The sequence below is a fragment of the Manis javanica genome, chromosome 7 (genome assembly GCF_040802235.1).
Source record: "Manis javanica isolate MJ-LG chromosome 7, MJ_LKY, whole genome shotgun sequence".
Lineage (NCBI taxonomy): Eukaryota > Metazoa > Chordata > Mammalia > Pholidota > Manidae > Manis > Manis javanica.
Genome location: NC_133162.1, coordinates 12,665,363 through 12,808,300, shown reverse-complemented (window position 1 = coordinate 12,808,300; position 142,938 = coordinate 12,665,363). Strand labels below are relative to the sequence as shown.

General features: G+C 48.4%; 1 protein-coding gene and 3 long non-coding RNA genes across 6 annotated transcripts; 2 read left to right on the top strand and 2 right to left on the bottom strand.

The window, feature by feature from the left end:
- Nucleotides 1-31,896: 31,896 nt before the first annotated feature.
- On the bottom strand, nt 31,897-46,349 carry LOC140850551 (uncharacterized). Of its 2 annotated transcripts, XR_012133485.1 has the most exons (4): nt 45,807-46,349; nt 44,177-44,334; nt 41,010-41,106; nt 31,897-31,956 (listed from the first exon to the last, which is right to left on the bottom strand). It is a non-coding gene; the product is annotated as an uncharacterized lncRNA (long non-coding RNA). The 2 variants fall into 2 exon arrangements; XR_012133484.1 differs by lacking the exon at nt 31,897-31,956 and having other exon boundaries at nt 40,872-41,106.
- Nucleotides 46,350-47,899: 1,550 nt separating this feature from the next.
- Nucleotides 47,900-55,250, top strand: LOC140850552 (uncharacterized). The gene is made up of 4 exons (XR_012133486.1): nt 47,900-48,217; nt 48,753-48,848; nt 54,067-54,554; nt 54,717-55,250. It is a non-coding gene; the product is annotated as an uncharacterized lncRNA (long non-coding RNA).
- A 9,846-nt stretch (nt 55,251-65,096) lies between these two features.
- LOC140850339 (uncharacterized) lies at nt 65,097-87,958 on the bottom strand. Its single transcript, XR_012132996.1, has 2 exons — nt 87,828-87,958; nt 65,097-77,073 (listed from the first exon to the last, which is right to left on the bottom strand). It is a non-coding gene; the product is annotated as an uncharacterized lncRNA (long non-coding RNA).
- A 24-nt stretch (nt 87,959-87,982) lies between these two features.
- Nucleotides 87,983-94,936, top strand: EMX2 (empty spiracles homeobox 2). Of its 2 annotated transcripts, XM_017681402.3 has the most exons (3): nt 88,166-89,254; nt 91,176-91,360; nt 93,489-94,936. In XM_017681402.3, exons 1-3 carry the CDS (start codon nt 88,846-88,848, stop codon nt 93,654-93,656), a joined length of 762 nt encoding a protein of 253 aa, XP_017536891.3. In that variant the 5' UTR covers nt 88,166-88,845; the 3' UTR covers nt 93,657-94,936. The 2 variants fall into 2 exon arrangements, with proteins under 2 accessions (XP_017495136.3, XP_017536891.3); XM_017639647.3 differs by lacking the exon at nt 91,176-91,360 and having other exon boundaries at nt 87,983-89,254.
- Nucleotides 94,937-142,938: the final 48,002 nt, after the last annotated feature.

The window sequence follows — 142,938 nt, the reverse complement described above, 5'->3', positions numbered from 1 at the left end:
CCTGGGCCTTTTATCCCGAAGTTAATAGTCATTAGAAGCTGCTGCTCGAGAAAGAGGGCATGACCTTGGACAAATTGATTTTCTTTAGCCAAGGACAAGTCTTGGAGAGGGACTCAACAGAGAGCTGCTTTATGTAAATCACATCGGAGTGTATTGTCCTTCTGCTTTTTCTGCTCAACACAATGCTTGACATCAAATTTGAGATTCTCCCCTGTTTTTATGTGTGGCTCTGGGTCACTTGTTATCCCTGCTTTAAGAATGAAGTTTAAGAATGAAGATGCTGCTCCCAAGGTGTAAGAAGTGGTGGAGAGAGAGGGGCGGGGAGGCTCTTTCCAACTGAGCTGCTCAGCTCCAACTATTTTTCAGCCTCCTCATCCGGAGGGGTAATTTAGCCTAGAGATTAAAGCCTCTAGAGCCAGATTCTGTGGGGTTGAATCCCAGGGCTGCCATTTGCTAGCTGGAAACCTCGGGTAGGCTACTTAACCACTCTGTGCCTCAGTTTCCTCATCTGTAAAATGAGACCAATAATACCTACTGCAAAGGCTTGTTTATAAAGGCACCGTGCAGGAGGCAGTATATAGTACAGTACTAGTAGGGTTAAGTAGTACTCTTCTCCTTGGGTTGTTTCTGTGTAGACAGTATGGAACGCAACTCCTCAAAACATTATTCCAATCACTAGGGCCTGATCCCTGCCATGCAGGAATGAGCAGCTACACAGCCTGGAATTTTCACATTTGAGAAAGTTGGGAAGCTGACATTTGCAAAGTCGACTCTCTGATTGTCCTGTGGCATATTCTGCCAGAGGCATCTGGCACAGCTGTGAAGAGAGGGCTCCCAGTTTCCCATCCATCACTGCCTTTGAACTGTTCAGCTCCCTCAAAGCCACTATTATCATTGCACCACAGCCCAGATGAGTAAATGGGCTCAAAGATATGAGATGACTTGCTAATACAGCAAGTGGCATCCCTGAGACCTGAACCCAAGTCTCCTCATTCCAAATCCTGTGGCCTCTAGCCACGGAGTGGGCTTTCCCCACTTCTATCAGCTGTTTTCACTGTAGTTTCTTGGCTTGAGGACAGCAGTGGGACCCTGGGGGTGAGAAAGGAGGAGATACAATTTCCAGGGCCACACACCGGGGAAGGTGTGACTGGCTGCTAGCCTCGCATCTTTAACACTCAGGAGGCAGAAAGCCGTGTAGAGGTGGTTTTGTGCTTTATTTTCTGCCTTGCCTCAGGGACTTTAGTTGACAGTCAAAATGTATTTTCCAAATTCCCCAAACACTGAGTAACCTGCAGGTGGGGTGTGAGGGGAAGCTCCAGGAGGGTGACGTCAGATGGTGGTCGGCCAGAGCGACTTGAGTTCATCCAGATACGCAAGTTTGACTTGCCTCACCTTGAAATGCAGTTTTCAAGGAGGAAAATATGTCAAGGGAAACAGGGTTTCTCCTTTATGAGATGTCATAGCGCTATTCTTGCATGCAATTATTTTCTTTTAAAATAATTCATAATGGCCTAGCTCACTCATAATCAGTTTCTGTTCCCATTATAAATCCAATTTCGGAGGGTGATGGCATCTGCCATTTCATTTTCCTCAGGATTTAAACTTTATATTTTTCTCTTTAAAAAACAGGAAGCAATTTGTGCATGTGGTTTAAGAAACTAACGGCCTGGGCTTTGCGGGGATGGTTTAGCAACAGGAATTTAGGCAAGAACAAAGATTGCAAATAGGTTCCAACTCCCTTGCCAACTTTGATCAAATAGTCAGTGACTGGGTGCTGTGTTGAGAAGGATTCTGAGACCATGTCCAGCATTAGTGGAAAAGAACTGTGACTGATTAAGGATGTCTGTCATGAATCTCAGGTGAGGGAAGAGAGAGCCCAGAGGGGACCCTGCAAACATTCGTTTGTAAGCGAGAGTAAACTTGGTACATTTTCTGCTAACAGGAACCCCTTATCTCTTTATGGCATCTGATAGTTTCAAAAGTATTTTTCATGTGACTTATTTTCATTTAACTATTACATCAACTGTGTGAACTCAGTACTGCTGATCTGTCATGATATTAATTAATTTATACATTAAATATTTGTTGAGCTGTGTACTAGACTGTGGTAGATAATCTCTAAGGATGACCCCTACCAATTTCTTCCCTTTCTGCTCATGCATGCTGCCCCTCCCCAAGGAGCTGGAATTGAACTGAATCTGGGAAATCCTTAGAGACTAACGACTCATAGGATGTAGCTGAAATAATGTTCTGGGATTTCTCAGGATAGGTCTGAAGAGCCTTTCAGTTTCTAGCCGTATCTTCTTGAAACATTTGCTTTTAGATCCCTGATGTGCTACATAAGAAATGTAACTATCCTTCTTGAAAGACCATGTGGAGAGGCCCCGAACCTGGAGCAGCAGCTTTCCAGCTGTCTCAGTAAGGTACAGGTTATGTGAGAAACTGTCCCGGGCCCCCTGGACCAGCCCCACTGCCTGGTGAACACCACTGAGTTACCCTGGTGGAGGATATGTGCAAGACAAAACCACGAGGTCGAGTCCTGCCTAAATTCCTGACTCACAAGATCATGAGGTGAAATGGTTGTTATTTTAAGTGACTAAATATTGGGGTACTTTGTTATGTAGCAGTAGGTAACTAGAACATTCACACTGGGCTTCTAGAGTTGAGTAAGACTCAGTTTTAATCCATAGAGAACTCCAAGTCTCTTGGGAGAGATGGACACATGAACAAATATGATTTGAATGAATCCAGGGAAACCAAACAGGTAGAGGGGGAAGCCTAGTGGGCAGGGGGGCAACTCTGTCTTAAAGTGGGCAGGAAGGCCTCCCAAAGGGATCATGTTTGTCTGGGTACTGGTCCCATTGCTCTTGGGATGCAAGGCACACAATAGGTCATTTTTTTCTGGGAGTACCACCAATACAGAGAGAAGGGTCCCTAGTGGCCAAGTCTGTATTGGCTGACTCTGTTTCCCTGGCCATATGTGATGGGTCCAGGGGTGGACAAGCACTCAGGGTGGGCCAATCAAGTTTCCTCTCCCAGTAAACTGAAATTTGTCATGGAGAGTCTCCAAGATTGGGAGTCTTTGGAGCCAAATCATGGTATTAGCAGCCCTCTAGAGCAAGGTTTTCAACCATGGCACTATTGACATCTGGGGCTGATTAATTCTTTGTTGCAGCGAGGGGAGCTGTCCTGTGCATTGAAAGTGTTTAGTGGCATCCCTGGCCTCCACCTAGCAGGTGCCTCTAGCACCCCACCTCCAGTCATAACAACCAAAAATGTCTCCAGACATTGCTAAATGCCCCCTGGGGTGTATCATCCCCAGTTGAAAACCAGTTCTCTAGGATGATAGCCCCAAGTTTGTGAGCTGTGCTATCCATGTCCTTATGGAAATATGGTAGTTAAACTCTTCCTTTGAATCTGTGACGGCTCTCAGAGCCATCTAATAAATCAGTGTTGGTTTCCCAAATAATCCAAGTTCCTACAGTATGGAAGGTTGGAAGGGAGTTTGTTACACAACTCCACAATGAGAGAGCATTTAGGTAGAATAACTGTTTGTGTGGAGGCCTATAGTAGCACTATGGATGCCCTGGGGGTGGCTAGAGCCGGTCATGGAAGCTGGGGGGTGGGCTGGAGGGCACCAAGGCCAGCCCTTGCTTTGCAGGCCACCCTCAGGTTAGGAGGCCAGGTGAGCGTGGCTCTGAGAACCTCCGTAACTTAGTTCAGGTCAGTGCTTTCTGCTGGACCAAAGGCCTCCCACCATCTTCCATTGTCTCAGGATGGAAGGAAGATTCTTTCTCCTCTCCCTCCAAGATGCAGCTCCTCTCAGCTTCCAATTCCACTGTTTTTGTTACTTCCTAGTAACAGATTTTCTGCAAGTCTCAATTTCAAGTTTCCCCAGGAGAGGGCCTGGTTGATTAGGCTTTGCTCTAGGACGAAGTCCTGTTAACTACAAACCCCCCTTCGGGGGCTGCACCCATTCCCCAGGAGAACTAGGTACAAAGCATGGTGGACTTCCTTCTCATTGGAAAGAAGGTCTAAGAAGAGGCTTGTGAGGAAGCAGAATCCCTAAGCTGCCCCAGAAGGGGAAATGCCCTCGGCAGGCACAATTTTGAGCACTGGAGTCAGGGCTGAACTGTGCTACCAATCTCCCCTCACAGATTACAGGCCTTGGCTCAGTCCTGAAGTCCCGGTGTCCAGCCAATTGGCCAAATCCAGTAGTCCTGGACCAGGGGCACCAGGGGAAGCCGCTCTAGCGAAGTTAGCTTCCAGGAATAAATTCCCTTGGGAAACTCTGCAGGCGGCGTAAACTTCAAGAAAACTACTCATTAGGAGCTTGGGGAGCTGTTAATTGCCCTGTCCAGCCAAGAAGCAGAGCCGCCCGCGCCAGCTGGATGGAAAATAATGAAGTCACTAGAAGTTCCAGCCTCCTCCCTGCCTGCCCAGGTTCCCTCTGCTTCATTTTCCTCCTTCATCTCAGGCCCTGCAGCCCCCTGCTGCCCCGCTGCCCGGAGACCCTTGCTGTGGTGTTCAGAGGCCTGTCGCTGGGGCAATCGTTTTCTCAGAAAGAACATACAGAACCTGGCAAAGCACTGTTTTGATGAACTGTAAATATTCATCTGAAAGTTATGTCTACAAAGGTATAAAGACTAAATCACACAGAGCAACTACTCATCTCATCCTTTCTTCGAACAGTATGATGGCTCAAGAAATTCATCCAGTCTCAAAAAAGCTGTGAGTTTTTGGTTGTCATGGCAATGCACACTCCTCTGGGTCCTGATTCTCCCCTGGAGGGAGCCGATTGTAGGCAGGGGGACATTGCCCTGGGGCTGAAAGAGCACCAGAGGGGGAGCTGAAGCCTGTGTTCTAGTCCCAGCTTCAGTGCTAACCAGCCCCTGTGAGCTTCTGAAACAGGCGTCTTGAATTCCAGATCTCAGAAGCCTCCTTGGATTTACCTAGTCTATCCCGGGCATTTCATGCTAATGTGACCACGGAATACGGGGCCTTTCACGTCTGGCTTCTTTGACTTAGCATGTTTTCGAGGTTCAATGCCTTGCCACCTGGCTTCTGTGAACCTGTCCCATGTGTCACTTGCTGAGCTCCCCAGGACATCATCCACTATGTGGTTCCCAAGTCCCACAGCCTTTCCCAGCCCACAGTCAGTCAGTGGCGGTTCCTCTTCCTCAGGGACTTCGTCCTTGGCCTCTGCCATGATGCCTCTTCTTGCTTCTCCTTCTACCTCTGTGGTTTTGCTGCTTCTCCTCTGACCCTAATCTCCCTTTGCCTTCTGAAGAAACTCCTCACAGTGGTCAATGCCGGGCTCTCTGCTGTTCCCTGTATCCCAGGGATTCCGTAGTCCATGGGTTGGCTTTTGGCGGGACCTCCCCGAGACTGTAGATGACATTTGTGCATGCCTCCGTAGCTTTCAGCAGCTTCTCAAATGGGTCTACAACTAATGAAGTGTTAAAAGTCACAGCTCGGTCATCTCTCTGCCTTTGATAGCTCAGCTGGCCAGGACTCTTTGGGTTGTAAGTGACAGACACCCAACTTAAGCTGAGTTGAACAAAAGGAAATTTAATGACTTACATGCCTGGAGCAGCTCCAAGAACTGAAGGAAGCACAGCACTTTGGGGTTTTCTGGGACTGGAATCAGGAGCACATGGCTTGTCAAGATTCTCCCTCCCTTTCTCAATTCTTGTCTCTGCATGGTTTGTTCTTTCCAGAAAATTAGCTTTCTTCACATACTGCAGAAGATGGCATCTGGCAGCCCTCAATTCCTTCCCAATAGGGACTTGAAGCCCTTCTCCAACTCCAAATTCAAATCCTGAGGGAGGACTCCTAGGGCCCTGTGTGGAGTCATATACTCACCATTGGAGCAATCATGGTGATAGGGACAAATTTACAAGGACAGCAATCTAGTCCGGGTGGCTCCCTTCTGCTTCTCTTCTTAGCAAGGACAATAGAAAGTCCCTTAACTTCCTGCTCTGTTAGGCACTCACTTCCTAAACTTACTCCCCCCTTGCTTGCTCGTTTGCTGTGCACATAGAAATGTTGAAGATATGGAAGCAGACAGATATATATTGCTCCCCTTGCCTCTGTTCGGGGCTCAGACCTTGGGAGATGACTCCCCTCTGAGCCCGCCAGTGTAAAAATAAAACCTCAACAGTCCGAGACCTCCAAGTGCTGCTTGGTTCCTCCGTCAGCGGTCCAGTCCAGGATTTTCAGAGTTTTTCTGTAACAATGGGACCAAAGGAGTCTTGTGCCACCCCAACAGCTCTCCCCACTCCTCCCAGTTCCTTGCCCTTATGGATGGCTGTCCCCACTCCTATCTAGTTGCTAAGTCCCGCTAACCTTCTCTCTTCAATTTCTTTCCCAGCCATTGTTTCTATCCAGCGCCCCCTCTCTGGGTCTACTCTCAGTGCCTCTGGCCTAAGCCACCCCTCACCCCCAATCCCTTAGTGGGTTTCCCTGCCTCAAGGCAGATTTAGCACCACATATGGTACCCTCACTCTATGCCAGAAATGTGTTAAGCAACATTAACAAATATATATTCATAATAGTTCATAACAAAAAGACAGATGCACCCCTATGTTTATCACAGCACTTTTTACAATAACCAAGATATGGAAGCAACCTAAGTGTCCATCAGTAGATGAATGGATAAAGAAGAGGTGGTACATACACACAATGGAATATTATTCAGCCATAAGAAAGAAACAAATCCTACCATTTGCAACAACATGGATGGAGCTGGAGGACATTATGCTCAGTGAAATAAGCCAGGCAGAGAAAGACAAGTGCCAAATGATTTCCCTCATTTGTGGAGTATAACAACGAAGCAAAACTGAAGGAACAAAATGGCAGCAGACTCAGAGACTCCAAGAATGAACTAGTGGTTACCAAAGAGGAGGGGTGTGGGAGGGCGGGTGGGGAGGGAGGGAGAAGGGGATTGAGGGGTATTATGTTTAGTGCACATGGTGTGGGGGGTCACGGGGAGAACAGTGTAGCACAGAGAAGGCACATAGTGAATGTGCGGCATCTTGCTGCACTGATGGACAGTGGCTGCATTGGGGTGTGGGTGGGGACTTGATAATATGGGTAAATGTAGAAACCACATTGTTTTTTCATGTGAAACCTTCTTAAGAGTGTATATCAATCACACCTTAATAAAAAAATAATAATAATAGTTCCATGAGTGCTATCACCATTTTAGAGGTTAGGCAAGTGAGCCTCAGTAAATTAAGAGCTGCCAAAGGAGGCAGGGGTAGACGAAGAAGGATTTGAATTTGGCCCTCCGATTCCAAGTGTAGTGTCTATGTTGGTTTCCGTCCATTGTCTTTTCAAATATTGCCTAATGAATTTATGAAAGATTTTGCATTAGGCTGATTTCTTTATTTGGGCTCACACAGCTATTCTGAAAGCTTTGCAGTTTGCAAATGGGCAAACTGCAGTTTGCAAATTTCTCACAAGGTGGGGTGCTGCTGAGCTCACCCTGATGTCCGAGCTAGTGGGACCCCTCTCTCCCACTGGTGCCTTCGGGATTAGGAAAAACCAAAAAGCTTGTTTCCAAAAAGAGTTAAGAGAAGAATCCAGTGTTAAGCGTTTAACACCTGGCCCTTGATAACAAATGAAAGTCTGATGCTTACTTATCAGAGAGCTTACAGGATAGTTATATGATAGATAATCATAGCTCTGAATCAGAGCCTCAGGGTTGGGGGGAGGGGACGGGCTGCAGGTCCTGGCTGCGCCTGGAGGTGGGGCGCTGTGGCATCCTCCGGGCTGCTTCCTCAGGCTCAGGCATTTATCTGCTTGTTCACATACTTTTTTGTTTTCAGTCTCTCCCCATCCCTCCAAATAAGTTCCAGTGGGGACCTTACCTGTCTTGTTCTGGACTAGTTCTAGACACTGATGACTAGGTGCTCAATAAATATTTGTTAGATGGATGAATAAAAGGAGGTTATGAGGATAAGAGTTTCTCATTAAAGTCCTAGAATGAGATATTCTGAATTGTTGTTATATCTGGTTATTCCACACAAGTGGCTATTTTTAACTGAGTAGACCAACTGTGCCCACGCCGGGAAAATCAGCAAGACCAGTGCCTCCAAAGGCATAAACACTCTCCCCTCTGCATCCCTCCAGCTAACCTCCTGTTATTGATCCCTGGGCTGCTCTAATTGACCTTGAACGGGGTGGTGTTTACCGCTGCAACTTAGCAGCCATTGATCTTGAATTGATTGAGCCAGCATTCCGAAAAAGAGAACTACATGAACAGGACAAAGAACTCCATGTATTGAGGATTTCACACCATCCATTCACCCGCTTTGCTCCACACATCTAGTGTGTGTGTGCGCTTTAAAAAAAATAAACAAACAATTAATGAATTACTGTTGTCAGAGAAGAATAGATCCAGTTTCTCTCAGCAGGAGGGCAGACTGGCTGCCCAGAGCCCTGAAAGGGCGTTCCTGTATTCATTTTAACTGGAGGGCCTGTCCACTCCCCCTAGAGCAGGCAGCTGATTCGGGCTTGGTGGGCGGGGGCTCCCTCAGCTATTGTAAACCTTTGGATCTGCTTTCCTTTTTGTTGCAGTTCCAGCACTTGGCCCCCGGAAAGAGCAGAAAACTTGGGTTCTCCTCTTGAGCTTGACTGGGCAAGGGACCTCACTTTGGGACTTCAGATCACTCATCTGTAAAATGAGGGGGTTGGACAAGAACAGTAGTTTCCAAACCTTTTATTTTCTCACCCTGGAATCTATTCTTTAAACAAAAGCTAACTGGGCCACCTTTCCCCCTACAATACAATAAAACAAAGTTGGGAAAAAAGATGGGTTAGGGAGAGGGATGGTCTCATGGTCCCATACTATCCCACCTCCAATCTCTAGCCTGAGGTGGGGGGGCTCCAAGTGTTAGGGGGGCGTTGCTTATTTCCCTTGGTTCTTGTCCCTGCTGCAACAAAGAACTGAAGGGCAGAGACACAGTAGTGAAGCAGAGTAAGAGTTTTATTTAAAGTTACACACTCAAAGAGAGAGACAGTGTGGGCATCCTCGGAGAGGAGGTGCACTGAAAGATTAGGGGTCCCCCTTTTAAGGATTTTTCCGGAATGTGACAAAGGCCTAGGGGGTGTAGACTTATTAAGTGGTCTCAAGATGTTTATCTTTGATGAAAGACATTACGTCTCTTCTCTTCTATTATCAGTCCTCTAGGGTTCTGCAAAATTAACTTAACCCAAGAAATTTACTGATCCAGTTCCTCCCCAGGTGTGAGGAAGTTGGGGTTCCAATGGCCAGGATCCTCACTGAGCTTAAACCACCTGATGATGTAACTGGCCTGTTGCTAGGCTACTGCTTCCACACCTTTAGGCAATAAGCTATTATTGCACTTTATAGATAGCTCAGCCCAGAGCTCTATGCGGAGGCAGAGATGCTAGTGCGGAGGCAGAGATGCTAGTGCTCGACCTACCATCGGGAGAACAAGCCTGGTAACAAACACTTTCACCCCAAAGAACGTTATGATGTCAATTTCTTTGGTCACTTTGAATCCATAGCAAACTTGCCTAGGGCTGAAACCCATTGGCAAGACAATTGGTGTAGTTGGCAGGATTCATTGTTGACCAAGGGAAAAGACAAGCTGCCCTTATGGGAGGGGTGCTTCAGCGGGCTGCCCCTGTGAATGGGGAGACAGTGGATTGTCCCCCAATGGGTATGTGGTGTGAGGTGGCTTGCCTCCTAGAGGACTGGGCCCCACCCCAGGACTGGAGGCAAGTGGAGGTGACACCTGAGGCTGTAGGGGTGGCCCTTGGTATAGTAAGTAGGTCTTTTGAGAGACAGAGTGCCCGTAAGGCAGCGGGGACTGTGGGTTGGCTGCTTCTCACAGTATTAAAAAGTCTACAGAAGAGAAGGACATGCTCCTGAAAAAGACCCAAGAATGACAGCATGAGAATGCAAGTTGCAAACTTCTGTGGATTCCCTGAAGAAGGAAATGGCATTGATGTGAGAGGAGGCAGCATGAGAATGCCGGCAGCAAGGTGCCATTAAAGAGGTAAAAGATTCTTTATAGAATGAGATGACAGTGCTGCCAGGTTCTGTGGAGGAAAAGGCCATCAAGGGAAAAGACGAACTCCTGAGGGAAGCACAGGTGGAGGTGGCACGAGAACGTCGGCTGCGAAGCATTGAGGTGAAAGTAAGAGACCTTCTGACGCTGAGCTGGCATTGCTGTGAGGCACGGTAGAAAAGGCAAAGGTTGTAGCAGAGGAGGCACTCGGGGGAGGGGAGAGAAAGGTGCCATCAGCCCCAGAAATGGAGGAGCTGGGGAAGGATAAAGGGGGGTGCTGGAGACACTGACCCCTCCTGTATTGAAAGCACGCCCAGTGGTTGTAAAGAAAATAAAGACCCTGCACCTGAAAGTTCCCCAAGGAGAGGAACAGCCCCCTTCCCAGGTCGTGGAGCACTCTATGCTCCGCCCCTGTACTCAGGCTGAGTTGGTGCATTTGGGCTCCAGGTTTAGGTAGAAGCCCTCGGAGTCAATATCAGCTTAGCTCCTGTCTGTGGGACATAGGGATGGATGGAATTGTTCTGTCAGGATCAGAGATGGGAAAGCTGGCTTCCCTGACAGTGCAGCCCGCCTTGAGGCAGTGATTATAAAATGCGCATCAGACCCCAGGGAGTCACTCCCTCCTCAATTGGCTTATGGCTGCACTTCATGCTGTGTGGCCCAATCTGGGTGATCTACCATCCTCTCCAGTTATATGGCAGATATATATTGAGCTCCAACAGGTGTTACAGGAAGTAGGCATAAGAAATGCCATCTATAGTCCAGAGAATTATGACCCAGATGAAGAGATTTTCACTACTGGAATGAGAAATATTTTACTTCAAATGGCTCCCACATCCCTCTTTGGGTCTCTAGTGGCCATTCTTTCCTCTCACTTAGGGCATCCCATAAGTGAGGTGACATGTACAGTAGCAGACTTAGGAGAGGCTGAAGCAATGAGAATGCAGAAAGAAATATGGTCTGCTACTCACAAGAAGAATTTAAAGGGCCCCATGAAGCTTATGAAGACCCAGATGTGAGTTGATTTAATATGGGCAGGAGCATATGGAAGTAAATTAGATGGGAAGTCAAATAGGATCTTACTGGAGCTCTGGCAACAACTGAAACCAGAACAGCAGTTCCAGCCATTAAGACCAAAGAGGCAGAGGTCAGAGACAGAGCCACAAGTCCAGCCTGTGTGTTTGCAAGACTTCTTGCTAGAGAGCAAGCCAACCTCACTTGAGCCCACACAGGAAGATGATTGGGGAACATAGTTTGACTGAGGGAAAGGTCAAGGTATCTGCCCTGAGGGACCAGGGGGGACTGGAGGCCACATGTTGAAATAGGTATCCATTGGTCCCCAGTGAACATACAACATGTCCTGGCTCTGGTGGACACAAGGGCTGAATATTCACTGATTTATGGTAACCCTGAGCAGTTCCCTGGAACCCCCCACTATCCTAGATGGAATTGGGGGTAAGGCTATCAGAGTAAAACAAGCCCAAATCCCTTTGGGAATAGGGCATCTACCCCCAAAAGAGTATGCATGTACATATCTCCTATCCCTGAGTATATTTTGGGGATTGATATCCTGCAGGTTCTGTGGTTGCAGACCACTGCTGGTGAGTTCAGACTGAGAGTACATGTGGTGAAGGCAGTTCCAGGGGACATGCTAGGCACCTATCATAGCTTTGCCTGTGCCTTGATGGGTGACTAATACCAAACAATACAAACTGCCTGGAGTGCATAAAGAGATTGGAGAAAATTTCCAGGAGCTGGAAAAGGTGGGTATTCTAAAGCCCACTCATAGTCCTTTTAATTCCCCAGTGTGGCCAGTAAAAAATCCAGATGGTTCCTGGCATATGACTGTGGATTTCAGAGAGCTGAATAAAGTCATACCCCCTATGCATGCTGCTGTCCCCTCTATTGCAGGCTTGATGTATACCTTCAGCTATGAACTAGGAACATATCATTATGTGGTAGATCTTGTTAATGCCTTCTTTTCCATTGACATTGAACAGGAAAGTCAGGAACTGTTTGCCTTCATGTGGGAAGGATGGCAATGGACTTTCACTGTCCTCCCACAAGAATACCCCCACAGCCCTACCATCTGTCATGGACTTATAGCCCAGGACTTGGCTACATGGGGGAAACCGCCAATGGAACAGCATACTGTTATATTAATGATGTTATCCTCATGTCCAATTCTCTTTCAGATCTAGAAGGTGCAGCTCCTAGACTACTGCAACATTTACAGGAGAAAGGATGGGCTGTGAACAGCACCAAGGTTCAGGGACCTGGTTTGTCTGTCAAATTCTTGGGGGTCGCTGATTGGGTAAGACCAAAGTTATACCAGAAGCAGTTATAGATAAAGTCCAGGCCTTTCCTACCCCTACAACTGTAGCATTGCTACAGGAGTTTTGGATCTTCTAGGCTACTGGAGAGTGTTTATCCCACACTTGGCACAAATTCTGAAGGCCTTTTACCAGTTGGTATGAAAGGGCATCAGATGGGACTGGGATGAGACATGTGCATCTGCCTTTACTACAGCAAAACGGGCAGTCAAGGCTGTGCAGGCCTTGAGTGTGATAGACCCATCAAGGTCTTGTGAGCTGGATGTTCATGTGACTGAAGATGGTTATGACTGGGGAATCTGGTAGCGGCTTGAACAAACACGCCAACCTATTGGATTCTGGTCACAACTCTGGAAAGGGGCAGAGGTATGATACACTTTGATATAAAAACATGTGGATGCTGTGTATCATGCCTTGCTGGCTACAGAACCCATCACTGGAATGGCCCCGATAAAGGTAATAACCACCTATCCCATCTTGGGGTAAGTACGAGACTGGACCCAAAAGCCAAGGAGTGGTATGGCACAAATGCCCACACTGGCCAAGTGGGGTGCTTACCTACAGCAGCATAGTGCCCTCTCTAGTAGCCCCTTGAGTGAAGAACTCCATCGCTATTGGGGCCAGTGACATCTACTAGTGAAAAGCAGGAAGAACTTGCTTTTGAATCATTAGTAGCAGAGAGTCCCTATCGGGAGGGAAGAGCCCCTATACCCGAAGATGTGTGGTACACAGACAGCTCCAGCCAGGGCAGCCCCCAAAATGGAGGGCCATAGTTTTCCATCCTAAGACTGAGACAATATGGATGGAAGATGGTGAGGGGAAGAGCAGCCACTGGGCAGAGTTGTGGGCTGTGTGGCTTGTGATCAGCCAGGAGCCCTCCCCTATAGTTGTCTGCACTGACAGCTGGGTGGTCTATCAGGGCTTGACCCTGTGGCTACCAACCTGGTACCATGCCAACTGACTGGTTGGTCACTGACCCCTTTGGGGGGCAAGAATTGTGGCAAGACTTATGGGCCTGTGGTCAGACTAAAATAATTACAGTATACCATGTGACAGGTCATTTGCCACTGGCATCCCCAGGAAATGTTGAAGCAGATAAATTGGCCCAGATATGTTGATTAGAAGGAAAGCCTACCTCTGATGTAGCCCAATGGTTGTATCAGCGTTGTGGCATGTGGGGCAAAAGACAATGTGGGCTGTAGTCTGTCAGTGGGGCTTGCCTTTGATCTTCGAAGAAGTTTGTAGATCCCGGCAGGAGTGTGTCGTATGCTCTAAAAGGGACTTACACTGAGTTCCACAACAACATGGGACAATAGCTAAGGGGCCTATACCCCTCGTCAGGTGGCAAATAGACTATATTGGGCCTCTACCTGTGTCAGAAAGGTATCAGTATGCCATGACTTGTGTGGACACAGCTACTGGACTTCTGGTTGCTTTTCCTACCCATTGTGCAGACCAGCAAATGACCAAAAGAGGCCTGGAGCATCTCTTTGCTGCCTAGGGCTGACTACAGGTAACTGAGAGTGATCAGGGCACCCATATTACTGGACATACACTACAAGAATGGGTGCAACAGCTGGGAATCAAATGGAAGTTTCATGTGCCATTCAATCCTACTGCAGTAGGCATGGTAGAGAGGCACAATGGCTTGTTAAAATCTGGACTGAAGTGAGATACCAATAGTCTGTGGGGATGGTCAGTCGGCTTATGGATCATGGTATGGCATTTGAATGAGAGACTCCAAAAGGGAGCCCTGAGCCCCATAGACATGTTAACACATATGGCTGCCTCCCCTGTACAACTGCAAGTACAAACCAAGGAAGAATCAGTGAAGCTGAGGTTCGGCCACCAGAATAACATCTTGCTGCCAGCACCAACTGCACTGAACCCCGGAGACTCCATTGAGTGGACGTAGCCTTGGACCTTTCAAAACATGGACCAATGATGGCTGGCTCTCCTGGCACCTTGGGAACAAGGTCTGGAAGCTGGCTTCCTGTGTATTCCTGGAATACAGCAGAGTGGCCCTCAAAGGTCACAGTAGTATATCCTGAACAGCCCAAAGGTAGGAGCATCTTACCAGTGAGTTTTTGTTTTATCATTATGGCCAGTGCATGCACATCCAGTAGCACTATATATGGATTCTTCAGTAACCCCCATGGGGAAAGGAGTAAAAGTATGATATAGTAGACCTGGATGGGACCCCCTTCCTGCTACAGTCCTATCACAGGACCACTCTCTTGCATGCATCCTACCTGATGGACAAGATTTGCCTATGTTGGTGTCATTAAAACATGTGTCTCATTGCCCCTAAGGTCTTTGTGGATTGGAAACTTCCTCTGGCTTATTATAATTTTTGTTATTAGGAACCTCCTCTAGCTTGGGGATTATTATAATTTTTGTTACCTGTATCAAAATCTTATTATATCTTAATTTTTGTTATCATCTCTAAGTGGTTGTTATCCTCTGTTGTTATCGTGGAATCTGGTTACAGTGCTCCAGCTTTCTCACACAGGGACCATTGCAGAAGATTGAAAGCATGTAGATTGTAAGGTGAGAATCCTGGAGGGGTGAAGTGTGGAGAAGTTGGGGTTCCTGTGGCCAGAATCCTCACTGAACTTAAACTGCCTGATGATGTAACTGGCCTGTTGCTAGGCTACCGCTTCCACACCTTTAGGCAATAAGCTATTATTGCACTGTATAGAGAGCTCCGGCCCAGTGCTCTGGGCGGAGGCAGAGATGTTAGAGCTCAACCTACCGCCGGGAGAACAAGCTGGATAATAAACCCTTTCACCCCAAAGAACTTTTTGATGTCAATTTCTTTGGTCACATTGAACCCATAGTGAACTTGCCTGGGGCTGAAACCCACTGGCAAGATACGAGGATAGCAGCTTCCCTCTGGGAACATATCCATCAAGACCACCTGCCCTGCCCCAAAGGTGGGCTGAGTTATTGTCTGTTTGCTAATGAATTTGTTAAGAATCTTACTTCTTAACTTTCTGGGTTTTAAAATGTAATCTTAGTTTTAAGATGCAAATTTTCCTGTTTTTACTATGCTGTTTATATCTGGGCTTGTTTGCTAAATTAATGACGATGCTTTTCTCCAGCCCAGGTTGCAAATTACTTCATTAGGGGCTGGAGGAGCCAAAAACAGCATATAGGTTAACTTAAAGAATAAACTGGCCCTTTAGCAGACTAAAGTACATCTTACAATGGCATGATCTAATTGGTACAATGAAGACATGGGCTGTGCTGGGATACTTTTCTTTATCTGGGGAATATCTGGACATTCCAAGTTACTCCTGGCCTTTGGAGCTTCAGCTGATGACCTCATTAACTGTGTGAGTCTTTTCCGGCTCTCTAGTTTTATCTGGTTAACTCTTTTAGTCCTTTTAGTGGGTTTTACTGGCCCTGTTCTCTCTCCACCCCGCTCATGTCTATTTTTCTGCCTAGCACATGGAACCGCCCAGCTTCTGTGGTACAGTTTAAAAACCACTTCAGGCTCCTCCTACCCAGGTCTAATAGGAGTTGCTCCTCACCAGAAGGAGCCTAATGCTTGTAGCAGCTAGGAATTGTGTGTGGCTGCCAGTAACAGGAACCTGACAAATGAGGGCATAAGGAGGTTAGGGGGTTGTTAATTTATTCATCTATTTGTGTTAGAGTAGGCAGTTAGTTAGACATAAGCAGGAGAAAAGGGCCAGCCCATCACCAAGGAAGACTCCTCCCTGGCCAACCCCTAAGCCCTCCTTAGTTCCCAGTTCCACAGTCAAGGATGCCTAGCTTATCAGGAGGCCCAGAGAGTCAAGGACACCTAGATTGTCAAGAGGCTCAAGACCACAGGGGCTTCCCTGACTCCAGGCCATGCACAAGGTTCCATGACCTTGTCCAAAAGTAACCCCACTTCATTAAAATAACATATAAATCTAATTAGCATTGTGGTTTGGGTCCCCCTGTGGGCTTCATTTAGGTAGTTATGGGTAAGGAACCTGAGCACTGAGAGTAAGTTATATAACCTAGACCTGTCAATCAACTTGTCAGTCAAATGACATAAGATGTGGGGCAGAACTTCCTGGTTCTGGTTTCCAAAGAGCCCACTCTGCCCTTCTTGAGAGTGTGCGTATGCTTTGCTTAATAAGCTTTTGTTTAAAACTGTCCTAAGTCTGTCTCTTGATTGAATTCATTCCTTCAAATAGACAGGAATGGGGGAAACACAGTGTATTCCACTGGTAACATTTGGTAACAAGAAGGCCAAAGGCAGGCATTCCAGGGCTGGTATGGTACCTCTACCCCACCATCTGGGAGAAGAGGCCCAGGGTCCTTTTATCCTTCTGTTCCATTACTCTGAGCCCATGGCTGCCATTCCCAAATTTGGCTTCTGGTCAAAATACGGCTGCTGAAGCTCCAGACATCATATTCACATTCTAAACAAGAAAATGGAGGAAAGGGAGCAGGGCAGACAGGCACATGTCAATTCAGTCTGCTCCCTTTAAAAAACTTTCCTAGGAGCCCTATCTAGGATTCTAGTGGATGTCTCCTTGGCAAGAACTGTGTCACATGACTACTTCTGGCTGCAAGGGAAGCCAGAAAACATTATCATCATTATTTTTTAAACTCAGGTATGTTGGCACCCAGCATAAAACCATGTCGTTAATAATGACAGCAAAGAGACTGGAAACTGGGTAGGCCACAGGAAATAGCACAACAGCCAACACCTATTACCAAGCACCAGGTACCATGGTGAGAACTTTATATGCACTATCTCATTTAATTCTCATAACTTTCCAGTAAGGTAAACCCTCATCATTCCCATTTTATAGCTGAGGATGTTGAGGCTCAGAGAAGTTATGTAATGAGGCCAAAATCCCACAGCAAATATGTGAGGAAATCAGGATATTATCCCAGGCACCCAGATGCTAGCATCCAAACACTTACCCACCAGATTATACTGCTATTCTGGAGACTGAAAATCACACCCAAGACCTTTAATGCTGCTTCAGCATCTTTAAAAAACGGTGCGAGGAGTCAGGGACATAAAGCATTCTACACAGAGTACCAGGGCCCTGCCTTTCTGCTCCTGTGCAGTTTCCCTACTGTCTTTCTCCTGGTAATGAAGGAAGTGGCGACAGTCTGAATGGATGTGGATGCATTTATCGGGAGGTAGGTATTTTAGATACCGTTTGGAAGGAGTTCAGGAGAAACATTTTCAGGGACTTGATTTGCAAGAATGATTTATGAAGCAAGATTAAAAGAGCTAAATATACATGGGCTGGCACAGTATGAAAAATGAGAAAGGGAGGGAAGAAGACAGCCTAAAAGTAAAACATATAGACAGTCGAATGTTCCAGAATTCTGGGGGAGGGCTGCAGTAATGCGGGGCAAAATGGGTCATGACTCAGATCCAGTTGAAAAAGGTAAAATAGCAAACCCTTGGCTTTATCAAACAGTGGTCCCTTCACAGCTCTGTCTGCCTGCAGCTCTGTGATGAGAGGTAGGGCTGGCTCCTACCTTTATGGGAGCCAAGCGGCATGGTCAGAAATGGAGCTGTTTGCTAGGGGACAGACAGGTAGGTAGAGCTCAGCAACTTAGTTCTCCCAGAGGCAACGGGGCCACGTCTTTAAGCTGAGCTTTATATTTGCAGGCCACTTTGGTAACACGTTCCTCTTTTAATCATCACAACCACTTTATCCTCATTTTGCAAAGGAGAAACCAAGGCAGAGGTGGCTCAAGTGACTTCAGTTCAGGTGATACCATGCTCCACACCAGTCAGCAGCAGATTAAGGACAAGGAGGCCATTAAAAGTGGCATCTTACTCAGTACAAGTAAGAGGTGCATCATAAATGCCAACTATCTAAACTATCTCTAATGCAGCTTGTAACCAAATCTATGGACATATCCCCTTGTCAGTCAGGATTTCTCTTAGGGGCAGTTCAACTTCAGTTTCATTTCATCTAAAAGAAAAACTACTGAAGAGAAAGTGAATATACTTCTTTAAGATGAAGGAGTACTGCAAACTATATTCTCCTGAGCCAATATGGAATGAGATAGAATGAGACAGGACTAACCCAGGGTTTTATTTCATAACTGACTTCTATTTTGTTATGATGGGGTTATCTGGGTGGGTAACAATCTACTTCTTGATCCGTTTGTCAAAATTCATTTAGCTTTATTATTTGCATACTTTTTATTTAAGGATACTAAATATATAGAAAGGTCTATTAAAAAAAAGGCATCTTCAACAATTTAAGGTCTTAAGTGGACATTCTGGTTAAGACTGTGATATGCAAACCACTGGGTACCTCCTAAGGTCACTCTCTTTCCTCCTTAGAAGATTTCAGGTTTTTAACTGGGCACGGGGCCAGCTAGGACAAACACTACATCTTCCAGCTTTTCCTGCAATTGGGGGTGGCCTTGCGACTAAGTTCTGGCCAGTGGGTTATAAGGCAATTATAGCAGGCAACTTCCAGGAAGCTGCTTAAGGTGACATGCACTTCTTTCCTTCTCTTCTCCTTCCTGCTGGCTTAAAAATAGACAAGACGGCCACAGCTTGGCAGCTATTTTAGTCGAGGAGGTGGAGACCATGCTGCACACAGCGGCACACAGAATAGCTGGTCCTTGAGTATCAGGGATCAACCACAGCAGCCCTGAACTATTTTCCTCTGGGTCTCTTTTTATAAAGATGAATAAACTTCTATCTCTCTTCAGCAACTGTTTAGGTTTTCTGTTACTTGTGGTCCAACTTAATCCCAATTGATGGGTATGATGGGCACCAAACACAGGTTATTTTGAGGAGGGAGAGGAGAGGGTATGATTCGTTTCAAGTCTATTGGTAAAAACTTTTTTCCTAAGCTGGGGGATGGGTATACAGTTGGTAATTATATTTTGTACTTTTTTTTGTATGTCTGAGTATCACATATTAAATCTTTTGAAAAGGCACTGATAGAAATGGTGTCAAAGCAAGACCATGAGACATATAGAAAAGAGAATCAAATGGTGGTAACTTTGGACTTCACCCAGGCTCTGCAGGGTTAGCTTTGGTGTTAGGGTCTGAGTGCGGCCTCTGAACAAGCCGTGTGCACAGAATACACAAGCCTTGTAGGGACTAGGGTGGGCTCAGCCTTGTGGATACCAAACCTAGTGTTTGGAAGCAAGAAGAAGAGGAGAACAGGCGGGTGGGGCACCACTCCTTCCCCCCTGTTGTTGAGTCCCTGTCTGGGTTAGGTCAACAGGTAATTCTCACTGCAGACAAGTCATAGAAGGTTCTCTTGACCCCACCCACCCACTCTATCCTCCTATTCTCCACCAATTCTCACCTTTGTTTTAAGGAGGACAAAGAAGTGTTTCAAAGAACACATTTTCATTGCAACACACTCAACCAGAAATTAAAGTAAAACATGGACATACCAGCCTCCCCATATCAAATCCTACCCCTCAGGTTCTACTCAGTTAGTCGTGCTGAATAGTATAGCCAGCATGTGGCCATTGGCAAAGCCAAATTAAAGACTGGAGGCACAGTGGCTGGTGTCTTCTGCCACTGGCATCCTCTGCCTGGATGCTGTAGGCTGCAGTGCCTGGGGAAAGGGCTTTGGTGTTGAGGGCGTAGGCCTGGGAACTCCTTGAACTTGTAACTCTAGCATGTGGTCAGGACATTCCAGAAGAAGTAGACCAACTTCTTGCCTTGACTGGTCCTCAGCCTATCAGTCGTGCCTCACCGGGACAGGACCCAGAGCCCGGAGGCGGCTTCCTCCCCCCTCTGTGGTGCTCTAATGTACTCCTGATGATAGACACCACAGAAATGCATGGATACACAGGCATTTCTGTGGGATTTCGTGAGCCTGATGAATCATGTGTCAGGAAACTGGCACCCTGAATTTGAGGGTTCACGTTTGCAGCAGCAAGAACAGCTTGTGGTGACACGTACATCCATCCTGTGCCTGGGTACCTGCATTGTGGATCATCTCACCTCATCTCTGTTAGAGGCTATAGAAAGCTACACTCAGTTCAGTCCCTGAAAAAGGGTTGGCATTTTAACAGACACCACAAGTGATTGCCTCTACTGTCTCAAGCTTAAGAACAAGTGAATTAGTAAAAGTGGTCAAAGTTTTCTATTTCTCCAGAAGGAGGAAGCTTGAATATTGGCTTTCTTACAGTTTTCTGTTTGGTCCCAGTGATTTGGGAAGATAGAAAATGCTTGCCTTAAAGTTGGCTCATGGGGCCAAGGAGCAGCGACTCTGAAATTCAGTGTGTGGATGACTGTTGAGTTGCCTGGAGGCATCCTCAGCAACAGGCCTACCTCTCCAGACGGAGAGGCCACTGCGTGCTGAGAAGAGAGGCAGCATGGGCCCCCAACCCGTGGAGGCTATGGGGCTGGTTTCTGGGGGTGCTATTGACAGTCTTGTTCTGGCTCTGTGTGCATGCCCCTGTGTGTGCTCATAGGGGTGCGTGTGTGTCGGGGGGTGTATCCTTTAAGGCTCACATGAAATACTGGTAATAATAGTAATTGAACCCTACTCCTTGATAAGTAGATTCTGATTCTGGAACGAGTGAAATGGAAACAGGTGGCTGAGCACAAGGACTTTCCAGGGCAGGCCTATCCCAGCTGTAGCCCTTGGGCTTCAAGACTTCCAGTCTCCCAGCCTCCTGTCCAGTCCGGGCTGCAGGAAGGGTGATCTGACCTGGGCTCCCCACAGCCCAGAACCAGCCTGCCCCTCCCACCTCTCCTGCTGGTGGTCCCTCTGCCTGCTCCTTTGCTTCACCACACTGAGCCCGTGGGGGTCCCCCTCTGCTCTGTCACGGGGCTCCCTGAATGCCTCCATGCCGCGTTGCTCTCACTTCCTCCTCTCCTGGCAAACCCAGCTTATTCTCCATTCGTACAGCGAGAGCCCCTTCCAGGAAGCCAGTCCTGCTCCTGCTCCCAGGCGGACTTACTCATCTGCATTTGGGCCCCAACAGCACAGGGCGAAGACTTCCATGGCAGCACTTGGGCCATTCTTGTGTGGATTGAGGGCGTGTCTCCCCTGGCCCTGGGTCCCCTGGGGGAAGGGTTTATCTCCACCTTCCCTGAGCCTCTGAGTCAGCAGGGGCCCATCAAGGGCTTGTGGGTGGAATGAGTGATGTTGGGCCCAGACCCCTGATTAGAGAGACGCGTGGAAGACTTCTTGTGTTGCGGGAGTCTCTCCACCTTCCTGGGAGCCAAAGCCCAGGCAAAGGAATCTTCTCCCAGTCTCTGCGAGCCTTGAACTCCAGAGAAAAAAGCCAGCCTCTGCTGGGAAACCGCCATGCAGGAGAGAAGGCAGGACAGCAGGCAGGGGGCAGGGGCAAAAGCATGGGGAGGACGTGCTCTGCGGGGCGGCACCTTCTCATTCGTCTCCACGAGAGCACATCGAAGGTGCCACTGTTCTCCCCATTTCACAAAGACCACTAGAGGGGCCATGAGATAAGTGGCTCAAGCTTCGGCAGCAGAGAAAGGAGGACTGGTCGGGACAGTCTGTTCATTTTTAAATAAGCAGGTCGGGCCAGGGCATGCTGTGCCCTCTGCTTCTGGCAGCCAACTGGACAGGGGGGCAGTTCACCTGCCTGGGAGATGGGTCCAAGGAGAACCGGGGAGACACTTCCAGAACCAGAGCCCCGTGTAGACCCTTATACACACATTCCCTTCATATGCTGATATAAAAAGTGCAAAACTCTTTAGTTCTGCTGCTAAAGGCTGTAAAAGGAAACACTACATAAAACATGTGCCTGCTAGATAAGTCTAGAAAAAAGGTGTTCACCTGAGAGGAGAGATTTTGAAATCCAGAATACCTGCTCCTTCTTAGCTGAATGACCTTGGGCAAATAACTTGATGCTGCTGAGCCTCAACTCCCTCATCTGCCAAATGGAAATAGCAATGCCTGCCTTGCATAGCTGTTCAGGGATTAAATGTGTGTGAGTACTTGGCTTAAGCCTGGGCCACAGTGAGTACTCAGTGGTGTTGTTATTAAATTGTTGGTGCTACTATTAGGGGTTCATCTTTGCCTCCTCCAAACATTCAGCTGAGTGCTGGGCCCCAAGTGGGCAGGGAGTGTATCTCTGACTTTCATCTCTGCATCTCTGGCTCCCAGACATTGCCTGGCACGAAGCTGGCACTTGATAAAGGTCTGTTAGGTTGCACTTAAGACTTGTTATTGTTCATTGTTACTTGGCACTTTGCCCTTTTTCAAATCCTCTGAATATATTATTCCATTTCAGTCTTGCCAAATGCCGTGGGGCAGACAGACAGGTGATACCATCATTCCCATTTTATAGCTGGAAAAAAAAATAGCAGCTTAGAGAGATGGTGCTTCCTGCCCAAGTCACATGGCTGAGCTGAGCTGAGGTCAGGTTCTTCAGATTGCGGGTTGTGTGGCCACAGTGTGAAAATCATCTGCAGGAGCAGCAGGTGTTGAAACGAGCTGAGTTGGAAATCCTCATCGAGACAGCCTCCTTCATCAGATCCTAGGGTTTCTTGTCAGGGATTCAGAACAAACTTCAGAGAATGACTGAGCCTAGACCATCAGGTCGCACTGATTTGGGCCTGCCTCTTACCCAGACGCTCAGCCTTGCTCTGCATCTGAGGGGATCCAAGCTGGATACTCCTGGCCCATCAGAAAGGATCTGGGGAACCACGTGGATTTCAGTGCATTTCAAGCAAGGACTGCCTGGAGGACTCCAATTTGCTGCAAAAGACACCCAGGGTCTGCACCCTGGCCCGGCTGACAGTCTCACTGACAGGTTTATTACCAGGTTTTATGACTTCCAAGCTTAGTCACTGCTTAAGGCAGCCTGCTCAGAAACAAAACACTTAGCGGAGCCGTGACCCAGATGCTTAAGCTGGGAAAGGTGTACCTGGCTGGGGCAGAGCTGGAGCCACGGCCAGGGACCTGGGAGGCAGCAAAGCTGTGGCCATACCGTATTTCAGTGACCCACCTGGTTGTCCTTTATTTTCTCCAGTCTCCACTGCTGAGGGTGTATGAGGCAGATGCCTGCTGCCACCAGAGACAGCCTGATACAGCCCAGGGCGTCTGGTCCCTGTCCCAGGGCTTCCTGGGGTGTGGATCTGAAGGAGTGGAGCAGGAGGGCTGGCGCAGCCTCCGGCAGACAAATCAGACTCCCTCTTGGCCTTCAGCTCACATGCTGGAGACGGAAGCCCAAAGTCAACTCGAAGCAGTTCCACCGGATTCCTACTTCTGTTGTTTCTCCACACACCTCCCCCAGACCACCACGACTACCTCCATGAACACCAGAAGCCTCTTCGGAATCGCCCTGGCTTCCACCCAGGTCTGCAGTCCTTCATCCACCTGGGGCAGTGCAGGCCCAGGAGTGGGAATGCACCTCAGCCCAGCTATGCCCAGGGGAGCCCCAGGAAGAGTGAGGGGCCCTCGCTGTGGACCTACGCCTCCTGCTCTAAGGACACAGGGTCCTGCTCGTGGCCCTTCCTCCAGCCTCCCCACACCGGAGAAAAGAGGAGGTGCCAAGTTAACTGGAACTGGCTCCGACCCAGAGTCGTGCTCTATGGCCTGTGACTTTGGAAGGGAAAAAGCATCTGGAGAATTCCACTGAACTGGAGTTGTTTACTTGCTCAGTTCCTGGGCAGTGTGGCTGTTGGATGCTTGGGTGGCATCATGTACTCTCCTTGGGGTGCTCACCGTGGGTCCCCTGTAACCCTTCCACCATGCATCAGCTCCCCCTGTCATTTGCCTGACTATAACCACAGAGCCTCCTGACTGGTGTCCCGGTTGGAGTGATAGCTCTACTCCAGCTCCTGAAATGAATCATAGCCATCATTTCTTCCTTCTCCCCCCATCTGGGATTTTTATCTTCTTAAATATAATTGATTTCCCTAAATTCTCTTTCTCTCTTTCCCAAACATAACCTGAAGTTTTATTCTAAAAATTGCTCTTGATCTCTAGCTAATTACCATACTGGAAGACCTATTGTAATCCTATTAAATGGAGAACAAAAATTCACACATATGAAATGTGAGGTGGCATCATTGATAAGCTTACAAAATGCCTGGGGTGAGCTTGTATAGCTGGACAGCCCTAGGGGCCAGCTGCCAATTTTATCACCTCCAAATTTATGTCATCTCAGGAGTACCTCTTTGAAGGGTCCTCCTGAAACAGCACTGATACCTATATTTTGGATTTTAGCCCCAGAAAGTCCTAGATTTAAATCCCAACTCTGATTTAAATGACACAGGCCAAAGTGTAAACCTCAATTCCAGTTTCTTCATCTGTAAAATGGTAGAGAATAATGCTTAAATCACAGAGGGCTATCAGGTCAAAAACCTGTATCAGCTAGCTACTGCTGTGTAACACTCAACCAATCAAACACTGCATCTCAGTGACATAAAACAATAAAATATTCATTTCTAATGTTTCTGAGAGTTGGCTGGGTGCTACTATTGTAGCTGTGCATGGCTGGGCAGCTGCATCAAGTTGTATGTCTAACATCCCAGTGACTACAGTAAGTCACATGGTTGAGCCCAGTGACAGGGACGGGGAAGCAGTCTGCCTACAGTTAGTCCATGGCAAGAACAAGGGTGCAGGGAAGAATGAGGAATCAGGGCTGAGAAGAATCAGGTGACAATGATCATTCAAAACAGCCATTCAGCTCCCAACATGTGGTAAGTGCGTAGGGAATGGCAAGTTATAACTGCAAGGCTCTCTACAGTTTGTGTAAAGCCAAGGGTCTCAGTCTCATCCTTGTTGAGTAGCACAGTCAGGAACGGAATCTGGGCCTCAAAGCATCTTGCTGCCATTCAACATTTTCTACAGACCAAACATCAGAAGGGAAACTGATCAGTTTCCCCCTTGCCTGTTTGCTTAATGATGGTGAAGAGCAAGACTTTGGGTTAGAATCCTGGTTCTGTTATTCACTGGCTAGATGACTGTAGACTCTCCCAGAAGGAATTATTAGATCCCTGTCTATATTAGGTCCCCTGTGTCATGCTCTCCCTTGGCACCCTGGGCCTCTCCTTTTTGTATTTTATGGTGGTGTATAGTCATATATTTATTTGTGGGCTTATTTCTCTAATGCCAGCTTTGCTCACCAGAGTGTAAGCTCCATGAAGGCTGGGTCCATGCCTTTTGGGGTCAGTTACTACCCAGTAGGTGGCACAGGGCTTGGTATGGTTGCCTGTAGGATGAATAAATAAATAAATTCAAACTATCTGAGATTTACTATCCTCAGATGAAATGTAAGGTAATAATTTATTTTTTAAAGTTTTTTTTGAGACATTTAAAGGAAACTATTAGGGGAATGCTTTCAACAGAGCCTGGCACAGAAAGGGTGCAAGGACATCATATATACGCCCAGCATTCTACCTTAATTCTTACCAACCAGTGGTTAAGTGCACAGTCTAGAAGATTTTCGAAACGGATCTGTATTTCCAGCTTCGGTTTCCAGTTCATTTCCTGTCTTCTTAGTGGACACTGAGGACCTTTGTTCTAGACTCCTGGGCTGCCCCACTCAGCCACTCCTGCCCAGACAGTATAGTACGCCCTCCTCTTTGGACCCCTCTATCTCTACTCCCTTCCTTGTGTCCCCTAGGGCACTCTGACTCAGGGTTGTTATCCAGTGAGGACATACTGATAAGACCTCATTGTGATGAAAATATTGAGATCCTCTCATATGGCATTGGTCCTGGCAGCCCAGAGGAGGTTACCAGGGCTGAGAGGGATGCTGGGGAGGGAGCCGGCAGCCTTGGTGGTATGGGTGGATGGGAACAGTGAGGGTGAGTGCTGTGCCTGCCCACTGCTCCAAAGCAGGCAGTGTTTGTGGGCACAACAAAGAAGGTGGCAGGGCAGGCCGGCACTGTGGCAGAAGCTCTCTGCACCCTGACCACGAGTTAGGTGTATTCCCAACCATGGTGCTCAGGCAGAATGCTGTGCGGTAGCCCCTGGCTGCAATGGAACATCATGAGGCGGGGACCTAGTGACCATCACACTAATGGGGACATCCTTGGAAGAGTTTGAGGCATCCCTACAGGCAACCATGGCTCAGACAGGGGCCTCCTCACTAGTGGCAGCCAGATCAGAGAAAGCAATCACCCCACAAATAAGTTGGTATTATGGGAAGGACTGAATGATTTGTGTCGCAGTCTTTTTCCTAAAAAGAAGTTTCATCATAGTTTTGTTTAGCTAGAGACTAGAAGGTCATTGGGATTACCTCTAAATTTGGATTTATGTATTAATTAATTACATATTACTTAATATAAAGTTATTCATGGACCAGGCTGAACATATTCTGCACCTCCCCTTATCCTGGGCTTCTCCCAGGGAACCTTCCCAATGTCTCTCTTCACTTCTACAGTCACTCAGGGCCGTGTGGCCTTGCACCTGCTCTGGCCTCAGGCTGGGGCACCTACAAGACAATCAGGCCTTTGCCTGGGTCAAAGGTGAACTTTTTTGCATAGCACTCTAGTATTTTTATGCTAAGTATGCTGTCTTTTTGTACCTTGAGCCCTGTGATGATAAATTTTATGTGTTAACTTGACTGGGCCACAGGGTGCCCAGATATTCATTCAAACATTATTCTGGGTGATCTATGAGGGTGCTTTTGCATGAGATTAACAACTGAGTCAGTAGACTGAGTGAAGAGACTGCCTCGTTGCCTCCCTAGGGTTGGTGGGCCTCATCCAATCAGTTGAAGGTCCAGGTGGAACCAAGTAAGAGAATTCCTCCTGCCTGGTTGCTGGGATTCCTCCTGCTTTCCCTGACTCGAATTAAAACATGAATTCTTCTTGGGTCTTGAGCCTGTTGACTTTCACACTGGACCCTGTGTCTTCAGTTCTCCTGGATGATCAGACCTTCAGAATTATGCATACATTTCCTGTTAGTTCTGTTTTTCTGGACAACCCAGACTAACACAAGCCCCAGTTCCCAGGCTCCTTGTGTTCTCTCCTTTTGGCACATCCTGGTGCCCAGCAAGGGCTGTGAGGAGAGCAACCTCCTTGCTAGGAATCCGTGGCCGTTGGTATCACGCGTCTTACCTGCCGTGTCCTTCCTCTCTGGCTGTGCCCCGTCAGGCTGGAGTCCTGCTCCTGGGTGGGCAGCATGAATCTGAAAAGGTGGTGAACGGGCCCAGAGGGTTTGTTCCACAAAAGCACTGCCTGAGTCCCGGGGAGGCTCCGCAGAGGCCAGGCTTACTGGGTGCTGGATTTTGTCACTTTTCCCCAAAGACTAGAGGCTCGATGTCAGGGCTGCTAATCCATCGCCAAATGGCTCCTGGCTCAACCCACATGGAATTAAATCCAGAATTGAAATTCAGACCTTGTTCTGGACTTGAAGGGCAGACTTAGCTGTTTTCCTCAGGGACAAAGAAAAGCCCGAGGCTGGTTTGTGCAGTGCTGCTGCGGCAGCTTGGAGCAGACGGACCACCGGGTTAACGGACCATCCGGGAGTGTGGGGGAGGGCAGAGTCCCTGTCACCGGGCTCATAGATGCACCCGGGGAGTCTCAGGGGGCACAGGAGGCTGAGGGCTCTCAGACAGGGAGTGCCTTGCTGCCCGCCCTCTGCCTGCGTGTCAGCTCCCCCCGCTGGCCAGAGCACCCATACCACTGTCCTCAGAGCTGTCGCCTCCCCGTCAGCCTTGAGTTAGCCAGCTGGCTGCTTTTCTCATTTCCTAGTAATTCTCTCCCAGAGGCTGCCTGTGGCCTGGCAAGAGGAAGGTGGGATCCAGAAGGACCCTGGTTGGAAATGTGCAGCTCTTTCTCGGCCCCAGGGAGCCTGCTCATCACTGCATGCAGCTGTGCACTCAGGCCAGCTCCCGGCATGCTTCTCAGTGTGCTCCCCAGGTGCTCAGTGTTCACCTCCATGTGGGGACCCCGCTCATAACAGGAGGTAGCACAGGGGACTGGTTATTTCTGGAAGGGCTGTCTGGCTTCAAGTACCACTTCTACCCCTCAGTCAGTTCCCACCATGTGCCTCACGTTCTTCATCTATAAGAAGGGAAGGATAATGGTTACTAACTTCTAATGTTGTCTGACGAATGTCATTACCAGATTACATGAGTTAAGACCATACAGCACAGGGTCAGGCTTATTGTAGGCATGAGTAACGTTGACTATGACATCATGATTCCTGATGATTAATTATAGGAGGGCTACCACAACCTTCCTCGCTGTTAAATAAGATGATGCTTGCAAGGTGTTGCCTGGTACCGGGTTCTGAGCAGGTTTTCTGAATTCTCCTTTCTTCCTTTTCTGCTTGGCGAATATCCTGTACTCTCATTGCTGGTTGTTTAAGACCCAGCATTCATCACAAAGCCACAGAAATGCGTCGGGAGTGGAGACACATTGGTCTGATGTGTCACCTTGTCTTGAAAGGCCCAGCAGCTGGGCGCAGGTCCTCCTTGGTCCCAAGGTCGTCAGTGATGATTGTTGTCCAAAAGTGTGACCTTGTAATGGTCCAGGCCCTACAGGCCCTACAAGTTAGCCTGCCTTCATGTTGTGGCCTCCACTGCTTTAGGACACAGCAAGAACTCACAAAGGAAGGCCCCCAGCCTGGGTTGCCACCCCCAGCCTGCGGGGGGGCACCTAGTTTCCAGCTCTCCTGTGCTTCTGAGTGAGCACCACCCTTTGTCTCCTGGTTCAGAGAGAGCCTGAGCAAAGTAAGGCAAACAATGCCCTCCTTAACGTGGGTGGGCCTCATCCAATCAGTTGAGAGCCTGAATAGAATTAAAAAGGTTAACCCCCCACACCCCCCAGGAATAGAGAAAATTCATCCTGCCTGACTGCCTTCAAACTGTGACATTGGCTTTTTCCTGTTTTCAGACTCGACCTGAAACATCAGTCCTGCCCGGGTCCTGCAGCTGCCCACTCTTGCCGTGGAATCCACACCGCGGGTCCTCCTGGTCCTCAGGCCTTCAGATGTGGACTGGAAAAACACCATTGACTTGCATTGGTCTCCAGCTTGCAGACTCACCCTACAGATCTTGGGACTTGTCAACCTCATAATTGTGTGAGCCGATTCCTTAGAATAAATCTCTCTATATAATGTACTTCCTATTGCTTCTGTTTCTGGAGAAATCCTAATGAACATGGTATCCTGCTAGGCAGCCTAGGGGCCCTTATGTCAGGCTCCCCAGCGCCCCCACCATTTCTCCCAGGAGCCGCTCCTGCATAAGAGGCTCTGCCAGTAGCCTAGAATTCCCGAAGGCATGCCATCGGATGTCCCCAGCCTGTGGTCCCTCCTGACCATCAGAGAGCCCCACTTGGCATTCGCAGGGGCACACCGCCAATCCTTACTTTATCCTGGCCTCCCCTACTGGGATGGGGGGAGGACCAGAAAATCTGATAAATGAAACCCATCCAAGAGCCTTGACCTGGGTGTTGGTCAGAAGCTGGTATGAGAAGCACAATCTTACAATTAAGTAAATGGATGACCTCAATTCGGAGACAGTGTCTGTTGAATTGAATCTTCAGCGGGTTAACTTTCCTCATATGAGTAAAAATGATATTTGGGATTAAGTTTTCACTGCACTGAATGCATTACTGGATTTCTGCTTCTCGTCATTAAAAAGAGGACATAACCTTCACTAAGGCGGTCTGCAGGGACCGGGGCAGCCGGCATAACTGCCGAGTCCTGACTGACCACAGCGGATTAAGGTCGAACACAACTCATTTCACACAGAGAATAAGCTGATTTGTTTTTGTTTTTAAATAAGCCTTATTAGACCGGCTGCTGCTGGTATTGGATCTGTGTGAGCATCCCAGGGTGAGGCTTTGACTTCCTGGCTTGGCAGGCAGCAAAGTGCTTTCAAACTCTTCCTGCTTCCAATATGGAAATATCCTGGAGAGCTGAGCTGCTATGCAGCCCCTGGCAAAGGTCCAGAAGGTACTCTCAGGCTCTGTTGAGAGTGGGCAGCCTTGGGTCCAGTGGCTAAGTTGCAGGGACACCGTGCCCAGGTCAGGCGGGCATGGCTAAGTGCCCCCAGCTGCCCTCTGCACCCATCAGCCTTTCTGAAGCTCCGCCTGGCAGGGCCTTTCCCGGCTGTACACGTCTTCCCAGTTGGATAACCTTGCCTCCCCTTTCCCATCCTCTCCACTGACCCCACTAGAGACCCTCCCTTAGTTCTAGCAATTCTCAAAGTGTGTTCTGGAAATGTGTGGAGATCCCCTGGATTCTTTCATGAGATCCACAAGCTCAAAACTTTTCATAATAAAATATTATGACATTATTTGTCTTTTCCCCTCTCATCCTCTCACCAGTGTGTGGAGGGGTTTTTCCAGAAGCTATAATGACATACGAGGATGTCATTGCTCTGGTGGCTGATGGAATGTGTGCTGATGTGTTCTTCTTTGCTATATGTTTCTCCATTTCAGTTTTGAATATGGAAAATATCGATAGATATAAGCCACATATATACAAGTTATTTGGGGTTCTTAATGCTTTAAGATCCTAAAGGGGTCTTGACTTCAAAAACTTTGAGAGCCTCCAGTCTGTATCTTTTTTTTCCTTCGAGGTGGTCTACTGTATTTATTGTAGTATTTATGTATTTTTTTAACCATTGAATGTGCACAAAGTGACTGTTTTTGTTAAGTTCTTATCTCTTTTTTAAAGTGCGTAGTTGATGAAATTTATTGTCATGCTCCAGTTCTGTTTTTTTGCACGACCTCTGTAATTTTTACAGATTAATTCTTTAAATTGTGGTAAAATACACATAACATAAAATTTAACATGTTAATTGTTTTTAAGTGTACAGTTCAATGGCATTATGTGTATTCACTTGATTACAGTACAACCATACCACCTTCCATCCCCCACAGGCTTTTCATCTTGCAAAACTGAAACTCTGCACCTATTAAACACTAACTCCCCATCTGCATTTCCTCCATGCCCAGCCCCTGGCAACCACTCTTCTTTCTGAGTCTATGAATCTGACTCCTGGAGGGACCTCATATAATTGAAACCATACAGTATTGGTCTTTCTAGATCCTTCTTGATTCTCCTCATTTTAGGCAGTCAGACCATGAACCCAAGAGAGGATCATTGCAACACAATAAGGAGAACAAGAGTTCAGTTTTTGGCTTTGACTTTTGAAAGCCAAGGTCTAAGTATGAAACAAAAGATCTGGAAGACTATGTGATTAACCCAAGTCAGTTCCCCTGTCCCCCCATATGCCCCAACGAGGGCTGGACACAGGGGGTGGAAGGGAGCAAGAGGCTGCTCCTTCCCTGGCTGAGTTCCTGTGTACATGTGAGCAGAGAGAAGGGGGACAGGGGGACACACGTTAAAATAGGCATGGAGATCTGGGAGTGCAAATGGGTGTGTGTCCGGGAGTCAGACACAGTGTGGGTGCAGGTATGTGCCCAGAAAAGGGGTCTGGATTATATTCTAATGGCTCTGGGAAGCCAGCAGGGATGGAGCAGAGCTGTGATATAATCTAATTTACATTTTTTGAAGAACACTCTGCTCAGGGTGGAGAATAGCTTAAAAGAGGGACCTCTTTGGTGTGGAAAGGAGTGAAAATGTTTTGCTACTTACATCCCTGCTCTTCTCCATGGAGGTTGAATCCCACTATGTGAGATGTCCTTTGTCCTCCTGCAGCAAAATGCAGGAACAAGGCTGTGGAGAACCAAATTTTGGTGTATTTGAAAAGAAAAGGATTTATTGTTATTTTTGGCAGTCATTGTTTTCTGAGAGCAGGAATATGGGGAGACAGAGATGCACCAAGTAAAAATCAGAAGATCAGGACTCCCACTTCAGAACTGTTTGCAGAGATTTTTAGCAAGACGCATTTTGAACTTTGGCATTTAAGTTTACATACCTAAAATGTAAATCCTTCAGTCTCCCCACTGGCAGTACCTACTACAATTTAAAAACATACTTCCCTTGACTCAGCAGTCCCACTCTAAGACTCTGTCCCAGAGAATCAAAACCCCAGGAGAGCTGCACAGTAATTATTGTAGTGATCATTTATAGTAACAGAAAAACAGAAACAAACCAAAACAACATTTCAACCTGGAAACAACCTGAATGTCCATTAACAGGAAGTTGATTCATAAAATCATGGTTATAGTGGACTGAATGGTTGTGTTCTCAAAACTCGTATGTTGAAAACTAACCTCTAATGTGATGGTATTTGGAGGTGGAGGCTCTGGGAGGTGATTTAGGTCATGAGGGTGGGGTCCTCATGAACGGGATTAGTGCTTTTATGAAATGGAAGCCAGAGAACTCCCTTGGCCCTTCTGGCATGTGAAGACACAGTGAGATTATGGCCATCTCTGAGCACAGAAGCATGCTCTCCCCAGACCCTGAACCTGCCAGGGCTTTGATCGTGGGCTTCCCAGCCTCCGGAACTGTGAAAAATAAATTCCTTTTGTTTTTAAGCTACCCAATCTACAATATTATTGTCATAGCAGCCAGAATGGACTAAAACGATTGTACATCCACACAGTGGGCTGCAATATTGCTGGTAAAAAAGAACAAGGCAGATCCATATCTCATGAACAGGAATAACACCCAGGATATATAGCTTTATCTTTTTTTTAAAAGCAAGTTTAGGAATAATATGTGTCCCATGTTTGTCTGGGGGAAATAAGCCAGTAAGTCCATGTAGTTTTATCAGTATTAAAACAAAAAATTAATGATGCTCATCAAAATAGTAATCCTCAGAGGCTGGGATTAAAAGGAGACAGGCAAACACCATAAATTTAAGAATATATATGCCCATATAAAACTTCATATATTGTGTGATTTGGTTTTATATTTACACAATAAAGTAGGAAAAACTCCCCAACTTTACTCTGAGGAGGAGCCACCAATTGGCGAGCAGCAGGGAATGTGCCCTGGGGCCCTCTGGACACTGGGTATTTTTCGGGGGGTCAAAGCAGGACATCCCATGTCTGATTCTCTGCTCCCAAGAAGTGTGTCTGCACAGTAGTATGTGTGTGTGCGGGGGGTGGGGGGGATGGACTGGGGAGGAGGAGAAGGGTAATAGCTCCAGCCAGTCCCTATAAACCCCTGATCTCACACATCTTTACAAACCCTGAGTAACCAAAGAAGTTGAAAAAAGCCGGTGTTGAAGATGGGATTTCTAAGACAGAGGCTGAGTTTCCACATACAAAGCGAGTAGGTGGAAAATTTGACAAAACCCTGGAGATGGCTGGCAGAGTCCCAGGAAAGCTTAAATTATCTCCAGGCTTGAATTTTCCTAGCAGAGACTTAAACTGTCCTCGTGCCCTGGCATGGGGAGTCCAGCCAGCAAAGGAAGGTTGAGCAACATTGGCCCCTGCTGGCCGTTTCCACGTCCCCGGCCAAGTCTCTCCACTTCCTGTCTCTCTGGGCTCTGCTGTTTCTGTTTCCTAGCGCCCCACTTCCTTCCTCGGTCTCTGCTTCCTGCGTCTCCTTCTTGCTTGTCTCTCCTCTTCTTCTCTGTATCTTAAACTACCACGCCCCGCCCTGGGGCTGGCCTGGGAGCCCAGATCCCCCTTGGTCTCAGCCCCTCCAGAGCTGGCCTCGGGGAAGCACTGTGCCCAGAGGGCCCCCTCTGGCTCCACAAAGAGGCATGACCCGTTGTCTCATCAGCTGGATTCCTTTCCTGGTTTACTCTTCTTCCCTCACCCCCACCCCGCTTTTTGGCTCCAGGGTGAGGAGAGGCTAGGAGGCAGAGGAGGGTTGGAGAAGCTTCTCCTCCAGGTGAGCTGGGACTTGGAGTGGACAGAAGATGCTGAGAAGGGGTCCGGGCTCTGCAGACTGGGCTGGATGGCAGAGGGCAGATTGCTCAAGGCTCCTGGGCTTCCTCAACCGCAGAGATTTCTCAACAGAGGTAATGGGCCACCAGCTCCTCAAACATGGGCTTCGAGGAAGGTTTCTAAAGCACAGTCCCTCAGGGGCCTGGCCAGAGCCCCAGCAGACTGGGATTTGGCCATTCTGCATAAAAAATATTAAATGAACAATGACTCTGTGCACGTAAGTGGCAACCTGCCACAGGGCAGAATTTATTTTCCACTTGAAAAGCTAATGAAAACCAGTCATGGGGAAAAACCCAGCCAAAGAAAAAATTTGGCTTGCTTTTCTTCAATAGGAGAATAACTCCAGGTTCTGGGTGGTTCTTTGGAAGTTCTAGATCTGGGTGGCTGTGACACTTGGAGCCCCCCACTCCTGTCAGAAACTGGACTTTGGGGTTGGAGAGGGAGCTGACTGGTGTTGGCAATGGCTGGCCTGGCAGGAAATAGACTCATTCTTCAGGGGTTTGTGGGGAATGCCTGAGCAGAGGAGAATTCTGGAGCATCTAAATATAGTGGGAAAGTCGGAGCTAGAGAGCAGAGAGAGGAACTCAGCTCCATAATTCTGACACTTGCTTTGTTGTTTCTTTTTTAGTTCCCCATGAGGAGGTGGGTGCAGGGAAAATCAGGGCAGGGTCTAAAATGTTCCAGGTTTCATGTTCTCTGTTCTTGGCTTTATGTGACAACTGCTTCCCCCTCTTAACATGCTGCCTTCAGTGGAGTGTTAGGCCTGCCGGATCCTCCTTACCAACAGTGCCCTGCCTCCAGGAACCTTCTTAGTTTGTCTGCTCCATCACCCAGGGCCCTCACAATGTGACTCACTTCTACTGGCCTGTGATCTTTTAGATGCTCTCTCCCCTGCTTAGCAAACTTCAATGGCTCCCTATTGCTTCCTAAAGCTCCACTTTTCACGTTACCATTCAAAGCTCTTTATGATCTTGCCCCTACCTCCCTTCACAACTGCATCTTCCACCACTTGAAGGCTTTCACTCTTAGATTCCAAAATTAAACAAATGACACAGGCCTCCTAACCAAACTCTATACCCAAGGGGTTTTGCACATGCTGTTCTTGCTCTAGGAATTCTCTTCCCTTTGGCTTTGCCTACAGGGGATTCTCCGAGAAGCTGCAGCTTAAATACTGCGCTTTCCCCACCATGAACTTCAATGCCCTGAAAAGTCAGTCCCAAGCTCCTAAGGCAGCATGTGCAGGCTCTAGTTAGAATGCTTGAGACACAGAGAAGCAATTATGCAGACCTTGGCCCATTTGTCTTCCAGAACCGCAGGATCCTCATCAGCAAAATGGTAATAATAGGACCTCCTGCACGCAGGCGGTCACTGTGAGGACAAGGACTGTATCGCATTCATGTTTGCATCCTTCACTCCTAAGACAGAAGCCTGCTGGGGAGATCTGCTCTGCCGGTTTGTTGAAGAGGGGGAAAGCTGCTTTGGTGTGTGTTATTTGTCTCTCTCTCTCTCTCTGTGCATATCCCCAGCTAGGACAGAATCCTTCCTGAGGACACTGGTCCTCATTCCCTCACCATGCATGGCTCACCAGAGGTGCTCGGTAAACATTAGCCCTGCCAACAGAGGTGGGAAGGGGAAAGAGAACGCTGCCGTAGCACTGCTGAGGAAGGCTCCGCTTGCCCTCCTGACACCCGGGGTGTGCTATTCCTCTCCCCAGGGACCAAGGCTGGCACAGTGACTAGCCTTCCTAACTGGGGCTTTGGTTGATTCTTCAGGGGAACAAGAAGGCCCCTCAGGTGTCCTGGGGTCCCTGGCAGGGCCTGAGACAGGGGCAGAAATGGCACGGCAAGAAGGGGCTTTCTCAAACAGCAATGGTGCCTCTGATCTCTAGAGAGAGCTTTCTAGGTGCCTGGCAAACTAGCGCACCAGCAAATTTCCTCCTTAGCTCTCATGGGTCCTGCAGGGTAGGTACTATCATTGTGCCCATTTTACAGATGATGAAATGAGCTCAAAGAGGTAGAGACTTGCCCAAGGCCAAACAGCCTGTGACTAAAGGGGCTGGGAGTTGAACACAGGCCTGCCTGAATCCTGAGTTTGGGCACACAGATGCCAGGTGCAGAGTAGACAGAGGCATGGCTGTGCCAAGCATGTGAGTTGTGGGTGTTCATAGGTGGTGAGCACTTTCTCCTGAGTTAACCCCAGAAAGGTTTTCTCCTGTTTACAGACAAAAAAAAAAAAATGTTTGCACCGGGTCCACCCACTGTCACCCAGCTATCACTAACTGCAGTGTCTTTCCCAGGCCCTCGTAAACTTGCCTTTAGGAATCTGACCCCCACCCCAGTCCCCATCACCTGTGGAGAGGGCTCACCTCCTTTCCCGCTCCAGACTGAGCCCAAAGAACCAAGCTGTGACTGCAGAAGTGATCTGGGAGCCCCGAGGGCCTGTCTGAGCCGCAGGCCAGCAGCCTTCCAGACTGACTTCCTCTTCGAGGTGGACCTCAGCCACCCGACTCCAGGCATCTCCACCCTCACCAGCTGCACAAAGGCTCAGCTCTCTACACTGGGCTTTGAATGCGAGCTGATTCTTCCTCCAGGGTCACAGTGCCTAGGCTGTGGGGACCCCCGGGGGCCTTGCCCAGTGGTAGGGGCCAAGCTGGACTCTGGCTGAGCAGGCCCTTCCATGTGGCCCCCACACCATGTCAGAGTGGCTGCCCCCAACTGTGGGTGGCTTAACATGGGGTAGGGGGGACTCCCCTGGGTGCTAGGGGCTGGGTGGGAGCTTTACTGTGGCCTCCGCTTGCAGGTTTAGGGGATGGGCCAAGTTTACTCCCATCCAAAAAAATAAAAAAATATGTCTGTGTGTGTGTGAGACTTGGGGTGGAGGTGCTGGGGTAAAAGGAGGGGGCTGGATTGTTATAAAATGGCAAGGGAGGCCCCCTGAGCACCTTTGTGAAATTCCAAGCATGCCGAAGGGCCAGTTAGCCGCTCCCACCTGGCAGGCACTGGACAGTTGGCCTGAAGACCTGCTGGGTGGGAAGTCCCACCCCCACAGCCCCACTGGGGGACACCATTGGGTCCCTAACCAAGGCCATCAGAAATCTCTTTTCCTCCGGGATGCCTTCTAACCCCACTCAGGCTCATGTAATCTCCCTTCCCTGGAACTGCCGCACATAGTATCTGAGGAGCTCGGTGGCCTTGGGCATGCCTGGCCTCCTTGGGTATTTATCTTCTGTGTCTCTAAGGCTGCACTAAACTCCAGGCTCATAGCATTCGCAGTGTTTGAAAACAAGCACAGTACAGCAGAAGCTCTCTTTTCTGTTATTAGGATGGTAGTTAGGTGGTAAATTGAAAAGCCCAAAGGAATGCCCACAGAAGGCTTGCTAGCAACATGGTGCCAGCATGCGGTGGGCAGCCTATGGACTCAGGATAGAAAGCAAAGGTCAAACCACTGTATTGGTTAAACAGAATTTGGCTAGAAGAGAATCTCCTGCACACATACAAATAAAGGGCAGCCCCTAAATCCCAAGGTGAATGAAAACCGGATGCCAAGTTACGCAACCTCCCAGTGAGAGTTCATTAATGAAAGCCCATCAGCACTCTGGGCCATGTTCGTCCACTCCCAGCTGTTTAGGTTGTCAGGGGAGTGGTCATACAGAACCATCTGGGGCTTTCGAAGGGTAAGGAGCTCTGGGCCACAGTCAGGGGCCCTTACAGAACCTGGATTCAGAGAAATAAGGTAGTTCTGAGAGTTAAACTGTAAAACTAACATAATAGGTCATAACATAACAAAGATTTTGTTTTCCCTGATTCACGGTATTAACATATCCAAAGAGAATGTGGTCATCAGAAGTGTGTGTGAGAGAATGAGTGTGTGTGTCACGGTGCATGATTGTGTGTATATGCATGTGAATATGTGTGTGAGCCTGTGTGATTGTACATGATTGTGTGTGTGTGTGTGTGTGTGTGTGTGAACAGCCAGGGAGGGGAGAGAGAAGATAGTGCCCTTGCTAGCAAGCCTTGGCAAAGCCAAGCAGAATGTCCTGGGCTTTCCCCAAGGGAACCAGGGGGACACTGGCTAGGAACGTGAGCGGCTGGCCTGTGCTAAAGGCCCATCCATTTGGGGAATAGGTACATTGTAGTAGGTACATCAAGTTTTTGCAGTGTGATGCCTCTGTGACAAACATCACCCACACCATCCAGGGCCATCTCCCCCATCAGATGCCAGACTCACTCAGCTGCCGACTGTCATTTTGCTTCCCTGGAGCTCTACCCGAAGGGAGGGAGTATGCTGATGAGCAGCAATGGAGACCCAGCCTGTGGGGATGGAGGCTAAGAGCCTGAAATGGGGTCAGCCGGCCCACATCTAGTTCCTCTGCACACTAGCTTGGTGCCCGTTGGATAGTTGCCTAACCTCTCTGAACTTGAGTTTCCTCATCTTTGAGGTGGTTCTGATGACCCACCACATAGGCTATTGTGAGGATTAATGGATGATCCATGTAAAGAGCTTAGCCCAGTGGCTAGTACATCCATGGCAGGCCTTTAAAAAGTGTGAACTACGATCAGTATAATTATACATATTACAATAAAAAAACCCATTGGTATTACTTTTTATACTTCAGCCACTTGCTCTTGAGAAATGGACCCATTCCCTGGGGGCAGTAAGCTTCATGAAGGCACCGTCTGCTTCTTCATCTCTGGACCCCTGTGCCGGGCACAGCGTCTGGTGTAATAGATGCTTACTGAGTGTTTGTCAAAGGAATGAAGGAATGAGTTAGTGAGTGGCAAGTCAAGTTTCTGGGGGCATAGGTCCAGGAGTGTGGTCAATCTACAGAGTGAGACGCACCACCACATACCTGCATCTGGCGACCAGCCCACCTTGCCCTGGGGACAGCTGACCACCCAACCCTGGCACATCGCTCACTCTTGGGGGAGACAGCAGGGGAGTTTGGAAAAGGCGCTCCCCATGTAGTCATTTGATCACTAGGTCGTTTCACCAGACTTGCCAGGCTGCCAATGGGACATTTTCACCTGCTTTTGTTTTATTGTAATTTGGAGGGAAGCCAAAGTGTCACTGAGCCAGGCAACATCCTCCTCTGCCCCGTTACTGGCTTTAAATGTGTTCCATGGACCAGCAAAATCCGCCTAGCTAGGAGTGTGTTAAAACTGCAAATTCTCGGACCAGACCTGTGGAATCAGAACTTGCATTTCAACACGGTCCCCAGGGGCTGTGCGTGCGTATTCAAGTGTGAGCATGTTGCTCTAGTGCTACGTCCATGGAGAACCTATGATTTGGTCATCTCTGGGAGAAAATTGAGCATTTAGGAGTTGCTGCTTCTCGCCGACTCCAAAATGAGCACCTGAGTATCTGAGCCAGAGGATGAGGCTGCCTGGGCACGTGCTCGGCCCCTGCTCCCTGCCTTCTTGTCTCCCCTCTACTGTTCTGAAACACACGGCTCAACAGCCCTGCCTTTTTTTCATGATTGTAATGAGAAACCTCTGCTATTTGCTGATTTGTTTCCTTAAAAGCATGTTTTTAATTTCAGGGAGTTGTTAATGCAACCTCTACTGCTATGAGTTATATCACCCCTCTGCCGCTCTCTGATGGGTACCACTCCAGGCCCTGGCGCGCACCCTCTGGCACTCGGATCCTTAGACTTCCAGACAATCACCAGCCCCTTCTCTGCATCTTTCCTCATTTGCCCAGCTGTGCAGACCTGGCACATGGGGACACCCTCCCTACATTTCCCCTATCTTTTACCTGCTCTCAAGAGAATGCAAACATATGTCAGTGACAACACAGTGAAATCCAACAACAGCCCAAGAGCTCCTAAATCCTCCAAGCTGCTGTCTGCACTTCCTCTAACTTTATATCGGGCACGTCTGAGCAGACCGCACCCCGGGTCCAGCCCCAGCAGCTGCAATCAAATGTCTGCTTGTTCCAGCTGCTTTAAGAAATGCTGGGGCTCCAGGTACCAGCCTCTTCCAACCCTCTTCCCAGAAGAGGGTACAGCTAAGGAGCAGAGGACCCTTAGCAGGGGGTGGGGAACAGAGAACGGAACCCAGAACTCTCCCAGATCCAACCCTTCCAGAGCCTCCTTTGGCTTTCCGTGTGGAAAACCAACCAGCCAATGAGTAAATCCAGTGAATTTACCACAGAAACCCCAAAGCAGGACAAAAGAAGTCCCGTCTGGCAGGGTTACAGCAAAGAGAGCGTTCTTTCCCAAGCAGCTCTATGCTGTATATGGGAATTCCAAAGAAAGGTCTAAAATTTTCCTTAAGCACCCAGAAATTGGGCTTCTGCCTTCAGGTTCTAGTTGAAAATAGTGGTTGGAATTCTGATGTCAACTTTGCCAGAGAAGGGGGTTGGAAAAGCTTTTTGGAGGGGACATGACATCCTGTTTGGCTTGTGTGGCCGCAGCATTTGCACTATTTTCAAAAGCAAAAGCATATCCACTCATCTGTAGAAATTGTCCACTCCTAAGAACTGTCTGGGCGGTGACCCTGGCCAGCTGGGGTTACCATCTACAAATTTTCTTGTCTACTCAGCATCCCAAAGAAATTGCCTTGAAAAATCCTGAAGGAACTGTGACTAAAGGTACAAAAAGATGACTGGAATTTTTAAAAACTTGCAATGCCTCCTCTGTGTTCTCTCTTATTTTTGTTTTACCATCTTGCATACCATGACCCCTGAAAGCAAATACCAGAGTTAATTCCTCAGATTGTCAGAAGAATTTCGATGGCTGGACTTGGGCACATCAGATCTCCTGAAATGAACATTAATTTACAAAGTCTCTTGGAGCGTCCAGGTGGTGAGAAGAGAGTGATGAGAGTGACCCTTGTGACATGAAATGCTCGTGGTCTTGATCACAGAGCTACTGTAGCAGCAATCTTGGAAGCCTACAAGGGCGGGCGCTGGCGGGGTCCTTACCTGTCTCCCTGAGGGATCTGGTTCAGTTCACCTCCAGTACCTTCCCGAGGTCCTGCCTCATCTTCAGCTCTTTCAGCAATTCGGTTTCTGATGTAACCTGCCAGGGTGGGAGTGAAAATGATCAGGAATCGTAGCTCCCACTTTTATAACTTTTTGGGTGATTATAAAAGAACCTGAAAGTATGAAAAGGTAAGAAGAAAATAAAAACAACTGTATTTCCCTATCCAGAAATAATCACCATCCATGTCCTTCTTCAGCCTTCAGCTTTCTCTTTATTAATTTTGTTACTGAAGAATGACTGACATACAAGATTGTATTAGTTTCAGGTGTACAACATAGCGATTCAATATTCATATATACTACAGAATGGTCACCATGATAAGTCTAGTTACCATCTTGTCACCAGACATAGTTGTTACAATATTACTGACTATATTCCCTGTGCTGTACATTATATCCCCATGCTTTATTTATTACTGGAAGTTTGTACCTCTTAATCCTCTTCACAAATGTTTCTCATTTCCCACCCCTCTCCCCTCTAGCAAACGGCAGTTTGTTCTCTGTATTTATGAGTCTATTTCTGTTTTGTTTTTTAAAATTCATATGTAAGTGAAATCCCATGGTATTTGTCTTTGACTTATTTCACTCAGCATAATACCCTCATCAATCCACATTGTTGTGAATAGCATGATTTTACTCTTTTTATGACTGAGTAATATTCCATTGTATTGTATCACATCTTCTTTATCCATTCATCTATCGAGGACACTTGGTTGCTTCCACATCTTGGCTATTGTAAATAATGCTGCAATGAACACAGGGCTGCATATGTCTTTTTGAATTAGTGTTTTCTTTATTGATTTTTAAGTTAAATATTTCCATCATTCATTAACCCTTTTTTCCTCAGCATTAGTGCTATAGAAGTAGAATAAATGGACAGAGTTCTGTTCTCATGAAGATAATATATATTAGAGACAATTATTAAAATTCAGTGAATCGAAAGCAGCAATAAAATCTCCAAACACTTGGAAATTATGCAGCACGCTTCTAAATAATTCATGGAGCAAGGAGGAAATCTCAAAGGAAATTAAAAAATACATAGAAATTAAGTTAAAACTACAATATAACACATCAAAATATGTATGTTGTAGTAAAGCAGAACCGAGAAATTTATAACACTTAATTCTTACATTACGAAAACAAAAACTCTTCAACACGTTCTCACTTCAAGAAACTAGGAAAAGAAAGAACAAAATTAAACCCAAAGTAAGTGTAAGGAAGGAAATAATAAAAGTAGGGCAGACACCACTGAAATTATCAACAGGAAAACAATAGAGAAAAATCAATGAAACAGAAAGTTAGTTCTTCAAAATATCAATAAAATCAATAAACTTCTGGCAAGACTGACAAAGATATAAAAGAAAACATAGATTGCCAGTATTGATAAGACAGGGCAGATCTGGAAGCCATTAAAAAGATAATAAGCAGATATTTTGAACAACCCTTCGTGATATTTACTTAAATGAATTGAAAACTTTTGTTTACACAAAAACTTGTATACATACATATTTATAGCAGCTTTATTCATAGTTGACAAAACTTGGAAGCAACCAGAGGGTCCTTCAGTAAGTGAATGGATAAATACATTGTGGCACATCTAGACAATGGAATATTATTCAGCACTGGAAAGAAATGAGCTGTCAAGCCATGAAAAGACAGAACACTTACATGCATATTACTAAGTAAGAGAAGCCAATCTGAAAAAGGCTACATCCTGTATTATTTCAACTATACAACATGCTTGAAAGGGCAAAACTATGGAGACAATATAAAGGTCAGTGGTGCCAGAGGCTGGGAGGATGACAGGATGACCAGGCAGAGGACAGAGGATTTTTAGGCCACTGAAACTCCTCTGTATGATACAACAATGCTGGATACATGGCATTATACATGTGTCCAAACCTGTAGAAAGTACACCACCAAGAGTGAACCCTAATATAAACTGTGGACTTTGGGTGATAATGTGTCAATGTAGGCTCACTGATTACAACAAATGTACCATGCTGGTGCAGTATATTGACAATGGGTGGGGTGGGGTGAGCGTTGAGAGCATATAGGAGCCCTCTGCTCTTCCCACTGAATTTTGCTGTGAACAGAAAAAGGCTCTAAAATATAAAGCTTAATAACAAAAAATAAAACTACAATCCAATATATTTTGTGAACTTAGATGTATAAGTCCTTAACAAAATATTAGCAAATAGAATCCACTTACATATCAACATACATTCTGGAGGTAAGATGATTTAATGAAATGAGCTAAGACTTCAAATTTAGACATACTTAGTTTTAATTACCAGCTTGCTATTTGGTGCAATAACTCACTGAGCCTCAGTTTACTGACCTTTAATACAGAAATAGTACTCATAATTTAGGATTCATCTTTGCATTTAATAAATGAAATAATATAACCACAAATAGTATTTTTCTGTGTTTGCTTCAGGATTTTTTCATATCTAGAAATAAAACATTACAGATGTAACAAAATATATCCCATTTTCTTTTTTCTCTCTCTTTCTCACCAGGGGATATTAGCTTGAAGCTGTTAGTGTGTATATTTCTGGAAAGGTTTTAATAGTATTACTAGTCAGATATATGTGAAAAATATTTATATAGCATGATTGTATTTCTTAAAATAAACATAAATTGTATTATACATATCTCCAGGATCAATCCTTTGGTATCCTCCATCTTTCAACATAGGCATGTGTATGAGTGTATGTACACACACACACACACACACACACACACACACACACACACAGTTTTAACAACTGGGAGCATACTGGATATGTGCTCTTAGAAACTTGAACGCTTGTTTTTGAAAGGTTGACTCTTATGCCAGTTAACGTTACATCCTTCTAGAATATATGCTCCATGAGAGTTCATTATTGTGGCCCCAGCACAGTAGGTGCTTAGTAAATGCCAGGGACGTGAATCATGGATGCCTTCGATCACCTCAACCATCCCATGAGATGGGTATGGACCTTTCCAGTGGAGCAGAAGCTGGGAGACATTAAAGAGCTGCCTCCAATCCCCAAGTGGAGAAATGGATTTAAAGTACAGGATTTAAAGCCACACCATGCCTCCAAATCTCAACTGCTTCTTACCTCTCGACACTGGGCAACTGAGGCCAGTCATGTCCTTGGGGTTCCAGGAGATGGCCATCTCCTTCAGGCGGGGCTGTGGCAGGTCCTACCGACCCGACCCTGCGCCCTCTGTAGGAGGCTAGGTGAAGGGAGGGCTTCACTCTGAGAGGGAGGGTGTCCTGCAGAAGTTGCAGAAGGAAAGACAACCAGGTGAATTTGCAGGCGGGAGGGAAGAGGAAGCACAGCAGCTGTGTGTGACTGTGCCAGGGGGGCAGGGGCTTCTTTCCCCTGGTCTCTGGAGCGGTGTCTCCGAGGTAAAAGCCCTATCGTGCACTCAATGTTTGTGCCTCTCCCCGAGATTCATCCTTAAAGCCCTCATCCCCAGGGGGCTGGCATTTGGAGACAGAGCCTCTGGGAGGTCATTAGGGTTAAATTAAGTCACGAGGATGGGGCTCTCCTGAGGGGATTAGTGGTCTCATAAGAAGACAGAAAGAAACAGAGGCTGTGTGAGCCGGAAGTCAGCCCTTTACAAGGCAGGAAGTGGGCTTTCACAGGAAGCTGAATCAGCTGGCACCTTGATCTTGGACCTCCCAGCCTCCAGAACTGTGAGAAATAAATGTCTGTTGTGTAAGTCACCCATTCTGTGGTATCTTGTATGGTAGCCCAAGCCAATCAACGTCCTTACACAGTGGCCCCCAAACCCTGCACTGTCCAGCCCCTGTCCCTCTTTGTGATCACCTCTCTGACTCCTCTTCCCAGGCTCACCCTTTCCAGCCACCCTGGTCTCCTTGGTATTCCCTGAATGCACCGGGCACATTCCTACCCCAGGGCCTTTGCACACACATCCATTCTCCAGGGACATTTTCTTTCTCTGGCAAAGTACTTCATTTTCTTCAAGCCTTTATTCAAAAGTCACCTTCTCAATGAGGCCGACCCTGGAACTATTTAAAACTGCAACTCACCTCCCCCACCCAGCACTTCCCATCCCCCTTACATGATCTACTTTTTACTGTTTTCCATGCTCTTGTCACTAACATACAGAATTCTTTAGTATGTTTGTTGTTGATTGCCTGTTACCCCCTTCAAGAATGTAAGCTTCAGAACACCAGAGACATTCAACAGCCCTGTCCACTGATGAATCTCAAGTGCCTAGAATTATGCCTGGCACACAGTCCTGCTCAATAAATAAGTTCTGATTGAATGAATGAACCTCTTCAGCCCTGGTGAAGGAGACCATGTCATACCAGAATTGCCCAGAAGATGGCGGCCAATAAACGCCAGAGACAAAGGGGAGCCTGCACGTTGCACTGAAGGTTCCTTCCTGTAAGTTTATGGTAACAACCCAGGAGACAAAATCAGGTTCAACTTACTCTTAATGAAGACTTGTATTTGTGAGAAACAGGTTGTATGTAGGAGGCTAGCTGCTGAGCTGATAAAGCTTTTATCTTTCAGGAGGCTGTTTACCCACAATTCAGGGGTAAAACAATGAAAACAAATGTTAAGAGCAACTGAGGTCAGAGTCCTCGGATGGTGAGAACAAGGGGCAAAGACAGTCTGCGGCCGCGGATCTACCGCACTCCTCCAAAGGATGGAAAAGTACCATCTGACCGCTACCACTAAGGGGAAAGAAGAACACCAAGAACTAACATACCACCTGGTGGGGGTCGTGGAAGTTTCCTGCCTTCCTCCGAACATGCCAGAAGATGCTGTATTGCACGAACCTTGAGTCTCTTTCTTCAACACTGTCCGCTGGGCCCCTGCCAAGCCACCTTCTTCCTGGGTGCTTCTGTTACGTATGTCATCAGAGAATGGAGTTGCAGCTGTAACAGAACTGTCAAAAGCCAAGTCCAGGTGAACCTGCTTTAGGTCAAATTCAGCATTTGAGGGTGTCAGGTTTGGGGGAGGCTCCTAGGCAGATGGTGCTTGCGAATCTGAGTCTGCTGCCCCGGAACTATCCAGGCCAGCCAGTCAACCTGGATTCTGCTGTGGTGACAAGAGCTAGCACTGATTGGACGTGTCCTGTGTGCTGGGCGTGTGCTGAGAGCATCGCCTGCGCTCTCTCACTTATCTGCAAAGCAGCTCCCTGAAGTCCTCACTGTCCTCTTCCCCATCTCACAGATGACACAAGAGAGGTGTCACTTGCCTCAACCATTGTGAGGGAGGAATCTGCTAAGATGCACTGTGGATCCTGAGGGACCAGCTCCTTCTGTTCACAGATGGAGAGGCTGAGGCACAGAGAGGGGAATGGACCTGCCCAGGTTCAGGCAGAGAACCAAAAAGCCCCCCTAAGCACCACAAACCAGGAGTGATCCTGCACCTTAACATTCCTGGCTAGTGTTGGGAGGTGACCCCAGTCCCTGAGTCACAGGCTTTTAGGTTGCCTTCCCAGGTTTCAAATTTGCCTCAGCCTTGCTGGCACTAAACACTTCGGCATGAGACCTTGTCAAAAACAACTCACATTGTAGGAGTTTCATCAAGTAGGAGACTGGGCAGCCAGGATCCCCGGCCTCCCGTGATGTGAATTCTGGCGTCTGCAGCTCTCAACCGGTGCCTTTGTCAAGGTGCTCAACCTCTGAGCTCATTTGTTCATTGGTAAAAAGGGAGATAACAATATTCATGAGAGGATATATTATATTCTGGGCCAGTGGTATCCAACACAAATAGAATGGGAGCCACAAAGGTAAGCCTCATATGTAATTTAAAGTTTTCTAGTAGTCATACTAAAAAAAATATATAAAGGAAACATGTGAAGCAAAGCACTTGACATGCTTGCATGCTTATCAATTTTCATAATGTATCTCATTTAACCTTATATATTCAGAATAGTGTCATTTTACTATCTAATTAATATAAAATTGTTAATGAGATAATTCTCCTTTGATTTTCAAACCAAGTCTTCAAAATCTGGTGTGTATTTTGTACTTACAGCCTATCTCAATTTAGACTAGCCATGTTTCAAATGCTCACATAGCCACATGTCATATGTGGCTACTGTAGTGGACAGCATTGTTCCAGGCCTTGCTAAACATTCGAGCACATGTCTCTGTGTTTGAACAGTCTGTGTATTTACACCTAGTCTTGTGCAGACTATCTTCACTGGAGCCTGAAGATAATCTGCTGGGACCTGACAGGTCCAGAGGTTCTGCTTTTGGGCTTGGCAGCAGGAGGGGAAAACTCCAGCCCATCCCTTCTCTGAGCAAGTAAGTGGGCACCTTTGAAATCTTCTGTCTTGCCAATGGGTTTCAGCCCCAGACAAGTTCACTGTGGATTCAGTGAGACCAAAAAATGACAATGGAACGTTCTTGGAGTAAAAGGGTTTATGCCCAACTTTATTCTGATGGTGGCAGGCCAGTTACTAGAATCCCACCCACTCCGAGCAAGTCCGCATGCAGCAAGCCGGTCTCTGCCTCTGGGCCCCTCTGTCCCCACAGCCGTCTCCGTCTCTGTCCTCGGTGCTGCCACCACTCCAGTTTCTGCTCTCCTACAACCATGCAGCCAGATGGCCATGCCACCGTGTCACCCAGAGCACTGGGCAGAGCTCTTTGTATAGAAACAATAGCAACATATTGCTCACATGGGTGTAGTGAGCTAGCTGACCAGAGCCAGGTGAGAATCCTGGCCGCAGGGACCTTCACTTTATCCACACCTTCCCTCCCAGATTCCTTTCCTCCAGCGTCACCAACAGGACTTTTGCATTCTCAGCAAATATTCATGTCCATTTCGTTCTTGGATTGGTAGGTGGAGGACCTGTGTCCTCCCTCCCTGTGGGACATGGAGCTCAGGGCCCTGGTCATGGTGGCACTTGGATGCTGTCCCCACTTTCCAGTGTAGAACATCACCTCGCCACACCCAGCTCAGCTTCGAGGCCTGAACTAGAACACCTTCATTACGAGAACACCTACGCTGGGGAATTCTTTGATGTCTGGGGTGCAACTGCTCACAGGTTGTGCTCAGAAAAACACAGCAAGGCTGCAGCGAGGCCTCACCCTCAGGCGGCTGGGATGGGAGAGCAGGGCCGGGGCTGGCCTGGGCCCCCTGACAGCCGGGGTCCCTGCAGCTCAGGTAAGGGCTGAGGGCCGGGTGGGGGGGCCAACAAGGACCAGGAGGCCCCGCACGCCTGGGCTGGGGGAAAATGGGGGATGTAGTGGGAGTAGCTTAGACACAGGTGCCCTGGGTTTCCGGTGGGGAATGGGGGGACCCATCTCCCCTTGCCTTTGCCTCCAGGTCCCAGAGAGTTCGTGCTCTATCCTGGAAGGCGGTGGTTGAGGGCTGAGCTCTGCCTTCAGACTGCCTGGACTCAGATTCCTACTCCGCCGCTTACTGTGTGGCCTCTGCCAGTCACCCACTCCCTCTCAGCATCAGTGTCGCCTTCTGTAGGTGGGATAGTAACTCCTTCCAGAGTCTTTTGAGAATTAAATGAGGCAACAAACACGAGGCTTAGCGTCATGCCAGGCGACTATGATGATATTTTATAGGGGAGACAGCTGACTGCCTGGTACTCTGACTTGTACTTAGGATAGAGGCACCTTATTAATTTTCTCAATTAGCTAATTTTATGACTTCAAAACACAGCACTAATGTAAATCTATGCTGCTAGGGAACCATCGCTGGGATATTTTGTTCAGTGAAGAAAGCAAAGTCCGGAAGGCTATGAGCCAGTGTGGAACCGTATGCCTGGCTTAGTTTTGGAAAGGTACAAAGATGACGGGTAGGGGTGATTCAGCAGCTGAGCTGGGGGCAGGGGTGCAAGAGAGGGTGACTTTTCAGGGTCTAGCCCTTTGTAATATTTGTGCTGCACCTGGAGTGCGTGTTACTGCTTTCCTTCTGTTTTCAATTAAAACATAAAGTATCCTCCCCTTCCCCACCAATGACAAAGGTCATCGTAGAACATCTCCAAATTTTGAAGGAAGAGCATGGAAGTGCTATGTCACTTCATTTCTGGATGTTTGAGGGCCCAGGGTCCCTACCTAGGGAGATGGTTTTCTCCTAGATGCATTTTCCACGTATCACATTCATGTCTCCATTTCAGCATCTGTTGGGACTTAACTGGGGAAAGACCAGAGGGGCTACTTACTGATGACTGGGGACACGCAAGCATGTAGCAAAGCATCACTCATGCACACACACAGCCTGAGGGCTGTACGTGTGCCCCTCTACAGCCAAAAGGCTTCACCCCCAAGTGCCAACCGCTGGAGGGTGCTCCCCACGTACCAGCCAACCTTATTCCAACCCCCAAGTGCTTCACACCAACAAACACACGTACCCCAACAACCAAAGCTCTTCTCACAGCCAATGACCAACATGCTTCACACACACGTGTGTGCACACACACACGCGCATGCACATGCACACCAATCATCAAAAGAGCTTCACACATCCACCCAACCACTTCATATACACACACATTAACCAGATAACTTCACACACACACACACGCACACACCCCAGAGAGGTTCCATACAGACACCACCACAAAAGGAAACCCCAGAGCACCTTGATTTGTTTGCTGCAGCAGCAGATACTTGAGCACCAAGACGTTCGACTGCGACTTTCTTCTCAGATTAATGAGCAGAGAAAGAGGGAGGGGGGAGAACGGTGGGAGAGAGCAATTACACCCAAATCTTTTCTCTGTTGATTAGGGATTCCTTCTCCAGCCTGCTTTGGCTCCAGCTAAATCTTTTTCTAATGAGATGTGGCTTATCCAGATCAGAGCGCTGAGAAAAAAGTTGCAATTAACTTTAAGAAGAAAAGGAGTGAGAAAGAGGAGGAAGGTGGGGGGCAGGGAGGCTGTGAGTGGGGGTAGGGCAGGGGGTGGGTGGGCAGGCCAGGAAGAGCTAGGAGGCTCTCCTGCAGGCAAAGGGGCACAGGCCAGCCTCATTCAGGATCTCAGCCACTTGAATTCCAGAGTTCAGGGGAAATCCCTTGAGACCCCTGTTCCTGCCCGGGTCAAGCCTCTCAGCCACTCCAGGGTCCAGTCAGCTTTGGGGCAGTGGGTCCCCCAGTCTGTGCACATACAACACCTGGCGGGGATGATGGGGGAGAAGGACCCTCTCTGCTGCATCTCTTTCATGCCTGAGCAGTTCCTTCTGGATGCTTATCCCTGCAAAGACACGGGGCCCTCGACCCCCTGCCAGGACCCTCTGGGATGCCCAGGTGTCAGATGAGTATGAAGTCTTCTCAGGACTGCAGTGGTTCGGCTCTCACGGGCAGCTGGAAGAACTGGGCCTGGAGCAGGCCTCAGGCACTGACCGCACAGCTGGGGTCTCCCCAACTCGCCTCCCTGTTCCCATCTGGGAGTGGGATCTCAAGTTATTAGAAGGGAGGAGAGGGTCTGGGATTGCAAGAGACATCTCATACAGAAATGCTGAAAATGCCTCAAATTTCTAGAAGCAACATAGGTTTACCTTCATGTGCTTCCCAACTGATAGAATCCAGTTTGACCAAGCAACAACCACAGTGTAGGCACTTCCTCTCTTCTCTGGTGCTCAGTTTCTTCATCAGTTAACAACAATAAAGGAGGAAGTGTAGGGAGCCCATCTCCAGCCTGTCCTGATGCCCTGAGATCTGGGGAAGAGGCATAGGCCCAGACCCTAGGTGTCCCGATTTGAGTGATCACACCTCATCCCCTGACCACCATGCTCTGCTTTGTGTATCTGCAGGCCACTTCCACATCTCTACAAGTTTTTACCCAGGCAGGAACTGTTTTTTGCCCTGTTTGGCAATAAATAGCCAGCAATGCCGGAGGGCAGCTTTCACAAAGCTCAAGGTCTCTAACCAGCTCTGGTGGTGGGGTCGCAGATAATAACTTGACATCTGCAGGCCAGGCGAGCTGGGAACCCTAAGCTTAGCTCAGATGGAATCAGGATAGGTGGGCTGGAGGGGGGACAGGTTCAGGCAGTCTCCATTCTCTTTTGTCACGTACAGCCGCATATGCTAAAGGAGTCCAGGCAGGTCATCCAATGCTGGATTCCTTTATTCTGTTGTCCGCAGCACTCCCTTCCCCGTCCCACAGTGCCCCCTGCAAATAGGAGGAATTTCTATTGCTCTGCTAGAGACTGAGTGGGAAAAAGTGAATGTGGGGCCTCTCAATCTTGCCCCCCCTGATGAGCTTGCTTGTTCCCAAAGAAGGAGGCCCTGTGTGCTAGCAGCCACCCAGAAATACAGTTCCCTTGGGGGATGTTTGGGTGACCCCCCCCTACTAAATAAGTCATGGGGATGACACCAGGCCAGGGGGTAGATGAACTAAGCCCATTTTTCCTGCGTCTGTGTTCTGGAGAGGTCAGCCTTTGAGGCATTCCCCTACCTCAAAGCCCAGGAATTTCCTTAGAGCCTGCTTCCCCAGGCCCTTGTGTAGCCCTTCTTTCTGCCTTGCCCTGTGTTAGCTGTGTTACTGTGTTAGCTGCTGGCGACAATCCTGGCTTTCTCCTATCTCTCTCTCTCTCTCTGGCTGTCGCCTGCCAATATAATAAGCATATGTGCTAGAAATACTAGCTGGAGTGCTAAGTTAGAAATTCTTCTTAAATATATAGTAAGGTCAGATGAAGGGAAAAAAAAAACACAGAAAACAAAACCCTGAAACAGAAATTGGACACAGGAGGGCAGATGTAGACTGAACAGGAAGTCCTGGCCGTAGGCTAAATGAAACAGCTGTCACCATTGTTCTGGCCCGAAAACTGCCTTTGCAAACTCCACGCGGCTCAGGCTCAGAAAGCAGATGTTAGTAATTACAGCACATGAAACGAAGGGCACAGGATTAGGCAAGTGACGAAAAAGAAATGGTACCAGTAGATTTATAACTTGCTCCGGCAAATCTGTTCGGGCTGGTGGGGGTGGGCAGGGCAGCGTCACTGCAGATGCCCCCACCCGATCCCCTTCCTAGTTTTATTTTGGATTCCAGGGTAGACCCTGAATAAAGGGATTGTTCAGATCATCTTAGGAGAGTGGGCTGCAGAAGTCTTGCCTAGCTCCCTTTCTGGATGCCAGGCCTACAGGGCCGCAGCCTATTGCGTCTGACTTATAGGAAAAAGATAAAATCCCCAATACCCAACCCAAGTACAAAAAGGGGATCTCGGGGCAGATAAATCCTGCAGTTGGATGGCTCGCTGGTAAACAGGGACCCATGGATACAGACAGGAGGCCATCCTTGCAGCCCTTGTTTTACCAAAAGCTTCGTGTTTAAAGTCCAGGAGCTCAAGTTCATTGCAGCTGAAACTGACTCACACTCTAAAGTCAGCCAGCCCCCAGTGCCTTGGAGTAGGCGAGGGAGCCCTGCAAGCGCGTTGAAACTGTTGAAGAAAGTAAGCAAAGCAAGTTTCTTGGGCTAATTACATAAATAGAAAAGGCAGAGTCTTCACATGCTTTCTGAACATTCCTCGGTGCTTTTCCACATGAGCCAGAGTTGTAAAAAGCAAAACAAAACAACACACACTCACTACATCCACCCCAAGTCCTCCCATCCCACCACCCCCTGGAAAGGACGTCTCTAGGAGAGGTTAGAAAGAAGGTAAAGCATGTGTTTGCCATCTTTATGCCTGATATGGAAACCATATGCTTAAATACACTAGCAAACATACTTAATATAACACTCTCTTTTATTAAATGTGGTTTTATAAATGCTCTCCCCAGCCAGGGCACCTTTTGCTGTGCTGGAGGCTGGAGCTTGGCAAAATAATCTTCCTGCTGTTACATCTATTGATACACATTTTTGGAAAATGAGTCTCGGACCCTTGGAAAATAAACTGGTTCTGATTATTATTGCAAGTGGGAAGGGGCACACGAGGGCATCTTTTTTCCTCTGATAAATTAAAAGAACTGTAACGGGTGCTTTCTGCAACCTGTAAAAGGGCAGAGCCATCTGTGATTCATTTAGCAGCTCCTTACAGAAGATTTATTTGATTAATTCGGTCAGAAGAGAGAGAATATGGGTTTTCCCTGCTCTGAAAGGCACATACGCACTCCCACATGCACACACATCCCCATGGCTGGGTAGACATCTCAGGAATGAAAAATGACTAATCATGTTATTGGAAATGGCCAACACAGGGCCCTGGTGGTGAGCTAGTAGGCTTCCACCCTGCCGATGGGAGGGCTGGTTTCAGAAAAGATTTACTATCCTTAGACTCCTTGCCATGAAGAGTGATCTTAGAGGATAATACTGGGAACACTGGATCGCTGTTATCAGGCTCTGTGTGGGCACTTTGCATGTATTATCTCATTGCACTGTCACAACCACCACTTTGAAGGAGGCACTGTTCCGTCTCTGTTTGCAGGCAGGGAGACTACCCCATTCCCAGCAGGCTTCTGCTCAAGATTCTTTTCACTTTTCAGGTGGTATTTGGCTTTCTCTGTCCTCCATGGCTAAACCTTGCAGACAGAGGCCACATCTTACGTCTTTGTCATCATGGGTAATCTCGTAAGGGGACATCCACACTGGCTGTAGCTTTCAGTTCAGCACTGACAGAGAAAGAATCTCTTTGGGGCTTGTTTCTAGTCTCAAGGACAGCCGGCGTCCTCTGGCCTTGGTTGTCTCTAACTTGCATGGCCCAACCCTACAAGCAATTGTCTGTAGACTCCTGTCAACTCCTGGTGGGTAGAAACAGCCCTTGAAATAGGTCCTCGGAAAATGCAAAGAAAATAGCAAAGTCAAAATCATATAACATCTGAGCCAAAGAGAACTTGGTATATCAATGTCAGGAGCAGCAATACATGGTGAGGCAATGTGCCATCGGTCTCCTTCCTGTGCTCAGAGCTGACATCACTAATGGCTGGTTGATCCCAGCTCTTTTCTCCCACAAACCCTCAAAATCCTTCTCAACATAGCTCTCAGGAAGTCTCTACTGAAGGTCAGAATTTGGGGATGCATTGAAAGTTGCCTGTAGTCCCTTCTAACTGAATGTTCTTTTTTGTGGCAGGAGAAACAGGGAACCCAGAGAGAAGGAGTCAGCTACAAAGCCAGTTGGAAGCCAGTTCTGGACAGCAGACCTCTAGCTTCTCTGCCCAGTATCTCTGCATCCATACCAGTGTGGCTGGTGGAAGCCAGGGTATAGTGGGTCAGAAACATCTGTGTTTTTCTGGGTTTCTACTCTCACCCCTGCTCCCCTCCTCTATAGAATGTCATGGAAGCTCTTCTGCAGACAGCCTTCCCCTGCAAGGCTGCACAAGATCAAAATCTCTTTGTTACTTTAAAGTAATTAACTCCTGAACTGGGATGGGATGGGAGCAGCCTGTACTCATACCATTTTACAATCTAGGGTCTAAGATTCTAGAAAGAAGTGGAAGATTTCACTTTGGAAATGCTGGGGTCAGCAGGCACTCCCCACTCCAGCCTTCTCAACTCTTTCCACTTGCTGGACACAGGAAATGCCAAGATCAAAGGCAAACAGGACTCAGTAGGCTGAAGGTAGGGAACGCTTGTCTCTGGTGGCTGTGGGCTGTCACCTGGTCCTCAGACTTTTCAGCTGGGTGGAATTTCTCTGTGGGGAGAATAACAGTTTTGTGAAAGGAAAAAGAGTCTCCAAGAAGTTCCTTCCCTCCAGGGACCCTTCTTGCTGGTTCTTCCTAGGTCCTGATCTGAACTGTTTCTCAGCCTGATACGTCTCCAGAGGGAACCTGGGGCACACTCGCTAGTCCTGCTGAGTGTCTGAGTGGCAGGAATGACCTTTTCCATAGAAGAAGTGAAGCTGAGGACCAGGACTGGTTCAGTGAATCAGACAGTGAATCTGAAGTACCACATGTTTTGAAAGGAGGCAGTCATGGTATGTTAAATACTGGGAGTCTCGCCACTATTCCGTTTAGTAAGGCTGCCTATTGAATCTTTAGGAGACCCTCTTAAAGAATGGATGAGGGTTGCATGTAACTTACATCGCAATGATTGGGCTGCTCCTGGGTGCTTCTGCGATTTTGGAGGAGGCTTGAAAACATTTTGTTTAAATATGCCTTTACAATCTTGTTTACACTACAAATTACAAATTCATAGTGAAGAAAAGTTTGCTAACCAAATCATAGTCTAACCTAGCACAGCCTCATGGAAAGATCACAAATATTGAATTAGTGAGGTCCCAAATAATGAAGACTTTATAGGGCTCCAAAGACACCTTTGAACGGGTTTGTTGACCAAACATCACTTATAGAATAAAGGTGATTGTATGCTGAAGTGGTTTTCTGGAAGGTTCCTGACTGAGGAGGGTGATTGAACAGGCTAGGGAAGGAGCCAAGTTTGGACATGGGTGGCTGAGGGGCTGAGGTTGTGGGGTGGGGTGGTGGGTAGTGCGGAAAGAAAAGCTCTTGGTGCACCATTTTGGATTCCACTTAAAATGAGCCAGTTGAGGTATGTATGAGTTGCCTCTGAAGACCCTGATAGAAAGAGGCATCATGTGCCTCTAGGAATTACAAACAAACTCGGTGGGACAAGCATATGTATTCAGCTGGGTGACCCTGAGCAAGTTAGATAATCTCTCTACACTTTAGTTTTCTTCTCTGTAAAATCGGGGTAATGATGACACCTACCTTGTAAGTTTGTTGTGAGGGCTGAATAAGCTAAAGGACTTCGAAAAGGATTGGCATATGGTATCGAGAAAATATCTCCCAAACTGATGAATGGATAAACAAAATGTGGTATGTCCACACAGTGGAATATTATTCACCCCTAAAAAGAAATGCAGTAGATACATGCTACTGTGATGAAGCTGGGGAATGTTTTGCTAAGTGAAAGAAGTCAGATACAAAAGGCAACATGTTGTATAATTCCATTTATATGAAATGTCTAGAATAGGCAGATCAATAGAGATAGAAAGTAGAGTAATGATTGCTGAGTTAAGCGATAGAACACTTAGTTTACAAGGCCTCTTAGGCAATGAAAGAGCTCTAAAATTGGCAGTGGTGATGGTTGCCCATCTCTGTGAATGCACTGAAAACCATTGAATTGTATGGAGTGAATGGAGGAATTGCATGTTACATGAATTATCTCTTAGTAAAGCTACTGGAAAAAGAAAACATGATCTTATGTTTTTAAGTGAGTGTGGCTATAACAGAGGATGATGGGACCTGTGACAACTGCAGAGTGTTTGTCCCACCTAGAGGCTTCAGATTAAACAACCCAGAACAATGCCTGAGGGATGCGGGGGTGGGGTCAGCCTCAGCCTCACTTTCCCCACCCCCTAGAAGAGACTTAAGCTCCTCCTTCAACAGGCTGCCAGAAGAGACATGAGCTATTTCATTTGCAGCACTCAGTATAGAGCCTGGCATATCCTAGGCACTCAGAGGGCAGCGGTGGGCATGGTCTCTATTCCATTAGGCTCTAGAATTCTGTGCTGGAGGGGGTTGGGGGACACTCCAGTTGGAAAGGGAAGGTGTTATGGGGGTTCACATACTGAGCTGCAACATTTATATACCAAGCCTACCGCATCAACTGAGATCATATGCTACAATAAAAAGATTTGCAAAGTTTTCTAAAGATGCTTTTATTTATAGTTCCATAAGGTTGAGAATGTGTGTATATCAAATAATAGCATTATTTATTTTTAAATTTGAGGTGCCTTTAAGGGGAGGCTGATGAAGATTATAGAGGAACTGAAGTCTCCCCCATTGCTGCAAGCCACCCATGGGTGCCACCCCTGTTGTTGGAATTAAGTATTTAAGACAAAATTCCATGGGCAAAGAGCACTGGACAGAGTCCTTTGCTGAGCTCTTGGCCTGGCTCAGATGCTCAACAATGGTGAGACTTAAGGAAAATAATTTGACTTCCCTGGGCTTCCACTTTCTTCAGCTGTAAAATGAGAGAGACATGGGTGTGATCTCTAAAGCCCTTCAAGCAAAAACTTCAGAATCGATGGCACCCAAATCTTAGTGTCAGCTGGTAAACTGCTTTAGCTATCCAAAGGTATGGGACAGGGGTCCAGCAGATTGGATCTTGTCCCTTCTATTCCAAGGGTCTTCAGTTCTACAATCCCAGGCTAAAGCTCACAGCACAATGGCCAGAGAAGAACCTCACTATTACCTGCCTCCTGATTCCTTGCCGACCAAAGCATCAGTGTGATTCCTTCCTCCTTCTGGGGCTGGAGATACTGAGATGACTAGTTGACTAGTGACCCCCACCCCCACATTCATGTCCAACAGAACCTGTGAATGTGACCTTACTTGGAAATAGGGTCTTTGGAGATATAATCAAGATAAGGTCATACTGGACTAGGGTGGTCCTAATGCAGTGACTAGTGTCCTCCTAAGAGGGAAATCTGGAAACAGAGACACTTAGAGACATAGGGAGGAAAATGCCACGTGGCAATGGAGGCAGAGGTTGAAGCGATCTATCTATAAGCCTAGGAACACCAAGGATACCCAGCGACCACCAGCTAGTAGGGAGAGGCAGGGAGCAGACCCTGCCTTGTGCCTCCGGAAGGAACCCGCCCTGAGGGCACCTCAGTCTTGAACTTCCAGCCTCCTAAACAGCGGGAGGTGGAATTTCTCTTGTTTTAAGCCACCTGGTTCATGGTACTTTGTTACAGCAGCTCCTAGGAAACTAATACAGGGCCCGAGGTTTCTGCTCCCCTGAGTGCCAGCACCATCTTGAAGCAGGAAAGACCCTGGCAGGAGGGGAAGGAGAGGGCTGTCATGGGACACTGGTCACCCTCATCTGCCGTATAGGCTCATGTGGCTGCCCTGTGAGACTCTGCCTGTCCCTGGCCCATGACATTTAGCGTGGAATCAAGCAGCAGTGGGCTGGGTGCAGACCATTAGGTAGCACTCAGTTATGTAAGGCTGCACTTGGAGTAGAGTTTCTCCAGGTAGGTTTTACTGTGATCAATAGTAGACAAGTATTTTACAATGCAACCTCATACACACATCCATGAAACAAATCTCATGAAATAGTACTAGTTCTTATTTACACTTTGATATTTTATATTCTGTATTTTTAAAATGCTAGTTGCTACCCACTGAATTGACTGATGACCCACTAATTGATTACGATTTATAATTTGAAAAACACCGAGTTGAAGGAAATGTGCAACTAGTAAGATCTGGCCTGTCTAACCCTCTTTTCTTCCATATTTTTAGACCTCAAAAAGACAGTCTTACCATTAGCAACCTTACTCATTTATCAAACATGTTTTAGTATCTACTGTGAAAGGATTGAGGGCTAGGAGGAGCAGAGATACCAAGATAATAAGTAATAGGTATCGAACCACCCCTGTATAGGAACCATTATGCTAAGCATAGTATGTAGATTTTCTCAATTAAGAAAATTCATGCTCAGATCATGTGCCCAAAGTCAGACAGTGAAGAAACAGCAAGACCAGGATTTGAACTCAAAGCAGATCAACCCCAGAGTCAATGGGCTTAATAGCTGGCTATGCAGGAACATAAGGATAGGGGGAGGGAGGCTCATTTGTGAACATTAGAATAAAAACAGCAAAATTCCACTCTCTTCCCAGCCACAACCACTGACAAACAGCAGTTTGTCAAATGTCTATTTAGATTTTCCCCCATGTGTTTGCATACATGGGTACAATTAGAAATACAGTCCTCTTCTGTGTCTGCACTCATGAGATTAAACATAAAAGGAATCTGTGTTTTCAACCACCATTTGTTGATGTATCTCTGAAGTATTTTGTCAGTGTCTATGGCACTGTCTCAGTCATTCTCACCCCTGCCTGTCTGCCCCATAGACTGGCCACCCCAGTTTATATCACCTTGCCCCTCTTCCCGATGTTGTGTTCATTTCTAAAGTTTCATTATCATAAAGACTATTTCTATGTATGTAGTTTTGTGCACATGTGTGACAATTTCTCCCGGGTGGATTATTAGAAATGAAAGTACTGAGTGGAAGAATAGGTGCTTTTTAACAAATACTGCCGAATTATCCTCCAAAGAGCACTTTATACCTTCACCATCATTACATGGAAATATTTGTTTCCCTGTAGCCTCACTACAGTGGCTATTATTAATTATGTTAATCTTATGGATGCAAAAATCCTCTTTGTTGGTTTGTGTTCCCTTGATTACATGAAATTGAGTGTTGCATCTGTGTGACATTACCATGCGATTTGTCATATACCCCCAGATCCAAATGCCAAGCATGTTGCTGTGCCTGGCCCCTGTGGCCCCAAGAGGTGTGGAGAGGGAGGGATTGCCCCCGTAGACTTCCACACTGGGAGAGGGGATTGGCATCTCCCTGTGACATCTTGTGTTGAGCAAAGGGAACTGCACCCTAAAAGGTCAGCCAGAGGTCAGGAGGAATGGGACTGGGATGCTGTGCAGACTAACAGTGACAAATGGCCATAACTAACCTTCACACGTTCACTGCCTTTTCTTCATCTGTGAGCCAAAGGATGACGCTCTTTGCCCATTTTCCTCTTAGGTTGTCTTTGGTCTTACTGATTGGTAGATACCTTTATTCTGCATGCTCCTTTTCCCAGAATCATCTGCCATTAGAGCAGCTGCATTTCTGGGGGCATAAGAACTCCATCACTCTCCCTTTCTGTGCCTGCCCAGAGAAATACAGGCTTCCCAATTATGACTGATTCCATCAGGGTTTCTGCCAGTCATACAGCACCTCTCTGCAGGTTAGAAGAAGGGTGCCTCTTCCCCAAGACACACTACTTCTGTCTGTTGGAAGAGTGTTATAATGATTTTTATTAGAATGGATGCTTTACTGCAATCCAGAGAAATGGAATAAATATACAAATCTATGATATCCAAGATGCGATTGTCACTCCTTTGGTGGGGGTGCCCTGATGCAGTGCACAACCTGCCCAACTGTATGGGGTGAGTGACCCTGATTCTAACTTCTAGACAGCCTCTTCAAGGCACACTGTCCTTGTCTGTATCCTCTGGCTGAAGCCCTAAGTGAGTAAGTAGGCCTCAGGCCTAGCTTCTCCACCCTCATCTTGCTGGTTAATTCAGATTTGTCACAATATCTTTCTCAGCCTTCATAATATCTGCTCTGCCTTCCTCCTGATGAAGGCTTAAAGGAGATAGTGCCTGTGGAAGCCTTTGGAGAGCCAAAAGGTACCTTGAAGAAGTGTTTTTAATATTGTGTGAACACATTAAAGTTGATGTGATCTAACAGCATTTGCCATATTATTTTACAGGCTGGTGGGTTTGCACTCATTCAGCCAGCTGCACAGAAATGCATCATACCCAGGCTTAGAAGCCCTTGGAGGGGGCATCCCAAGGGCATGCCCAAGATTTCTTGGCATCTCATGCCATCTGGACCTGCTTTGCACAGTCATGAAGAGGCTTCTGTGCCCAGCCAGATTTCTGTACTCCATGTGTATGGGTCCAGACACCTCGTGGACATCCCAAAAGTTGTCCTATTATCCCTCCTTCCTTCACCTTGGTGTTGAGCCTGGCCTGTGGGTCTCTGCAGTGGCCTGCAGCAGGGAGAAGGAGAAGACATGAAGGCCTGCCAGTCCCTGGCAGGAGTGAGGATGAACAGTCCAGTCACTGCAGGGCTCTAGGGCTGGCTGAGATTGTTCTGTGGATTTCTGAGCTTTTTTGCAATTGCCAAGAGTCTTGTAGAATGGTGTAGTTACTCCCAACAAGGCCTCTTAGGCTGACTGACACTTTGCATTCCTTCGCAATGATCTGGAATGACGTCAGCTGGATATAGTGATGCCAGTTCTCTCGTGGTGGTCAGAAGCTGTGCAAATGGCGGGAACTGCAGCTAGAACTGACTCTTTCAAATAGGAAAGCAGTAAGTGAATTTCCTTGGTAGACAAAAAACTTTCAAAATGTAAAACTGTAGGAAGAAGCAAAATAATTGAAAGTGTTCTTGTGGGGAGGAAAGTCCTTACTTTAATAAATATCTGTGAATAGCACTTGTGTGCCAGGCAATGTGCTTGGGGCTGGTGACAGTGACACACAGGAAGAGAAAGTCCCTGTTCCCGTGAACTAATGTGCTTACTGCATGAGGTGGATAGTAAAGAGGGAAACAAAGGAGACTTTCTTCAGCACTTAATGAATGGTGGTTATCAATTAGAAATAATTTAAATGTCCTATAATAGGGGATTGTGTTAATATATTGAATATACCCACACTTTGAACTATTTTGTAGTCATTATAAACATGGTTTCTGAAGAATATCCAATGATGCAGAAAAATGCTTATGGTTCATTCATTCATTCATTCATTCATCCAACAAACATTAGTTGAGCACTTACTCTGTGGCAGGTTCTATCCTGGGTTGTGGAGACCAAGCAGAGAGCAGCAGAAGCCAGTTCAGTCAGGCTCCCTGCTATTGTAGAACTTCTATCCTACTCAGGGAGACAGTTAATAAGCAAGTGGAAAATACCCAGACAGGGAAAGGTTAGATGGAGACCATAAGCAGCCTGACATGGTAGAGACTGGAATGGGACAGGGGTGTGTGTGGCTGCTGTAGCCTGAGCAGTCACGGAGGGCTTCTTGGAGAAAGTGGCCCAGAACTACGGACTGACCAAGAGGTGGCCAGTAGGCAAAGATGAGAATCCCTTCACTTGAGCATCTTTCAAAGGTTGTGAAAGCATGATATATGTCTAGACTTGGCAGGTTGGAACTTTGTGGAAACTTTAGCACCAGCTAGACTTTCTTTAGTGCCACATATGGGGAAACTGAGGTGGCGTGGCTTGTTTTGGAAGCTGGGGTCAAAGCTAGGATAGAACCTTGGGGCTGGGCTCCCTGGACAGTGCTCTTCTCATGCTGTTCACACTCTGGCTCTCAGAAATGTTCCTCCTGAGTATTTTTATGGACTAAGGACTATACAAAGGATGTGTGTCTCCATCGCCTGTGAAAGATTTTTGGAAGTCCTGCAATATGCATGGTGCTGTGTCCAGAGCCACAAAGGAATAAACAGACCAAGCCACGATGCTTGGTCTGCCGAGATGCTGAGATGCTGCTGAGGCAGTAAATTGAAGGGATTCACAGGAGGAGAGGTCACTGTGGCCAGGCTGGGAGATTGATTCCCATTTATTCAGACAACTTCTCAACCCCCACTTGGTCGGCCTCCAGCCACTGACATGGGAACCCCCGGGCAGGAGACCTTCTGCTTTGCATCCCAGATTGGGGATGTTCTAGAGCCTTAAAAAAGTCCCAGCCCATCAAGGTGGCCATGGGAATGATGTGGGACCAGCCTCACCCCTGTTTATTTCTGTTCCTCGTTTCTCTGCCACCACCACCCCACTCCACCCCCAGCTTTGATCTCAGTCCCACTGAGCTTGGCCCGGCTCTGAGGTCTCCTGCTGAGATGCCCCAGGCTGGTCTCCAGCTCACAGGGACTCTCTCTCTCTCTCTCTCTCTCTTTGTATCACAGCCTGGATCTGGCCTCCTGCCTGCTGGGCCATGGCAGCAGGATCCCTTAGGACCCAGAGGGAGGTAACAAAGGCAAAAGGTAACTTTGGGCCAGATGGCGGAGGGTTTTGCAGACCAAGAGCAGCTAGGCAGACTCCCTGTGATGGGTGATGGGAGCCACCCCGTCACGGCGCATCTGAGTGGCACGTAAGACCTTGTTCTAGGTTGTAGGGAGAAGTCAGACATTCAGGCTCTGGGTGGGAAGACCTGTTCACATTCCAGTCTGAGTCATTTCCTCACTGGGTAGCCATGGCTAAGTCCCTTCACCACTGTGTGGCTCAGTCTGCTCATCTGTGGGAATAATAAGATTAGCCAGCTCATAGGGTTGTTCTGAGGATTAAATGAGGAAATACATGTGAAAGTGCCTGGCCCATTGTAACATTGTAACCACTCGAAGCCACAGCTGTCGTTGTTGAAGTCTCCGCTGACTTTGGGAGGAATCAGGGTCAGCCCTTTGGAAGCACAGCTACAGTGGCGCTCACAGCCTCTTTCCTGCCTTTTGCATGGTGCGAAGCTAACTCCTCTCCTCTTAAATCTTTTTCTCTTTTCTTCTCCGGCTCCTGGGCCAATTTGGATCTAACAACCTCTGAGGGACCGCCATACACTCTTCCTGAATCTTCCTGCACCCAGCCCCTGTCTGCTCTTTAACATGTCATTCGGTTTATGTCCTGCTCACAGCTGCCCAGTGGGTCTTGCAGCCCAGCTCAAAGTCCTCCGCGGCTCCCCATGACTGCAGGGGCAACAGTAACTTCTAAGCTTTTAAGACTCCTGGAAATCTTAACTTTTCACCTTTGGTAGATCTGGGAAATTTAAGCCTGAGTTTGAACCTGGGCTACATGACATCTGAGCTGTGAAACCTTGGGAAATTGTGTATAATCCTTATGCACCTTGGTTCTCTTACCTATAAAATGGAAATCATTAAACCTACCTTCCTGACTTCACAGGGATGTTTGAGGATCAGATGAGTGGGGATGTGTGTACTGTTTGTGCTTGGAAAGCAACTTAGCGCTTTGGAGCCGAACAGTGGCTTCCTTTCTCTGGGCCTTTGTTCTTGCCAATCCCTCACCGGGAGTGCCTTAAATGATCTTTTTCTCCTGTGTCCTGCATCAGGCTGCTTACGCCTCTCTCTCTCCAACACCCAGGATGGTCTCACTTCCTATTTGTCTTCCTGTATCTGCTTTACCTCCATAGACTGTGAGCTCCGGGAGTGCAGGGCGATACCAAATCAGTTCTGGTTTTCCTACAGCACCTCTGACCCCACACATAATGGGGCCTGACAAGTACTTGTTAAAAGGATGGGTGACTGAGTGGATGAATAAATGAATTTGGGTAGAGTAATTTGCATTGAATTCAAAGAGGTGGGCCTGAACCCCTCTGGGGCCTGCTTTATGGCCCAAGATGACTGTGTCCAACTGGGACAGCCATTCCCTTTGTGTCCTGGCCCAAATTTTCACAAATAGAATGGACCCAGAGTACCTATGGGAAGGGCTTAGGAGTAGAAATCTGATTGGAGGTCAGGGTGGGGGCTTGTCTGGAAGCTGTGCTATGCAGAACAAATATGTATATATATCCTTTATGGAAGATTCAGGTGAGGGGTGGGGCTAGTCACACAACTGAACGGGATATGGATGAGTCAATGCAAGACCTCACTCCTATTCCCAAAGTGCCTTCCCGGGGGCAGGGTGGGGAGGAGTGGGGCTGCTTGGGAGCTGGGAAGGACTCCTGGTGGCCTGAAGTATGTTCCATGCACGGGAGCACCTGATTTATTATCTGGGACTGAAACACAGAAAGAACAAAGGCCCTGGGGACATTTGTGACCCAGCTGCTCCCCTCTCCATATTGAGCCAAGGCTTTGCACTCCCAGCAGTTCTCAGATCCACTGTCTACGTCTGCAGGAGCTCCTCCTCACTCCCGCCGCCCCCCCAACTGTTATATTCTGGGGCCACACATTCCTCAGGCGATGCTGAATCCTAAGTATTTTAATGCCTGATATCTATCTCCGCATGGATTTTTGTTTTATCATGAGGCCACTGGAAAGTTTTTTGATATCTCTTTGAAACAGATGTCAGCAAAAGCTTCCAGCACAGATCAAGGGCAGGTTAAGGCCTTTGAGATGGGTCTCAATGTGCCTCTAACATTGTTCAATCTAATACGCACTTATACCTCGAGTCATTACCCTGTTTTTATAAGAAGCTCTGAACCATATGTTCGGAAACTAATTAAGCATACAAATCAAGCCTTGGGATCAGGTGGAGCTCTGTTTAAATATCTTAACCTTTTATGATTATCTTAATTTAGAGAAAATTCAAAACACATTCAGAAGTCTTAGAAAAGGAACTAACTGGGAATTTACTGGCTGGTTTCTTCTCTTGGTGTTGGGATCATTTCTTTACAAGCCCAGCCCAGATTCCTGGGGAAATCCTCTGCACTCACAACTTCCTGGGAAATGCAGGCATTTGCGGGCCTGGGAATCTCTGCAGAGGCTGCACCTTCTACCTTCCACCAGCAGCTTCTCCCAGCCTGAAACCCACCCCCCTCTCCGCTCCCCACCTCCTGTTTGCCCAGATGTCTCCTGTTTGCCAGAGAAAAGGGGAGAGAAAAGAGCAGACTCGGAGCCTGGAAGTTTTATCTTCTTTTTTAATAAAATGAATAAAGTATGAAATGAGTTGGTGTGAAATATTCTTGCAGCTCTAGTTATTTTGGGGGAGCCGTGGAGGGGAGTTCAGGGTCAGGCTGACATGGAAAGTGCACAGATCTGGCCACATATTGGCTGCAGGTGGCTGAGAACATAAACATGAAGGTGGCCCTCCTTTTTGGTTCCAAGAGTGGGGGCTGGGTGGTCAGTGGGTCTCCTGTCTTCTCACTTACCTCAGGTAAAGGAGATGCTTGATCTGCAAGGAATGTTTGAAATGTATATGCTTATCAAAGCCAATTGACTTATAACAAGGTCTTATAGTCTTTTAGCTGCTTAGTCAACACATTTTTATCGAGCACCTACTGAATGGCAGGTTCTATTCTGGTCACTGGAGATTTAGTGAGGAAGGAGAACACAACTTTGCAAGGATGTGAAACCACCTCTGGTGCAGGTGCCTAGTTAGTGTACCAAGGTCTCAAAAACACTCTTTCTTAATGCGCTTAGGGCCACGAAACCTATAGAACAGGGTTTCTAGATAAAATACAGGATGTTTAAATTTTAATTCCAAGTAAACCAAAAATGTTGTTCATTCTGAGCATGTTCTAAATATTGCATGGGACATACTTACACTAAATAATTATTTGTTGTTTATTTGAGGTTCCAATTTAACTAGTTGTTCTGTAATTTTATTTGCTGACTCTTGCAACTCTACTTTAGAAAAATGATATAAATCAGTGGGGGTAGTATCTCAATCTTAGATGTTAAATACTTTAAATTTGGAGGAAGGCAACCAGAACACAACCTTGTACTAAGTCCTTTTACCTGTGTTATTTGACTTAGCCCTCACTACCCCTGCATGAAACAGGTGCTGTTGGCACCCTCATTTTGCCTATGAGTAGATGGAAGCTTGCGGAGGTTAAAGTGACTTGCCCAAGGCCACCCAGCCTAGGCCATTCCACAGCACCCCAAGGCCAAGTGGATGGTTATCTTTGCAGTGTTCTTATTTTCCTAGCTTGCCCTGGCTTCTCTCAACTTCTTCCCCCTCTTTCCACAAACTTTCAAGGGGAGATTCACTCCCGTCAGATCAATGTCACTGCCCTAATGAAAACCACCACCCGAGCCCACGAAGGACAAGATCTGTTGAACCCTAATGAGAATGGTTCCGATTATGCAAAAAGCAACCTCATGGTTATTCTAATGTTACAAGTAAATATAAAACATTTAGAAATAGTTGGCTTGGGCTGTTTTTTTCAAGTACAGATGTCTGACTCCTTGCCAGTTTATTATTAAAAATGCTACGGTGGTTTGGGTACAAAGATTGCTGTAAAAATAAAAGCTGATCCACTCAGAGCCCTGGTTTTGACTTTGGGGGGAAAGTCAGCAGCAGAGAGACCAAAGCAGAGGGTGGCTGATGGTGGGTCTAAAGAGGGTACCCCAACATTCATAGCTCAGCCCCTTCCTGTCACACTCTGCAGGATCTGCCTGTTGTACCTCAAATCCCCATCTTCTCTTCTCCCTCGCTGGTTTCTTCCAGCTCTCTGAGCATTTGCTCTTGCTGTGTAACCCCTTACTCCCCATTGCTCGGCACGTGGCCAGCTCCTTCTCAGCCTCCCTCCTTCAGGCCTTTCCTGACCAGCTTCTGTACCGGGCTGGACCCACTCCTGCCTCCAGTTACTCTTTATCATGTCATTTGGCTTATTGTCTTTGTTTCCCTCATAAAGCACTGAAATTAGCTGATGAGCTTTTTGTTTTTCCAACCAGAAAATAAACCTCATGAAGATAGGACCCTCTCAGTTTCATTTACTTTATTCCCAGCACATAAACAATGCTAAGGCACATAGTAGTCACTCAATTAATGTTTGATGAACAAATGAATGCATTTACCAAAGCCCCTGAATCTTGCATAGTTATATATGAGCCCATGGGTCAGAAGGAAAGTGGCAGCTTCCACACATTTTAATCAACTCATGGAAAACACAGCAACTTGGGAGAATCTAAAACTCCCGTGAGCAATGTGTTGAGGCCAGCAAGAATTTCCAGGATAGTGCTCCCAATCTCAGCAATGGAAGCACTGTACCTTCCTCTAGCTGTTGCCTAGTAATGGAAGAAAAAGTGTAAAAGATAATAGAAGATTGAGGGGTTCAAGTGTACCACCATCAACATTGTCACCCGAACTATCTTCCCAGTCTGCGTAAATGTGCTGATGTGATGAGAACAATTTTGGGGCATGGAGAGGGAACGCTCCCTGGAGGCTCTACTCTGTAGTTGGCACTTACGTCTCCTCACACACTTGCTTCAATCACCCTTCCTCAGTTTCTTCTTATGCCTCTTTTTATGGAGCCTGCATTCCATTGGTTCTGAATTATTTGTCCTGTGCCTCATTCCCTGCATGTTTTCCCATGCCCACCCCTTAACTCTCAGTGTGCCCTTACCCTAGAATGCCTTCCCCATCTGTGCAGATCCAAAGCCTACTGGCTGTGCAGGGCCTGTTTCAATCTTTCATCACATCTGCTGCTATCCGGCAGTGACCTTTCCCTCTTCTGAATGCCCTCAGCTTTTTCTCTTTTCCTAAACAATGTTCGACTTGATCTCAAGCTTGACTTCAAGTCCCTTAAAGGCCAGAGCTGTGCCTCTCTTCTGTGTCCTCCCCTGCCACTAACATAGTCATTTTCATGGTTAATGTGTTAGTGACATTTCCTGGACACACGGCACCTGAGGTCATTAGTTCAGGGAAGAATGGGGCAGTATGCTTCTCAGAGTCCATAACTTTATCTTCCCCTTTCCAAAGACAGGAGGGAGAAGAGATGTGCCTTATAGAACAAGCAATCTAAGCCACTGTCTACAGGACCCTACGTGTCCAGATGAATGGTCCAGAAAACAGACTGAACTTTCCCCTTTGCCATTCAGATGTTTTCCTGGTGGGTGGCCGAAAGCCTGAAACAGCTGAATTCCTGGGCACTCTACAAACCTTTCCCATTCCCAACTTTCCCAAATGTTTTATTCCGAAACTCTGTCCAAACAGAAAAATCCCTAAAGAAACTCAAGTGCTAATACTGAACACATGAGTCTGAGAACCAGAGATCTGAGTGGAAACAAATACCCTGTTTCTGCCAGGTAAATGTTGTCAAATATATGAACATGCAGATCTATTTATCTCCAGTGGGTTGTAAACAGAGCATGCATCTCACAGGGGTCCAAAGTCACATGCAAAAAGATAGTAACCGATTTTGGAGAATCGCACACATATTAGGCCAGGGATCCTCCCTTTCAGCATGATCCAGGAGATTTGAAAATGTTCTGCAAGCAATGTGGTTTTAAAATGAAGCCCAGTACAAGCTTTTGATCTATATAGGATATTATGTGTGCATGTGCGACCCTAATGAATCAACAGGCTAAATTTAAACATTCTCCTCCCATACAGAATCTGGATTTATTAGTTTTGTTTTGGGACATGCACATATACATGCACATCTTTTGAGTTTTCTACATATATGACACGTGGAGAGATGAGGTAGGAGTCCTGTGATCTTTCAAAGGCTAACACACAAGTGTGGCCCTGACAGCTTTGAGGCCAGTGTCATATTTTCAACAAGTGATCACTGTTAGAGGGTGAACTAGTAAAAATGTTTCCCTGAACTCATCATGAATTGCAACAGGAGGAAACACTCCATCACTGAAAAGTGACACTAATGTATTCTATTAGATTTGCTTATCATGTTAAAGAGCATATTAAAAAGAAATGTTTGGAAAAGGGATGCCATAACGTCGTATGATGGATTGAGAATTCCTAATTTGGAAAAAATGTGCTAAGACAACATGATTGATGTGAGTGACCTACTTTATTTTATAAGAAAGCATGAGTTGCCTCGGGCTCATTGGTACACATATTTGGAAAAAGTTGTTTTTTTTCCACATTAAGTTTTTATTAACATTTTCAAAAGAGCAGAAACACCATAGAAGGATCTAAGTTGTGACTTGTCAATACAGATGTGTTTGCAGTCATTTGCTGCTTAGAAAAATTTATCCCCTTGCTGGAAGGGTTTCTGAATTAGGAGTTTCTTGACAAGTGAATGAACACCTGATGGGGAGAAATATGACACCTTTTTCAATTGATAAAAAATGACAGAGAAGGGGCGTTTTTATTTAAAGCACAAATGGGTCCTCTGCTATTTGTACGTAGCAATCTCATAGAATGATTAACATTTCATGGAGCCCCCTGGCTACCTTCCTGCTTCAGATGCAAACGAGATCGTGGCTGAGTTAACCATTTCATTTCTCCTTTAGAAGTTGGAGCCCAAAGCCTAGGCTGCCCATCATCAAACGAAGCTGCTTGGTCTGGAAGTAAGGAACTCTTGGGTTTATCCCAGGAAACAGAAGGAAAACTGTGCAGGTTCCAATAGAGGGTTGGTGGTTGACAAAATACTGTTACCATTAAAATAATGTTACCAGTGAGTTTAAGAACTTAAGAAATGCTGTGCTATAATGTTTACTGAAGAAAGTGGGATATGAAAGAGAAATACATGTTAAAAGGTGGGGGTAGGAGAATAAATTGGCACAGCTTTCTGGAGAGTCATTTGTCAACTTGTTACCAAAGTCTTAGACTTCTGCATGCCTCTGGACCCAGAAATTCCACTTCTAGAAATTTCTCCTAAAGATATAATCATGAATATTCACCAAGATTGAGATAATAAGATGTTCACTAGAGATTTATAATATTAAAAAATGTTTTTTTTAACTCACCTAAATGTTTGAAGTTAGGGGATTACTGAAATAAATTCACACATTTAATAGAGCTGTTAAAATGATAGTGTAGAATAATAACATGGATAAAAGGTTTGTAATATTTTATTAAGTAGGAAAAGTGGGTTAGAAAACATGCATATTATGCTGTTTAAATAACTCTGTACACATGCTACTTAAGTCTTAGACATATACATATGTCTGCCTCAGTAGACATATGTATAATATTATATATATTATGATACTATGTAAGTACAGTGTGTGTATATATGTATACATGTATATAATATATACAATATATGTATATATATTTTTTATTGGAAAAGCATTGATCAGAATGGTAAGAATGATATTTTCTAAAGTGTAGATTTTATAGGTATTGTCTTTTTTCTTTTATATGTTTGCATTTTCTACAATAGACATGTTTTTACTTAGGTAATAAATAAAGCAGTTATTAAATGGAAAATCTAGGAGACTCAACTGATTACTTAATAGCAACAATAAAAGAGTTTGCAAGTATTCCCAGACACAGTTTTCTCACATAATAGTAATAACAAGTTAAAAATATAAAATGAAAAATTATTCCATTCACTATGGCAAAACAAAAAACAGCATAAATCACCCACAAACTGAAAATATAATGAAATGCAAGGAATATCTGAGACCTGTTTAGAAGCAAATATTCAAGTATGTCAAAAAATACATAAACAAAGGAAATTACTGTATTTCCATCTGTGATGACTATTGTGAAGATTTCATTTCTCCCCCAAATTAGCTTACAAATGTTTTTAAATTTAACAAAATTTCTCATTAAATGAACTGGCAAATTGACTCTAAATAATATCTAGGAGAATAGAAAATATTTGTAAAAGAAGAAAAATGAGAGAAGGATTTGCCCTCTTGGATTTTACAAGATATTACGAAGTTAGAGTAATTAAGCAGTGTGATAATGTAGGAATATCAAATACATAACTTAATAAAATAGAACATATAATAGAATAAAATAGGTTAATGGAATAAGGTGTATATATGGGAATCTAGTATGTGGCAAAGATTATATTTCTTGCTAGAGGAGAAAGGCTAGATTGCTCCATCACTGGTGTTGAAATAATTAGCTAACCATTAGGAGGCCAAAAAAAGTGGGTTTCCACTTCATAGAAAAAAATTCCAAGTGTATTAAAGATGCAAATATTTTAAAAGTTGTAAAAGGTACAAAAGAAACTAAATATAAGTGATTCCTGAATCTTGGGAACAAGAAAGGCCTTTCTTGAAAAGAGAGAAACTTCAAAATCCGAAAAGGAAAAAACAATTTTACCTGCTTAAATATTTCAACCTTTGGTCTGAGAAACACACACTATAAACAGATGACGAACTAAGGAGAAAATGTAACCTGTATGGCAAGCAGTCAAATTTTACTGTATAAAGTGCTCTTTTTGGGTAAGGAAAAACCATCATTCCAATAAAAAGTTGGGAAGGCACAAGTAAGGTTTTTTTTTTTAAGAGAAGTTCAACCTCACAAATTATCAGTTTAAAATTAGAAGAAAATAATATTTCCATTCATTACTATCAAAGTTTTAAAAGGGAATGGTAATATTCAATGTATTGAGGATTTGGAGAAATATTCTTGAACTAGTAATTTCATTTCAGGGAGTTTATCCTGTAGAAAAGGTCGCAAAATGGTCCAAGAGAGATGCTGGAATACTCTACAGCTGGTTAAAGGAAGAAAGATGGATAGGCAGACAGAGGGAAAGTCCAAGAGACAATGTGTCTTTGTGATCCCAATTTCTGTCTAGGAAGCATACATAGCTATTTGCATACTGAGAAGAATTTTCATAGCAGACTGTCAATGGTAGTAGGATGGGGAGGCACCTTTAGTGGCTTTTTTCCTCTCATGTCACATCTACAGTTTTTATGATCAGGTGTCACTTTTATAATAAAAAAAACAATGCACATCTGACAGCTGTGCGCAGAGGAGTGAGGTGATTTGCCCAAAGTTGACAGCATGTGAGGGACAGAGGCGCTGACTCCTGACGCCCAGGTTCCCACTACCCCAGCCCACTCACTCAGTCAGAGTCCCTCCCCCAAAGGAGCTCAGAAGCTCCCTGAAAACACCACTTGTCGTCCTCTGTTGGGCACACAAGGCATTGGGTCAACGGGTTTCAGAGCACGGCCAAAGCCTGGTAAGTGGTGGAGCCTGTCCAGCCCCACCTCTAAGGGCTGCTCCGTGAGGGCCAGTACCAGCTTGACCACTTGCCCCGAGAAGGAAATCTCTGAGGGAATCTGCAATTTGTGGAAGACCCCCTCCAGCCCATGAATGGTGAGCAGGCCAGGTATCCCTTCTGCTACCCCCAAGACTGCTCCTGGCACTCCTTACGCTGGGAAACCTCACAAAGCTGTGTGGCAGAGGGTCTTCCCAGTGGGGTGGGAACATAGAGGGGGGAGAGCAGGGGCTTTACATGGCTTCAAAATGTACATCAGCTTGTATTTGAAAATGCTTTTAATTTACTTTTCTATTCATTACCTCCTTTGATCTCCAGAATCATCTGAAGTAAGAATCATCATGATGATTATTCCCATTTTACAGAGGAAACAACTGAGGCTCAGGAGGGTGAACCATTGACCTGATCACACAGCAAAGAGCTATGAGAGTATGAGAGGTTGGGGCAGCTTTGGGTTTAATTCTCTGCATCTGCGACACTGCCTTTTGTCTCCTGGGAAAACACCTACCCAGCCTCAGCCCATGGAAGCAAGTTGCCCTTGCTCCAGATTGGCCTTGACCAAGGGCATTGTGGGGTTTTCTGCACAGTCTTGGACTTGCCCAAGGTCACAGAGAGAGACAACGGAAGATACTTGGGCAGGATGCATGAGCTGGTTTTCAGAGACCAGCCAAAGCTAAGGTCAGCTCACCAGGCTCTGGAACCAGGAGGACCATATTGTGAGCCTCCCACTGCATATCAGAAGCCCCACACTGGCTCCGCCAAACCTCCATCACTGCTGGGAGAAGCATGATGCTCTCATCATGAAGTCATATCTATTGCAGAGGTCCTTGAGGCTACTTAACAGTGAAATAACCACATGTGTCTCAGAACTGGGGGATCAAGGATTTCTATCCAACATGCCATGATGCTCTTAAAAAAGGTTTCATTATAAATTGCAGGTAGGGTGGGGATAGACAAGATTTTTGAGCCACGACACTGTTTTTTAATTCCACCTTTGTTTTGGCATCATCTCATAGACATATTAAAATAACATTAAAGGAGATTAAAAGAGGAACAATTGTTATGCATAATCATATTCCTATAATGCATTTGTATCCACATGCATGTGTCTCACTGTTCAATTACACAAGCCATCCATGAATACACTCATTGTCAGAAAGGAAACAATTAAGAAGTATAAATGCCCCCTCAGTAAAAGTGCCCCATCCACACCATTGCTCCACCAGTCCCCCCACTCTTCCCCTGAAGCAACACAGTTGTCAGTTGTGTATCTTTTCAGAATGTTTCTATGAGAGCTTACATTTAAGTATATACATGTAACTATATGTTAGCATGTGAACAAAATACACAAACAGATAGTGTTTGTTTTAAACATGGATGGGATCATATCATGTATTGTTCTGGAACTTGCTTCCCCCGCCCGCCCCCCATGACAGATTTTGGAGAGCTTCCCACAATACTACATATACATGGCTACTTCAATCTTTTTAATAGTGACAGTTTTCTGTAGTACGGACATATCATGACTTTTTTTTACCAGTCCCCCACCAAGGGACACTTTCATTATTTCCAATTTTTCAATATTTCCAACAGTGACTACATACAGCCTTTCAGCCCTAAGCTTTCTGCCTCTCTTACTGATGAGTCTTTTTATTCATGTTAACAAACTGTCCTGCTGAGAACTGTTGGCTCCACGAGAGCAGAGATTTTGTCTGTTTTCTTCACTGCCATGTCCTCACTGCCCAGACAACGCCTGCTCAGCAAAGTGCATGATAAACATGTGTTGAATGAAAAATTGACCAGTAAGGGGAAGGCATAGCTGAAAACCATTTTAACTACTTTTCTAAAGCCTGTATCTTACAAAAGCATTTTTACTTCCTTATCACATTCTGTCCTCAGATCAACTGTGTGAGGTCAGTAGATCTTGCATTACCATTACCCTGACTTACTGACGAGGATAGGATCAGGAAGAAAAAACACAGGAGGTTTTATAACTGGTCACATTAAATAATAGTTATCTTTCCCCAACTAATTCTTGAAGACAAGGACATGATTTATTAAGTCTTTCAACCCTGTTAATTGCAGGTCATTGGCAAAGCTGCTTATAAATGGTAAATGCACAATACTGGTTGAATGAACAAATGATCCCCAAATACTTTAAGTATATGATTTTAAGTGGTCCCATACTTCTGAGGGCACAGGGCCTCCAAACCCACTCTGCTTTCCAGACAGCAACCAAGCTATCCAGGGCCCAATTCACCATCTGGTGGCTGCTGTGGGGAGTGGCCTTTTCTTTCTTCCCTAGTGCTGGGGGCTGTGCTTTTTCTCCCCTCACTACTAAGTCAAATCTACTTCTTACAAACTTGCTCCTAGTTTACATGTCTTCTCAATGTTCTGTCCTGTTCTCTTTGGAATTACAAATCTTGCCTATCTCTACTCCCTTTAAATAATTTGAGGGTCAAAATCAAGCAGTCACCTCCAGTTGTGACTGAGAAGACCACTGTAATGCTCTGATAGAAGTGGAAAGGGAAGACATAACTTTGAAATAGAATCAGATCTAGGGCCAATGTCCTTCCAAGTACCCCATGGCCCCCCTAGTCTCTCTGCAGGTCTTCATCTCCTTCCTTATCCCATCTACTCTCCATCAACTCTCCCTGCTTCAAAGTGTGTTTTCCTCTTGCCAACTAGCACTCACTTGCCTTTTTCTCTTTTGTTCAATTAGAAGATACTCCATCATAACACCTATAAGGTTTATTACTGCACTGATTTACTTACAAAACATCCTCCTCCACTGGACAGCAAGCAGCTTGAGAGAAGGTATCATGAGATTTTTCATTTTTGAAACCCAAATGCCAGCAAGCACCTGGGAGAGAGAAGGTACGTTTTTGAAAGAGAAAGAAAAATAGATACTGCTTTCCTCCTGCTTTTTGTTTTTCATGGCACACAAACACTATAACTCCATATATTTATATTCCTACTAAGCCCAAAATTCTGTATGTTATGAGTAGGCATTTGATAGATGTTGGAGAGGAGAAACTCAGAACCTTGACTATAGTTTATAACATTATTTCCATGAGGAACAACATTCTGAGTCCCAGACAGTGATTAAGAAAGAAAGTTTTGGAACATAATCTGTTTGAAAGTGAAGGCTTTTGATCTTCCTGACTCAAGAACAGATTCTTGTTGGTCTCTAAGGGCCCCCCCCCATCAGGATACACAGGGCCTCATTATAAACATAGAGGAGACACAGGATCAAAGAAGAGTCTGATAGATGGTGGCCCCGAGAAAGACCTGAAGATTGCATTACCATTTTAAAGGTCCAGCCTTCTTGGGTTTACTGGGAGAGGCTGGTATATGGGGGAGGCAAGCCTGTTATCCCCCTTTAAAACTCCCCTCACTACCAGGTATTGGGTGTGGCTTGTCTTAGCTCAGCAGTTCATGCATTTTAGCCCAGTAGCTTCCCTCTTCTCTGCTGTCTACCTGGCTCTTTTGCTATAATATATTTGCCCAAGATTCTTTCTTTTCTTGAGGCATAAAATTTACAGCAAAACATACAGGTCTTAAGTTCAATGAGCTTTGACTTAAGTTCAATGAGCTTTGACAACTGTATACATCTGTTACCTTTGCCCCCATCAAGGTAAGAGTGTTTCTAGCACTTCAGAAAGTTCCCTTGAATCCTTTCCAGTCAACCTTTTCCCAGAAGCAACCACTGTTCTTTCTGAATTCTACCTCCAGTTACGAACTCTATATAAACAGAATGACATAGCCTTTCTTTCCTTTATTTACTAAACAACAACAAAAATGTGTAGACATAATCTAATTTCTTTTCCAAGATATTAAAAGTTAACATCCCCAAATATTTGACAGTAGTGGTCTCTGCCTAAGGGGGTGGTAAGTGGTAGTTTCTTCTTCACACATTCTGGTCTAGTATAAAAAAATACACACAACTTTATAATGATGAAGAAAAATAAAGCTTTTTTTATGGGATTAGGAGGACATAGCTCTTGTGGAGAGGTGAATAAGAGAGGTTCAGAGTAAGTATGGGATGAAATCCTGGCTGTCTGGAGGCTGGGAACAGCCTTCCCTGTCAAGGTTCTTGATGGCAGGGGACTTGGTGCACCACCTCGAGTTATTTTCTGTCTGGATTCTTGGTTATCCCTTTGGATATAGAACCACTTGACAAAAGGATTCCTCTTACCTCAAACTCTTCCTCTTGGTTCTTATCAAATAGAAAACATTGTCTCAAGCAAGGGTTAAAAATTCTATTAAAATTATGAAACTCACACATGTATATACTTTAAACCATTGGATACACATTTAAGTTTTAGTGGTGCACATAAGGTAAAAGGTTATAGAGCAAAACATGTAATTGTCAATAAAACCTACACACTTAATCTCTGACTATCATTTGCACACTGAAAAGGGGCAACTCCTTGTTCTGTTTCCTTGATGACCTGGCCACACAGATGGGTGCTACATGGAGAAAGAATGAGCATAAGAGAGGCATAAATGATGAGAAAGTTTTGAATCCAAAATAATATTTGCAGGACCACTTAAAACAAAGAGAAAACAACCTAGCAATCCCACAACAGAATGCAAGGCCTAACTCTGATGGTTAAATGGTCCCATATGTGGTGTCTGCAGAGCCGGGAGGCTTGGAATGGGCCAGCCCGGGCCAGTGCCAGGGCTCTGCACAAACTGGCTAGGCCGAGAACGAGTTGTTCAACCTCCCAGAGCCCGTTTCTGCCTCTCTAGTTGGGGCAATGATGGCAGTGTCCTTCTCACTGCGTTGGTGGGAGAGACGACTGAAGTAAGGTATGAGCGAGCTCTCTGTAAACCATACCTGCTTTCTGTGGGCCAACTGTTGGTTGTCTCTTCTGGACCTGGAAAAAATATTCTGGAGAGAATGTGGGATCCAGGTTCTGTAACCTATGGTCCTTGGCTTTTTGGAGGATTCAGAACAAAGTGTTAGCTCTCTCTTCAGCCTATAGATCTCAACATCCTCACTGGGGATAAGGAGGGCATTTTGATAGGGAATCAGACATAAGGGAGAAAAAAAGTTGTTAGGAGTCAGACAGACCTCGGTTGGAAGCCAGAGACTCTCATTTACTCGTTGTGTGTGTGTGTGTGTGTATGTGACCTTGGGTAAACCACTTAACATTTCAGAGCTTCAAACAGACTTTGAACACTTCAGTGGACTGCTGGAGGACTGGCTGAGAGAGGTCCTTGTGATAGGTGCTTAGCACAGTACCTGTAGAGGCACCATCAGTGATAGAAATGGACTGTCTCTCCTGCCAGATGCCCTGAGAACAAATGAGGACAAGCAAATGCTTGTTCCCAGCACACCTGAGCAGTGGTTCCTTAAACCAGGATCATGGGGGCTCAGAGCAAGGGGCAGAAGTATGGAACTCTGATGCTTCCACAATTAGAAAAAGTTTTCCAGCGCACTGGGCATGGGCAAGATGGATCACCCGGAGGGAGAAAATACTGCAGACGGGCCAGATGAGTCAAAGCCCATCTGGGGGAGACCCACATTCACACGGTTGGCCCTGTGATCCACGCTTCATCTGGAAGGCTTGGCATCCTGTGCGTGTTCAGACGCCTCCCCACCCAGCCACGTTGGGAGACTGCAGCCACTGGGGAGGGGGAAGGCTGAGTTGTTCTATTTTTAGTAACATGAAGACTTTCTCCCACTTCTACTCCCTAGCTCATCCTACATACCCCTTAGCCCTGTCAGGGACAGAGCTGAGAGGCCACAGCCTGCCTGTTTGACATTTGCCAAAACCTTTCCCCAGAGCTGGGGACTGGAGCCTATCAGAGGTGGGGCCTGGCTTTTGCTGAACTCGGGGTTTTGCCGGAAGTGGGAAGCCCAAGTCTCTTGGTCAGGTTTTAGCCAAGTTTCATTGTTTTGTTCAGCAAGACCTTCACCAGTTAGCCATTCCGGGAGGGATTGCTTTTAAGAAATACACAGCCCACCGCTCATTGGTAGTCTCTGCCCCTCTTCCCCCTTCCATAAGCCTTTCCTGCCCTCCATCCCCAATTTCTCCTCCCTGCCTCCCGGCCTCCGAAGTAGGCCCTCCCCCCATTTCCTGTTTATCCCACTGTAAAGTTAGGGCGTTCTCATTTATGAAGCTTTAGTAGCCATACTTGACTCTCATTGTCTCCCCCACCCCATTTCCCTCCATAAACTGGATCCCTTGTGTGGTTCTTGCCTTTTAAAGAGGGCAATAACGTGCGGCCAAGTGAGATGCCGACTCTCTTTTCCTCGGGCCCACTTGGCCCCTGTCTTCCTCAGAGAGCTCTCGACTACCTGCTTATTTTCGCTTTTAATCAGTATTAGAAGCGGCTAGTGGTTGCAAGCACCTGCTCTGCAGGCGCTCCGAGCCACGAGCAGCTGTCCCTTGCGCGGGCTGGGCAGGGCGGCGGCGAGCTCGGCAGGGACCCGAGTGAGCCTCAGCCGGGCTGCGCGTCCGCGCCCGGGCGAGGCCCGAGCCGGCAGCCCCGCGTCTGGAGCCCAGAACCCTGGGGAAGGGCCTCCGCTGCTCGCCAGGACGCCTCACCGAGCATATGCTGCAGTCCCCAAATTCATTTTTAATTCATGACATCAGTTTAGGGATCATCGGAGCCTCTGAGCAGCCTCTCTCAAAACCAAAACCACCACGACAAGGCAAGCGAGGAGAGGAGGCGGCCGCCGGGTTCAGAACGTTGTCTGCTCTGTCTCCAGGGAAGGAGCACTTGGAACACCACTTTGCAGAGGGGACCTGCCGTCCCTTACCGCAGTTACCTACGTCCCGCCTCTCCCCGGCGCTGAAATTGGACCCTGGGATATTTGTTACAAAGACATAGCTGGTGTCAAAGTGGTTTCAACTAGTACTTTATAACGTCACGTTGAACGATCGAACATGTACTTGCACGGAAACTAAGGACTCCCCAAATACTTTTACACACACATATGCAATAATTATATGGATTATTACTTACATACCCACAGCTGTATACAACAGAAAATACATCACGTATGTATTGTATGCGTTAGTATGCGTGAATCTAATAAATATAAGAACTAGATGTTAAATATATGTTAAACAGTTCATAATATGATGAAACCACATAATACATATTATAAGCTAAATAATATATAATACGAACCGACCATATATATGCTATATTATAGATCACATTTATTCCGTTCAACGTCATCCTCTGACGTATCCATGGGTCTGGAGCTCGGTATCACCCAAGCACCGGCTCAGTACAGGAAGCCTGAGGAAGGAGGCACACAACGGTTGTTCGAATGCTGGTGTCACCACCACCAGTGCTTGCACCATCCCAGTTCCCCAAATGCCCACGTGTCTTCGGATGGATGTAAAGATTCCAAATGACCAGCTCCCTTTTGGAGTAATGGAGTTAGCAGATGATCTCTTATAGAGGTCAGACTCCAATGAGCTTTGCGGGGTAGACACACATTTCGTAAATACACTGGAGGGCATTCTTCTCCACGTTCACGGCAAGCCCTGAGCATTTGGCACTTGGTCCAGAAAGCGTAAGTCTAAGTGTTCTGTCTCAGACACAGAAGACAACTTAAAGTGTCATTTTCCAACGTAGGCATTTAGAGGCAATTTGGAAATTGAAACGAATCTTCATATGCAAGACTTGAACGTTCCAGAGGCCCTTTAAAGCTGCGGTTAGAAAGGCAGTTAAGAAACCCGCGGACGGGATGCAAGGAGAGATTCAAAGCAGAGCAAAACGCAGTTAGAAATTTGATATTAACCGCGTACTCGAAAGTAATGCAGCTTAATGATAATTGCTGCGTGTGTTTACTCTTCTCGTGCAGAGCAACCAGGAGAAGCGCTTTGACAGAGGAGTTACCCTAAAGGGTAAACAGGGGGAAAATTTCTCAGAGGCCAACTCCGGCTTGCTGGCAAGCTAAAACCGCGTATATGGGAATTAGTTTTTCTCTAGAGTTACCTAGAAGCGGGACCTCAAAATAAATTGGATGACGGGGATGTGTGTTAAACGGGGGCAGTCTCGGTGGTAACGCGCAGTGTCCTTCTCAGCTGCCCCCGGAACCCGAGACCCCCTCGCGACCCCCGTTCCCGGGTCAAAGGACCAGGACCAGGCTCGGAGCTCCTGCCTGCCGGCCGTCTGGGGCCCTGCGGCGCGCCGCCGCGCAGAGCTGCTTTTATTTGCAGTCTCTTTAACGCTCCATTTCTGTTTCTCTTCCCTCCAGGCGCCCTGCGGCGGAGTGTTAGACAAGCCCTTCGGTTTGTGGGCTCCCACCTCAGAGTCAATATTATCTCGGATGGGCACAATAGACTGGAATGAAAAGCTAATATTGAACCAACGAGGTCCTTGCCCGCGCCGCCGCGGTGCCACCCTTTGTTGCGCAGCCCGGGCAAGCCACGGGCGGCCCCGCTAAGCGGAGGGCAGCTGCGGCGGGCCCCTCCGGGTACTGGCCAGGGTAGGCAGAGGATACAAGGCACCTAGCGCGGAGGCCTCCTGCAGGCCCCTGAAGGTCCTCCCGGGGTCCACTCTCAGCCTCTCCTCCAGCCGCCAGGAACTGGGCGCGAAGCCCAGGGCTCGCGGGGCCTCAGAAGGAAATGGGGCGTCCGGCATATCCCAGCGCCCAGACGCCGCCGAGCGGACGCAAAAAGGCGAGCGTGGCCTGTGTGTCCAACCTCCTGGCGCTGGGAGCCAGCGAATGTGAGGGTGTCAGGGGAGGCGAGCAGTTGCGGGGCCTAACTAGAAGGCTCTTTCCGCTCGCCCTACGGCCGTCTGGCCGCTGCGGCCCCGCGTAAATTAAAGGCCGTCAGGGCCAGGCTATGGAAGTGGGGGGGGATCTCCCCAGGAGGAGGAGAGGTCAGACTCTCTGTGGGCCCCATTGGAAACTCCCAGCCCCTGTCCACTGGCTGGTTCCACCCAGGCTGGGCAGAGTTTGGGAGGGAGAAGCCCCTGGAAAAGGGGCTTTCGGGCCGCCTCGATGGCTGCGAGGGTGCTGGGGCCGCACCTCGGTTTTCTGTCTGCCGGTGCAGGTGCCGCTCTCTGAGCACCCCCGGAGGTTTCGGGCAGCTTTGGGTCGCCTACAAGAACGAGAGGGAGCGAAGCTCACGGAGTCTCGGCGGCAGCTCCGAGCGCGCGGGCCACTCAGCACCACCGCAATGGCTCTTCCGCTCATTGGCCACAGTGAGGCCGCCGAGAGCGCTCTCCCGTTCTAAATCCGGGGCTTGAGTTGCAGAAGACCCGGCAAGAAGAAAGTACGCGTGGGGAGAGGCCTGAGGCCAGGAAAAGCGGCCTGGAGGACAATGGTGAGCAAGTGGGTTCCAGACAAACACCGGAATTACACTACGTGGAGCCTGCTGGATGAGCCTAGCAACACGCAGAGGTTTGTGCGCCCAGGTTCGCCTGCAAGGGCTTTTCGCTGCCTTTTCTCATTGGCTTGTATACCAGTGTCTGGCGACAATGAGTCGGGGTGGAGGTGGAGACGTGTCACGGCCCCTCTTGTCACCACCGCATGCACAGTTAGGAGGTGAGAATACTTTGGGTAACCACTCTGAGCCTCGGTTTTCTCACCTGGAAAATGGGTATTATAGCTCCTTGCACACCAGATCTTAAGGTTCACTGGCATAACTATGAGCAAACAGGCTTTTAAACGCTAAAACTTAATACAGGTAAGAAGAATCGTTCTGTCTTCCCCCCATACTCCCCAGGTTCCAAGAAGGGCTACAGCTTCCAAGAGAGAAAGCTTCCAGTTTCTTTTGGCAAATGATCATGATCATCTTTGTCAACCCTAGCCCAGTTCGCAGAGTCCAGAAAATGGGGAGGTAATGACAGAAGAGACAAGTCCCTCAAAGAGTCTGGTGGGACGTCACAGTTTCAGGAACTCTCCCTAGGTTGGAAGGTGGATTGCTAGCAGGCCAAGAACTCCTTAAAGGATTGGACCCCAAGTTACAGGGGCAGCCGCAGGTGGTGAAAGCAGAGTCGCAAACGAAGAAATTCTGGAGAAGGAAGCAGAGGAATCAGATGTGCCCCCCACCTCCCATTATGGTCCTATGTCCAGCCATCTTGTTCAACCTCAGGGAATATCTGGCAACGGTCATTGTCTTTGTGGAGCAATGGAGCCGCAGCATTGGGGACAGTTGGAAGGAAGTGTGACTGTATGGGTGGGTGAGTTCAGGGAGACGTAATGTCTCCACCCCTCTTCCTGCACTTGCCCGAATAATAGCGCCCATGTTCCTTTATCCTGTGTCCCTGTCTGTGTCTGTCAGTGGGTCCATCACCTATCCTAACATAGCATTAGATTTTCATTTGCAGGCAGTTGAAAGAGAAAGAAACTGGGACCTCATTTGATTCTGTTCCCTTGCTTTCAATAGTAAATCAGGGCAGACTGTGTGTTGCGGGGTTGACGAGTTTCAACCTGATGAAAGAAAACTTGACGGTCAGGTCCGGCGTGTGGCTCCACGTCTCAGTGCGGAGTTTCTGGCTCTGAAATGTTGGATCTCTTAATGCCTGGGTCTCAAGAAACCCAAGAGCTCACAGACTCCTGCTATCGACAGGGCAGCCTGTTTTCAGCAGCCGCCATTGACAGCAGAGGCTGGTACCAGGGTCCCAGTCTGCTTCCAAGGGGCTTGCTCTCTCAGATGGACTCTGAACAGTTATGTGGAGGATGCCGCACGGGTTCCACGGCCTCACCCCCACCAGAGGAGCTAGGCTGCCCGGGACAGATGGCGTCCTTGCGCTCAAGAAGGAAAGGGTGGGTCACCCAGGCCCGCCGAGGCAGCCCAATCTTGCTGGCGATCAGTCAGTACCTCCGCAGTAACCACGACCCCTGTCTCGGGGAGTCCCTGGCCGGCCACGAGGGGGCGCGAAGCGGGGATAACCTCACCCCGCGACCCCAGCTCTTCCGACTCCACGCCAGGAGGAGCCCGCGCTAGCCATCATGGGCCCCTTCTCTGAGCCGCTGTAGTCGGGCCACAGGATTTGGGACCTCAGGCTTGGAGTTACGAAAGCATCTGAGCCGTAGCTGGCCACAGTTCTGGCATCGGTGATCACGACGCCTCGTTCTTTTTAGAGCAGAACCGTTCCGCGCTTTCTTTTACCGTTCGGAAGGGGGCCCGCCTTCTAGGGGAGCTGGATTTCTAGCACGGATGGAGAACTCTGAAGCGGAAAGCTGGAGCTGGTGGAGGCAAAAGGGACGCATTTCAAGAAGTCCTTTCTCCCCTGCAGCTAGTGAGCCACCTTAGACCTCCTCTCCTGGACAGACTGAGGTTGCGGCTAGAGCTTGGCAGTGGGGCGCAAGTCCAGGCACGGGGCTCAGGTGCTAGGAGGGTATCCCGCCAGCGCCCAGCCTTTGCCACTAGGCGCCGCTGCACGCACGCGGATCCCAGACCCCAGCCGCCTCGCGGGCCCAGAGCGCGGCCTCCAGGGAAGACGCCAGAAAGGGATTTGCCATAATAAAAAATTTTAAGTGTTTTAAAGGTATTGGTTCTTTTTGTTTAACTACTGCTGCTCTACGTGTTGGGAGAGGCCGGGTGACTGGGAATCACAATGGATTGGAGAAACTCTTCGGCCGGCCCCGAGGTCTCTAACCCGGAGCACGTTTGGTTTCCCTAGGGTCCGGGAAACGGTTCACCCTTCGCTGTTGCGGCGCTTCCCGCGCTGCCTGGACGGCCTGCGGTGTGGGTTCACCGTAGTTCACAGGTAGTCGCCGCGGCTTGGATGTGGCCGAGTGGCCTGGGCTGTACCAGGCCACCGCCTAACAATAATATTTGATGAACGGTAACTATGCCAAGTATTAGCTCACATACTCCTCCTAACAACTTGTTATATTGATATTTCCTTTTCACGGATCGGAAAATCAAGGTTCACGAAGATAGTCACACAAGTAGTGATAATGACCCCAGTCAGCACCTGGGCACCTACTTTGGGTTGCGGGAGACTAGGCCACCCCGCCCGCTCCCACCCCTCCCGTAGTGCACTGGCCTAGGAGGAGCTGGGGAACTGCACAGCTCTGCTGTTTGCTCCTCAGAAGATAGGGGGCGTGGCGGCCAACAGAGCAGATGGTCACCCGACAGTCCCAGAAATCTATTCCCTTTGATACCTCTCACTAGCCAGGAATCCAGGCCTTTCTCATCTCAACACCCCTCTAGGGAAGTCCCCGGCCTTTTGAGGAGCATGGGGGAATCTCCAGGCTGGAGTGTGGGACCTGCTTATGTTTGTACAACTGTATTATTCAGTCTTGAAGTCCAGCAACAAGCCCTGGAGGTGGGCAGGTAATAATAACAGCAATATCAAGGGCAGGGGCTAACTTTTATTACAGCTCATGAAGTGCTGGACACTTTGCTTGGCTTATCTTGTTGGATGACCCCCGGGGGCCAAGATAACTATTATTTATCTCCATTTCACAGAAGAGATAACTGAGGCACAGAGAGGTTAGGTAATTTGTCCAAGGTCATCCAGGCCTGACTCGATTTGGGGAGGGCGGTTATTAAGGTATAACTTATGTAAAGTGAAAATCACCCTCTTACTGTACAGTTCTTTGAGTTTTGAAAAATGCATACAAGGAAGTAGAAGGTGCTATCATTCCTCAAAGCAGACCCCGATCCTACTCTCAACTGCCTCCCAGGCAGCATTGGATGTGCGTTTACAAATGAGAAAATGGAGTTCAGGAGAGGTTGTGGTGTTTGCCCAAGATCGCTCCGTGATAGATGCGAGATTCAAACCTTCATCATATGTCTGCTAGCAGCTGCCTACAGAGTGTAGATTCCTGAATCTACACAGCCCAACCCGCTGCGGCTTGGCGGGTGGGGAAAGGGAGCCCCTTGCTCTAAGATGGAGCCTCAAAAATCCCCCCACCTCCCACTGCACGCTCCCACACTTGACCAAACACCCACCGTTGAAGGGCAGCTAGGGAACAAAGGCTGGATTCTGCAAGGCAGAAGCCACGAGTAAAGTGAGTGGCAGCCACCGGGTCCCAGGAGAGTGGGCTAGAGGTGGTTTAGGGTCTAAGACCTGGCCAGAGTGCCCAGAGTTCTGGCGCACCTCCACCCACCAGCCTGATTAATGAATTACTCTCCTAGTTAATTCCCCCGCACGTCGGGGCTGGGCAGTGCGAACCTTCCAGAGCTCCTCAGGCCTGGGCGCATGAATTAGCATAGATTACCCAGCTTCCAGGGCTCTGTGCATCCCCGGACTCTGACAACCCGCTTCTCTCCCTGCTGGAGGCCTGAGCAATGCTAGCGACCCACCACACACGGGGCAGAGGAACTGGCATGCCGTACTTCTGCCAGCCTTGCTCACCTGCTGACAAGTAGCGCCCCTGGGACAAACCTGGCTATCTCAAGGCAGTCTGCAAGAGGCAGGTGACCCCTTAAGGATGATGCATTACTAGAGACCAAGCTTGGAGCACACTGGACCCCTCTGCCCCTGCCAAATGTCCCTGCCTCTGGCAGGAGGCTGAGGGGTGTGGGTTTCAAACTGTTACTGATTTCCCTGGGACACTCTCTGGACAGGTCTTGGCCCAAGCGGGGAAAGGGCCTAAGGGGGTACAATACCTTAGCACTCTGCCTGAGACTTTTAAAAAAGGCAAACACCCTCACCTCACCTCCCATACAGTGACCGGATTCCCTTTGCCCTCGAGGTCATCTATTCTCATAACCCCCAGCCATACTAACATATATTAACTAATACTAACAGTGCAATAAATGGTCATTTCCTGCTCTGCAGGGAAGGCAGGACCTGTAGTGCCCCCAGTTTTCCACCTCCAGCCTAAGGGGAGTTTGGAGAACATGGCCAGAGGGAGAGCCTGACCCACCAGCTCTCCCGGAGAGCCTTCCACAGAGAAGGAAGCCCTTTCCCTCTGGCTCCAGAATCTGGAATCTATAGCCTACTTAAATGGAGTGTTTCTTTCCAGCTTTAGAACTGGAAGGCTGACTCTCTACCTCCACTCCAGGCTTCTTGATTGGCACAGCCAAGAGACCTGCACATTTCCCAGTGGCTTTAGGCTCCCTGGAGGCCTGTGCAGGGTGAGATTTGTGTTCCTACAGCCTAATTGAAGGGGGGATGTCTTAGCTGTAGATAATATTTGGGGGGTGATAGTCCAGGCCCCAGGGAGATGCATCTTCAAATTACCCCACCTCAAGAGTGTGAATCAAAAACCCTGTATCCTTGAGCCTGGTAAAAAGGCTGTGGGTGCCTCAAAGCCAAGACCAGGACAACCTGCTATGGATGAATACCCAGCCACAACCCCTGCCCAGACCTGTTGTCAGAGGTCTGCAGCCTGAGGGAGGAGCAGGTGTTACCAGCATTAGGGCAAAACTGAGTCCACATCTGTCTTGTATGTGAATGTGCGTATGTGAATGTGCGTATGTGTGATATTCTGGGAAGGTTGGTGGGGGCGGCACAGATGATCTCTGTTGGCTTCTCACTAAGATCAGGTGCCCAGACAACCCCAGAAAACAATCCTCTAACTTCTCTCTTGCTTGGACAGTTTTCCAAAAGGGTTTTTTGGACACTCCTTCCCCCAAAACAAGCTATTCCTGGAATAAAGAAGTTGAGAAATTGACAGGAAAGTAAATATACAGCCGATGAAACCAGAGAGGGTCAGAGGAGACCCCCAGAGCAGAGAGAAGGTAGCTGGGGAGCATGTCCTAAGATTCAGGACTCTTCAGTGGTGAATCTGGTGGCACTGCAGCCAGAGAAGGCACAGGACTTTGCTCTTCTCCCTCCTCCCAATCGACTTTTCCTGGTCTCACGGCAACCTAGTCATCAAACATAGGCATTTCTCCGTCCTTAAGAGAAATGGCATGGGCCTCCAAGTAATAGATTTAAAAGACGCCAGATTTTTTTTTATCATTAATTGTAAACGTGCAAAATACCTGCTGGTACTTCACTTTAGAAGAATGTAATTGGCAAAAAGAGAGAAAAAAAGAGGAAAAAAGAGGCGGCTGATGAATAGATAATAGATCTTTAACCACCAATAAACAGAGAGCAGCGCCAGCAGCCTGGGGGATGTGATCATAATTATGCTGCTGCGTGAGCCAATGGGGACGATGGAACTCGGCCCTAAAATCATCCCAAAACCGAAGGCGAACTCGAAAATGCGGACACGGCCTGGAACCGGAAAGGAGATCTGCAGTCCCTAGTTGCAAGCCCTTCTAGGCAACCCGCCCCTGGGACTACAGACGGTAGAATATTAATAGAAATAATAATAATAACAACAACAGAAATGATAATAACAATGACAACACTAACAAAATAATAACGACAACGTAACGATAATAGTAGCACTACATTTAGCCTCTCCTCTCACCGGACTGACGGTCCCAGATACTACAGAAGGAATTGTTTTAGGGGAAAGTGAGCACCGTCCCAGACAGAAAAAGCGGTAGCCTATGGGGCTGGTTGAAGCCCACAGCCCGGCACGGTCCTCAACTCCCATTTCAGTTTGCAAACGAACGAGCCCGGGTCAAGGATCGCGAACGCAGGACCTGGGCCCTCGAGGCGACGCGCGGTTGGAGGATCGCGTCCTCCTCACCCGCCCCACCCCTCGGCCCAGGCTCGCTCCTCACCTTGAAAACATCCCGGAATTTTGCTGGGGGTGGGAACTAGTGTAACCGAACGGCTTCCTCACCCAGAACCAACCCCTGCCCTCTTACCCTCGCGGTGCTCCCGGGGCGATCCCAGATCCCCGTACGCGGGGGGGGGGGTACCCAAGGCGGAACGCTAGGCAAGAGGAATCTGGGTGTCGGTGTCTCTGTCCTACCAGCTCGGGCTCAGCAGGCTCGGGATCCGGGGGCCGCAGAGGAGGCAGCGCTGGCCGGGCCGGGGACTCTGCAGGGATCGGGGTACCCCGGAGGGAATGGTAGTGGTAGAGGAGGAGGCGGTAGCTGAGGGGGGAGTAGGTGGGGAAAGAGGTGGAGGAAGAGGAGGAGGAAGAGGAGGAGGGGAAGCCGAAGGAAGAGGAGGAGGCGAAAGCGGAGGAGAAGCCGCCGTGGGCGCCGCGGGAGCGAGTGAGCGGGGAGTGCGCGGCGACGGCGCGGAGAGGCCGGCAGCCCGGCAGGCGCAGGAGGCACAGCCGAGGCAGCGGCGCCGACTCCGTTCCATTCTCGGCCCGGATCCAGGCCTCCGGGTTCCCAGGCGCTCGCCTCCCTCTGACGCACTTTAAAGAGTCTCCCCCCTTCCACCTCAGGGCGAGTAATAGCGACCAATCATCAAGCCATTTACCAGGCTTCGGAGGAAGCTGTTTATGTGATCCCCGCACTAATTAGGCTCATGAACTAACAAATCGTTTGCACAACTTGTGAAGAAGCGAACACTTCCATGGATTGTCCTTGGACTTAGGGCGCCCTGCCCGCTTTTTGCAGAGGAGAGAAAACTTTTTTTTTTGCGTCCTCCCCCGAGAAACTATCCCCCCTCCCTGCCTCTAACTCCGATCCCCCCCACGCCATCTCGCCAAAAAAAAAAAAAAAAAAAAAGAAAGAAAAAGAAAAAAAATTACCCCAATCCACGCCTGCAAATTCTTCTGGAAGGATTTTTCCCCCTCTCTCCAGGTTGGGCGCGTTTGGTGCAAGATTCTCGGGATCTTCGGCATTGCTCTCCCTCCCCTCCCCCTCCTTCCCTTTTTCCTTTCCTTTTCTTTCTTTCTTCCTTTCCTCCCCCCACCCCCACCCCAGACAAGTCCCCAATTCTCGTCGGTCCTCGCCGCGGGCAGCGGGCGGTGGAGGCAGCGCGCCGCGGTCGCCGGGAGCCGGGAGCCCCGGGCGCCCGCTCCTCGGCGCAGCATGTTCCAGCCGGCGCCCAAGCGCTGCTTCACCATCGAGTCGCTGGTGGCCAAGGACAGTCCCCTGCCCGCCTCGCGCTCTGAGGACCCCATCCGTCCCGCGGCGCTCAGCTACGCCAACTCCAGCCCCATAAACCCGTTTCTCAACGGCTTCCACTCGGCCGCCGCGGCCGCTGCCGCCGGCAGGGGCGTCTACTCCAACCCGGACTTGGTGTTCGCCGAGGCGGTCTCGCACCCGCCCAACCCCGCCGTGCCAGTGCACCCAGTGCCGCCGCCGCACGCCCTGGCCGCCCACCCCTTGCCTTCCTCGCATTCCCCACACCCCCTGTTCGCCTCTCAGCAGCGGGACCCGTCCACCTTCTACCCCTGGCTCATCCACCGCTACCGATATCTGGGCCACCGCTTCCAAGGTACGTGCCACGTCGCGGGGCTGCAGCGCGCCTCACTCCGCACTGTCCTCGGCCTGCTCGCGGTGTGCGGTTGGCAAGGCCCGGGCGGAGGTTCCAGCCGCTCGCCGGGTCGCGCGCCGCGTTCCAAAACTGGGCGGCTAGGAGCCGGGCCCGCTGTTGGTCCCCAGTCTCCGCAGAGCGGCCGGGTTGGGGGCTGGCCAGCGGCCGCTTGACCCTATAAGGAGGGGCTCAGAGTCTCCGAGTGCTCTCTGGTCGAGACAAGCTGGGGCAGCCTGCTCGGACTGCCGGCCGCCAAGAAGTCCCGGAGCCCGCGGGGTTCCCGGGCTCTCCGTCCTCGGTGATACCTTCTCTCCAGGCTCCGGGGGGCGCGGGCAGGCCCCGACCGCCAGGTTCGCCTTCCAAGGCGTTCGACCCGGTTCGCCACCTACTCCGCTTCCCTTCAGCCTAGACCCGCGACTTCTTGGTCTCCAACCCTCTTAGTGCGACGAGGGGACCCTCGCGCCCCTAGAGCAAAGTCCAGGGGTTTGGTTTTTTTCTGCCTTTTTTGGAGGCCCAGGGAACGGCGGGAACCGGCGCGGGTAGAAGCCTCCCGGACTCCGCACTCTCGCCGCGACCCGCTCCACTGGGAGCCGAGCGGCCTCGGCGGGAAGGCAGGGTCAGTCTGATTTTTGTTTTTGTTTTTGTTTTCCTTTAAAAGAAATGAACTGGGTCCGGAGACGGATTGGGTCAGAAGTGTTCGTGTGTTTTCCTTCTTGGTATTTTTATTTGTTGTTTTTCTGATCTCTGAGTGGGGGTGGAAGGAAACTTAAAACTTCAGAAAAAGGGGCGAGTAATTAGTTTAGCGATCGGAGCGGGGAAAACACCTACCTCCCGTGGCAGTCGATCAATACTCAGCGGCTTGTCCATTCATTAACCCTTTGCGTTCCTGCCAGAGGCGAGAATCTGGTGGATGCCACCCCAACCCCCATTATTAAAACAAAACAAAACAAAACAAAACAAAAACAACCTTTCACCCTTATTCCCTGACTGGACTTGCCTCCATTCTGGCCTGAATTGTCGCTTTATTTTTCTGTTTGGGTTTTTGGTGAAATTGATTTCACACCCTAATGAGTGAACCTGAAACTCTTTGGTTTTGCTCGCAAAGTTTAAGACTCCCTTTTCTCATTCTCGGCTAGTTCCGCTCTCGGTCCCCACCCCAGCCCAGAGTGGCCCAGATCTTCTGGAGCCGGGGACAATCCTAAAGGGTGTCCCCAGCTCAGTTACCACCTGGGTTTCGATCCCTTCGCTAGAGCCTCCAAGTTCTCTGGAGCCGGGCAGCGGGGGATCCGGGACCTCGGGAGGCTGCGGCGGCAGAAACACGGCGCACACGCCGGGGGTATTTCCATCCCGGCGGGGCTGCTACAACACACCGGCCTGTGCACTTACGCAAAGGGGAAAGATTTAATAATTTAAAAATAAGTCCCCGAGAAAACTCTGGATAGCGGCCTCTCCACTCCGGGATTAAAGTTCCCCGACAGATTAGAAAAAAGTCATTTCTCTGGTCGTGGGCGCCAATTCCCTGGCCTGGCTCTGCTGGCCCCTCCTCTGACCCGGGTGCCCGGCGCGGAGGTGGCGAGGCCCTTGGCGCCAGGGAGGCTGCTAAACCCGCCGAGGTCAGGAGCCTGGGACTCGCCCCGCTGGGGCAACTGCTGGGTGGGTGCCGCACAGGTACAGCCCCGGCGGGTCGGGCCGGGCAGCTGGGCCGGTGTCCTCTTTGAGCGTCTCCGGAGGGCTTCAGGCACCCCACCCCCACCCCCAGCAGAGACGCACGGACTACGCGAAGGCCCTGAGCGCCGTGCCCTTCTAGCCCGGCTCAGGAGAAGCGCGCGGCCCCGGCCAGGATGCTTCCCTTCTAACGGGACGTCTGCTATGTCCCCCGCAGGGAACGACACAAGCCCCGAGAGCTTCCTTTTGCACAACGCGCTGGCCAGAAAGCCGAAGCGGATCCGAACCGCCTTTTCCCCGTCCCAGCTTCTGAGGCTGGAACACGCTTTCGAGAAGAACCACTACGTGGTGGGCGCTGAGAGGAAGCAGCTGGCGCACAGCCTCAGTCTCACGGAAACTCAGGTGAGCGGGGCGCAGGCGCGGCGAACCCTTCCCAAATCTCTGGACTCAAGCAGCTGGCACACAAATGCGGAGCTCAGAGAGGGCCTTCAGCAACGAGCCCGTGCGCTGGTTCCACGCCCGGGCTCAGGATGTAAAAGTTTCAAGGTGCCGGGCTTCCTTGGGCTCCAGCAAGGGACTGCAAGAGCCAACCCACCCCAGGATCTGGGGGCGCGGCAAGGTCGCTCCTTCTGTCAGGGTGGGCAAGACTTGTAGCTCCTGGCTAAGACACTGCAGCACTTTTGGTAAGACTTTCAGTGAGAGGAAGTGGATGCCGGCTGGGGTCTAGGAACAGGGAGAGTGCAGAAGGGTGTCGGAGGTATATGGGCTCCGGGCTGGAGAGCGCTAAAAATGGTTAAAGGCGAGCTCTGTGCGACTTGCAGATCCAACGCTCACACCGACGGCTCCAGTTAACTTCCCTTGAGGGGATCGGAGAGTCAGACGGCAGAGGCCAGTCATCTTGGGTGCATCCCTAAGTCGCAAAACAGAGCTGGGACGCTGCGGAGACAGGCTGCCTGGGGACAGAGCCTTCCTGTACATCCGTGTTCGAAGGGGGCACGGCTCTGGCCAGCCTGGGTCACAGAGGAGGCTTAGGGCTACAGTAGGCGCTACTGTACAAGGAGCCGCAGGGCGGGGTCAAAGTTCCCGGCAAACAGTAACGTTTTCGGGCAGATTAAGTTGTAACACTTTTTCAGGGAGGCGAAAAGAGGTCGAGGCTTTTGTTTTAAACCGTCCCGCTACCCCCGGAGAAGACCACGGAGGGCCTAGCGGCTTGGTGCGGGGCCCGGCGCAATGCGCTGGTCCGTCTGATTTCTCCTGGATAGCCGTGGCGGTGGTGGTCTTTGTCCGCCTCGCTGCCCAAGCTGCCTGGAGTCTTTGTGTGCGTGTCAAGCCCCAAGCGCACCGACGCGCGCCTTGGGCGAGCGCCGGGGAGAAATGAACCGTCCTCCCCTCAATTAGCAAACTCAAAGCAAATTAAACTCAGCCTTGTTCCAGCTCAGCTTTTTCACGGGGCACGTTGGGGGACTGGGGCATTCGGAGAGAGCAAGCGGATCTGGGCCGGCCCTCTCAAAGGAGGGAGCGGAGCGGACTTTAGGGGCCCTGGGTGCTGCTGCCAGGATGGAACAGGCCCTGGGGCTTGGGACGTGCAGTCATCACCTTTTCTCCTCACCGCACCTCGCTGCTGGGAAGCTGGGACAGGGTTACTATCTGGTCTGGTCTCAAATGGGACTCACCACCCAGCTTCCCCAGGGGAAGATGGGGATTGCAGTGGAGTCCCACCTCATTGCTCCCCAGATCTCTAGCAGCAGCTTTGGGGCAGCCAGGCTGCCAGCCCTGCCCTTCCAGGAAGTGATGTGACCCGAGCTTGGCTCTGGCTTGTCCTTAGGAGGGAGAGCTCTCCCTCTCTTTTCTCTCAGTTTTTCTGTTACTTCCCCTTTGTCCCAAGATCTTTCAGAAGCTTTCGCTTTTGAGCCTCTTCTCCTAGCTGGAAAGATACAGCTGGGTTGGTCCCCAGACTTCTGCTCACCTGCAAGAGACCTGGGCAAGAGTGAGAAAGCTCAGGCAAATCCTGACTGCATACTCAGGGCCCAGGCCTTGCAGAGGAGGCGCTGTGTTTAGGCAATAATGCAGAAACTGGTGAAAAATAGAAAGTATATTGGGCCCTGCAGGAAGCTGCAGCAGCCTGGAATTAGATCTCTCCTGCACTGGCTAGGTAGAGGGAGTTAGGGACACATCTCTTTATTCATCCTTTTATTTTTATAGAAGTTTCCCATGCTTTGCAAGGATTTGCTCTCAGTGGGATTGGGTGTCCCGTGCAGGTGAGACAAGAAGGGGCGCTGTGCACTCAGGGCCTCCTGGCCTGGGGAAAGCCCCAGGGAGGGCACAGAAGTGCCGGGAGCCAGGCTGCCCACCGACCAGCACTAGCAGCTCTACTCCCTGAAGGGAGGCCATGGGGAGGCTGGCCCTTAGGTCACACAGCTGTGGAGCTGGACTTCTGAAGTCTCAGACCCAGGGTTTGAGCCCAGTGAAGAAGGAAGAGGTAGGAGGGCGCTGTGGAGGAACTAACGCGCCCATCTGCCTCTCCCCGCAGGTAAAAGTATGGTTTCAGAACCGAAGAACGAAGTTCAAAAGACAGAAGCTGGAGGAAGAAGGCTCAGATTCGCAACAAAAGAAAAAAGGGACGCACCATATTAACCGGTGGAGAATTGCCACCAAGCAGGCGAGTCCCGAGGAAATAGATGTGACCTCAGACGATTAAAAACACAAACCAATCCCCACAGAAATGGACAACCCGGAGCAAACAGAGAGGGAGAGGAGGGGAAGAAGAAAAAAAACCCTACAAAACAAAAACAAACCGCACACACGCATTCACCAAGAAGGGGCGAGGGAGTCAGAGAGAGCAGCGGCACCGCGCAGACTTTGGGCAACTAGGGCGCAGGGTCCTGATCCGAGGCTGCACGGACGTGGCAGAGGACGGAGTCTCCCTGATCAAAATGCAACCCTTGTCTAAAGAGGCAGCTGAGTGAGTGAGTGAGGCAGAGAGAGAGGGAGAAAGAGAAAGGGAGAGAGAGAGAGATCCGAATGTGGCAAAGCGGAAGGCGTTCTGACAAGAAAGCTGTCGGGCAAACGCCGAACTGGCTAGACAAGATGATTGGCAGGTATTCCGTTTATCACAGTCCAATTAAAGAAAATAATGATAAAAGAAAAAAACCAACCAGGCACAGGACTTTTTATTTTGCACTTCGCAGAGTATTTTCTCCCCCAATTAAAAAAATAATTAGTAATAATAACAATCGAAATTCCATATCCAGCCCCATCCCACACCTGTTCAAAAACTTGAATTGCATGTAGCAGTTGTTGGGTGAATGGTGTCTAAAGACAGAAAATGAATTGTGATTTTCTTTTCCTTTTAATGACAGGTTCTGTGTACCTTTTATTTTGATTCTTTTTGAGAAATGTGCAGTCTGTAAACACTTTCTGATACCTTCTGACGTCAAAGTAATTGTGAAAGCTAAATGAGGTAGGCTCAGCGATAGTGGTCCTACAAAGAAACAGGGAGCAGGATGGGGGGCTGGGGGGTGGCAGGGGAGGGCACCCACAGAGGAGTCAGGACTTATGCTGGGGAAAAAAAAAACCCTTAATTGATTATCATTCTTGGATATTCCCTTTCCTAACATCCTGAGGCTTAAAACCACAAAGCAAACTCCTTTAGTGGTTGAGTTATTGGCTAAATTCAACCATTCATTGTAAAGTCCATTCCAAACTTTAAATCTATCCATTGCAAAAACTGAAGGACTGTAGTTAGCGGGGATGATGTTAAGTGTGGCCAAGGACATGGCAGCACGTTTTCAGGCACTGAGTTTCAATTCCAAGATCATAGACTTACTAAAGAGAGTGACAAATGCTTCCTTAATGTCTTCTATACCAGAATGTAAATATTTTTGTGTTTTGTGTTAATTTGTTAGAATTCTAACACACTATATACTTCCAAGAAGTATGTCAATGTCAATATTTTGTCAATAAAGATTTATCAATATGCCCTCAGAGTAGTCGTTTGGGGAAATTGTAGTCAATTTTTAAAAACAAAACAAAGCAAAACTACCTCTATAATTTGAGTGTGTTTCTTCTCTAACCAGGCTCAAGAAATCCAGTCTCCCCACCCACAAAAGGGCCATACTGATGGATTCTTGGGCATTTTAAAGAGAGATGAGGGTGGAAAAGGGGGAGGATTAGGAAAACTTAAGTCCTTCAGAAAAGGGATGGGAGAAAAATTTTCCAACCAGACCTTTGCCCATTGCAAGTCCTACTGAGGGAGTTTAGTTTGAATTTCAGGTTAAAAATGCTTATTTCTCTGAACGTCTAGTTTTTAAAAAAAATCTGGATATAGTTATGCATTGAGGAATATTCCCCTAAGGATAAGGGAAAACAGCAGAATCAAAATCCTGGGACTTTTAAACTGTGTTTCTGACTTCAAATCCCTAAGTACAAGTCTCTCTCTTTCTCTCTCCCTTCCTCCTTCCCTCCTTTCCTACCTTCCTCCTTCCTTCCCTCCTCCCTCTCTGGCCCCGGTCAGCCCAAGGTGATGAAGTAAGCCTAAAGGCCTCAACAGCCTTATAAGGCAAGCTTTCTGAGAAACCTTCAAGTCTGAATTTCAACATTAAAGAAAAAAGTTGTAACCAGTCTTGGAGGAAACTTAGCTTTTTTCCTCCCTTCTTCCCCCTTCTGGGGGTACGAGGTTGTTTTTGCATGCTTCATTTGCTTCTTATCCTGATAGGCTGCATTAATCAGTTTTATTTCCATTGATAGAGAAACCTCGTCTGTTCTGTTCAAGCTACAAAGCGTCCTGCGAGCTTTTGTGAAAGTGCAAATCAGTTTAAGCAATTATCATACCAGGAATATGAAGGGGAAAGAGGAGGCCTTGCCCAGTGGTCTCCTTTAATCTCTTAATCCATGGATCCAGGGGGGCTGCCTGGACATAATTTAGGACAATCTCCCCACCCTTTACACTGTGATAAGGCCAAGTTACAATGCAGGGCAAAAATACAAGCTTTGTTAACATCCTGCCTTGAAAAGTTAAGATTAGACATTCCGTGCACGTGTGGGGACTATAGGGCACTGTGGAAATTTTTCTTTCTTTTTTCCTCCCCCTCCCCTCCTCTCTTTAAAACTAGAATTCATTCTTGGTCTCTCCCTTTTTTTCTTTATCTCTTTCTGTCTCTCTTCTCCATCTCTGGTCTCTGTTTCAGAAGAACCCTGGCTACTCAGGGCCCATTTTCTTGCAGACTCCTCTGGGAAGGTAGGTGTGTCGCAGGGGGGGTGGGAGACACTCTGTGGCAGCAGGATGTAGGGGGCTAGAGGGGTCAAATTGGGAGACCCAGGCTTGCCTGCTGCGGGCACGGGTGCTGTCCTGAGTTTCTTGGAAACTCAAGTGGGGTTCCAGCCGCGTGGGTGTGCGTCCTCTGTCATGATGGCTGCCCCAAGTCTCTTCAGTCTTTGCGACAGACCTTTCTCTTAAACGAGTTAGCTTTTCTTCTACCCACTTCCCCAAATACAGAATGCCTCCAACTCATAACAGAGACTTGTTACAATTTGTATTGGCTTTTCCAGAAAAAACAAATCCCATCTTGATAAAAAGCTTATTTCTTCAGGAATCATATACCTTTTTTTTAAGTACAAGAAAAGGGGGAGGGTGATGAAGATTTTTTTAAAACGGCCTATATAGTGTAACAGCAATAAAATCATCAGAGAATACTATTAGCTTTGAAAAAAAAAAACTAAAAGCTTTATTACAAACCAAGCTTTGAAAATAGGGGGGATTAGGCGGCTGAAAGGGTCCCACAATGGTAAGAAGAAAAGGTTTCATGCTAATGAGGTTAATGCCCTTTGTATCTCAGGCCTCCACATCTTCATTACGCGCTATCTCCGGCTGCACCGAGCGGCTCAGAGAGCCGCAATCCACTCCAACGCCCCCCTTCCCGGCCCAAAGAAGGATTTGATAGCAGCTCTGTTCAAACTAGATAATTATATCTTTTCAAGTCGGAATTAAGATAAAGAAAGTGAAGCAGAGGCGGCTCGCCTTGATCCACTGCAAACAAATTTGGCGCACTTTCGAGTCCTTCCCCCGCCTCAAAAAGGCAGGACAGTCAGCTTATTAGCCGCTCGTTTGCTTTATTAATTCATCTATTTAAAGTGGCAGGATTAGAGCGTCTAATGTGGACGCGGGCTGCCATGGCGCTGAGGAATATAAATATTTGCGAGATGCCTTCCCACGATGACTATCTGGGCGCGGGGCGCTGGGCAGGGTGCGGGGCGCGTGTGCCTTGAGACTGCCTCCCCTTCCTGGCGCGCGCGTGCGGGTCTGGGGTCCTTAGGGCAGGGGGGCGTGGGAGCTGTGTGCTTCGGATCTGTATTTTCCTGGTGCTCTCTGGGTGCCAGGCCTGGATGCCCCGGCAGGGCTCTGTGGGCATCCAGAGCCAGGTTGTGCGTTCCTCCCTGCGCGAGGCGAAACGCATGCAGGTTCCCTTGTGGGCTGCCAGTTACCCCGAATGGGGATGTAGGTTACACGGTTGATCCACGTCCCGCTCCCTTGTTGATTACTTGTCGGCCCTCCCCTTGAGTCCGCCTGTGCCAAGTGGATTTGGGGAGAAGAGAGGCATGGGTTCTCAGTTTGAGTTTCCCCGAGAAAGTCAAACGGACTCTACAATGCATGTGTGCTTTGGCTACGTTCTTCTTCCTGCGAGGTACCCGTGGGCTCCGGGCGCGTTTCTCCCTTGGGATTTGGTTCATCCGCTCCGCCGAGGGCCTCGTAGGCAGGCGCGGGGCGGGAAGTGGGTGAAGTGGTTTTTTCCGAGCATCAGGAACCCCTGGGGTGGCAGAAGCGTTGGACCTCCGGACAGTTAGCTCTTTCTGCCTCTCGGGCTGGGTGTCCGGTGCCCTCGGCTCCCTCGACTCTGCTTCTGGCAGCCAAGCCGAGCGGGAGAGGGAGCTTTGGCTGAGGCCAGGAACCTGCCGGGCCACTTTTGTGCTAGGGGCGGATTGTGGCAGGCAGAGAGTCACGCCAAGCGGGCCGGGCAGAAAGGGGACTCAGGCCTGCGCGCGGCCCTGGAAACCTCGGCTCCTCCCCGTCTCCGCCTCGAGTCGCAGGAAACAAAGTCTGGAACGCGCAGGCCGATCAGGGAGGGACTTTGGCGGCTCGGCGGGTCCGGACTCCGCGGAGGGAGGATCTGGGCTGGGCTACCATCATGTGGGCAGTTTAAAGTCAGAATATGGGTGTGGATGCAGTTAGAGTGAGTCTGTGGTTGTGCGTATAGGTTGAGGGAATGAATTAGGTCTATGAAATAGTTGTGTTTGTGTGGAGATGTAATTGTGGGTCCGAGCCAAGACTTAAGTCAGGACATGTGGATGCTAATTGCGTGAGTTAGAGGCTGGAGAGGCCAGTGCCACTTGTGTGCACTGTGGTGTGTCAAGGTGTCCAGCTTTCCTTGTGCATCTAGATTGTTTTCAGTTCAGGCAAGAAGTTGTTGTTGTGCGGCCGCCATCAGAGTGCCTACAAAAGTGTAGACATGCAGCTGTGTACAGGATTTGTGTGCCAGGGTCTGGTGGTGCCATATGTATCTGGGAGTCCTGCTGTAGTTGTGGCTTTCAGAAGGCGGGCACGGCCTCAGTGTGCTGTGACCCGCTGGTACATTTCTCAGTCGCTGGGATGGGGTCCGTGTGGTGGAGTCCGGCACCAAGGCGTGTGTGTGTCTAGTAAGAAAGCTTGGGCTCGGGTATTGTTTCCGCAGCGCACTACTAGCTCCGAATGGAGTTTGGCAAACAACAGCCGTTTTTAGTAATCGCGCATTTTTCTAGATCGGCCTTTATTATTCCAACAATCTGCTTTGGATGTACCTGGGTGCTGCTCAGCGGGAGCAGCGGCGGGCCGGCAGGGAGAGGAAAGGGGCTACAGCATTCGGCTGCGGGGCCCCGAGTCAGAGCCGCGGGGCCGCTGGCGCGCCTGGGCTGCAGCTCCGCTCCAGCGCACCTACCTCGGCCCCGGGATTCGTTTCCCCCCACCGTGCCCCGGAGCGAGGGGGAAGTGGGAGTTTTGAGAACCCGCTGACCCTAGTGATGACCCGGCTCGGGGAGGCGGCTTCTCCCTGCTCGACCCTGTAAGCCAGGAAACCCGAGAAGGTGCCAAGCTTGAAAGCGAAAGGTCCATTCATCAGCCGCGCCCCAGTGTCTAATTGGCCTTTTGTTCATTAGTGCCTGTTGCCGGGCGGGGATCGGGAGGAACTTGGGAGGGCCCTGGACTGCAAGTAGGGGTGCCCGGGCTCCCTGGGCTGGGGTCCGGGTAGGGCAAAAGAGCGTCGCACTCCTCCGAGGGGGGCGCCAGAGCGCGCCAAAGATCATGCCCACGTGCGAGGATGCTCGGCGGGAAGTTGGTCCCAGCGTCTGAGCTGCATTCTCGCAGCTGTCTAGCCCCACGGTCCCGTCCCTACCCCCACCTCCACCTGCAGACTGAGCCCGCATCTTTCCTCCGCACCCCCAGGACTTCAGACCTGCCGTCCCGCTTCTCCCAAGTTCCCAGCTCACGTCCCGCCTTCCGTCGTGCTTCGAGTTCATTCTCCCGGGTCTCACTGCCTACCCTAAAGAAATTCCGGGTCCTCCTCTAGAGAGCAACAGGGCACTCTCGTCTGGCCAGCTCCCCGCTTCGCAGGGTGGGGGTATTGAGAGAATTTACTGGCTAGGCAGGGGAGGTGGGGATTGCCTGATTCTTCTGGGATCCGATAGGGGAGGAAGCCCAGCTCTCCATCACTCCAAATTCTACCACTCTCTCTAAATGAAAAGTCACCGCTCCCTGTCTCCCAGGGTCCAAATCAAGTCTCTCTGTCCCCTGCTCTACCCCGAACCTGCTGCCCCTCCGCACAACGCCGGAGGAATCCAAGAGAAAGCGCAGGGCCAAGGGCTCCGCTCCTAGCGTAAGCCCAGAGGCCGAGATGCACCCGAAGGGCCCGGGAGGTGCCTGAAATGGGGATGCGGTCGCATTTGGAAAATGGTCCAGGGCCCCCAGCCCCACGCTTCTCGTCTCTTTTCCCAGGAAGGGCCGGCTTTGCCTGGCAGTGCGTGGTACCTCCCAGCTCCCCGCCTCAGCCTGGCCCCAGGCCGCCCTACCCCAGCCCGCTCCAGGCCCCTATATGTAGAGCGGGTCTCCATAGCCCTCGGCTGGACCCTGACGTCAGGAAGAACTTGATCTTGCCTGCTTCGCTCCTGCTTCTGAAACTGATCCTTGAAATGAGAGAACAGACTCTACACAATTCCCATGGCCTTGACATAAGGTACAGCGATAAATATACACCACTAATGAGCAATTACCATATAATCACCTTCCAATTAGCTCGCATAATGATGAATTAAACATTCTAGCAGGCGGGATTAGGTTTCTTACTTTGTATATTATTTACGAAGGCTATAGCTTCTGCAAAGAACCAAATATCAAATTAGACGGGGAATTTTCACTTGGGGGTAATTATGCATTCAGGTCGGCGGTTGTGTTCTGGTCACTTGTCAGATGAAGCCTCCCGCAAGGTTCTGACCAGTTCATTTGGGCCTTTATTTCCCCCTTTCCTCTTCTCTCTTTAGGTCGCAATTGCCTTTGCTTTCCCTTTACCACCCTGGCCCGCAGGGCGGGGTGCTGGGGGTTTGTGGCAGGGGTAGGCGGGGTTTGCGGAGGGACCTAAACCTCGCAGGGAGGACGTGATGCAGGCGTGGAGGTCCTGGCAGCGCCGTTCCCTCGCGTCCTGCCAACTCTCGTCGTGGGTTCATTTCATCTCCGCCCCTGGGACTCTGAGCGACCCCAGCGTTCAGAGAAGCGCGCCATTGGGCGCTACTGCGGAGCGCAGAGCCCCACCGCCGGCGTCCTGCTGCACCCTGTGCATCCCCTAGACCCCTCCCCACCTCGGTGCGGTCTATTTCGACTTTTGCCTCCACTCCCACCCCGGTGCCAGGTAGGGAAAGAGTGCGTGGTGGGGGGGGGAACACTGAAACAAGCAACAAACCTCCACCCTGCCAACAGCCACCTCTCTTGTTCAGAAATGAATTTTGGCAAGAGATTAGCTCCTAATCTGATCTAACGCGGCTGACATTTGGGAAGAAGATGAAAATGGCAGCTCAATTTCATTCAGAAACGGGGTCACTTTGCGGGGCTTGCTCTGCTCCCCAGAGAATGTGGGTGCCCCTCCCCCCCCAAACCGGAGGAGCTGGCATGGAGCCTTCCTTGTGCAGGGAGGCGCCTGGGACTGCCTCCTCCCACCCCCTTGCACAGGTTGGCATGTACCCCTAGGCCTGGACCCTGTCCTGTCTGGGTTGAATGGTGGGGGCAGGAGGAGGGTGTCAGCCGGGACATCGCCCTCCCCATTTCCCTGGCCTTTCTTCCTGGCACGGGGCTGGACAGAGATGGGGGCTCTTGGGTCCTCATGAAGATTCTTTAGGCCGGAGAGCCTCTCTCTTGTAAGCAGAAGGGTGGGAGGTAGGAAGTCAGAGTCACCAGACAGAGAGGTCATTAAAGTTAGGTGTCCCAAGTCCTGCCTGGCGTCCTTTCCCCTGTGTTCCCTGGGCAAGGAAAAGTGCTCATGGGGCTGCAGTCTTGTCGAAGGGGCTGGTTTATTTAGAAATTGTAGATCTGGACATTGTGTCTCCCCTATTTGGCTCCAAGAGGCAGTAAGGTCCTTGGAGACAGGAGCCAGGACTCCCTGGAAACAAGTGTCCTTTCCCTTTCCCTTCCCCCCTAGACACCTACTGCAGATTCAAGAGGTGGACAGCCATGTTCTTGGCGTCTGAGAGGTCCCACAGCGTCCAGCCTCTCCCCTCAGCTGGGACTGTGCAAGTACTGGCCTCATCCTGGTGCCGGGGAAGAGAGGACAAGAGGAGTCACTTTTTGGGGACCTGACTGATCATTGGATGCCGTTCTTTAGTGGGCCCAGGTTCTTCCGAGGTCCTGCGTGTGGAGTGCCAGGTCTGGGATGGGGACTGAGAGCATCAGCAGCAGCCCAGACCACAGTCAAGCCGAAGAATCTAGCATGGTGAAGAAGAGAGTTTTGTGTCTGAGTCTGGCCTGCTGGTGGCTGCAGATGCACAAGTGGCTGTACCTGAACGTGCTTGCACACCTTGTGACTTCAAGGATGTGGACCACATACATGCATAGGCAAGTGTGCACCTGGCTTTGAGGGGCAGTGGCCGCTGTAGCCCATACTGTGTCTGCAAAGCCTAGGAAAAGGCATCCCCTTCTTCCGGTGGATGGATGCCCTCTGGCTTGGGCAGTGGAATGTGAGCTGGATGCCAGCAAGCACTCCTTGCACCCAGACCTCCTTTCAGTGTGCAGTCTGTATTCCACACTATAATTGAGCTTTGGTGGGGAGTCTGTGGGTTGGGTGTGATATTATTGAAGATGCCTTTAGTATGGAGAATCAGCTTTGTTCTAAACACTCCTTCCATTACTGGTGTATTCTTAGCTGGGGACTGTCCCCTCTCCCCTTCCCAGTGTGGAGGTTTGGGATGCAACAGTCTCTGCTATCTACCAACACAAAGTTCCTGAACACCACGGAAAGGGGGATTACCACTGGGAAACCTGCACTGGTGTGTGAGGCTGAGTAAACTGGTGAGGGAGGGTGTGTGTGCACATAAATGTTTGGGAACATCTGTTTGTGTTTGTGGGTGAAAGCCTGCATGTGTGTGTGGGTGAGCGCAGGTGTGACCATACAGGGAAGACATGACCCAGGGAGTTTGGGGGAGCTGTGTAAGGGGTTGGGGGTGCAGCTGGTTCCCCCAGCCTCACAGGGCTCACTTTGGTGTGCCTTGGGAAGGCAGCACCTGCCCTGTCCCTCCCTGCTCTCCTTGTCCCACACCCTACATAACTAACTTCGCTTTTGTGGCCATGAAGAGCAGAAGTGTGTCTAATACCTTAGATCATTTTAAGTGGAAGGCTGCTGCTTCATTAAGTAAATGATGCTGCATTGATTCACATGTCACTTTCCTTACTTGTCATTTAGAGGCAGCACAGAGGGGACTTACTCAGCTACAGAGACCCTGGTGGTTGCGGTGGGGGGAATTCAGTCCTGAAGTTTGTGGAAAGACAGAGCATGTTAAGTCCATTCTTCTCTGCCCACACCCCCTGCCACCCACATGAGCTGCTCCTTCCCCCCACCCCCCTCTGGTGGTTTCCCAGAAGAAAAGGAGATTTTATTTAGAATATGCCACAGGCCAGAACCACCTGTCAGCCTCAGGAGGGTGGAGGAAGAGGAGTGGTTAGACCAGTGTGTGCCCTTAATAGGTGTGTGTGGACTGATGCCATAGCTCCTGAGCTGCTCCTTGCCCATCAGCTGTCTGAACAAGTTTCATCTGAGCAAGTACAGTGCAGACTCCAGGAAGAACAGCCCAGAGGAGTCACTTGATTCCCGGCCCCATGGAAGGGAACAGGCAGGGCCACGAGCTTCTGGGAGTCTGCATTTGGGCCTGGGGCTTGTCTCAGAAGCTCCATCCCTGATTCTGGTCCCTGAGACGGAATCTAGGCCAATAGGTGGTAGGGGTGAGTAGCCATAGCTTCTGCCACAAACACCTAGGGTGTGTCAGCACTTTACAAGCATTGCATCAGTCTGTGCCCTCCCTCCTCAATAGGTCAGGTCCCTGTCCCTGTCCCTGTGCCACTGCCCTCATGGGCCTCTCTTCACAGTGCTGACAAGTGGGGTGATGTAGGGCAGCTGGGGAGGGAGAGGGCCTTGTTCTTCTCTTTCCCAGGCCCCTGACTTGCTTTCCTCTACCAATCAAAGGGACCAGGCTGGGGTGTGGTGGGGTCACCATAAAGAGTAGGAACAAAGCCCCACCCTGTACCTTTTTTGCTTCCTGTCTGAAGGTGGTTTTCACCCGTGTTCCCATATTTATCTCCAGGAAGGGTGAGGAGCCACCCCCCCTGAGTCCAGCCCCATTCTCTAGGCATCTCTTCCCTCCCTCCCTTCCTCCTTCCTTCCTTCCTTCCTTCCTTCCTTCCTTCCTTCCTTCCTTCCTTCCTTCCTTCCTTCCTTCCTTCCTTCCTTCCTTCCCTCTTCTCTTCGTTTCCTCCTCTCTTTAACTTTGTAGGGACTTTTCAAACAGAAATGCTCATTTACATATGAAGTGACATATGTATGAAATTAATGATTAGGTATTGTTTGCTATAGGGAAATATTTGAAGCAATCTAAACATCCCATGGGAAGGGGATTGGCAAAATACTTTATGCCAGAATCAGATGTTATGCAGCATTAAAAAGAATGAGGCATAATTCATGTTGTAAAATGGGAGGATCTGTAAGATATGTAAATATTCCTTGATAAAAGCAAAAGTATGTATGTAAAATCATTAGTGTAAAAGAAATCCGTAATGGGTGTGTATATTTTTTGAAGTTGCTCACAATCCTTCCAGGAGGATGCAGAGAAACTGGTATGAGAAGATTCCACAGACTTTTTTGAATGCCATGGAATGGTTCCGGTTCCTTCAGCCCCTAGCTGCTTCCCCACACCACACCCCCCACCCCCGTGCCCCCGCGCCCCACAGCTGTAATGCTGTAGTTCTTGAACACTTAATGGCCCCTTCACGATGAGGTTCCCTGAATGCACACCAGGACCCAGGCAGGTGTCTTCAGGTCTAAGTGGATCAGGACTGTCATCGCTGTTCAGCCACCGTACTTCTGTGGGTGCAGTTCAAGACGCACAGTTCTGTTTTGTTTTTTAAAACCGGAAGTCAGGCACAGTCCTAGCGGTGCATCGGCCCACCTTCCTCATACAGAAGGAATCCTGCAGAAGGCCCTTCTGGTGATCATACTGTCTGGGCTTGGATGTTTTTGAGTTGGGAGGCTCACTACCTCCCAACGTTGCCTTGTCTCTTCTGCAACAGCTCTGAGTTTTAGGACTTTTTTAAAGTTCTGGAGAATAAATCCCATCTCCCTGGATTTCACATGGTGACATGACAATTGTTTGAAGTATTGCCTCCCTGTCTGCTCTCTCTTTCCCATAATTATGAGAAGATGTAAACTTATATGACAGTGGAGGGAATAGTGTAAGGCATACATCCCTCATCTTCAACAATTACGTTTGGGTGGAAGTGTGTTGTCCCTGTCCCCTAACAAACGCATATGTTGAAGTCCTCAGTCCCAGTACCTCAGAATGTGGCCTTATTTGGAGATAAGGTCTTTTCAGAAGTTATCAAGGTAAATTGAGGTCCTCAGGGTGGGCCCTAACCCATTATAACTGGTGTCCTTATAAAAGAGGAAATTTGGACACAGACACGCACAGAAGGAAGAGGACACGAAGAGACACAGAGAGAAGACGGCCAAGGAGAGAAGCCTCAGAAGGGACCACCTGCTGACTGACACCTTGATCTTGGATTCTAGCCTTTAGAACTGTGAGAAAATAAATTTCTGTTTTTTAAGGCACCTGGTCTGTGGTACTTGTTATGGCAGCCCAAGAAAACTAATACAAATTATCATCTCAAGGTCAATCTTGTTCCATCTATTCTCAGGCACTTCCCATTGCATCACTATTTTGAAGCAAATTCCAGACACTGTATTTTCTCTGTAGTAATAATTTTAGGATGTATCTTTAATAGGATTCTTGTAGAAGTTTAACCACAATACTGTGATTCCTTAATAATTCTGCTCCCATGAGGGGATACACCAATTTTTGAGTAGACACGGGCCTACAGCTATGCCACTTGAGTGTGAACTCCTCAAGGGTGTGAGGGAAGAGGCAGCTGTCTGGGACTGAAGAGTGGGTCCATCTGCTGGGGTACATCTCCCATTAGAGGATTCCCTTCCGAGAAGGTCTCTCTCTGTGTGTTTTTTGGGGAGATGTGGGTGTGTCTCCCTTCCCTTGTAGAGGACCTCAGATTGTGGTGTTGCCTATCTGGCCACACTGCAGACATTAGCAGGGTTTGAGAGGTCTCAGGAGAGGGGCTTGGCTCACTTTTCTGGGGCCTTAGTGCCTGTGGTCATGCACCTGGCCCCCTTGGGTACCCAAAGCTTTAGCCACTGCTTCCCCTGCTGTGTCCCACATGCAGCACCCCTGGGAACCCAGCTCTAGCAGGAGCCCCTAGGACAGCTGAGGCAGCCCCTGGGGAGAGTTACTGTCACACTTCAGAGCCACGTCCTTGGAGGGGCAGCTGGAGAGAGACCCGCTGGGAGGGCTCTCCTCCCTGCTCTCTGACCCCTCTAGATGGACCTTTCTGAGATTCCTAGCACCCAGGTTGCTGCCAGGGAGCAGCCGGGTCAGGACTGCCTTCCTCCGTCTGGCCGGCTGGAGGCTGGGGCCCTGAAAACCACAGCTATGGGGCCTCGGCCTCTCCTGTCAGAGCTGAGCATGGCTCCCAGTTTCCTCCAGCTGTGGCTGCGTTGTTAAGTAGAGTCCCTGGCAAGTAATTACACCCACGGCAGCTCAGTTGCACCCTAAGCAAATTAGGGGCTGATCCAAAGGTGTAATTAGCAATAGTGAGTGCAATTTAGCAATTGCAAATGGCTTTCCTTACTGCTGCAGCCATCACAGGCCAAAAAGCTGATTCGAGGACCTATTGGAGGCCCAGTTTGCCTCCACGACTCTCCCTGTTCTCAGCCTAGGCAGAGAGGTACCTCACGGCCAATTTCTATTTGATTTCTGAATACTGGCATGAACCTCTGGATGTGTCAGGGTACTAAACACAATTAACATTCTTTACAGCAAAATAGAGTAAGCCTGCCATTGTTTCCTTAATTATATATCTTCTCATATAAAACAATCCCTTGGTGTTGGTGATGTGTTGATTAATTATCCCAAATAGTTCTTTTTGTAAGTTAGGAAATGTCTCTTGACCTCCTTTTCCATTTCAAGGGAGCCAACCTCTCAAGTTTCCTCAAGAGCACTGTTGTTACCTGTGCTGAAAAGCTGGAGGGAGAAATGGATATCTCTGGGCCGTGGTGGGGCCAGGCTGGCCTGGGGGCTCCGGGGGGACTCGGGGGCCTGCTAGCCACAAGGATGACCGCTAGCCATAGAGGGCTGAGCGTGGGAGACAGATCAGCAGCCCGTCCATGTGCCCCAGCCAGGGGTCCCAGCAGGGCAGGACAGGTGCAGGCCTTGAGTGGGTGAGGATGGCACAGTTGTGGCATTGGCCTGGAGTCTCTAGATTCTTGAGTCAGGATGTCCCTCCCCATTGCCACCCCAAATAGGCCACCTTTCACTTTCTTCTGTGTTGTGTTCTGAGCCCTCAAGGCAGCGTCTGGTGCAAGCCAAGCTCAAGTGGTGGCTCGTACAGGCCTGGCCTGAGGGGGTTCACGGGGCTACAGGGAGGGAAATGGCTGGGAGCTTTGTCAGGTGTGTGTGTAGATGATGCTGTGGATGCCAAGGGTAGAGGACAGGCCCCTGCAGAGAGCCATGGGCATGGGTGTATGGGTGTGTGTGTGGATGTGTACATGTGTATAAGTGTGCATGTGTATGTGGGTATGGGCATGTACTGGGGTGTGTGTGTGCAGAAGTGTATGTGTATATGGGTGTATAAATGTGTGTGTGCATGTGTGTTGGGGAGATGGGTCAAGCATGAGGAGCTTTACTGCTGGGGCTTCCTCTACGTTCCTGGTCTCAAACTTTGCTCACATGCCTCTCACTGCCCCCTTACTCTCTTGTCACACCTTCCTAGCCCTTGTAGGGCAGGCTCCAGGTCCTCCACCTCCAGGAAGTCTACCTGGAGTCCTCAGCCAGCCTGCTAGGGCCTCTCCCCATGCAGAGCCTGCCATCACCTCCGCATCCCGCTGTCCAAACAGTTACCTCTCCCTCCGCAGGTCAATGCAGTCTCTCCAATGGGCTCAAAGATGCATGCGGGAGCAGGGCTGGTCCTCACCCTCAGGCGCTCCTCTGTGCCCGGGTCTGGCTGGAGCCACTCCGTCCGTCCTCCTCCTGTCCTCCCGCTGCTGCCTCCTCCCTGTTCTGTCTCTCAGCCCCAGCCTTTTTCTGTCTCTCCGTCCCCATTGCTTCTGCTAGTTTCTGTGCATCTCAGTATGTGTCTTGTCTTTCCAGCTTCATTACAAAGCTGTTCGAGGTGCCCACAGGGAATACAATGAAATTCGATTTATGATACATATGAACATAAACAAATTATGATGCAAAACTAGAACAGTAAAAAATCAATACAGATGAAGCCATAAATTAAGAGTCAAGACCAGAGGAAGGCAGAGTGTGGTCATGTAATCAGGTCCTACTACGGTCTCTGTGTTAGCAGTGATGGTTATTGAATTCGCTCTGTGCTGAGCTCGACACTTTATGTGCATTATCTCATCCCATTCTCTCAACAATACCCTCAGAGGTGAGGCTCTCATACCCCTGTTTCATGGATGAGGACAGAGGGCTCAGAGTGGTTCAGAGTGCTGCCCAAAGTCATACAGCCAGTGCATGACAGAGCAGGGATGTGAGCTGAGGTGCTGTCTGGCCTTGAATGAAAGCTCATCTGCATGCTACGCCAGCAAGTGACAGGCTCAGCCTGGGGAGGAGGGCGAGCTCCGAGCTCCGAGGGCGGCCGTAGCCAGAGGGGCTTTGGGGAGCAGGATAGCAGGAAGGGAGGTAGGGAGGTAGATGAGGAGTGATGAAGAGAAAACTGGAGGGTAGGGAGCGAGGTCAGGCAGTCAGATTCAGGTTTTCAGAAGAACGGAGCGGAGAGAGTGAGCAGATCTAAGCAGAGGGTCCTCGGAGGTGAGGTCGCACCTGGCAGGGCAGCCCAGGCCTCCGTGATCACAGGAAGCAGAGCCCCTGGCCTCCCTCCCCACAGGGAAGGCCTCTGCCAGGACAGGAAAAACAGCCTTGTGTTGGGGCACACCTGGCGGCCCCACCAGGCTGGGTGTTAGGTTTCAAGAGCACCCAATAACATGCCCAGAGGCAATCCCCTGGGGAGGGGGCCAGTACCACTCCATTCCCTGATCCTGTCCCCCTAACTGGCTGCCCACCAAAAAACTACTTACTCTCCTGAAAGCAAGTGAGTGCACAGTACACCTGTGTGGTGTCAGGGGCTGGGGAACAAATGGCTCCTGCATGAAGTGGCGGGACTGAGACGAGGATGGTGGAAAGACAGGGGGGCAGAGTGGGGCAAGCATAGGTAAGAGTCATGCAGCAGGAGAGAGGAGAAAGTGTCTTCTCTCAAGGGGTGAATTGAAAGGCAGGGTTTACAAGGTGTAAACATGATCACTTCTAGCCCCCCATCCAGGGCATCAGTCTTGAAAAATCTCTTTTTCAAGAAGTGGGTTTAAAAATCTTAGCAGAAATTAATGACTTGCACAAGTGGCTAGGAGACATAGCTGCCCTTGGCTTGGAGAGAGAGGGTTCAGATCCTGGTGATTCAATTATGACCCATCTGAATGGCCCCTCAGGCTGACCATTCAGGCAGAACTGGCTAGAGAACCTAGTTTATTTCGCATAAGGATACCAGCTTCCTATCCTGGCTCAAAGTGCACGTGTGGTTAAAGTGGCCACTCATTGAGCAGTAGTGTGACCTGGACAAGTTTCACAGCTTCAGTTTCTTCATTCACCAATAAGAGCAGTAATAAAACTTACACGTGTTTTATTACACAACCCTAGCATTCAGTAAGAGCTCAATAAATACAAGCTACTATTATAATTATTTCTGTGATTTGGGGAAGAAGTGGCTGCCACTGATTTTTCAAGAGTTCTGCTTTCTCTTGACTGTGCTCTGCTGTTAGAAATAGTCAGTTTATGTAGTGGGCTGAGTCCTGGGCTAGAGCCAGGAGACCCTGATTCCAGTTCCCTGTCATCTTTCTCTGAAGCCTGTGTGACTTTGGGCAAGTCCCTGGACTTCAATATTCCCACCTGGGTAGTGAAGGAGTTGAAACAGAGTCCCTTCTCAGCCTGATAGGTCTGTGACATTCACTGAACATCATGTGGAGAATGGCCACCTCTGTCCAGCCCCCAGAGGCAGGCTTGGCAGGAGGGACCCTAAGCTTTAAGGAAGTTTAGGAAGGACCCTAACCTATAAGGAATGACCCCAATGGGAAAGGTGATTGGAAAATATTTCCTCTTAGCATAACTCACCCAGACCCCTGGTGAGCGTTCCCCTACACAGCATGCTTTGTTCCATTGGCTGGAGATGACGTATTTCCATGCCCTGAACAGGCTTGCAGCTGCCCACCCACAGGACACACTCCCAGTGGGCTTGGGGAGCACACATGTACACACACACACACACAGCTGCTTACATCGTCTGTGCAGAAACCATACCCCATGCTCCCTCACAAGGTGTGGTGTGGTTGGTCTCAGAACACCTGGCTTGTGGGAGTAGCCATTATAGTAGCCAAATAGTTAGCATATTCAGCAAATAAAAAATACAGGATGTCCAGATAAATAAGAAAAAGAGCTCTAAAGGGGCTGAATTTTTGTAATTTATCAGTAAAAGCTGGATACTGGACATTTAGGAGGTCCTGCCAGCCCATACAGGATGCAGGACACACTCAACAAACATAAGATAGGTTCTGTTATACGGGAAGCTTGGCAACTGTATGCTTGAGGTCCCCAGGTCTGAAATGAATTGGACTGAAGACTGTGGGGAGCTTTCTGGCTTGGAGACAAGCAATTCAACTGGAACACTTTCAGATCAGGGGCTGGGGGAAAGGGGAGACTATCAAGGAAAAGGTCCAGGCCAGGGCTTAGGGCTTTGTTGGGCCAGGAGGCTTGGCTACACTGTCTTCTAGGAGCTGATCCCCTTCCTCCCTCCCTGACCAGTGCCTGCACCCTACTCGCCACTCCATTGGCCTGTTGTTCTGGGGTTGGCTGCCTGGTGCTGCTGCTATTCCAGGGTAGAACTGACTTAGGGAAACACCACTTTGTCAGGAAGAAGGGAGGGTGGGAAGGACCCAGATTAGACCCCATCCCAACCTCTACAGATGCCTAAGCTAAGAATAGCCCTCTTTCTAATTCTTTGTTCACAGGCCCTCTGAGTGCACGGGGCTCTCCCCACTTGGCAGATGAGCAAACAGACGCCCAGGGAGATTCTGCCTGGGCCTTTAGGATGTATGCTGTGGAATGAGAAAGAGGCCACTAGCTCCTAGCTGAGCCTGAGCTGGGATGGCCTCTCCTGGCCTGTGGGGCTGCAGCTTGCCCAGGATGGGTGGGAGCTGAGTCAGTGGGCACCCCTGGGTGCTGGGGACCAGCAGAGCTGCGTGGCAAACCTGCAGCTTGGACAGGGAGTGTTGGCCAGTCTTCCTCTCCACCTTTTCCTTTGCTCTCCAGGATCAGAACAGAGAGGGGCAGTTCTCAACACAGGCACCTCAGAGGTGTGACCTGCCTCCAGTTTTACAGGGAATGATGATAGATGTGGCTTTGGGGGTGCAGGCCTGGGTACAAACATGTGCTTTATCGTTCTTTGAGCAAGTCATGGCTCTCTGTTCCCCACCTAGAAAGTGGGGACAATAGCACCTGACAGTGTGTTAATGCAGGTAAAATACTTTGCCCAGGGCACTGCACATAGTAGGTAGCTGGGAGATGAGCATATCAAAGCTGTCTTAATGCCTGATGCATATCAAAATGATGCTGTACCTACATTCTTTTCAAGCACATCTATAGAGCAGCCTCAATAAACCAGGCACTATGCTAGGGAACAGGGGGTCCTCAGGGCAAGTATGAGTGCTTCTTGTCCCCTGGAGCTGCTGACAGTCAGGGTGAAGATCTAAGCAAGCCACACATGACCTATTTAGTGAGCAAGACAAGTTGGTGGTAAGTGGGAAGTCATGTGGATTGGTTTTGTAGGGCGACTTTGAAGGAGAAGTCTATGGTGGTCAGGGAAGGCTTCCTGGAGGAGGTGAGGTCCAGCTCTGGTCCTGGCCTGCTCCCACTCCTGTGTGCCCTGTTCAGTGTCCTGTGCTTGCAGACAGGCCTCACAGGAGTGTGCTTTTGGTGAGTGGCCCTGGCCAAGTGCTCAGAGGCTAGACAGAGGCTCCTGGGAGGAAGGCAAGTGATGAGTGTCCATGGCTAGGCTGGAGTTTGGATGAGTTGGGGAAACCTTAGCTCATTACCTGCTCTGTGGCCTCCTAAAGCCCAGCAGAGAGGTGACAGGTAAGACCCAGGTATTTAGTGTCTTGTGGCCCTGCTTGGAGGCTGCTCTGCTGTGAAGCTGATAGCCAGTCCCTCCCTACCCACAGTGACCCTAGGTGTCTACCTTGGGCTTTGTCCTGCTGCCTGGGGATGGGAAGACCTCTGCTCATCTCAGGGATTCCATCTGGTTCTTATTTGCATGTGTAGCAGTGACGAATGTTACTACAAAAAACAGAAAAAAACAGAAAAAACCCACACCTCCTCCTGGATTGGGACATTTCATCACATCGTTGTCTGTGCTGCCTGGCTGATGGAATTTGACATTCCGAGCTCATTAGCGCAGGAGTCCCTTACAGCGAGCAGCTTGCTGCAGGGAGGTCACCGAGGCGATTTAACTTTGGCGTCAGTGAGAAATTTGGCTGCCAGGGAGACGCTGTCCAGCAGGGCTGACCCCATCTGGAGGCTTCCCCTTCTGCTGAGCAGAGGCCCTGCCTTGCTGGGCTCTGTGTCCCCTTCTCCTGGGAGGCGGTCTTTCCTGGGTCCTAGCGGCCACCTGTGGACACCCTCCCAATTTCATCTCCCAGGCTAGGACCCTTGACAGAGTTGGAAGAGATCTCAGCAAGCCCTGCTCCAGTGATTTGCATGTGGGGAAACTGAGGCCCAGGGAGTTGAAGGATTTGCTCAAAGTCATCAGCATGTCAGGGACAGAGCAGCTGCCAGTAACAGGTGGGCTCTGGAGGCAGGAAGATGAGGCTTTGAACCACTCCTCACTGGCTGTGTGACCTGGAAAATAAATGCCGTCATCTCACAGGATGGCAGAGGGGATTGAGATGTTGTATCCCAAGTGCCTCACAGTGTACCTGGCATGGACTGGGTTAGGTATTGCTCTTCTTATTATTAGTATCATTAAGCCAGACCTCCCGATGGTCTTTGCAGTGTGGCCCATTAGCTCACTGTGAGGCCTTTTCTCTGCCTCGCTGAGTTGCCTAGCAAAAGTCAAACAGCAGCTGGGCGGGGGCTCCCAGGTGCAGCTCTGCTCTGTCCAGCTTTGTCCTGTGGCCTGGGCCTAAATGGTAGAGGCCTGCAGAGAGCAGCCCACAGGGAGGCGGAGCTTCAGCAGGCAGGGAAAATGCTCCCTGTGGTTGGCTGTGTGTGTCATTATTGCTGCCAGCCAGCGTCAACGGGCTCCAGAATGCCCTTACTGAATGAATTAATGATGGAAGACTTGCCTGTTGAGTTCTCCAGTACCGGGCCTCCTCCGAGGCTTTCCTCTAAGGCAGACACAGCATGAATTTTGGAGCCAGCTGGCCTGCTTCTTCATTTGCAAAGGGGTAATATTTTCCCCTCAGGACTCAATGGGGAGGATGTGTGCAGAGCATTCGGCACATGGCAGGCGATTCTGAAATGGAAGCTGCTCTTGAGCCTCATCCCACCTTCACCTACACAGACAGGCACCTCCTTCCAGAACGTTTCTCACAATGCTGCTGACAGGCAGGTGATGCATTACTGCTCCCATTGTGCACGTGAGGAAACTGAGGCCCAGAGAGGGTAAGTGACTTAGAAAAGCCAGGGCCTCAGGCCAAACCTCCAGGTTCCCAGGAAAGTCCTCCTCCTGCTGTGGCGCTTTGGGTTAGCAGGCTGACGGAAATATGGATGAAATCAAACAAGTCAGCAGTTTCTCAACTCGAGCAGTTTCTTTTCACCTGCCCTGGGGGCTCAGTTGCGCTTTTCTCTTCCAAGGCATTAGCAGCTCTTTGAGTTGAGGACGCATTGGGTTTCCACCCCACAGAACTGGGTCAGCTTGAAGCAGGACTCCAGGACAAAGGAAAGGGCTTCCCAGCCACAGGATGGGCAATGTGGGCAGCGGCCTGCAACCCCAGTCGGGGTCCTATTTAGGCTGGCTTCCAGGTAAAACGTGCATAGTTTCCTCTGAGTGCCTCTCACCCAGCCCTGGACAAATAGCCCTCACCACCTGGCTTGGTGTCCTGGTGATTAACATTTAATGAGCTGGTTGCAGAGAGCTCAGCGCTCGGGGGCCATTCTTCTAGGCCTGCGGAATGCACCTCTGCCTTGGCTGGGGCTCTGAATTTGGTGTTTCAGGCCAACTTGCTCCTTGTATATCTATTTGGAACCAGCAAGACCCCCAGAGCATTTTATCGGGTTATTTGGAATTAGGAGTTTTAACAGCCTGCAGTACAAACACAGAAGTCTTTAAGGAGAGAGAGTAAATGAAGTCGGCAAGGGGGAGTGCACAGGGGAGAAAGGAGGAAATCCCAAGCTGAGTTTTGGAATAGGGCTTGATTATGTTGGTGACAGCAGGCTGCATTTTCCAGGACAGGAATCCCCCTGTGGTTTATGAAATACTTTGCCCCCACATAATTCTACTTAAACCACACAACAATCCTGAGACACAGCAATGGTTTGTTGCTTTATTGTCTTGATTTTACAGACGGTAACATGGAAGCCCAGAGAGGTGCTGAGATTTGCTTAAAATCACACAGCAAAGACAGGCAGGGCTGGGATTCCAGCCCAAGGCTGGTGTTTTCTTCCTGGCACCACAGTATTCCCTTGAAGTCTTTGTTTTCCGTTCTCGACTTAAGTGTCAGGTAGAGCTGTACTGGGTGCTGCTGAAGCTCTGCTCAGACCCATAGGGCCTCTTTTGCCCCCTTTTTGTGACCATCTGCCAGCTTCTGTGTACTTCGCTTCTAATGGCTCTCATCTGCAATCTTCTTCAGGAAGCTACTTAGAGCTACTGGAACCATTTACCCAGGTATCTGGCTGAAAGTGCCTGAGACGTCAAGTTCCTGCAGTGGTCCATAGCCTATGGCCCGAGAAAGAGCAGGAGAGCTCTGCTCCCTTGCCTAGAGGCAGGACACACTCCAAAGGGTGATCTACACTGCAGAGCTCCTGTGGGATCAGGTTGGCGGGGGAGACTTCACCTGGAAGGGCTTCATTTCTTCCTCTTACCGGTCTTGCTTCACCCATTCCCTCCCTCCCCTCTCTCCTGGGAGCACTTCCCTCATAACCACTTGTAATGTAAATAAATTCCTACCTCAAGGTCTGATTCTGAATCAACCTAGGACAGGTGCCAGACAAAATCAAGACTGTGAAGAGATGTGATTATGAAGGAAGGGGAAGCTCCCTCACCAAGTCTGACCTTTAAGGGGAGGCCTTACTGAGGCCTTGGCCAGCCCAGAGGTTGGGGGGGAGGTCATTTGAGAATGTGCTAGAATCTATTTGAACTTAGAGGACTGAGATCTCATGCACTTTTGAATGACAGAGGTGGGGGGTTGGGGAGTGGGGCCAGGCTGTACATAGGGGCACAAATATGTTAGGTATGGCCTTGGCTCTGGGACAGAGATTAGCCTGCAGGACCTCTATGAGGGGGTACACTTAGGGGCAAAACCCATAAAGAAGTGAGGAAAGCAGGATTGGGCAGAACGAGATTGGGCTTCCATGCAATTGTGATAGGGCTGTGGACTGATCCCATGGGGACCACTGAAGGTGGGCTGGCCCTTCAACGATGTCCGAATCCAAGGTCAAGGGACGGGGTCTCTGTACTCTGCATTGGCCAGTCACTGGACACTGGCTGCCCCAGGGAGGGGTGTAAGCTTGGACTACGCAGCTTTCTTCCAGATGAAGGCAAGTTCTAGAGAACCTGTTGTGAGGGATCTGGGCTGCACAGCACTGGGGTCTACAGACAACTGTTGATTGGCCTTTGGCTTGTTCCCACATGGCATTTTGTCACTGGTTCATCCAATTTTTGAGTAGAAAAGATAAAGGAAGGAAACCTTCCTGCTTTCAATTCCATCTAAGGCCATGTGGATTTCCTGAAGACGTCCTAGGTGCTAGGCCTTCATAGGCACTGAAGGGGCTGACAGGTGAATAAAGCAGGTTCTGATCCTCAAGAACCTTCAGTTTAGTTGGAGAGACACAGCTTTAGTCTGTGAGAACCGAAATGATGGTTCAGAGAACTGCGGTTAGAGTGGTTAGTGTTTATTAAGCACTTACTCTGGCCAGGCACTATGTTAAGTACTCTACAAGCATTAGTTCATCTATCCTCTCTTAACAATTCTGGATGCTTAGAGAGTCTTCTCTTCTAGCTTTATTACACAGATGGGTTCACTGACTTGCACATAATAGCTAGTGAGTGATCAAATTCAGGATTTTAACTCAAGCGTTCTGACTCGAAAGCCTGAGCTCTGAGGATCCACCGTCTACTGTAGATTTGGAGGAGGATGGGAAATGACACTGTTCATAAGTGATTCAGTCCCGCCCTGGCCTCCCTTGTACCCAACACTGCAACAGGCCAGGTGTCTATGGAGAGGGAGGCAGAGATGATAGTTCAGCCCGAGGTGTTTCAGGTCAACATCTTCTTTAGTCAAGATGACAAAGGTATTTATTAGAGGAAGTCCCTGGCAAGGATGATCTATGCTTCTCAAAGAGAGAGCCATAAAGGCACTTTTGCCTGGAGCAGTGGATATCTAAGGCTGATCTGCAGGTATCTGACTGAGTCGGCATTAACATTCCTGCTGGAGATGGGATCTGCTCTCCAGATTCGGAAGTTGTGAACAGTACTGTCTTGCCAATGGGTTTCAGCCCCAGGCAAGTTCACTATGGATTTAATGTGACCACAGAAATGACAGTAGAATGTTCTTGGGGTGAAAGGTTATACCCAACTTTATTTCCACTGTGGCAAGTCAATCACTAGAATCCCATCTACTCAGAGTGAGTCTGCATGCAGCAAGCTGGGCTCTGCCTCTGGGCCTCTCTGCCCGCACAGCCATCCTCTGTGCCTCTGCCCTCTGTGCTGCCACTACTCTAGCCCCTGCTCTGCTCTCTTGCAGCCTTGCAGCCCTGCCACTGTGTCACCGAGTCACCCAGGGCACTGGGCAGGGCTCTTATATAAAGTCAATAACAATGCATTGCCCACACGTGTGTAGTGAGCTAGCCAATCAGGGCCAGGGGAGACTCCTGGCCACAGGAACCTTCATTTTATCCACAAATACACACCCCAGGTCGGGCCAGGGAGACCGATACCTGACAGCCTGCGAGCTGCTGTCCACTCACTCTGGGATGGAACAGGTGTAGTGTTTGACCAGACTTTTAGGAAAGATAAACCTGCCATCCACTGGACACACCCATCCACCTGCCCACCTGCACCCACCCTCTTTGGGAAGTCTTATCTTTGTTTTCTTTCCAGGACAGTGTTAACATGTAAACAGCCTGGATGAATGTTTCCAAAACTTGCCTGATGGGGGAATTTATTTAAAAAATACAGATTCCAAGGTCCCCTCCCAATCCAATTTAGTAGGCTGGGGTGGTGGTGTTAAGAAGCTATAGTTTTAACAAGACCACAGGCAATTCATATGATTGGATAAATCTGGCAGTTGTGGCCTAATGCTTCTCAAACTATGGCAGATGGCAGAGTCAGCAGGAGGGCTTGTTAGAAACAGGGCTGATCTTCTTACCTGGGCCTGACAATTTGCATTTCCAACACACTCCCAGGTGATGTGGACACTGCTGGTGTGGGGACAACAGTTTGAGAGCCACTGGTGTAGAAAGACCCTAGAGCCAGACTTAACCTATCTAAGCCTTGGTTTCAAGATCTGTAAAGTGGAGTTAGTAATAATATTTATCACTTAAGGGTTGTTATGCATTAATATTTGTAGCGCACTTAGTGCGGTGTCTAGCACATGGTAAATTAGTATTGCATAAGCACCTATTAAGTAGATAAAATGCCAGTGTCGGTTAGAAGTGGTCTCTTCATTCATGCCCTCAATGAACCCTTAATGACACTTACCTGTGCTGGAGCCTTCTTACTGTGGGGCCAGGCAGGGTGCTGGGGCAAACACAGTACCTTCTCATTCTGTGGAAGAGCCATAGATTTTCTGGTGATGGCTGAGGCATTCTCCAGCACATCACTGATCGCTCCAGAGCTTAAGAACACAATAATATGATCCAGATCAAGACCCTCTCTACTGCCGTAGCATCCTGGGCTTTGTCTTCACTGCAGATACATTTGTGTGAGGGTTTAGCAGCCTCTGCCTCGGGGGTGGCCTGCTTGGTAAGAGGAGTCTCTGTCTCTGCGGCTCGTCCCTGCTGAATCCCAGCATGGTGCAGAGCTTGGCATGTAGCTGCTCAAGGAATTTGTTGGGTGGATGGATGGGTGGGTGGGTGGGCAGATGACGCATTACGGTCTACCTGGGTCCCTCACTAACCTTTCCCAGGTAACTGCAGCAGCTGCCTCGCAGGTTTTCTGCCTCCATTCTTGGCTCCTCCACTCCGTTTCCCCCACTGCACCTGTGGAGATGGTTCTAAAACCAGCTCTGATCTGTGCACTCCCTGGCTTAAAACCTCTCCCATGGTACTCTCTTTCAATAATTTTCTTCAGGGAGCCATGTGTGGACTAAACTCCATGACTTAGGAATTAATTCATGTCTCCATTAACAAATCATCAAAACCACATGGCTGCCAATCAGAACTGTTGATTAGCAGGAGGTAAGAAGTGCTAAGAAAATTTCAGCTCGGAGCAAAGAAACACAATATCTTACTGCCTTATGCAGATTTACCTTGCGTAAATGTGTGATTCCTGCTAAGGTTCTAGAATTGCTGAAAATAGCTCACAGATATCTCTTCCCCATGCCTGCTTACTCAGCCTCTCAGAGGTCAGGGATGCAGCATGGTGACAACATGTGATTAGGGGCAAAATGCCAACTTCTTAGCCTGGAGTATAGCTCATGTACTTAGCCTGATTCTCCCTTTTGAGTTTTGTCTCTTGCTTCTTCCGGTTGGTTGTCTGTTCATGGGTGTCTCTTGGACCAGGAGGGATCACTGGATGGCCAGAGTCTAGCCCAGTACAGCAAGTGCTCAAAAACTGTGAGATAAATGAACGGCACTGCATAGTGTACAAAAGATATATTCTAAATTATCTTCCCAGATTATTTTCTCTTACCATTTGATTTTTTCAAGTTTTAGTCACTGGTGACATTTATGAAGCTGTTCTGTATAATTCTATATCCAGGTATTCAGTTAGATATAATAGGACACTAGAATCCACTGGGACTTGCAAAAGGATTAAAATAAAGAGGCCAGGACAGAGCATTTCTTTAAAGGGAGTGATTTGAATGTGGTACAGTTCCCCTTTTCTGCCTCTGCCCTTCTGCCATGGCTGCCCTGGGAGGTGGTATTTCCTCCTCACTTCAAGCTAAAGGAGATAGGCTCAGGGGACCACTCAGAAAGCTTGTTGCATGTCCCCTAGAACTGGGGGCCTAGGTGCATGAATGTTCCCGTAAGTCATCACATGAAACAAGGAGACTGGCTGTTGGCTTGCGGGGCAAAGTGAACATCCGAGTGGAGGACCTTTGAAAGCCCAGGGGGTGGGATGTCCTAAGTAGCAGGAAAGTTCCCAGTGGAGGAGTCTCAGGCAAACCCAGAAAAAGCATCCTCCCGCTCAAGAGGAAGAGAGAGCTGCGAGCAACCACACAGCCAGCAGCGCGAGGTTCCATCAGTCCATGGAAGTCCTCTTCTCTTCCTCCCTCCGCACTCTGGGGGCTCATGGTGCTGGGGAGGAGCCATGCAAGGCGGGGAGATGGGGAGGCCACCCTGCCATGGGTGCCTGTGGCAGGCCCCCCAGGTAAGCTGACCTGAGCAAGGGCAGGGAGGGGGACCTACGGGGGCTGAGGATAGGAGTAGGTATTTATAACCCTGAGCCCAACATTTTAATTACTGAACGGAGATTGCACTTGGGATGAAAAGTGACCATCAGACTATTATCCAAGAGTGACCAGAAAAGTGAGGGGATCTACCTGATATTTTATCCCCAGGGCAGGGAAAGAACACCCTGTGGAGCTGATTTTGTTGGAGGAGGTTGGAGAAAGCTGTACAATGGTTACATGATGACATTTACAGAGCCATAGGAGAACACAGTTACGTTAACTATACATACATCACAGATTTATATCAATATGTGTACAAACAGATGTAGCCATATATACAAACTATCATTTTTGAGAACTGATTACTGCACATGCTCTAGGCCAGGCTTTTTTATGTACATTAACTTTAACCCTCAAATAAGATAGATGTCATCCCAGTTTTGCAGATGATGAAACTGAGGATCAAGACATGAAATCTTTTATCCCAAGATGATGTAGCAGGTGGCAGAGCTGTATGTAATTCAAATATAGGTCTCCTCCCTCATCCAGGCTCTATCTGTGGCTCCCCTACTTACATGCCAGTCCTCAGCTGGGTCTGTTTCCGGGGTCTGGGTCTTTTCCATGACTTTCTGTGGCTTGTAGATTTGTCAATTTCTGTGTCTCTCTGCAGAGATCTCTCTCTCTCTACAGCTATGGGTGTAATTAATTGATATGCTCAATAGTCAAATGATATCATGGCCAAAGCTAAAGGATCCCCCCTTCCTCTTAGCTTGGTCAGGTCTTTGATGGCTTCTTTTGACAAAGTCATGTGCCTAAGGCACGTGAAGAACATGACAGCTGTGGAAGCCTTGGGGATTAAAATAGTGCTTGTTGGGTGGGCAAGGTGGGTATGGCATAGAGATAGAGCTCACAACTTGATTATTTGGTAAAAATGGTTTGCTTGCCTTGGTTGCATTTTAGGGTAAGCACACCTCACTCCTTCCTCCCTTCTGGTCCTCCCTGCATGATGCCCATGTGGTCAGAAGAAGTCCTTTCTCTCTGGAATAGTTGCCTTCTGGGACCACGCACAGCCACACGGGGCCATTTATGTCCTCTCATTTGTCACTGTCCTAGGTGCTTGAATCTGGTCTTCCTAAAGCAGGCTGTAATCCCATGCACTGTGCTGGGGAGGTGGGGAAGAGCTGGCTTCATGGGCAGGAACCTGTGTGTTTGGTTTCACACGCTGATGTTGTTGCCCTGACATTCTTTGAAGAAGATGCCCTGTTTATCCATTGCACACTGGGCCCTGCAAATTACGTAGCTGATTCTGGACGGGGGGACCTTTATCTGACAAACCCATGTGTCCTCCATAGTGCCCAGTGCCATACAAATTAAGCCTGAACCACGTTGTGTGTGAGCTGCCATGTGTGGTGGGTGTGGGGTGGCATGGGCAGGGTGGAGAGGTGTGTGTATATTACAGGGAAGGACCTGGTTTCCAAGGTTCTTTCCAATGGAAAGAAAAAATCCACTACTAACTGATCTTAACTAGGAAGTTACTCTTCTCAACTAAAGAGATAAAACATATTCCTCCCATTCCTACACCAGAGATGAACCCCAGAAACAAATGCCCAGCCAGGCATCTGGCCATAAAACCTTGAACACAGAAAGAAGCTATCCCTTGGGTAATAAGTAATTAGCTGCAGGTATTTTGCTGAAAGGATTGGAGGGATTCAAAGCATCTTCAACAAAGCAGTTGATAAAGAATTGGTACATATAGTGGACTCTGAACAAGCATGTAGGCAATGAAAATTAATGTTCTGCAAATCCCAAGGGTCTTGAGTACCAGGTGACCAACCATCTGTATAGTCAGAGACTGATCAGGAAAACAGAAACCATGTCAGGTATTTATAACGGTGGGAATGTAATACAGGGAATTTGTTACACAGGTGATATGGAGCAGCCTAGATGACAAACAGGGTTTGGTGAAGTAACTCAGGGATTAATCAGGACAGGAGCCACTCCCACTTGAAGCTGGAGAAACAAAGGGGATAGACAGTGTTACTGGAGCCTACTGTGATCTGGAATCAGGCAGTCCTGTTCAGCAAAAGCTGGAGCTATGGAATTGCTGCTGCTACAGAAGACACCCAGACAGATGCTGGAGGAGAAATACCCTAGCTTCTTCCTTTTCCCTACCCTCCAGTCTCTTACTGGTGTCTGCCATTGGCTGACACAGGAGTCTGGGAAATGTAGCCTGTTGGGTCATCCCTGCTGTGATATAGAGCAGGCAAAAGATATAGACTAGACTGAGAGCAAACAGCCCAGTGTTGACCCAGCCTCCAAGCGCAGAATGGTAAGGGACACTGCACATGAGAAACAGAATATCTCAAGTGAAAGTCAGATAGATGAACAATAGTAGTAACACCAGCCACTTATTGATTGCATCATGTGCTGAGTGATACTTGATTTCGTGGAAACTTTTATGACTGCCCTGTAGGGCAGGTGGTCTTATCCCCATTTTATGGATGGGGAAACTGAGGTTCAGACAGTAAATAACTTGCCCAAGGTCTCAACCACTCAGTGGAGTCGGAGCTGGAGGCCAGCTCTGGATCTCTCACAACTTTGTTTCTAACCTTCATAATGTGCTCCTTGCTTAGCTATTCCTGGGCCCAGGGAGAGGGGAGATTGGGAGTGTCAGTGTCCCCTGCAGATTATTCATAGTGTGTGGCTACACTCATATTGAAGGTAATGAGTTGTATCATGCCTGGAATTTTCACTACAAGGACTGGTTCAGCCAATTCTTCTTGGCAAATTCTTTTGTTGGTTTCATAGTCTCAAGTTAGTGGCACTTCCAGGCATTATTTTGGGCAAGTAGATCCTCTTTTGTGAAATGTCTATTCATAACTTTTGCTCTGCTTTTTGCAGTTAAAAATGCGTACAAAGAAAATAGAGATAAATAGCTAAGTAAAGGAGGGTGTTGGCCCAGCTCCTTCAGGCTTCGGCAGGCTCTGAAACTGTGAAGCAGAGCCACTGCCGTGCAAGTAACATCGACGGAAAAACAAATAAACTCTAAATGATACGAATGGATCCTGGTGTTCAGAGCAGAGATTTGAATTAAGACAGTTGAAAAATAACAAAGATGTGTGTAAGATTCAGTGTTTGGATTAATCCAGACGCAACCACCTAATGAGAAACCGGGGGAGTGTGGCTTACTGACAAGTATGAAACAGACCTAGTTGGCTGAATGGATGTCCAGTCTAAGCCTAATGTCTGGGAGGAAATGCTGCTCCAATTTTTTTCTGTGAGGATAGAAATGCTGTTGCTGGGAAGGGGGAGGATTTCCTTGCTCTGGGCTAGTTTGCACTCACCAATGGCTTCCATCCTTGGCTTCTGGAGCTGTGAAAAGAAGTGGAATCCTGTCCAGAGAAGAGAGATCAAGTTGCTGAAGGGACTTGAAACCAGGTCATGTGAGAAGTGGTGGAGGAACTTGGGGAGTCTGACAGGCAGAAGAGAAGGCTCAGGGGCTCCATGAATCAAGTCATCAGACGAAGAAAGACCTGTCCCAAGGAAGAGAAAGCTGGTGGGTTCTGCCCGTTGCAAAGGGAGAGATCAAAGCTCTGCAAGTGGAGTAAGCGAAGAGATAAATTTCAGCTCACTGTAAGTACAGCCTTTCCAGCAGAACCATCCAAAGGTGACAAATGCTTCCCCCAAGAGAGACGAGTTCTCTGTTGGCAGAAGTGTTCAAGCATAGGCTACATCTCCCCCACTGGGAAAGGATTCAAGTCTCTGTGGCTGGTTGGACTAGATGGCCTGTAAGATCTCTTACAGTTCCGGTATTCTCTGAATTTTGCATGCTTTCTACAGATGAAAATAATCAGGCTCCTACAGAGTAACTTGCTGGGGATTAAATGACTGCAAAGTGGTAAAGCCTGGTCAAGAAACTAGACTCGGACAGTCATTGTAGAGTTCATTCTAATCCATTTCCACCTATGTAACCTTGGACAAGGCTAAGCAAGACATCCCTGGAAAGCTGTCAGTGAGGGGAGGCATTAGGATGGCATGGACATACCTGGAACCTAAATCCAGGAGCACTGAGTTCTCATTTGGCTTCTACCTCCCCTCACAGCACATTTCCTCATCTTAGTGTCCTTATACACCAACCAAGAGACACTTCTCTTTCCTTGAACTCTTGTAGGATTTGCCGTCTGCATCAAGAACTGTCCCCTCCTCCTTGTGATGCCCCTGTGTGTGTGCTCTGTATGGGCAAGGACCACGCCTTGTCGTTGTTTGCATGCCTGAATCTTCTGGTGCACTTAGCAGGGGCACCCTAAAAATCTTGTTTTCCATCCTCCCTTCACCCTCAATTCCTAGAGTCTTGGGAAGCTCCATGAACAAATGAATGGGATCTCCCCTTACATGTGTTAGGAGAAGCTACTAAATCAGTAAAGGTATTCAGCAAGATAAAAAGAAGCTCAGGGCATCTGCTCTCTCCAGGTGGTTGGAATCAGTGTGTTTCCTGAGGAAGTTCTGCTCAGTCACCTCAAAAGTGTTCTATGTTTTAACTGTTAGGAGTTTAATGATAAAAATACATCCCAGACACAAGTCTCTATCAGACAGGGAGCTCAGCCAGTGCCCTGTTTTCAGCCCTGATTATAAGATACTGGTGATTTGGGATACCAGAAATAATGAGAAGTGTCCCACATTGGACACTTCTACTGCGACAAAGGTAGCTCCACGGCCTCAGGGCTCTCCCTTCTGTGGGAAGATGGAACCTTTTTCCCATGTCATCTTTCTAGCCATGTCATCTACTGTGGACCTGAGCATTGAGAAGTGTCAGGGAAAGTGCTGGTCACCTGGCAGGGCAAGGCTGGCTGACTTGCTTGCTACATGCAGCTTTGAAGTGACTGGGTTTGGGGTGTGGAAATGGAAACAGGTGGAGGGATGAGGTAAGAGAAAAGTGAGGAGGTTGTAGTGGATTGAAAAGTTGAATACAATGCTCCACTTCTATCTTGAGTATTTCCCGTCCATACGCTTGTCGTGGCATCATGGTTGTTGGGGCTAAGCCCCTGCCCTTTGACTTTGGGCTTAGCCATGGGACTTGCTTTGGCCAATGGGATGTTCACCAATGGGATGTGAAAGGGGATCGAGATGTGAAGAGAGCCCCGTGCAGCTGCGCTTTCTCTTTCTCTGTGCACCTGCTATTTTTATGAGATGTGTGTGCCCTGGGTAGCCACTGCCCTTTCAACTAAACTCCAGAAGGTGACATGTGGATGAGTTCAACCCCAGTTGAGTCACAGACCTGCAAACAAGAAAAACAAGTATTTGTTGTAAGTCATTGGTATATTGAGGTTACGCAGTACTATGTGTCAGTAACTGACTAACACAGAGGTGGAAGCTCGTGTGTGTGGGAGGTGCCCTGTGGTTAGGTTGTTCCAGTTCCTTCCTCAGGACTCCACCTAGGCCTGACAGCTCTCAGCTAGCTGCCTCTTGGTCCCCCTGGCTGCCCTGGTGGTCTCCAGTGCTTTGCTTCCCAGAGGGTTTTTGGAATGTGGACTCAGTCAAGTCTGTTTTGAGTTACTTAGTGTGTGTGAGCTGAGCCAGGTCTTAAAAAGTGCATGTGCACTGGGCTTGGATCCTCTTGCTGCTGGGATCTCACCTGTTATTTTGTGGAAAAGCTGGGTTAGCCTCCTTGAGGAAGAAAGACCACGGAGCTAGAGGCTCCAGTCATTCCAGGAGTCTCAGACATGCGAGGCTATTCCAGACCATCTGGCTCCCAGCTGAGGTGCCCAGCCGGACCTGCCAGCCAGCCTGTGGAATCATGAGAACTAGCACATTTGTTGTTCTAAGCTGCTACATTTTTGGGGTGGTTTGTTATGCATCAAAATAGAACTAATAAACCTAAGCAAAGATAGTTTGGAAAACCAGTGAGTTTATTCCTGAGAGAACCATTAGGGTAAATAGGACCAGGACCAGCCTTAGGGATGATGTCCCCACTCAGGGAAGCGGCCATGACACACCTTCAGTGGCTGGAGACTCGTGCTTTGAAGACAAAAGAGAACAGCTGCTTATTCTGAAGGTGTGAACATTCAGCCAGCAGGCACCCATTGAATCCTCCTATGCACACCAAATGTGGGGGAGGCAGAAATGCCTAATATCACACAGGGTCCCTGCCTGCAGAGACCCCACAGTCTGGCAGTAGCAACAAGAGACAAGCATTCAGAAAGAACTTTGGGATGGGCCCATTTAGGGAAGGCTCCCGAGAGGGGTCAGGTGGGCTGTGGGCAGAACTTTGAAGGTCAATGCTTTTCAGTCTGGGCATAAGGAAGAGTTCATAGCTGGAGAAAGTTGGAAGTGGCTTTGGGAACCTACCTGGTTGTTGAGGAGATGTGGCTTAGGAGTGATCAGTTGAAGATAGACTAGAATGTGACTCTTCTGGCAGCAGCCCTACCTTCCCCATATCCCAACTCAGAAGCCAATAAGCCCCCATCAAAAGTGGCCAAAGGACTGGGGTCCAGTTTACTTCTCAGCAGCCCCACCACAGTGGATCGACTCTCACCATCAGGAAGGTTTGTTTGGCATCTGTCATGTGCAGGCTGTTCTGCACTGGGGCCAAAGAGGGCAGGAGGTGGCCTGGGAATCCCACTTGGTGTGAATTCTGTTCTGCCCCCTCCTGGGTGTTGGTGAATTTTTAAATGTAATGTTATTTGAATACTTGATTCCTTGACATGGCTCAACACTCCAAAGTGCTTCTAGTGAAATGTGTGTTGACTTTGTCCTCTGGACACTCAGCCCTCCCTGTAGAAGTCACTTGCAGAAGAGGTAACCACTTCTCTTGGTATCTTATGTACATAATTCAGGGAGTAAATGGCAGATACAAGCAAAGGCGGCAAAAGGTTCTGATTTCCCCCTTTTATACAAAAGGCAATAAATTACCCTATCATTTTCTTCACTTCAGAATATATCTTGGAGGCCTTTCCATTTCTGTTCAGAGACACTTGGCTTCTTTATTCATTTGTTTATAGCTACATAGTATTCCACTGCATGGCGGATTATATTTTTATTCCTCGAGTAGGAGTTTTTAAACGTAGCCTGGGAAGGCTTGCCCTGCTGGACTCATCCAATGTGTTTCTCTCTTGGCAGACAGCTGGCAGTAGTAGAAGGCCGGCTGCAGCCCCTAGAGAATCATTAGGGTAAACAGGACCAGGACCAGCCTTGGGGGTGATGTCCCCACTCAGGGAAGTGGCCATGAGACTCCTTCAGTGGCTAGAGACTTGTGCTTCAAGGCAAAAGAGAAGGACCTGTCTTCTTTTCCCAGGGTGGGGGGCAGGGGGGATGCTGTGCCCTTCAGGAAGCTCGAATTCCTGGGTGCTCCTTCTGCCTGGAAGCTTGTAGGTGGCAGTGGCCCACGAGCAGAGCAGAGGCTCACACGTGTCCCTTCTGTCACCCTGTGAAGTGAGTTGTGCTTGGAGGGAAATGTGGAGCAGTAGACCTGGGGTCTGGGCGGGTGGTGTGGTGGTTTATGGTAAAAGCTCTCATCACTTAAGTCTCCTCTTTACTGGATGTAGGACCATGTCTGGAACTCTCTAGCTCCTTACTCCTAGCTTTGCAGGGCAGAGGTAACCTTATTTATCTGGCAGCTAAACTCATAAACTCATTGTTAGTGACATCTTTCTGACTGGTTAATGGGGAACGCGCCAAATGCAACTCCTGGACAGAATAGGAGGAACTTGTAAAAGAGGCATCTGGCTACAGGAAGGAGGCTGTCTGTCCTTTTGTCCACAGCAGTGCAGGAGGGCAGTGTGCTGTGGAGGTTACCCCCGCACTCAGAGGAAGGCAGGAGCATTTAAAACCAGCAGATAATCATATTTGATGGGAATTCTGCCTCTGCCCTTGACAGAGTCCTGGAAGGATTGGCCTTTGACTCCTGCGGACCTGGTTTTTAGTCCTGGCACAGCCACTTACAAGTTACATGGCCTTGAACAAGCAAAATCTCTCTAAGTATCTGTTTCCTTATCTATATGATGGGGATACAAATACCTACCTTGCAGGGTTTCATGAAAATTAAATGAGGGGTGGATATGAATGCCTGGCATAGGTAGACACTCAATCCATACTACTATTTTTCACCCCTCCCTGCTTATAAAGACAAACCCAGCTCAATTCCTCTTATCTCCTCTCTTTCCCTTCTTTCTTCCCTTGGCCAAATGTAAGCCATACATGTATTACTTAAGTACTCTGTAATAAAGCAGCTGGGAAATTGGGTATAAAAGCTTTGCAAACTCTCATTTGTCTAGACTGGGTATGTGCACATGTGTGTAACAAGAGATTGGGTGGAGATGAACCTCCCCAGTTCCACCCACGGCACACTGTAGGGGCCATTGCCTCTGTCTCCTCTTTGTATTCCAGATGACTTATTTTAAGGTCTGCTATAAAAGCAAGACATTGCCTAATTGTCTCACTACAAAATATGTAAAGTATTACACTATTGGGGCTCATTAGCTAAAGCAGAGCTGCTGTTTAGTAATCCATAAGGTGATACTTGTTAATGAATGCTGCAAATGATTCTTCTAACCACCTAAAGAGTAATAATAGATATATCAGCTCAAATAAACAAGTCCCCAGTCCCCAGGGGGCATGGAGATGCTGGATCATAATTAGACAGAGGGACAGAGCAGACACTTATATTTTTGTGGATGCGCCTCTTGTGTGCTTTTCCATCATCCCTTTCAGCTCTGCAGAGGTGGAGAATCATAGCTGTTTGCATCCTTACTGGGGCGAAGGATCTGTCCCTGTCCACAATGGAAGTCACCACTGGGTGGTACTGAGAGTCACAGTTCCATTCCCTAAAATGTGTGGCAGTTGGGGTCCTTATTTGGAGGTCTTTCTGGCAGAGTGGTGTTTTCAGAGACTCTCTCAGTCCCTTGAGGCTAAAACTGATGCTCGTTATTATTGTCTATTCCACGGCTCTGACGTCTGAAATAAAGCAGAGAGTAGACCTGAGGTGGGGAGCTGGGGATGTGGGGAGGAGAGGGAATATTCTTGGGCACTGGTGTGTTAAAAACCATTTGGTCCCAGAAAACAATATGGCAGTTCCTCAAAATTAAACATAGAATTACCATATGAGCCAGCAGTTCCACTTCTGGGTATATATCCCAGAGAATTGAAATCAGGGACTCAAACAGACAGTTGTATACCCATGTTCATAGTAGCACTATTCACAAGTAGCCCAAAACAGCCCAAATGTCCATCAACAGTGAATAGATAAACCAAAGGTGGTATGTACATACACTAGAATATTACTCAGCCTTAGGAAGAAATGAAATTCTGGCACATGCTACAGCATGGATGAACTTGGAAGACATTGTGCTAAAAGAAATAAGCCAGACACAGAAAGACAAATACTGCAGGATTCCATTGATATTAGGTACCTAGACCAGTCAAGTTCACAGATACAGGGAGTTAGGGGTTGGGGGAGGAGGGGATGGGAATTATTGTTTAATGGGCACAGAGTGCCAGTTTAGGATGGTGAGAAAGTTCAGATGGAGGGTGGTGATGGTTGCACAACAGTGCAAATGCACTGAATGCCACTGAACTGTACACTTTAAAATGGAAAAAGTGGTTAATTTTATATTATGTCTATTTTGCCAACAAAGAGCCAGTTCGAACCAGTTTAGGTCAAACTTGTCCTCTGCGCTTAGACATGGCTATGAACAGGACCCACGTTGTGCCCTGAGCTGGTGGCTAGGAGGAAGCAGGACATGGGCAGGCCAAAGGGGTGGGCAGACACTGGGATACTGTGGGCAGAGCCTGGCCAGACCAGGACAGCTAGGGCTGAGGGCCTCTGGCAGGGGCTCCAGTTCACTGCCGTGGCTCTTGGTCACAGCAGACATGCTTTTGGGGGCAGTGCTGCTTCTGTGCTCTGCTTCGGTTTTGATGGTGTCATTGGACCCCTTGACCATGCTGTGAGACCCCAGGCAAGTGACCTTCTCTCTCTTGGTTCACTTCCCTTTCTGTCAAGGGAGAGGGCTGGTGGGCAGGATCTCAGAGGTCTCTGAACTCTGACATTCTAAGAAGTCAAGACATCCTTGGAAGTTTTTGAGAATAGCAAGGTCCCCATATCCAGCGTGGGGCATACGATCTTCTGAGATCCTTGTGGTTGATGGTGTGAGGAGGCATCCTGGAAACTGAGCCAAGCCAGGACCATCTCTTTATGAAGTTCCCACGTGAAAGTGGATAAGAACCAGGACTCAGGAGACAGACTGTGTTCAAATCCTGACTCCTCCAGTTAGTGTTGATTTGGTATATTGTTAACTTCTTCCAAGCATCAGTTTCCTCATCTGAAATAATGAGACTTGCTTAATAGGGTCACCATGAGTAAAATGCTTAATGTGTACGCTTAACATGGCAAATGCTTACTTAATAGTGGTTTTCGCCATGACTAGCAGTAAGCATTTTTGATGGTAGAAGAAAATGTACTTGCATCCCTGTGGATCTCGGACTATAGCCTGGACCAGCCACTGCAAACTTGAAGACTTACCTCAGTAATTTGAGCTCAGAGGACACAAAATAAGAATCTGCGAATTCATGCTCACGTTAGAAATAAATAAATGAATAAATAAAGAGTTGGAGGGAAGTTTTTTCATTATAGCAGCTTTCAAGTAATAGATGTAGAAAGAATGATGTCATTGAAAATTAACACTTGGCAGCTACTAGAGTTACAATTGTTTTAGGCAAGAATTATTAGCGGATGGTAAAAGTATTAGTTGAAATTATGATGAGAAACAGGATGCTTACATAGTTTCAAAGTCTCTCTCCACAGATGCTTACTAATTACAGAAGGGAAAATGTAACTCTACAGTTGAGAAACCTGGACGATACCACATGAGCTGAGATCAAAGCTAACATTACCTGTGATAGTGACACATCAACACCATGTCCCCCCTAATAATGATGATCTGAGAAGGCATGGCACCATGCTAAATGTGCATGGCCTAAACCTGACCATGAAAACATCACACGTAATTAAATTGAGGGAAGTTCTATAAAATAACTGCTTTTACTGTTCACAATGGTCAAGACCATGAAATATAAAAACTGAAGAGTATTCCAGATTCAACAAGGCTAAAGAGATATGTCTAGCAAATGGAACGTGTCATCCTAGATTGGAGTCTGACCAGGACAAGGACAGTAGGGGGACCATTGGTGAAATCTGAGTAAGGTCTGCGGATTCGATAATGCTATTTCATCAATGTCAATTTCCCAATTTGATAATTGCACTGTGGTTAAATAAGAGAATGTCTTTTAAAGGAAATATATGCTAAAATATTAATAGATAAAGGGACATTATGCCTCCACCTTACTCTCAAAAGTTTCAGAAAAAAGTGGAATTTATACATATGTGTTTGTATATATGAGAGAGAGTGATAAAGTGAGTTGGGAAAATGTGAACATTTGGGGGTGCTGGGATATCTATGGATATTCTTGGTACTACTTTTGCAAATTTTGTAAGTCTGAAATTATTCCCCAAATAAGAATTTTTAAACAAATTTTAAAAATGTATGAGGATTATTCAATTATACTCTTATCACTTGTCTCATTTAATTAATTTATCCTTCAGGGCCACTGTGGGAAGTAGGTACCATTATTTCCCCATTTTATGGATGAGAAAATGCAAGTTCAGAGAGATTTAGTAGCTTGCCCACATCACAGGGCTGGTAAATGGCAGAGCTGAGATTTGGTTACAGGTGGTTTTACTCTGGGTCTTATATGTTTAAACACCTTGTTGTAAGTTATTGACTGGTCATTGTGTGCTAAGTACTATACACATAACGCTGTGTTTAATTCTTGTGGTGGACCCTGGTAGTAGGCATTATCATCCTGGATTTGTGGGTGGGAACATGGCTGCTCAGAGGGTAAAGAATGGGCCAGCACCCTACAGCTAAGAGATGGTAGGTGCAGGATTATCAGCTCAGGTCCCCTTGAGGCCGAAGTGTGTCCCTCACTATGCCATGTGCTTCCGTGGGCGCCCAGACACTGCTGGAATCCTGGCCCACATCAGGCTCCTGGGCACTGCTCTCCTCTTGGTGGAACAGTTATCCTCCGTCACTACTGCAGGCTCTGTCTTGCCAATGTGGGGAGCAGGAGTGTGTACTGTCACTGTGGCTGGCAAAGCTGGAGACTCCCGGGGGAGGCCCTACAGAGAATGCCATCAACCGCTTGGCTTTTGCCCCACCTGCCATGGGAGCACGTGGGGGCACCTCTACCCCCAGGCACATTCTCAATGCGGCTGGCGGGACGTGGACGCAGAGCCTCACCAAGAGAGTCTGTAGGATTTATCCACAGCCTCGGGGCCTGCCTCCCTCTCTGAGGGGCGGCTGTGAACAGCTTTTACTCACAATTTTGGCAAGGCAGCTTTATCATGAGTTAGTTATAAAAATATCCAGGGGAAGACAATGACTCATAATTGGGGAATTTGAGGGGACACATGCCATGTAATGTGGCTTTGGCACAAACGGAGGGGGCCACCATGGTATGAGAGAATGGAACCCACTGAGGGGGAGGCCCGGGGAGGGACTGTTAACTCCTGTAAGCAAGCTGTAGATGTCATTTTGATGTTTTCCTAGATTAAAGATATGTTTGATGTTCATCGATGTGGGTCTCAGAACATACAAATTAATCAGTCTCTGAAACAGAATCTTGGATAGTTAGCACTGGCTGGAGCCCATAGATCATGGAGTTCAGCGCCCACATTTTGGCCAAAGAAACTGCCCCATCAGTCCTGACTCCCAGCCTGGTGCTTTTTATTACCAAGTTCTCTCTGCTGGCTTCCCCAGCTTACGCTCTGCCTGCATTCCCCAAGCTGTTTTGCATTAGAATTCCCCTAGGTCAGTGGTTCTTAAATTATTTTTTATTATAACCCATAGTAAGAAATACATTCATCTTGTGACCCAGGACACACAGACACACACGCTTTCATACACACACGCTGCCTCAGTAGTAGTCAGGGCCCCCGCAGGAAACAGAATTCTTCCAAAGGATCAAATAAAGGGACTTCAGTGAAGCCAAGCGTATAGAGGTGCAGGCTGGGTTAGGAAAGCAAACAATGGCTGTTGAAGCACCCACATGTGAGCAACAGTGGGCGCTGTTGCTGCCCCGGGGCTGGCAGGCCAAGACGAGGAACACCCAGTCCCTGTCTCCTCCAGCCTTAGGATCTCACAGGGGGCCACCCACTGGCCAAACCCAGTGAGCAAAAAACCAAGGTGATGGATTTGAGGGGGTCAGACCACAGGGACCTCTCAGAGCAGAGCAGGGACAGGTGGGAATGGACAGTGACAGGGGCATGACACATGGACAGGAGCCAGCTCGTGCTCTCCCAGCCACCATTAGCTTATGGGGCACCTTTGTGAGTATAAGAAAAAGGGCGCCCCTCTGGGTAGACACAGCCCCCGTCAGCACATAGTCCTGGACACAAGAGGTCATTGTTGTGCACATTGGAAAAGGAGCCCTTTCTTCCTGTGGAGATGGCCCTACATCAGAGCATAGGGTTGGTGAGTGAAGTGGGGGCTGGAGCATGAAGGTCACCTGCCAGCCATTCCCCATGGCCCTGCCTACATATGTGCATAAGTGACATAAAATTTCCTGAAACAATACTTACACTTGCAGTTTGCATTGTACTGATCTAGCTTATTTCCATGCATCCCATCCCATCCCATCCCATCCCATCCCATCCCATCCCATCCCATCCCATCCCAACCTATCCCATCTCATTCTTTCATTAAAAAATGCTGTTCTTGACCCAACTAAGGGTGGTCATTGCAGTTGAAAAATATGGCTCCAGAATGTGGATCATGGAGCTCCCAGTGCCCAAGAACCAGTAGTAGCATTGCTTTCAGAGCACAGGATGGACAACAGCTTGGCACTGCTCACCCCAAGTTCCGGACTTCTCAGGAGGGAGTCCAGGCTGCCTGCAGGGGTGAGTAGGGCATGGAAGTGTGTGGCACCATTGTGGCTTTGGTCTTAGAAGGATTTGGGTTTAAACCTTGCCTCCTGCATGTATGACATTGGCTAGGTGACCAACTGCTCTAACCTTCAGTGTCCTCCTCTGTGAAATGGATGTGATAATTACCCAACTCTTAGACATAGGTGAGCATTAAATTAAACCAGATGAGGTCAGTAACACAATGGCACATGCATGTTTTCAAAAGATATTCCAGTAGTTATAATGGCTCCTAGGGACTCTCATTTTTTGAGGAGCCATCTCCCAACCCTGGGAATGGCAGGCAGAGACCATGCTTCCCAAGCAGATGTTGATAATTTGGGAGTTTTCTGGTCTAGAAAGAGAGTAGGCTACCAGCTTCCGCTTTTCCAAAACTGTGAGCTAAATAGGCCAAGGATCAGCTACTATGGGCCATGGGGCACTTGGAGGACAGGTGAGGCCCCATGTATTCTGTACAGTATCCTCCTATTTACCAGGAAGTCCAAATATTCAAGATTTTTTCTGTGCTTTTCTTTTATGAGGGAGAGATGCACACAGATAAAGCATCTGAGAGCAGGGATTTGTGTGAGGGAGCAATTTCCGGTCAGGTCTTGGAGTGACTCCAGGCTCAGTCCCGTGTTTCAGCCTTACTATCCCAACAATTACAGTGGAGCCCACTGCCATCTTCCCCCAGCCCTGTTTGGGGCAGCCTTGTCACTGCACAGCACTGGCAGAGTCTGTTGTCACCAGCTATACCCTTAAGAGGGGACAGCATGTCACCCTTTTCCTATACTTTGCTTGGGCCAGTTTGGGTTTGCAGGTCTCACCTTGGAACTCTTCCAAAAAGTTTTCTATCATCCTCCCAGTCTAGGCCAGGCCAGCCCAGCCTCTGCTCCCCCTGTTGCCCATGCTGACCTCCTGCAGAGTTAACCCTTCCCACACATGGTAGGAGCTCTCCTTTTGCTTATAGGACCCTTAGGCGGGGCTGTGGGCTACTTGGTGGCAGAGCCTGATTCATCTTTGTGACCCCAATTCCGAGCAAGGAGCTTTGCACGTGGCAAGCACTCACTCCAAGCTGGTGGAATGAATGGGGTGAAAAACGGCCACATAAATAGTTTTTGAACTTCATGTCATTTTCCCCATTTGCTGTGTGCTGACTACATTTGGAGGAGGATACTTAGTTAAATTAAAACCAAATGCAAACCCAGTTCAAATCCCTCCCACCCAAACTTGTTTCATGTAAGTAGAATGTCAGTCAAAATAACTTTGGAGATGAAAAAAATCAGGGCACTATGATTCCCCATTTCTTGTTTTTATTCTTAATGTCTTCGCTTGGGGCTTGGGGATTCTTTTTCTCACCCTGACTCCCAGGCTACTGCAGTCACTCACTCCTGTCCCAAATAAAAGTAGCCTTGTTCTGATCACCAAAGTAATGCATACTTATCATAAAGAATCAGACAATACAGGGAAAAAAAGCAGAAGGAAGAAAGTAAAAATTACCTACAAGCCTGCTCCTGAGAGAGAATCCCTGCCATCAGATTTGAGTATGTTCTTCCAGACTTTTCTTAGTGTATGTAAATATATACATACAATTAAAAATTAATGTTATCGTCACTTACACAGTGCTTCGTATCATGCTCTTGTGAATTAATATCATGCCACGACAGGTTTCCACATCAGCAATACAATACAGTTCTGAGTCAGGTGATCATTTTTAAAAGGCTTCTGTGTGTTCTATTCATTGTGTGGTTTACATACAGTCCCTTTCGATTGGACACATGGATTGTTTCCACTCTCTTTGCTGAAGGAAACAGCACTTGAATACAACTAAGACCATGTACCCCAAAATCCAGTGGAGACTGATATTCTGTGTCCTATGAAAGGCTCGATGATATGATAAACGGTTCATTCCCCCACTAAGTGGACTAATTAGTGTGTGGACAGCCACAGAGTGCAAACGAGGGTTTTCTCTTCCGCCAAGATGACAGCCAACTTTATCAGAAGGAAGGGGAAGGCTTGTGGAGGGAGGCTGGGTGTTTTCTCAGGTTGGTGAGGGACTTACCCACAGCCCTGTCTAGCTGATGAGTTCAGGGAGGAGAGCCGTTTTCCCTGCGGCCATCGTGCCCATCGTAGGGGCTGACGCTTTCCCTCTACCAGTACACAGATGTGTGTTTTACTCTCCGGCATGACAACCTACTAGGGAAATACAGACAGAAAGCCCCAGAGAGCTCAATAAAACGACATAAACATGCCTATGTCTAGAAGGTGAGAATTAAGACCAAGACCCCAAAAATTTTCTACCAACTTCCTTCCTTTTCATGAAAAAATGTTTCATTCCAACAGCCTGTAATCGAATGCTTAGGCGGGCACCATGATACAAAGGTAAATTGTATTGCATTTGTGAGCCCCTGGAAAAATCCTGGTGATGTAACTTGATTGTGTTGACAAATTAGCCTAATGAGAATAGTTTCCCACTACGACTTCATTAAGCAAAAATGTGCAAAGTAGGTATTTGCAGCCTGTTAACCCTTAATTGGCTCAACACTGAAAACACCTAATTGTGACGTGTGTCACCAAAATCCCTAATGTAGTTAATCACTGTTAGACTTATAAAACTATGCATTTTAAATGATGATCTTTAATTAAAAATTATTTGGGATTATCTTTAACCCATGCTTCAAAATGAGCAGCTTTGGTACACTTGAGGAAATAGTGGCAAAGACAATAGTATTGGGAATGTTGCTTTTTTTGCATGTAATCAAACTTCCTACATATGGGAAATATGGGAATAAGAGACTGGCAGGTTTGAAAAAAGCCTCAAATATTTCGAAGTAGTATCGTAGAAAGTACTGGATCCAAAGAGAGGAGAGACCTTGCTACTTGGCTGCTGTGTGATCTTGAATACATCGCTTCACTCTCTGGGACTCGGCTTCATGATCATTCAAAGTAGGGGATTAGATTAGGTTGACTTCGGAAGAGTCTGGTGCACACAGGAGAGAGATGAAAATGAGTATTTTAACCTATCCCCTGGCTCAATCGATAAGCTTCTCATTTAAAGTGTCAGTGAGTGAATGTGCCATGGGAACTTAAGAATGGAAGCAGCAAAGATGGTGGGGCTCAATTAGATTTTCTTTCTGGCTCCTGACACCTCTGCCTTCAGAACGCTTGCCGACACACATCTATCTAATTGCTTTCCTCTTTCCTTGGTGGTCGCAGTAGGTAGGGAAGAAACTTTTCATGCTAGCCAACAAGCCCCGTATTGCAAAGGAAATACTTTTCCTAAGTTGAAAAAAAAAAAACAATTAGATTCTGGAGCTGTGCTAATCTTCTTTACACCTTCTATATCCTGCATTACCCATTTCAGTGTGCAAATACAAATTATAGTAGCATCTTTTGGCTCCCTGGTGATCCTTCATCACGTACACAATTTTAATGATCTATATTCTAAGGCGTTTGAACAGTGGTCTCCCCCAAGGGACTTGGAAGTCTCCGAGGCATGTGTTCAAAAAACACAGCTGGTGGCAGATCTCAAAACCTCAGTGGGGTTGGATGTGCAGCAGGTGGGGGAAGGGAAGAGCCTGACATGATGACCATGTCTACACAGTCTTTCCCTGTCACTTTGGCAACACGGTGGCCTCTGGCATGAACCGCAGTAAAAAGAGGGGTGTTGGGAGGAGGGTGATTATGACCGGGAGAGGGGCCAAAATGCCAGAAATATTGATCAAAGGGAAATTGGAATGCTTTCATCATCATTGTGATTATAGATCAGGAGCAAAGAATGCGAGGTTCTCTTTGTTCTAGGCTTACCTTCATTCTAGGGTGGCCCCATGGTAGGTCAACTGAACTTCCGCCAACAGTTATTGAATTCCTCTTGTGTACAAAGCTCCATGCCGGGTGCTATGGGTCCATGCTGGGAGGCAATTCCTTCCACCCTTCCCTCCCAGCCAACGGGCTTGATGTAAACAGGCCACAGTCACTCACCAGCCACTCTGGCTCTGCTGCTGGTCTCTTCTATGGAGCTCCAGGCTCGTCAACCTCTACCATTCAGACTTGACTTTATCCCAGATTGCACCTCTTGTCAATAGGGTGCGATCCGTGGTTCTTGGGCTCACTACGCTGGGACCAGGCTGGTTTTCTGGACCTCCTCCTGGCTGGAGCAAGCACTGTGGGTGAGAGGCACACTCTCTACCACCAAGGGTTTCCCTGAGACTGGGTCCCTCTCTCTTCCCAGAGAAGGGGTGCCACAAAGCATCACACGAAGCCTGGTCCTTGACCCCATGGGCTTCCAGGCTGGTGGGGCAGAGCTCATGATGTCCATGAACCACAGTGGGGTCTGGGTCCCAGGAGGAGCTGCACTGAGGAAAACCAGAGGGAAGCCTTTTGCAAAACTAGCGTAATCTCTACTACACCTTACCCAACCCCCACCCCTGACCCGGCCCCCAGTGATACTCTATATAACCCAGTAAAACAGGTAAAAGCTAAAGGAAGAGCTTCTCTGGTTGAAGTAAGGGATGGGAATATCTAGAGAACACTTAAAAAATTATCACTCAGTGAATACATGCTCCTTTAAAAAAATAAGAAAATTAAAATATTAAGCTAAAATCATTGACCCTCCATGCCAAAACCTGCTTCCCTGAGATTACAAGTTGGTGGACATTGTTTTAAACCCTTAATTTACATATGCAAATCTGTTACCTACCTACATAGCATGGGTTTGAGCACGTTTTATATAAAGATTACCGTACTGCTGACCTGAATACATCTGGTTCATTCCTTGTAACTGCTGTATAGTATTCTACTATACAGACATTCCCCATTTTACAGAGCAGTCCCCTGTTGATGGGCATTTAGGTTATTTTCTATTTTTCATGGTCACAGTGAAAGCTCGTGGGTGTCTTTTTAGGCACAGGTCAGAGTGTTTCTCTACTGAGGAGAATTTTCTTGACAGCTTGGAAATCATATGCTAGGGACTTGGGTGTGGTAGGTGGTGGGGGTATGAGACGGGAAGGATAGGATGACAGGCTTCCCACCAGGCTAGGAAAGGTGAACCAAGGTTTGGATTGGGAAGTGAGGGAGGTGTCTGGAGTGGGAAGAGGTAGATGGTGTGGTCAAGGGCGTTGCCCCAGAGGGTACAAGAGGTTGGTGTCCAGTGCTCAGGTGGGTTGATGTGGCATGGTAGGACATACTTTCTCTGGGATGGTGTTGGGACAAGAGCAACTCACAGAGGGGCTCACGGGTAATGAAGTCATACTCAAGGCTGGCTTTTTATTAGGCACCTGGGTTTACTTCTGCTTAAAATGCCTGGGAGGTGGGTGATCTTATGCCAACCCTCATCTTCTTCCCCCTGGGCCAGTAACGCAGAGCTGTCCTTTCTCTTGCAAACATGCTGCCATTTGGCTGTCATCCCTGCACAGCAGAAGGGAGGAGCCAGCAGCCAGCCCTGCTGGCCTCCCCAGGGGTTGGAGGTCACGGGCAAGGCCCACCCAGGTGCTCACAGGACCCTTAGGAGTCTTGGAGGAGGACAGTTCAGACAGCCCCCTCTTGGTGACCTGAGGGGACCCATGACAGTGAGGTATACCATGGCCATTGTCTGCCCACACCTTTGCTGTGAGACTGGCAGGGAAGGCCTTTGATTGGCCCCCAGCACTGCTCTGGGGATGTTGGGGGTCTCCTTGCAGATTGGCACGGGGAGTAGCCACAGAAGCCTGGGCTCTGGGAGGGATGGAGAAGAAGGAGCCACGCAAGCCAGGGCAGAGGGTAGGGGGTTGGCTTTACTGACGCCACCGCATGAGGGGGACGCACTCCTAAACCTTACTCCTGCCGTCGCACATTCGTATCAGGAGAAATCCTGACTGTGCCTGTGTTTCCCTATTTGCCTCAGGACTGGCTCCCCAACCTTTTGACATCCCCAAAGTGGGCCTCAGAGTCTGCGCCTTACCCCCTGGGCGGAGTTCTGAAGATCAGTGGCGATGAGTGTCCCCCCCTCTCAGCTGTCCCTCCAGCTCCTGCCAGCAGCCCTGGGAACTGCCTCTCTGTCCAGCTCCTATGAGGTCAGCATCTGTTCCAGACAAGAGGTTTGACACTCTGTGGGCTTCCAGGAGGGGGGAGGCCTGAGCAGTGGAACTCAGGTTGGAGAGGGGGAGAGCAGTAGGGTTGGAAAGGAAGTTAGGGCTGCAGTGTGCATGTCCTGAATGCCAGGCTAAGGGGTTTGGCCATTTCCCGTGGGCAATGGGGAGCCACTGAAGGTTTCTGAGTAAAAGCAGCAAAGGGATCTGCTAAGGAAATGTAGGATGGATTGGGGTGTGGGGTGGTGAGCAGAGGCAGAGTCCAGTTGGGAGAGATTGGGTTGTTTCCTCAGGTATGAGGGACAAAGAGCCAAACATGGGGTAGCAGAGAAGGAGGCAGGAAAGGAAAAGCTGCAGGGAAAATTCTGGAAAACTCAGTAACTGCATTGGAAAGCGGGAAGGTGACACACACCCAGTGGGCCACCATGACCCAGCCCCTGATGGCTGCATTTTCTTTGGGAGAGCCTTCCTAATTAAGGTGACTTTTGTCAGGTGGATGAGTAATTAAAGAGCAGAACTTCTAACCTTTGAGGCCCTTAGCAGTCCCATGTCAAAAATAATGGTCTGGTCCTCAGAGACAACTAATGCCAAGGTGATGGGGAGAAGCCTCGTCCATGGGCACAATGTGTGGCCACAGCCTCCAGCTACACCCACCTCTGCCCCTACTAGCTGTGTGCCCCAGAGCGAGGACAAAACCTTCCTTTCCTTATCTCGAAAATGAGCACCACGTTAGTCCCAGTCTTTATGTTGCGGACTGATGAACTGAGCTAATAAGCTCAGTGTGTGTTGAATGGGAAGCCCGGCACACAGTGCACTTTGTAAATGGCAGTTGTTATTAAAACAACCTGGCTGAGGCTTTTCTCAAAGATTCTTCCTTCTCTCACTGCTTCTCAAGAGTCCCATCTGATTTCAGATTCATCTCTGCTCCCCTGCATGCCACTCTCCTTGTCCCTTCAACCAGTCTTGAATTCCCACAAGGATCCCACAGGGGCCCCTGGAGCTTCAGGGTCCAGCAGTCCCATGGGACTCTCCCAGACCACATGCCCATTCTGGGGCCACCATTTCCGCAAGGCTGTTTGGATCCACTGCCTTGCCTACCTATTTCTCCCCCTTTCCTGGCCAGTGATATTGGAGGCAGTTTTTTTCCGCCCCTTTTCCTGGCCAGTGATATTGGAGGCAGTTTTTTTCTGGAACCTGGGTGGGAGGAGTTGTGTGCTTTTTGTCAGTACAAGGAAAAGGTAATTTTGTTGGTTTCAAACTACCAAGTATTTAAGACAATGGCTTTGCCAAAAGCAGACACATAAAAGGGACTTATTAACACTCCATCCAATTAACATATAGCTCTGGGTGCAATGCCCTCATGTCTTATGTGCTCTTCTTATCACATTGGATGATTCTTCGTGGCATTCATGACATGGGTTGATGCCAAATGTTCAGCTGAGAATGGAGGGGACTAGCCTTTGGTGGCCCTGGAATGGAGGGATCTCAGAGGGAGGAGAAGTTTGGGGGTTTCTGGGTCCAAGGAGGCCAACTTACTCACTGTCTGATGAAAAATAGCTCTGTGGAAGTGGGCTGTATGAGACGTACAAGTTCTTGGAAAGTGCCTGATGGAGAAGGGGAAGGGGAAGGGATAGCTGGGTGTTAGGGTTTCTTGCTTTTGCCAAGAATGGCAGTAAGCCAAGGCATTGAAGCCTACTCAAAGCTCGGTGGGGAATTCCCGGCAGAGAATCGAGCTATCTCCATGACTTCAGAATCCAGGGGATTGTGTTTTGGGGAAGAAGTCTGCCTTGTTAGCACATCCACTAGGATTTGTCTGTGTTCCTGAATTTACAGGAACATGGATCGAAAGGTGCATCCTTTTGAGGCCCACTCACTTGCCTGTACATCACTGGCTGGAGGACTTTGTCTTAGAGGTGCAGAAAGGGTCAGTGAGCATGATGTAATACATGTGGAGCAAAAAGAGATACATGGTCAAGAAGCCTTTTGCCAAGCAAGTCATAGAATCTATAGTGGGAGGCAACTGTAGATGACATTTTGTTGTTACTGGCAGAACATTCGTTTCAACCTTTACTGGGAAATACAGCTCATTTTTTCCCCCTAGGAGAAAACTGTGCCTTTCTATTTTCAAACCATTGGGTTTGAGTGGGTTGACATCACTCTGATCCAGCACGTGGGTCAGGCCTGGCCAATCAGAGCATGCCACTCCCTGGAGGCCGTGGTGAATGATTTGGAGATGGAGCAGGTGACCCAGTCCCATCTGCCCAGGCTGAATCTAGCGATTTTTCTTGGTAATATTGGAATGAATTGCATTTCCTCTACTAGGATTGAAGCCTGGAATTATTGGCAGTCATGTGGGGAAGACTATCTGAAATAAAGCAATCAGAGAAGCAAGAAGAGCTTTGAGACAGGAAGAGACAGATTGATTATAGGCCTCTGTTGCAGGATGACCAGAAGGCAAAGCTGAGTTATGGGATTCCCCAGCAAAGACTAAGGCATTTATTGACTTTCATTGCATAACAGAACTGGTGAGTTCTTAGGGTACACTGACTTTATCCAGGGTTTAACCATTGTCACCAATACCTGCCTTTCTCTCCCTTGTGTCAGTTCTGCTTTCCCCAGTGTCCTTTTCATTCTCCATTCTCCATGCAAGCCCCAGGTTTATATCTCCCTCATGGCCAGTGGTCTGCACAGATATATAGGTCCTCTGTTTTCTCTCAGCTGTCTTAATCTCTGAAACAAACTCTGATTGGCAGACTTGGGTCACACGTGTTTCTCAATCAGGAGCTAGGGATTGAGCATGGAGTATTCTGATTGACCAGCCATCCTGGAGGAAGTAGGTGTGGTCCCTTGATTGACAGTTCTATCAAAATTGGCTGTAATTGGTGCTGTTAATTTACAACTGGAAAGTTTGACAGTCATACCAAAAGTGAGATCTCCCACAGCCAGCGCAGTAATAGTTGTCTTTTCATGTGCCACCTCCATCGAATTGGTGTTGCCTGCCCAATGTCAGTGGATTAGAAGGTTGCACTTGATTAGCTAGGTCTGCCATGGGTGTGGGATGTGGATGTGGTAGATACATGCTCTGTTTTTTCTGTACCTGAGCTTCTAAGGCACGCAAGGCTGAAAAGTTCCTATGAACTTGGTTTGGAGAAATTTCCTATTTGCCCATCAGACTTGCTGACCCAGAAATCCCAGGGCACATCATTCACTTGATCCCGGGCTCTCTCCTATCCTATTTTCCCTGCTTCACAGGGGCGCCTTCTCCTGTTCAGGGCCTCTGCTTGGGCTGGGGGAGGAAGCCTGAGG

Bases quoted from the DNA above. Each gene is read 5' to 3' on its own strand.
- EMX2 (XM_017681402.3), top strand. From the start codon at position 88,846: ATGTTCCAGCCGGCGCCCAAGCGCTGCTTCACCATCGAGTCGCTGGTG. The intron at 89,255-91,175 runs GTACGTGCCACG...TGTCCCCCGCAG, and splicing joins TCTGGGCCACCGCTTCCAAG to GGAACGACACAAGCCCCGAG. The intron at 91,361-93,488 runs GTGAGCGGGGCG...CTCTCCCCGCAG, and splicing joins TCAGTCTCACGGAAACTCAG to GTAAAAGTATGGTTTCAGAA.